Source organism: Mercurialis annua, linkage group LG1-X (genome assembly GCF_937616625.2).
Source record: "Mercurialis annua linkage group LG1-X, ddMerAnnu1.2, whole genome shotgun sequence".
Lineage (NCBI taxonomy): Eukaryota > Viridiplantae > Streptophyta > Magnoliopsida > Malpighiales > Euphorbiaceae > Mercurialis > Mercurialis annua.
The window spans coordinates 65,475,493-65,615,805 of NC_065570.1; the positions used below are offsets into that span (position 1 = coordinate 65,475,493).

Sequence of the window (140,313 nt, forward strand, 5' to 3'; positions counted from 1 at the left end):
TTTAGTTTAACCAAAAACTACCATATTTATCTTAAATCTGAAATTTTAGTTAATAATTTTTAGTCAAAGGGATTTGTTATGTATTTATATATTCATTAATTTTAAAAAAAAAGTAAAAAAAATTGAAATATTGTTTGTTTTATATTTTATAATTAATTGGATAGTTTTTATATATTTATGAACTAATAGATACTATACGTTTATTTGACTTCTAAATTTCTAATAAATGTTTATATGTCATTTTGATAACATCATAAATGTACAAGTGACCAAGTAATTTGATGAAAAAATGATTGAAGCAAATGGGATAATGAGTAATTTTTTATTCTAATATTTTTGTTTGACTGTCGATCTATAATTTTAGATATTTACAAAGTTACAATTGTTTTTGAAAATATGCATATATTGTTTATGTTGTGTCATTTTATTTACAAAAAATTGTTTTCTCTATTTAACTTTATAATTATATTTAATCAATTTTAGCATATGGAAATATAAAAATTTCACTCCATCAACTAAATTGAACATATTTATTATATCCAACAATTTATTATGTGAATTAACAATTAAATTTAAAATTCTAATATTAATTTAATAATATAAATATATAGAAAAACATATATCAAGAATATAATTCTTAATTTTGATGTTAGGAGGCTGCAACTAATTATTAGAGATTTTAAATTTATAAATAATATTATATTATTAATAAAACAGGAAGAAAAATAATCACATATACAAAAAAATTATAAGAAATTTGAGATTTTATGAAAATATGTCAATTCATTATCAAATAATGATTTTACAGAAAAAAAAATTTATCGACTTTTTACACAAAATACTTCTTCTCGTACTCATAGCTTAAATAAAGAAGCATATTGATATTTAAGTACATATTTGAAGCTAAAATTGAAAGATTAAGAGACAATATCTCATTATATTATTTTTATTAATATTATTTTTTCTTTTTAGAACATAATTTTATTAATTTTTCTTTTTGAGACACAATTTTATCCTACCTTTTTTTATGATTATTAGAAACAAAATAATAATATTTATTTATCTATTTTGTGGAGTACAATTTCATTTGTCATCACCTACAATCAAACACGATATATATTAATAATACTCAAAATTATATAGATCCGTAGAGATTTACTGAAATAAAAATGATAGCCAGTAAGAAGAAAAATCACCATTAGAATACTTAAAGAAACTTACTAATAATAATTCGTAGAGATTCACTGAAATAAAGAATAAACTATACCTTTTTACTCTTAAATCCATCACAATTGTTAGATAGAAAAACACATAAAATAAAATAAATATAAGAACTTTTTTTGTGATGAAGAAAAAAAAATAGAAAACTTATCTGAAAAATTAGTAGATTTTTTTTGTAGTGTTTAGTATTGAGAAGTAAAATATATGGATATTTATAGTGATGATTTTAGATAGGTTAAAAGATTTTTGACATTCGTGAGATGATTGCAATATAACAACAATTAATTGCAATAACTTATGTTATTGTTATCTTATTTATTATCTTTTTATTGTTATTTTCTTATTTTATTCAAAAAAAATTCTAACGTTTTTGACTGTTTGTTTTTCTTTATTAGGTGTTAAATGTGAAATTATACTTAAATTATGAGTCATGTAGACGGAAGCAAGGAAATTTTTGTTAAATGTGGAATTCAAATGATTATTTATAACTCCAAATAATAAAGTGATTAAAAATAAAAATTAAGAAAATGATATATGAGGAGGTTGTTACTTAATTTATTATGAAATTTTTACTTTATTCATTATTTTTGTTATTGCCTTTATTCAATATTTTTTGTTAAAGTATACAAAAATTCTGTCACTTTACCTCATCTAATTAATAGGAAAATAAACATAATTAATGCTATCAAATAAATTTTTACAAGATTAGTAATTAAATGTTGCCGTTTTGCATTTAAATGATTGACAGTTTTTATTTCCTATTTTTCTTTTTTCCTTTGCAGAGTAATATTTCATCCATCTATAATCAGTGGCGGATACAAAGCTTGAAAGGTGGGGTCCATGGACCCCACCTTTTGTTCAAAACATTTTTTTACTGTTTATGCATATAAGTAAAATTAAGAAAAATACAACTTTAATTAATCCAAATTTGATGAATCTATATATTGAAAACAGATTATACGTTTGACAATCAAACAAGACAACATAAGATAAAATATCTATCATGTTTATATATATTTTACATCTAAAATTTACAAATCAAAATTATAATCAATTACATTGGAAAATTTATTAAGTTATTTATATCTTTTATTTAATGATGCTTATTAAATTTTATAAATTATATTTATTGAATTATTTATAATTTAATCTATGGATATATTTTTATTCACTAAATGTTGAAATATCGTAAAAAGAAATTCGCAGCAGTTGAATTTAATACATTTTTTATTTTTCAATTACTTGACTCGATACATGACAACTATAGAAATTAAATTAATTTTATTATTACTGGTTAGCTAAATGTTTTATATTTTTTAATTTGAATTTTTAATATGTGGACCCCACCATATCGAAGTCCTGGATCTGCCACTGTGTATTATATGTATGATTAGACCTATATTTAAATAAAATTGGAATGTTTTTAATTATTACATATTATTTAATATATAAACTATAAATTAATTTTTCTATATTCTTTTGCTTTTTTTAGTATTTGTAGAGCTGTAGAGTTTTACAAATTTAAGCATCATGATTTTCCTTATTCGGAAAAAAAAAATTCTATTAAACGCAAAATTTTATTTAAAATTTATTTGCATGTTTTAACAAGGCGGTTAGGTATAAATAAAATTAGAAGGTGGTTAGGTATAAATAAAATTAGAAGATATTAGATATAAATAAAATTTAAATCCGTGATTTGTTTCAACATTACTTTTAATTAATTATTTTGCAAAGAAAATGTACCAAAATTAAAAGGAGACAAATATGGTATATAAAGTAAAGTTTATGAAGAACATAACAAAAAAAATATTAGCATTTATATAAACGAAATTATTATTGAAATTATATAATTAAAATAGTAATATAAAAATTACAATTAATTAAAGATATGTAATTATATATTGCCAATTGAAACAAATGTATAGAATAATTATATATTGTTAAATTAGATAAATTAACATTTAATGTGATTAATTGTCATTTACATAATATAAATGAAAGAATTAAAAAGAAAGAAAATATATTAAAAAGAAGAAAAGGGTGAGAATCAATTACATGTTGCCACTTGTCAATCATAGAATTGGTACAAAGTGTTGGGTTATAAAGCATTTTCCATATATAATAGATAGTAGATAGATTTTGATCTTTTGAACTTAATTTTGTTAAGTAATTTTATACTCAACGGACATTATCCTTTTAAAATTTTAATTATTGAAAGATGATACAATTGATTATAAAAATGGAGTTTTGCTTACTAAATTAGTAATATTAGAAAATTAGTTTAACTAATATGTACTTATTCTAAGTGTTTTTTAAGGAAAAAAGAATTACATTAATCATCTCATAATTAATTTTTGGTACCATGGAATTTCTTTATTTTTCTAAAAAAATCGAAATCTATCTATTTTCTATTCAATCCAAAACCATTCTATTCAATCCAAAACCAGTTCTTGATTTATTATTTCAGTTGTATGATTCAGCATTACGAAAGTATAAACTATTGAAAAATAAATTTGTATTTTAAGGCTAAATTTATTTTTAAGTCTCTATATAAAAAAATTAATTTTTCCGGTCTTTTTAAAATTTCTATCTTTACCTAATTTTATATTTGATTTATTTTGAACTCTTAAGTCCTTTTTTGAACTGATTGGAAGCATAAATGACACGCGTCATAAAAAATGCATGTGAGGTTAAAATTCAATTGTCCATCTAACTCAACAAGCGGATAAAATGGACGACATCATCAAACTTGAAGAGGGGTCAGATAAATAAAAAAAATTTAACTATAAAGACTTATTGAATAAAAAAATAAAAAAAGACCGAATATATCAATATGGAGACATTTTGTTATTTGAATATGAAAAGTATGTACCGCTTAACGACAACTTAACTATTCATTCATAATTTCCGTCCATAAAGAATTTATTAAATAAAAGATGAATAGTACAAGAACTTAATGAATAATAAACTTTTAAAAGAGATCAGATTAATAAAAAAAAGCTCATTTCCAGATCTGTAAACGACACTACTTTTGATTGTTTGATCTTTAAATTAATTTTTGTTCTTGTCTGATTTTTTTCACTTAGCGAAAATACATATTCAAGTTCTTGATTAATGAAAATATATGGGCGGAACCACGGGAGGGTCAGGAGGGTCGGTCGACCCTCCTCGCCGGAATAAAATTTTAAAAGAACACATTTTTTCATGTAACCGCCCTTACAAGCGATAGTGGCGGTTTTTCCTTGTAGGGACAGTTAAAACCGCCCCTACAAGTGATATTTTTTGTTTTTAAAAGTTTTATTTTTTTTAAATAGTGAAACGTAAAATTTAAACTCTCCTGAGTTTGAGTTCTGGTTCCGCCACTGGTTGTTTAGGGTAAAAAAATTCCATGTTGGAATGTAATAAAACGGCGTCATTTTTATTATTCAAAAACTTGAACATGCATTTTTGTATAGTTGAGGAATTAGAAAGAAAAAAACAAATTTAATCTAAGGATCATATAATTAAAAGTGGTACATTTAGAAATCTGAAAATGAAATTTTTTTTAATAAAAAGTTAAAAGTGAATAGAATTTTAATAGGTTAAGCCTTTTAAACAGAAAATGAACAAAGAGTCAACGCGCCTCCTAAACTTGTGACACGGGATCATCTAATTTAATTTATACTTTTTTTGAGCAACTAATCCCAAAACTCTTCAATATTGGATCAAGTAATCTCATAATTGTATTTTTAAAACGCATAAAATACAAATCGGATTCGAGAAATGCAAAAAAAGTAATTAGATATTTCTCTAATTGTTGCGATATAATTATCCTAAATCTATTTTTTGAAATAAAAATATAAATTATGAGGTTATTTGATCCAAAAATAAAAAATTCCGGATTAATTGCTCAAAAAAATATAAATTGGATTAGATAATTCCGTATTATAAATTTAGGGAGTGCGTTGATCATTTGTTTAAAAGAAAATTGTTTTCACCATTGTTTTTTAGGGTTAATTACATATGAAATCACCACTTTTACACGAATTCTCAAAAATAACACGACCTTTAAAACGTGTCAATTCAGGGCATCACCTTTCATTTCTTTTCAAAAACAACATGGGCACGTTTTTAGATTAAATTTTGCTGATTTGGACACCTAATAGGAGTGCCACGTGTCATGCCATATCAGCAAAAACGCCACTAAAAATGTATATATGTTGTTTTTGAAAAGAAACGAAAGGTGGTGCCCTGAATTGCCACGTTTCAAAGGTCGTATTATTTTTGCAATTTCGTGTAAAGGTGGTGATTTTATATGTAATAAACTCTTTTTTCTCAAAGTTTTCACCACTAGTAACATGCTAATATCACACAATAATGTTCAAAATATACCAAATTAGTGCTTATGCTCATTCTGTCCCACAAAAACAAGGACACCGAAAACTCCCAATAAGAGCTAATATCACTTTCTGAATTCGGCGCGTGCAAGACACGTCTACGACATAAAGAAAGTACAATAGTCTTCTTCAGGTCTTGTGGCTGTGGCAAGCACTCCCAGTGGACTAAACACAGAACGCAATAATTCCATTTTAGTCCCCTCTCGCTCCCACCATTAATTATCAATCTTCATTCTTGATTGGTTCCTCCTACATTTCCCAGTAAAAATAAAACAGATCCCAATAAACTTTTTTGGTTTCTGCAGATTTTCTACCATTCTTTTCCATGGAAACAAACACCACCCTTCATAGTAAACTACAAAAGAAGCAAAAAACATGGTTTCTCTTACTAACATCAACACTTTTACTATCTACCCTTTTAATCCTTTTCACTATAATTACATCCTCTTTTACAACTACCCAGTTTCTTTTTCTTTACACCCATACCAAAAAGACTCATCATTTACATTTCGATGTTCCACATTTTGTGGAGTCCAAATTACCAAAAAACCCAGTTTTATCTTCATCACTTACAATACCGCGTCTCGCGTATTTAATATCGGGGTCAGCGGGAGATGTAGTTAGTGTAAAAAGAACATTGAAAGCTTTGTATCATCCTAGGAATCAGTATGCTGTGCATTTGGATTTGGAGGCGTCTGCGGAGGAGAGATTGGAGTTGGCTAAGTGGGTAAGAGAAGATGAGGTTTTTAATAAAGTTGGGAATGTGAGAGTTATTGTTAGGTCTAATTTGGTTACTTATAGAGGTCCTACTATGGTCACTAATACTCTTCATGCTGCTGCTATTTTGTTGAGAGATGGTGGTCACTGGGATTGGTTTATCAATCTAAGTGCTTCTGATTATCCTTTGGTAACTCAAGATGGTACATTTTTTGGTCTTTGATTCAGTAAAAGTTGCTTTTTTTAAGTATTTTTTGTTCTTGAGATTTTGGATTTTAATAATTGCCCAATTTTGTTGGTCTCTGTGTTGCAAAATGAAAACACTAAAATGGTTACTAGACAAGTTATGTTCAATATCAGAAAGTTGCATTTTTTTAATCTAGCTCTGCATTTTTCACTTGTTGTTACAATGCACTTCAAACTTTTACGTTTTTATTTGTTTTGATACGGGTGTTGGTTGGTAGGTTGATTATAGGTTGCTAGCATTTTAAGCATGTTTCTAATTTTATATTAGTACCAAATACTTGCTATTTTCTTCTCTTCACTAAATTTGTAAAATTTTGTCTGCTTGTTTTTGTTTCACTAGATTTAGTTCCTTAACCATAATTAACTAACAAAATGCCACATCATCATATTTAAATCCCTCTTCATTTGATTCGTTGCTCTGAATATATAGCTTCATCATCTGATTTAACTTTGTTAATTCTAAATAAAATCTAAATTCTGTTTTATTATATTGGAAACAGAAAGTTTTTTATTTTATGTCACAAATTCTGTTTTATGTCACAGATCTGCTTCACACTTTGTCTGAAATTCCAAGAAACCTTAATTTTATTGAGCACACAAGTGACATCGGCTGGAAGGAGTATGGAGTTCATTTATTCTCTAATTTTTCTTAATCTTTTTATTAATTTGTTGAATTTGTGTACTAAGAATGAACTTTCTGCTGTGTTCCACAGATATCATAGAGCTAGGCCTGTAATTATTGATCCTGGGCTCTATAGCTTACAAAAGTCAGATGTTTATTGGACATCAGAGGAAAGACGCTTGCCAACAGCCTATAAATTGTTCACTGGTAAGACAAATCACCAATTTAATTTGTTTTTAATCATTTACTAGCAATTAGAGACACAAGGATGATAGACCTGATAATAATTAATTTGTTTTTATTAATTTTGGAATATAATTATAATTGTTGTGTTAAGTGCCGATTAATACAGATTCGAGCTCTTATAATAGAGTTTTACTTGTAGAAGAAGTCATGTGATTGAAATTTCAGTTTAGAACAATGTAGCTTTCTCTGTTTTCAGATTTAGAAGTATAAAAGCTATGTAGCAGTAGCAGCTGCAACTAGGGGTGTGTAAAAGTCAAACCAAACCGCTAAAATAAATTCAGTTTGGTCTGAAAATTTAATAGAAGAACAATTTTTTTAGTTCAGTTTAGTTTTGGACGTAAAAAAAATCAATTTCGGTACAAACAAAATCAAAAATCAACCAAACCGATTAGCTTGATTTGGTTCAGTTTGAATGCTTTTATAATATGCTTATAAATTCAATTTCATTCGGTTTTGGAATAAACCAATTTATTTTTTTCAGGTTCTGCTTGGATGATGCTCTCTCGTCCTTTTATCGAGTACTGCATATGGGGATGGGACAATCTGCCGAGGATAGTCCTAATGTACTATGCAAATTTCCTCTCTTCGCCGGAGGGTTATTTTCACACAGTAATCTGCAACGCCGAGGAGTTCAAGAACACAACAGTAAACCATGACCTTCACTTCATATCTTGGGATAATCCTCCAAAGCAGCACCCTCATTTTCTCACTCTTGATGATTTCCAAGCTATGGTGGATAGCAATGCACCATTTGCAAGAAAATTCGACAGCGACGATTCGGTGCTTGATAAGATCGACTCCGACATTTTAGGTCGAAATGCTGACGGGTTTTCGCCAAGTGGGTGGTGGTTCAGTAATGAAGGAGATTCAAATATGAGTGTCCTTAATAATATCAGACCAAACAGCACTGACCTTAAGCCTGGTCCAGGTGCTGAAAGGCTCAAGAATTTCATCACTGGTCTTTTGTCAGCAGAAGATTTTGATTCAAGTCACTGCATTTGACACAGTAAAAATCTATTTGATATAGAAATAATGATGCAGAAAGGTTGCATTATCATCTGTATACTTAGCTGAGTAGAAATGTTACAATATGAAATTGAAGAAAAATAAAGTTAAAGTAATTTGTTTAACTGCTTTTTTTCTTCGGAATTTGTTTAACATTGATGTCACTTACACGGTATTGAAACCCAAATCTTGATATTTGCACATAAGAAAACACTCAATTACCACAACATTTTTACTTTGATGACTTTCTTAAATTACAGTGAAAAATCCTTGTGTGTTCTCCATCTTGAAATATGCTCACTCCATATTATCAATCTCCATCTGTTTGCTATGGATGTCTGCGGATTGTATATGGATCGTGTCTGTCTAAACACAAAAGATGATAGACTAGACACGAACACTTGCGATTAATACTCGTGTGTGATATATCAAAATTCAAACTTGACATGTTTATAACACAAGTTACATGACATTTATAAATACTTATTTAATATAAATACAAAGAAAATTATTAATATCTATTAAAATAAAAAATATAATAAAAAAATATAAAAATAATTAAGAATTTAATAAAATTCTAAATATTTAATAGTGTTTAAATAAATTAGACAAGGTTAACCTGTTTAGACATGAAATAATCGTGTTATAAGTGGATTAACCCTTTTATAATCCAAATCCATTTAACTATGAGTCATGTCGTATCATTTAATTGTATCATGTCTAAAATTGTCAGGTCTACTACTGTCAGGGTTTGAGTCAATCCATCATGGGCAAATCAACCTAAATACGAACAAGAGAAGACAAGAATAAACCAAATCTTGAAAATAGGAGGCTTAACCTCTCCAATTGAGATGTTACATTGCCAATCAATACATAATTATTTGATTAAGGGAGCAATAAAATAGTTTACCATTTTGTTTGTGGAGTCTCACATTGGCAATCAATCTTCTTCAAAAAGCTTGACCATCTTCTTTCCAACATTATCTCCACTAAACAGTCCAATGAATGATGAAGGAATGCTCTCCACGCCATTTGAGACATCCTCTAGGATTTGAATCTTGCCATTACGAATGTAAACACAAGTTGTTGACATGAATTCTGAATGAAGGTTCAAGTGATCAGGCATTAAGAATCCTTGCATTTTGATCCTCTTGTACACTATATCTATCATATCGATTGTTGGTTTTCTTTCCATGTTTGTATACTCTGAGATTGCTCCACATGCAGATATTCTACCAAAGTTGTTCATATTGGTAATTGCTGCTTCCAGCATTTCGGATCCAACGTTGTCGAAATATATATCAATACCATCAGGAAAATACCTATTCAAGCATTTCAAACCACACGAGTTAAATTTTGGCAATGGCTCACCGATATCAATTGTCGGTTTAGTTCAGCTATTTAGTCCAACCAATTATACGATAATTGATAGTTGATTCATATTAGTATTTGGTGGATAACATCATTATATACTCAATAGGTGTTTTTTTTGAAATAATTTAGACCATTCATTGGACTTAACCAAAATTAGTTGAAATATATTATTACATATTATTGACAATAAGAACTCATACTATACAGAATCTGAGAGATCGATCGAACATCTAACCTCTTCAGGGTAGACTTTAAGTCAGTTTGTTCCTTATAGTTGAATGCATCATCAAATCCAAGCTTGTCTTTTAATAATGCTACCTATAAAATCATGTCAGTTTGACATATTTAGCTCACATTCTTATAATCATAAATAATATTGAATACGATTATATGACAGATTAAACCTTTTCTTTACTTCCAGCACACCCTACTACATAGCAGCCAAAGAGCTTTGCATATTGTCCTACCAAATTTCCAACTGATCCACAAGCAGCTGATACAAACACTTTCTCTCCTTTCCTAGGCTTGCATATATCAAAAAATCCAGCATATGCTGTCAGTCCACTGGATCCTGTAACTTGTTAAAACATTCAAACTAATTAATATGTGTTTTTTTTTGTCATTTTTAAACAAACAACGCAGCCAGAGATGCACATTTTATTGGTGATATATTTTTAAATTCTGAAAATTCTTTTTGATTCGGACTTGAACCGCATAGATTTGCATTCGCTAAAACTGTGCCAATTTCGACTAAGTCTACTAACCAATAAGGCCGATAAATCGAGTTCATTCCAGTTCTCACGGCCATAGCCTAAATAGTAAGTTATTATATTTTGATTTAGAAGTCTCGGATTTGATTCGTGCTTCCGATTGTAATTAAAAAGATATCGAGTTCATTACCTAATATGCTAAGATGGTAGGACAATGGGAAACCCAAAGGGTCCAATTTAGCTAACGAGGCAGGTGATTTTGTCACAGTATACTCTCCCCAGCTTATGAAACCCACAACCAAGTGATCCTTTTCATAGTCGGGATTGCCTGAAGCCACTACTTTTGCTATGCCTTGAGCTTCAATAGCCTGTCCATTCAAAATTTAGTTATTAACATATTGCCATGAATCCAAAAACATTATACACATAATAATATGTATTGCAATGGATCTGAGAGTTCATTTCAAGATAAGTATGCTTAGTAATTTGTAATCAGAATTACAAGTAACGCTGGTTCCCTTAATTTGTATTGTTCGTGTTAAAAAAACTAATAGAATTAACCTTTTTGAAGTTACTTACTTGGCCAGGAACGATTCCAGCTGAAGAATCGACGGCCTTGTGGGAAGAACTGTAACTCTTCATACGGTTCATCTGATAAGGATCTATGGATACATAGAGGTTTTTGAGGATGATGCAATTGGAATGAGGCTCAACCATTAAAGAAATTGCTTCCGTTTTGAGCTCAAAATCCGATTCCCTCGGTGCACCCTCTACATGACTCTTCAGAGCTATAAACCTGTTTATCACTTCCATTGCTATTATTGTTCTTGTTCTGCAACTGAAACTTCTTTCACCAAATTACACAATAACAATTTATGAAAAACTCATTACTCAGAGATGGACAATTTGTGGGACAGAGACATGAGGGGTTGGGGATAGGGTACCGCTGGATTGCTTGGAGGGGACAGAGCACTATTTTCTTGAATTAGGATTTTTGATGATGTGGTGGCCCATTTTTGTGCCATGTAGATTGTGAGATCAACCGACAGGTCTTCTTTTGGGGTTATATTCTTAGTGGACTCCTAAATGCCGCCCTTTTTTTTACTATCCACAGCTCCTATTATTACCTAAATACCCTTTCCCCTATTTTTATTTTGAAAATAAAAAAGCACAACTCATTTAAACCCTGACGAATGGATATAACGATTACTCCCTCCGGTCCATAATATTTGTCGCATTTGGCCATTTTAATAAATTAAAAAAATAATAAATATGTCTTGATCTATATGCTCTTTTACTAAATTGTCCATATTAATTACTATTTTTTATGTTTGACTAATGTTTTTATTCTTACTAAGTTATTTATTATTAGGGACAAATTTGGAAAATGACAATAAATGCTCTCTTGATATTCTAAATATGATAAATATTATGGACTACAAAAATTTCCTAAATGCGACAAATATTATGGACCGGAGGGAGTATTTAGTAAAAATATCGGAAAGGGAGCAAGATATCAGACGGAAACTTAAGATAAACGTTTGATTTACATTTTTTATAATTTTTTAATTGGGCGTTGACGTTTTTTCAAAATTAGCGGCGACGCCACCTATAATTTTTTTGAAAAAAATTAATAAATCAATTAAAATTACGTAATTAATTGTTTTGATATATTAGTTTAGTATAATATAATTGTAGAGAATAATTGTAGGGTTTCGAATTTATAACTTAAAATTTAGGGTTTATAATTTACAGTTTAGGGTTTAGAATTTAGAATTTAGTTTATAATTTAGAGTTTAGGGTTTAGGGTTTAATTTTAGAGTTTAGGGTTAGTTTTGAATTTACTTATGTTAATTTTATTTTTTAATTAATGTTAATATAAATAGTTTATTTCAATTAATGTTATTATAAATTGAATATTGCAGAGTAGAAGACCCGGTAGAGGAAAAAATCTACCTACTGCTCAGTAGCTACGGATGGATCCGGAGCTAGAGGGTTCGGGACCTCGACATGGCCATTCTCGTGGTGTGACCCCATCAAAATGTGTGGACACTGTCCAGACTGATCGGGGTCTCTGAAACAAATACATAACAATTATATTAATTTTTAATAAAAACAGTAATATATATAATTAATATACATCCATATGGAATCCGATGAGTTGAACTCAGAGCACAACCACACTGATTTACCACATCCGTACTCAACTCTACCATTCGCACCAGTTCCTCACATATTAAATCCAAACAGTAATGCGAGACTTTGCACGACATGTAGTTGAATGGGAATTTTTGACGTCGGACGCATGTGTTCTGTCTTGACTGTTCAAGTGTAACCTGCCAATATACATAACATTTATATTAATAATAATAACAATATTAATTTTCACAAACAGTAATATTAATAATGACAGTAACATGTCGAATATCACTCATCTGTAAATCTATAATCTTATCCACCTTTGTCCAAACAGTGTCTAGTGCACTAGTGTTGGTCATTTACCGCAAGTATACGGTATCCAACTCGTAATAGAGTGGACTATAAGTCCGGGTTGTCGAACATACGAGGATAATGGATTTGATGAGAATGAATTTTCTTAACAAGCCTAAATTCGGATAGTAAAACGAGTTTGAGAAGATTAACAACTAAATTAAACAACTAAAACAAACTAACTCAACAAACAATAATCAAACAAACGTTCAAAAGTAATTGACTAACAACTATCAAAACAAATATAGATAACGGGTAAACAAGTGGATAAAAGCGTTCAAGGGTTGATACTAGCAAATAATTATAGAAATCATGGATAACGAATATTATGGCATACAACACGAACCGAGTTGTTTCGAAAACATCAATTCCCGCTTTCTCGAGTCTCACAAAACGGCAAAACTACTATCCAACCAACCAGTTAATGTATAATTCACTCTCGTGACATTAAACACAAGCAATTAACAAGCAATTAATAATCCAACTCAACGGCTACCTAACTCCTAACCCGCTCTCACGGTGCTATGATTTAGGTTCCTAATCATTTGGTCTATCTAATTAACCATCTCTCAATGCATTAACCAAACACAAACCATACTTTAAGAGATCAATCTAAAACAAGCATTTGATTCAATGATTAGAACATGTAAACAAGTCATTCTATTCATTCCCAATCAACCAACAATCATAAGTCATATCAACCCCTGAACATAGGGGTTTAGCCAACCATGCTAAACATCATATTAATGATTAATAAACAAAAATAATAAAGAAATGCTTATTTAGAAGAATAAAAAAATAAACACTTGCATTAATAGATAAGACTTGTTTTAAAATAAAAGCTCCAAGCCACCAATAGTGATGGAAAATACAAAATCTGGAAATTATGAAGAAGATGAAGGTTGGTGGCTACACACAGACCCCAAAAACTCTAACTATGAACTAAAATTAGGGAATAATTATTATAATAAAAGTTGAATACCCTAAAAATAGATAAAGTGCCATATATAGGCAACACAAAAGAGGTGAGAAGACATCCTAGTACAAGTTGGGTTTGGCCAAAGTGGAAGTGGGCCTAAGTCTTGAATCTTCAAATTTAAAATCTGAGAGCAAGTTTAACCCTTGTCACGATCGTGATTTTCACTCAAAGTGAGTATCACGATCGTGACACCCTTCCTCCAAAGCTCTCGGTACATAAATTTACACTGGTCATGATTGTGACCTACAAAGTAAGTCAAGGTCACGATCGTGACATGAGTTAATTTTCTGCCGCACAACCACTAACTTCATAACTCAATTTAGAAACCTCCAAACGAGTTGGTTCTTGAACCCCTATAAAGTTTAGGATGTCTACTTTATTTCTTATGAAGAACACAAACTCGTTAGAAGTCTCTAACTACTCCAAAATCTTCAAATAGTGCAGTATGGTCAGATTCTCATGTATGCAAATGTGCTTTCAGCGTCTCTAAGAATTGCCACATCGTTTCTTTTTCGATTCTTCCCACTTTTAAGCCAAATACGCTCTGTAACGCTCCAATATTCCTGAAACACGCACACATACGATAAGGCACACAAATACCTCGAAATACGTGATAAAATACACTAAAGCGCACAGAAACAACTCGAGTACATAGGAGTATTTTACTCCTATCAACCGATGCAAGAGTTGAGCCACTAATTCAGCTGAGCATGTGCACTCTCCACTCTACATGTGGTGGTGTTTCCAATATGCAGCACTTTATTCGTCCAGTGATACGCTTAACTTGTATAATACCTTTTTTAAGTATAATGTGTGCGTTATTTATTAGTTTGAGGATATTATGCTTGGATAAGTGTTATTTTGTAGGTGATTTATGCAAGAAAGTCATGAACCGAGAATCAAAGGAATTTGAAAAGGAACTAAGAAAATATGTCAAATTGATCCTTGTTTATGAACGGATAGTTTTGTTCTTCTTCAAGACCTCAAATGAGAAAGTCTTCTTCATATGAATTGTTGTATACATCCTAAAATTTCCAAAACATCAAGAATTATTCGGAGATGTCTAGCTCGGCCTATGAAGTTTTGAAGATTGACAAAGTGCACGTCGCATTAGATTGCTTGCAGATTTGACCCTTCTCCATTAAATTGATATTTCAGATTACTTAGAGACCTCTTATGAATTTATCTTCTTCATATTAAATAAACTAGACATCTCAAGCTTTCCAATGAATCAAGAACCAAGTCATTTGGAGTTGTTTGCAAAGAGTTATGGTTTTCCGAAGTTGGTGGCTGCGCTGAAATCAGTCCGGCCATTGAGTAATCTTGACGACCGGCAGGATCATCTGTGAAGTGAAAAGTCACAATAATTTCAACTGAAACGCGCTAAATTCATCGGGAATCAATCCTAGTTCGACTCGGACTTGTTTTACAACATAAAAGGTGAAATCTTGTACTTCTAGAAGATTGAGAGCATCAAAGATCAAATTCCAATTTAGATTAGGAGTGTTTCTTTACACTTAATCTTAATCCTAAAAGGAGTGACTTATGTCAAAACTCAAGTTTCAGGACCTCTATAAATAAGAGCTCGGCTCAAGGCTATTAAAATCATTCAATTTCATTATGTAAATACATCATTCTATTCTTTGTTTATTAGTTTAGTTTAGTTTAGTTTTAGTTTTTAGTGTAGTTGTTCTTTAGCTTAGTTTGTAAAATCATCCAAGCACAATTTGGATTTTAAGATTTTATTGAAGTGGATTATTTTCAAGCCAAATCAAATTTGATTTCTTCTCCCTTCTCTTTAATTATGCAATTCTTATTTGTTTACTCTTTTGCTTTTACTATGTTTAGCTAATTTAATTAATCCAGAGTATTGTAAGTAGTATGTGTGTATTCATTTAAATCCTAAAAACTAATTTACATATCTTTCTTTATTCTTGCATTCTTATTATTGGAATTAATGCTTGTAATTACTTGATCACCAATTACATGATTGAAAATCGATTTGTGTCATTAAAGCAAGTTGGTTGGAAAAGGTAATAAGAACGTAATTATAAAACATGAGTCTGTCCACTATGTTTGCGTTGCGTGGCATGTGTTGATAACTTTTCTTAATGCTTTGTTTTTAATTGTCGGATTATATTCTATTGTCCTCTAAGCCGACAATCTTTAAAACTTCATAGATTGAGCTAGACAGCTCCGAATGTTGTAATTCTTGATGTTTTGGAAAGTTTAGGATGTATACAACAATTCATATGAAGAACACTTTCTCATTTGACGTCTTGAAGAAGAACAAAACTATCCGTTCATAAACAGAGATCAATTTGACATATTTTCTTTGTTCCTTTGCAAAATTCCTTTAATTCTCGGTTCATGACTTTCTTGCATAAATCACCTACAAAATAACACCTATCCAAGCATAATATCCTCAAAATAATAAATAACGCACACATTATACTTTGAAAAGGTATTATACAAGTTAAGCGTATCATCCAGCAGGAAACGAACTTCTTTTTGTGCATCAACCATGTGCTCTCAAGATACTTTATCACAGCTGGCCAGCCAATAGTCTGATCCTTCATCCTCCTCACAACGATATTATACTCTTCCTTTGTCGGGGATTCAATAATATTTTTCCACCTGCTGTTCTTGAAACCCTCAGCGAAAGATCTATCTCGTCCACATAGTCTAAAAACTCAGTCTTCCACGTCCTTATTGATGTGTCAGGTACAAAGCAAATGAGCAGTCTGTGGGAATACCTCTCTAATAGGTCTAATCAGCCCCAATAACTGGTCCGTGAGGATAGCCGTCAGATGCACATCATCGCCAATCAAGTTCTTCAGCCTCTCAAACACTCATCTATAGCTATGCTCAGTCTCGTCCTTCATAATGACATAAGCTATAAGGATGTTTTTGTTCGTCAGTGTCATCCCAATAATCTCGAAGAAAGGCACGTTGTACTTGTTTGTTGTGTAGGTGGAATCCATACCGATAATCCAGTAGTAGCGTCGTAGTAACTCCACACAATCTGGATGCACTAAAAAAATATGAGTCAACGCATTTGTATCCTAATCAGCAAGCGTCCAATGTACATATTTCCTCTCCACAACCAGATGATAAAACTCCCACCACTTCTTTACCCTCAAAACTAGACCTTTTCAAACTATCTCTATAGTTGTACACTTATTTACGTGTAGGGTTATCTGATGGATTTTTCTCCTAAAGGGATGCCAAAATAGCACACGGCTTAAATTGAGCCGCACTCATATCCCGTACAATGAATTTGGATGCCGGACTCAGTCCACTCATCTGACGATATCCCTCAGGATACACTGCTAAATCATGGTTGTGCATACTCTTAATCCCAGGTTTTGCAATGACAACCCATGCATTTTTATAAAATTTCACCAAAACTGAAAAGGTGCATTTGCACGCTTTCGTCTTAGTATTCTTTCGTGAAGAGGAATCAGAATCCGTCAAAGATCCTCTATACCGCTCACCCCGTGAACATCTCAAAATCTTTCGAGTCCCCCCATTTTTGTGAGAAGATATAACCAATTCGAGCCCAATCCGAATAGCCACTGTTTTAGCGCATTTAATCGCTTCAAATCACTTTCAAACAGTTGTCCGACATTGAATTGTCCACTATAGTCAAAACCGTCACTAACAAAATCTTCAAACTGAACTTGTAAAATATATATAACTGATATTAACATTTGTATTATTATTAATAAATAATTAAATAATTTTAATTAAATTACTCATTTAAAAAAATAGGTGTCGGCTGCGACATTTCCGGTCGCCGCCGCCACCTATGAAAAACGCCCCCGGAGTGCGTTTTTTTCAAGGGAAAACGCCCCTTCAGGGTTATTTATTCAGATCTTTTTAGATAAGTAAAATAAAAAAATTTAAACGATAAAAATTAAAAATTACTTCGAAAGTGGACGGAATATTGTCTCCAAATAAAATACATCACGTTTAACCTTTTTAGTTAATTAGATCCATAAACTTGTAAATCATAATCAAATAAGTCACACATTTGAGGTATACATGTAAACAAAGGGTCAACGCGCCCTCTGAACTTTAGACACATGGTCAGTTAACTCAGTTTATACTTTTTTGAACAAATAACCGCAAAACTCTTCATTTTTGGGTCAGATAACCCCAAAATTTATATTTTTATTTTAAAAATAGATTTAGAATAATTATATCGCAACAATTAGGGAAATATCTAATTATTTTTTTGCATCCCTCACCTCCGATTTGTATTTTATGCATTTAAAAAATACAATTATGGGGTTACTTGACCAAAAAATGAAGAGTTTTGGGGTTAGTTGATCAAAAAAGTATAAATTGGATTAGATGAATCCGTATCATAAGTTTAGGGGGCGCCTTAACCCTTTGTTCGTAGACATATTAAAAAATACTTAGCCCCGAAATACAAATTTTTGATCTAAAAGTTAAAAGAGACTTATTGGACTTTCAAATACAAATTGTAGAAATCTACTACTCTTGGGCTAATTGAACCATTTTCTTCCCAATATTATGACCTTTAAAAAGTCCAATCAGCGAAGAAGGAATGCTGTCGACACCAGTAGTGGAGATATCTTCAAGAACATGCAATTTTCCGGCCCGGAGATAATCACAAGTCTTGGAAACGAAATCTGCATATAAATTCATGAAATCGGAAGCTAAAAAGCCTTGAATTTTGATTCTTTTGTACACAATATCTATCATATCAGGTGCAGCCTTTCTTCCGCCACTTGTGTACTCGGATATCACACCGCACACTGCTACTCTACCGAATGCATTCATGTTTGCTACTGCTGCTTCTTGCATTTCGCCACCAACGTTGTCAAAATATATGTCGATTCCATCAGGAAAATACCTGCGGAAAAAATTATTACTAATAGCCTTATTGTATCATGATATTGAATTTTGTTTTGGCGTTTTATTTCCGTCTTTTTAAACCTTCTCAAATTCAGAAACTCTACATTTATATTTGGTATAATGGTGTCAAACCAAAAAAATTGACTTTTAAAAATGTATCAAATCTTTTAAAACTTGTAAATTTATCTCAATCTGACAAATTCGTTGATAAGCTATCTAATTTTCCAAAATCAATTTTATAGTGTCCATATGAGCTGGTATCAAATATGAATTATAATTTATTTGAGCCTCGCGTCATCTTAATTGGCAACTTTTCTTCTCCTTAAACTTAGAAAATTTACATATTCAATCGCAACATAAGTACAATTAAATCGATTTTGTTATATTAGATAAATTCTCAGCAAATTAGCTACAATTAGGACAAATTTACAACTTTGAAAAGTTTGATATATTTTTAGAAAGTAAAAAAAGGTGCACCATTATATTTAGGATTAATTTGCATATTAACTCATGAATTTTATAGTGTATTTTACAATTACAATACTAACTTTAATTTTAGCAATTTTGAACATCAATTTTGAATTTTTGTAATTTGAAACACATTAAATTATCGATACACGTGTGCTAATTTAGACGCAAAATTAATAAAAATATAAGTACTAGTATATCAAAAATTCGAGCAGCGTTTTGAAGTACAAAAAATTAGAGTTGGTGTCTTAAATTGCTAAACTTAAAATCGGTGCATTACTATCCTTAACCTTTTAAAATAAGCTAAAATTTATGATTAAAGTTATAATTAATCCTTATATTCTTACAGTATTTTTGGAAGAAAAAAAATGTTGCCTTGATCTTTGATCATATTCGCTAACCTGTTGAGAGTTGCTTTTAAATCCGTTTCTTCTTTGTAGTTGAATGCATCATCAAAGCCAAGCTTCTCTTTCAGCATTGTTACCTATAATTTCAGAGATTAACGAAGTCAACCAAATTGATCATTGTAATTATATTATTTTATAAGTACCGCAGCCTACTTGACATAAAAAAATAAAGATTTTTTCTTTTCAAGAAAACACCATTTTAATTTTAAACTATGAGATAAGAAGCAATTTGATTATTTTAGATATGTTGTTTTAGGCAATTTTAAACACTCAAGCTGCCACCTAAGCAAATACCAAAATGAAAAAAAAATGAAAGTTCAGTGATTAAAATGAAAAAAATAAATAGTTTAGTGAGTAAAATGAAAAAACTCGAAAATTCAATGATGTTCAGAATCAATTACCCCAACTATGTCATTTATACAACATGTTGGCAAGTAGTAATAAACTAAACCTTTTCTTTGGTTCCGGCGCAGCCAACAACATAGCAACCAAAGAGTTTGGCATACTGTCCGACTAAATTTCCGACTGATCCTAAAGCAGTCGATACAAACACTTTCTCCCCTTTCTTTGGTTTGCACACATCAAATAACCCCGCGTACGCTGTCAGTCCACTAAATCCTGCAACATATTAATCTCTTAACAAAAATACAGATAATGGACAAATTCACTTGCAAACTAAATAAATAATTGTTTTTTTGCTCATGAGCTATTTGGAGTTGACTGAAAATCGACTTGAAAATATAATTCGACTTCTTGAGTAGTTTGCTGAGTCGAGATCGAGTTATGAAATAATTACCTCGATAGACTTACGAGTCTTATTGAGTTTATGTTTATTGCAATTTATATTTTGATCCTTGTATTTTATGTTGGAGCAAATTATTTTAACACCCGACATAATTTACATTTATGTCACTCCTGTTTGCAAATGAAATGACGCGGTTATCTTTTTTTGTTTGTTAGCATTTTAATCTTTCATTTAATTTTTGTGTTACTCCGCTAAGTTAAAAGGATTTAGTTAAAAAATATCAATTTAATTCTTAAAATTGTTTTTGACATAATTATAAAGAAAATTTATTTTTGCATAAAATCTAATGAATCATTGAACCTGATTTGTAATTTATTTTACTTTCGTTGATTTAAATTGTATTTTGTTACTTCTATTGTAAAATAAAAAAAATATTAAAAAGAAAAATAAGAGGAGTAAATATATGAGAAGTAAATTGAATTTACTAAGCCATTAAATCTTATAAAATATGATTTTTTTATTAAGTTTATGAGTTAAATCTTTTAACTGAGTTGACTAACATAAAAAATGAACAAAAAAATTAACATATATACTGAAATAAAAATAAAAGATCATCTTTTTGATTTTCAAACATAAAAGATGAATTATAAATGCTGATAAATGTTAGGGGTTTGAAAACAATTTGTACATGTTTTGTTTATTAGATTGACATTAGATATTAACTTTAATAATTTATGATCAAATATATTCTAACTTGATAAATTTACCAAATTCGAGCTCGAGATTGAGTTTATGAATCTTGACTAAAGTTCAAACTCAATTAGTTAAATTTAAACTGGAGTTTTAATATGCAAATATTTAACTTGAGTCGATTAATTATATTTCTGATTATAAATAGCATTTAAAAAAAAGTATGTATTACCTAAAATGCCCACATGGTGGGACAAAGGAAAGCCCATGGGATCAAGTTTCCGAATCATGGCACCAGGTTTAATGACACAATATTCTCCCCATGTAATGACTCCTATAACCAACTCATCTTTCTTAAACTCAGGATTTCCAGAAACTACAACTTTTGCTACTCCATAGGCATCAATAACCTGTCAAATTGAAATTAAGTCAATCATTTCATAGTTAACTTTTCAACCACAAATCTTTAAGGCTGTCCGATGAATTTTTTATTATCTAAATCTATAAGATATAGATTTAAATAAAATTCATAGTTGGTCTGATAAAAATCGATGAGTATATATGAATGTGAAAATGTGTCTTCCTCCAATATTCTCCATCCAAATTTTCAGAATTTAATTGATTTTGAGAGTCACTAAATTTAAAATTTAAAAAAATCAGTTTTATTACATTGATGAATTGTTATAGTAATATTTTAAAATTATTCTTATATATCCACATAGTAACCTTTAAATCCATGAATTTTATGTATCATGGACTTAAAATGTATGAATCCTACAAAGTTCATACATTTCCAAGAAAACGTTAATTCAAAATGTGCCTAACTAACAAAAGGAATTGGAACTTAATTTACCTCTCCAGGATTAATTGCAGCTGCAAAACTGGATTGCTTCTGCGACGAACTCTGACTCTTCATCCGATTAAGCTGGTAAGGATCAATGGAAACGTAAAGATTCTTAATAATAAGATCATTAGATCCTGACTCAAGTACCATAGAAATAATTTCAGATTTGAGCTCAAAATCGCTCTCTTCAGGCGTGCCATTAATGTGCGACTTAATTACTACATATCTGTTAATCACTTCCATTCTCACTCTGTTTGTTTGCAAGAAAAAAGAATCGGAAAAATGAAGAAGAAGTAGAGATTAATGAGTGGTTTAGAGATAGTTACTGAAAAATGGTATGAGTATTGTGTGGCTAATATTTTCAATTGATATGTGCATATATATATATATATATGAATGTGAGAGCTGCATTGACAAAGAAAGTGACAAAAGGAGTATCAACCGGCTGCTGTAAAACCCTCCAAAAAAGATTCTCAAAATCATAAGCACTTACATAAAAATAATCGATGTGGACATAGACGGACCTTAGACATAGAATATACTATCTAATTAGTTTTAATAACATCATTAAGATAAAATTAATAATATTATATACTTTTATCCTTTTAATTTTTTTATTTTGTCTTGGGAGTCGGCCACTAGATGTGGAGGGTGCACCTTTAATATCCCCCGAACAGAAACTAGTCCGAACCCTAACTAAGAATATGACTAGTATTATAATAATAAGAGTTAAATTAATTTAATTATATGATTATGTAGTTTGGACTTTTCACATAAAAATTAATTTTTATATCACAAAAGACATAAGAGGAATTTTGTTAGAAAATCTATTGAAAAACCTAATCGATATAAATAAAGTGCAAACTAATCCTTTAATTACTTTAGTTCAAATTATTTAAATGTAAATACAATTTTGAAAAATACAATAACAAATTATAATACTATTTAACAATTTAATTAATATAAACAATTATTATAATTTGTTCAACTATTTTTTTCATATTTTTATATTTGGATCAGTGTGAATGGAAAATAAATATAGCGACTTAATTGTAATATTTTACTTACATCAATAAGTCTTTCAACTGATTTTATTACATAAAATATTAAACAATTTATTGCAATTGACTCTTTTATTCTTTATGTCACAACTAAAACCACACGTTAATTAATTTTTTTTAATAATTGATTATTTTCTGCTAGAACTTTGTTGATCCATCCTAATTGATCTTTTAAATTTATTAATGAAAATATTAAAAACAACAGTAGATTATCTAATAATTAATATATATGGTGAATTTAAAATTTATTAATCACTTCATTTGTCCTAAAAACACAGACCAAGTTGAATTTGCACAAAACATACAAAATACTAAATGTTAAGTTAATTAACTTTTTGTTGTAAACTTGATTTAACTACATAGATACATAATTAATTGTGTGATTTAAAAATATCAATTGTATTTTGCAATTAAACATACTTTGAGAAAGTAAATTTGTTATTATTTATATATTGAATAAAATGACAATTTTATTAATTGACCACGATGTACAAGTTTAAGTTACAAATTGATAATTAAAAGAATGTACACGCCTATTATTAGAGGTGAACCACACACGCTGAGTCAAAATGTGAAAATGTAACACATTGATAACAAAAGATAAATTTTGGTTTAAAATGACAACTATGTTAAAATATGTGCGAATTGACCATCGATTGCAAGTTGAGGAGCGAATTGCCACTTAAATCATAGAAAACTCTTTAATCAAACTCGCTCTTTTTTCCTGGCATTAACCTTTTTGTTTAGGTTAAGGTAAAAAATATTCCAATTTTTACTCTGTGTTTCACCTGGTCCTCTAGTATTTTTCGAATCTAAAAAATGACCCTAACGTTATTAAAGTGAAAGAAATATTACCTTCGTCTAATGATAGTTGTTTGAACGTTAACTCAGCTAATTTGGCATACAATTAGCCGTTGCCCTCAGTGGCGTAGCCAGAAATTAAATCTAAGAGGGGCAAGATGTACTATTTCATAAATAATATGTAAAATTTAAAATTTATTAAAATTAAGGGGGTCAATATATAATATTTTCTAGATAACTGATGGAGTCTGCCTTCTGAACCGGTGAGCGAACCTGCAAAACAGGGTAGAAGCTAACCGGACGGTGGTTGTCCGATTAACTCTCCGATGCTAAAGTCAGTTTAGAGCTTTGAGCAGCGTTTTTAGTATATGAATGTAATTGTGATTCTAGGCATACCTCGTGCTCCTTTTATAGTAGTCGAATATACCTAGTAGAGTTGTATTAGGTAGGTGAATCCTACTTTGTAGGGATTCGGCCGTATCTTAAGGATTCTCCTGATTTGTCGAGATCTACCTTAATCTGATAAGAGTCCTATTTAGGAACGTCTTCCTAAATAGTCTTATCTTCCTAAAGTAGAGCTTATCCTTCCATATGTAGTGTTTGTGTCCAAATAGGACAAGGTTTCCATATTTAGTCGTTTATCCGAATCCCGGACCTGACGCGCTCTTGGCGGATCATGTGGGATTCGGTCTTTATTAGTGTATTACCGAATCTTAGAGATTCGGTATCTCCTTCATATCTTTCCGTCTTCAGGGGGAGTTCGGTGTCGCCTGAGAGTGGATCTCCTGCAACTCGGCTCCATTATACTTACAGTAGGATTCGGTATCCATCATTAGCCCCCCCGCAAGTGAGCTGAAGTAGTTTGGCATTTATGCCTTAGCGGATTTTAGCTCTTTTGGAGCTGAGTTCTTTTATGCGGGCGAGTCGCTTTGTATTCCGGGCGAGTCGTTTCATATGTTTGTGGGTGACGTTTCTTCTTTAGTAAGATTCTGTATTGCCACGTGTTGTCCATCAGTAGAGGGTTATGACTGGATGAATGACAAGTGTCTTCGTGCGCCATTAGTATTATGGGATCTCGTCTTTTCAGTTTCTTTGGTTCAGGCTATATAATAGTTCATTTTCTTTCATTTTCTTTCTTTTCCAACCTTTGCTTTCTCTGCAACTGCTAACCTTCAATTTCTTCAAGCTTTTCGTGGGTTTCCTTCTTCTGCTATCAAGATTCCTCGTTTTCAAGTTGCTCCTTACCTTTCTTTTGATCCTGCGTATTTGCTTGCGAGGTATTTTACCTTTTCTTTAATTTAATTTCCTGGTAGTTCTTCATTTTTGATTTTGTTCCTTCTGTTCTTGTTCTTCGCATTGTTCTTCGTCTTGTTCTCCTTCTTTTCCCTTACCAGCACTGTCCCGATGGTCTCGTTCGTGGTGCTGATGTATAGGTATAGTGTCTCCCCTTTCAGCGGTCTGCTTAGCAATGGTGGGGTGACGGGGAATTTCTTTATTTCTTCAAAGGCGTTCTCGCAGTCTTCATTCCATTCAAATTCTTGTGTTCCTTTGAGGGCTTTGAAGAAAGGCAAGCATCTTTTTGCTGAGCAAGACATGAATCTACCGAGTGCTGTGATTCGTCCGTTGAGTTTTTGAACTTCATTTATGCTTCTTGGTGCCTTCATGTCCATAATTGCTTTGATCTTCTCGGGGTTCGCCTCTATTCCTCTTTGAGATATCATGAATCCCAGGAATTTCCCGCCTTGTACGCCGAACGTGCATTTGTCGGGGTTCAGCTTCATTCCAAACTTATTCAGTATGTTGAATGTTTCTTCAAGATCTTTTGCATGGGTTTCTTCCTTCTCGCTCTTGATGATTAGATCGTCTACATACACCTGGACTCGCTTTCCTATCTCGTCTTTGAACATGAAATTCATAAGTCTTTGGTACGTTGCTCCAGCATTTTTCAAGCCGAAAGGCATTGCCGTGTAGCAGTAAGTTCCTCCCTCTGTGATGAATGAAGTTTTTTCTTGGTCTTGCTCCTTCATCTGGATTTGGTGGTAGCCTTGAGCTGCGTCGGCTAGGCTATACATCGCGTGTCCAGCAGTAGAGTCCACTAGTTGGTCGATATCTGGGAGAGGGTAGCTATCTTTAGGACACGCTTTGTTTAGATCGGTGTAATCCACACACATTCTATTTTTTCCGTTGGCTTTCTTTACGATAACTACGTTAGCTACCCATTCGGGGTAGTGGACTTCTCGTATGAATCCTGCTTTCTCCAGTTTTTCTACTTCTTCAGCGATTATTTTCTGTTTTTCTTCCGAGAACTTCCTTTTCTTTTGCTTCACTGGGTTCGCCGCTTCTGCTACATTTAGATCATGAGTAATGACCTGGGGGTCTATTCCGACTATTTCTGATGCGTTAGCAGCGAAGGTTTTGACGTTGTTTTTCAGCATGGCTGTGATTTCGCTTTCGATCTTCGGGTTCATGTTTGCGCCGAGATTTACTCTTTTCTCCTTGTCGAGTTGGAGTTTCTTTGTTTCGCCTTCGGGTGCTGTTTCTTTTTCTTCGATGTCGTGATTAAGGATTTCTTCTATTGCCATTGCTTCGCCTGATTCTCTTATTGCTTGTTCGTAGCACTTTTTCGCCTCGGCTCAGTTTCCTTGTATCGTGATAATTCCTTGTTTCGTCGGTATCTTCATGGTTAGCGCCTTTATGCTCGTCACGGCGGCTGAGTCGTGGAGGAAAGGTCTCCCCAGTATCGCGTTGTACGGCAGGTCGATTTCTACGACGCTAAACCGTGTAGGTAATTCCTCGCTTTTCCTTGTCCTTCCTAGCTTGACGTCGAGAGTAGTTGTTCCATTGGGCTTAATTGGCAAGCCCCCAAATCCTACCACAGGCGTGGCATTTCTCTTTAGTTCTGCTAGGTCTCCTCCTAGGCTTTCGTAGGCCTTTTTTGTTATCAGGTTTATTGCGCTTCCTTCATCGATTAGGATTCTCTCAACGTTCCAGTGTTCGATGATCATGGCCACTACCAGAGCTTCGTTGTGCTCTTCGGCTATTCTCCCGAAGTCCTCTCCGTCAAAAGTCACTGGAGGAGGAGTTGAGAGTTCTGTTGCTTTTCGTTTTCTTCGTGTCGTTTGATCCTTCAGGTTTACTCTTTCAGAAGTCATCTTCTTCAATGAGATTTGTTTTTGAGTTCAGAAAAGCTCCTTCTTTTGAAGTTTAGTTAAGCTTTTCCCACAGACGGCGCCAATTGATGGAGTCTGCCTTCTGAACCGGTGAGCGAACCTGCAAAACAGGGTAGAAGCTAACCGGACGGTGGTTGTCCGATTAACTCTCCGATGCTAAAGTCAGTTTAGAGCTTTGAGCAGCGTTTTTAGTATATGAATGTAATTGTGATTCTAGGCATACCTCGTGCTCCTTTTATAGTAGTCGAATATACCTAGTAGAGTTGTATTAGGTAGGTGAATCCTACTTTGTAGGGATTCGGCCGTATCTTAAGGATTCTCCTGATTTGTCGAGATCTACCTTAATCTGATAAGAGTCCTATTTAGGAACGTCTTCCTAAATAGTCTTATCTTCCTAAAGTAGAGCTTATCCTTCCATATGTAGTGTTTGTGTCCAAATAGGACAAGGTTTCCATATTTAGTCGTTTATCCGAATCCCGGACCTGACGCGCTCTTGGCGGATCATGTGGGATTCGGTCTTTATTAGTGTATTACCGAATCTTAGAGATTCAGTATCTCCTTCATATCTTTCCGTCTTCAGGGGGAGTTCGGTGTCGCCTGAGAGTGGATCTCCTGCAACTCGGCTCCATTATACTTACAGTAGGATTCGGTATCCATCAATAACTAATATAAATAAAACTTAACATTATATAGGAAACTGTACTTTTTAAAAAAATAAAAGGGGCAAATGCCCCTCTTATGATGCATGTGGCTCCGCCACTGGCTGCCCTAATGTTTTTCGAGTTCAAAAATGACTATAACATTATCAAAGTGGACGGAGGGTATATTTGTTCCACTTTGATAATATTAGGGTCATTTTTGGGACTCCAAAAAAATTAGGAGGCCAGGTAACCCTTTTTTTTTTCTTGTGGAAGCCAACGACATGGCGTTTATCAAACGCCACTTGCGCATCTTCATGAATTCAAATAAACAGAAAACAAAAATGATTTCCTTCAGAGCTACTAGGGCTTATATAGGGTTTTTCAATCCCTCCCTCCCAGTCACACTCCAGTCCTTCTAAGCCAAACAGAACCCATTAATTCCCGCCTAATTTTACAAATTCTGTGGCAGTAACAATTGAACGTCTATTTCTCTATTAGATTTCCAAAATAATTTGGTTTAATAGAAAATGGTATCGCCTAGGCAACTTCACTCGATAGTGGAATCCGCCCTTTTCAGTCCGTCGCCACCGTCTGCGGCGCAGAGAGTGGAGCTCTTGCACGCCATTCGCAGCTCTCTTCCTTCTCTCCAGAACCTCCTCTCCTATCCGGTACTGTGATTCACATTCTATTTTCTAAATTTTTAACTACATACTTAAATTTTGATAATGTTTTTGTTTGAATTGTTTTGTTTTAGCCTCCTAAAGCATCGGACCGTGCGCAAGTGCAGTCAAAAGAAGTTAGGTTACCGGATTCACCGCCAATTAAGTTAGATGATCAGGATATTCAGATTGTAAGTTTCTTCTGATTTTTTTTTTACTTTTTATAAAGTGTTTTAGAGGTATTAGGTTATGTTTTAATTTGTTAAGCGGTGACATTCTTAAGCCAGTGAAGGCTTGGCCTAATGGCCAAGTACTTCCAAGCGCACCAGGTCTGGGGTTCGAACCCCTATTCTCACTAACATAATCTAACGTAATTAGAATCTATCTATCAACCAAAAAAAATAACATACAAAATTTATCTAAAAAATGGAAGAATATCATTGGAATTGTGTTCTGTTTAGTCAGTTATTGTGTTGGAAAAGTCCATGGTTTGGTACATTTGAGTTCTTTTAGCATAAAAATACTACAAGGCATGCTGAATCAATCAAAGTTCGGATAAATGTGACATGAGTTGCAAGAACTGAATTAAATCCTGGCACATGATTTGCTCAAACAAGAACTAATGAATGAACATTTGACAAAGTGAGATATAGCCTTCTATTTTTAGGATTGGACACTGGCTGAGTGCAACATTAACCACAGTGTTGGAATTGTAGAAGTTGTTTATCTATAAGGCACCTGTAATCATTGTCAGAACTCGTGTTTTTCTTTCTTTGTTAATTATTAAATAAATATCTATCTTTCTTTCTCAAGTTTGTGTCATGTTGCATAACAGGCTTTGAAACTGAGTGATGACCTCCATCTCAACGAAATAGATTGTGTTCGATTGATTGTATCTGCCAACCAAGAGGTGGATATCTATTTTCTTTTTGCCTTGGATTTTACATTTACTTACTGCATATGTTTCAGCATGGCATCTGAATTTTTGAATTGCAATTTTCTTTTGTTTATAGTGGGGTTTAGTGGGACGAGAACCTTCAGAAATTTTGCGCCTTGCAGCAGGACTTTGGTACACTGAGAGAAGGGATCTTTTAACAGCCTTCTTTACTCTTTTAAGGGTACTCTCTTTCTCTCTCTCTGACTAGTCTGTTTGCGCATGTGTGTGTTTGTGGTGCTTGCAAATCCGTGTGGCTGCGGGGCATCCACATCCGTGTGGCGTACATGCGTATCTCTATGGTGTGCATGCGCTTGGTTCATCTTTTTAAGGCTTTCTTGGATTATGATACAATTTCCTTTGCAGGCTGTTGTGCTTGATCAGGGACTAGAACCTGACCTTATTATAGAGATTCAGAAGTTTCTGGAAGATCTTATAAATGGTGGGCTTAGACAGCGTTTGATTTCTCTGATAAAGGTTTGAATCTATGTGATGCTTTCTTTTGTATTATGCCTATTGGATACAAAATGATTTGTTTCTAGTCGACTTCCAATGCTAAGGGAGTTCAAACAGACCTAACAAAAGGAACTATTTATGAAACTATGTGTATGAGCATTGTTTCAGCTCGCAACTCTGCAAGATGCTGGCATATTATGGAAGCTTTCTCTAGAGGGTGATGCTCCTTAGGATAATTGAAAAGTGTCCTTTTGTCAGTGTTGATATTGTTTTTAAATCTTCCAGTAGTACAATATTATGCTTTAGCGTGTTGCTTTAAGTTTTTATATTGGTCTTGTTTTAGCTAAGAGTTTAAGCAACTGTTTTTTCTGTTAGCACTCTAATTTCTGTCTGTTGACTTTTAAATTTAAGATCACAAATTAGTATTCTCCTAGGAAAATGTCTTATGTGCTAATTTTCTTTATTCTTGATACTATTTTTTTGGTCTTTAACTAGTTTTCTTGATGTCATATAGTTTCTAAAGATTGGAAAGTTAGCTAGTTGTCGCTCATTAATTTGTTGCACATTCTATTGTCAAAGATTTCCACTTGCATTTTTGGCATTATAGATTGTTAGTACATATTTTATCTTTTTGCTTATTTATGAAGCAAATCAATTTTGTTTAATTCCAGGAACTTAATCGAGAAGAGCCTGGTGGATTAGGTGGGCCTCTATGTGAGCGTTATGTCCTTGACTCTAGAGGTGCTCTTACTGAGCGACGAGCTGTGGTTTATAAGGAGAGACATGTGCTCGGACACTGCCTTGTTCTCTCTGTTTTGGTAGTGCGAACAAGTAAGCTGCTACGCCTTTGTTTGACTTGTCTATTATTCTTAATACTATTTTCTATATCGAGCGTGGTGTTAGTCATATAGTTCATATGATCTTGTCCGTGAAGTGTGATTTTTGTGCACGCGATACTTGGTTTTGCAGCTCATGTATAGAGTAGCTTATTACCTTATACTTTAAGGGGTGAGCATCATTTTAAGGTTGAGGTAATGTAATTGATATAGAAAATAATATACCTAAAAGGGAAAGAGAATTTATAGAGGGAGCAAATGATACTTAGAAAAAAATAATGTGATTTGGAGACTAAACTGAAAATTACAGTTCGTGAACTTTTCACATTAAAGTCATTTATGTTTAATGTAGAATCTTGATTAACTAAATTGTTAATATACAATTTGGACTAAAGCTATTGGTGTTCTTGGAAACAAAATTAAGATCTTTTACGCATTTATTTGGTTTTCTTCAACCTGAACGCATATTAAGTAAATTCCAAAACTCGACCAGTTTTCATTAATTATTATGTGCCTGTACAGTTTAAATACATACAAAAAGGAGAGAAGAATGTATCTAAATGATTTTATATATGAAAAATGTAGCAGACGAGCTTATGTCTGTGCTAAGTCTATACAGAAGGACCGATGGAGCATTTCTTGATTGAAAGTTTATAGATAAGATATATGTATGTTAACATTTATACTAGGTTAGGTTTATAATGGATGGGGAACTTGCAATACAGAGCATCAAATGCATTCAATAGACTTAGATATTTTTTTAATTTGGCCTCCTTCCGTTAATTTTACCTTATGAAGTCCATCTCGTTTTCAGTCGTGTTCAATTGAAATATTCAGTTCTTTTGACATTGAATAGAACCTAATAAGCTTGCTGATCATCTGCAGATTCATTGTTCTGTTCTGTTTTTATCTTTACCTGATGTAATCGTGTTATTATTAGGGTCTGACTCGGAGACCTGCAAAGCGATAATAAAAAATGAAATTGATTATTATAACATCCATATCATTTGTTGCTTACAGGCCCAAAAGATGTAAAGGATGTTTTCTATGCCTTAAAAGATAGTGCAGCTGAGCTTATGGAGGTCAATGGAACTTTGAAACATCAGGCATGTCCTTGTTTTCTGTTGACCGAGTAATTTTATGGTCATTATATATATTGGTGGAACCTGGACCTTATCTAAAAGTATTTTTGTTAATTTGTTTTTTTTTTCTTCCCCTTATCAGAGTTTCATGAAGCTTTACATATGTGTACGCTCATATGATGTCTGATTGTGTTCTCATGTCCTTCAAATATGCTGCTGCCTTGCCAAATAATTCTTTATTATTTTTTCTTTGCAGATTACATTCAGCCTTCTTTTCACCCTTGTCATTGCTTTCATTTCAGATGCTCTGAGTGCATTACCTGATAAAGCATCTATCTTGTCTCATGATGCTTCCTTTAGAAAAGAATTTCATGAAATTGTAAGAGCATCAGTTTATGATTCTTTGTCCATTGTTGGTTAAATTTGAACTTTTCTGCAAGTTATTGAGAAATCTTGCATTGTCTAGGTGATGGTTATTGGAAATGATCCAACTGCGGAGGGCTTCATTGGCGGCGTAAGGCTTGCTTGGTCTGTCCATTTGATGTTAATTAATGATGTGATGGCTTCAAGGGAAGAAGTTTCAAACACTTCATCAAGTGATCTTGGCTATTTAAATTCATGCTTGGACTTCATATTCCTGAGCAATGTTTTCCAGTTTTTACTGGATAATGTTCTTCGAACTGCAGCTTATCAGGTCAGTCATCAGAATGCTTAGGGTTATATATTGTGAACAATATATTTGAACAAAGCATTTGCTTGCAAGTTGCAGCTGCTCTTGGTTTTGGAAACATGTATCAAAAAGTCAAGTTTCAAATTGGTTCTTGTTTTAAAGCCCTAACTTGATACATGTTGAAAGTGGGAGTATCCCATATTGGTTATGTGTGTGATTAGATATGTGTTTATATATCGGCTGGACATCTCTATTTAGTACCAATCGGTTTAAGATGGAATCTAACAATAAACTACCCAATACCTTGGGGTGGGGCGGAGGCTATCCATGTGGCTCAAAAATCAATCAGGTTGCTCTAATACCAGTTTTAAAGCCCGTGCCTAATACACAATTGCCCTAGTACCTTGGGTGGGGCAGAGTCTATCCACGTGGCCCAACAGTCAATCCCTTGGTACTAGTGGTAGCCAATACAAGCTCCTATGAACCACTCAAATCCACTACTCCTTTTCAATGTGGGATGGGGTGTCACACTTGCTATGAACTTATGGTTGTGCTTGATGCGCTTTACATTTCTGCTTTGCTATGGATTCCTTAAAATGGGTCTCATTTTGAGTAGGTTTGTTCATGCTAGAAGTGGATATTGTGAAGAATGTATGTATTCTCTTTTCCTTTTTCAGTTTCTCGTGGTCAAATAGTGATTTCTGGGTTAATGTTTTGACTTTTGTGTTATGCCATTCAATCCTGCATTTAGATTATGATGGAAATTTGCAGTGCATATGTTGCATTCTCCCTCTCTCTTTATTTTTCAATTCCTGTTTTTATGAAAAGTTGTGATTGCCCAGCATTTTTTGTTAGAGTTGGTCATTGATCATTATGCTTTCTTGGAGAATGTGATGCCAAGCCTGATTATACGCTGTTGCAAATTATAGCTCATTAAAACATATTCGTATCATATGCTCAATAAAAGTTTCAAATTACGATTAAGTGTTCTGTCAATTTGATCTACAGAATGATGATGAAGATATGATCTACATGTACAATGCCTATTTGCACAAGCTAACTACTTGCTTCTTATCTCATCCACTTGCTAGAGACAAGGTCAGTTGAACTTTCTCAAGTCTTCTTAAGTTTGCACGAGCAGTCAACAAGTGTCAAACAAATAGAGTAAATCTTCAATTTAACCAATTTTTAATCTTTGCAATCTGTTTAACACTTGGTTTTTGTGTGGAAAAGTAAATATCGCCTTGTGTAATTTTTTTATCCTTGTAGCCTTTTTAAATCTTATTCGTAGCATATTATGTGCATTCTTGAATATGCTATATTGTCTTGGTGTATTCTCATCATCAACTTGAGAAGCTTACTATAGGAATTTCTTAAAAGGTGAAAGAGTCAAAGGAGAAGGAAATGAGTGTGCTAAATACATATCGATTCTCTGCTTCACACGACAGCAACTTGCATTCTCAACAGCCTATTAAAAGTGGTCCTTTGCCATTTGTCTCTCTAATGGAGTTTGTGAGCGAGATTTATCAGGTTTGGTTATCTTATATGATGAAGTTTTAGGTCAGAAACTAATAAATGTCAGAGGAATCATGAAGTTCTGAAAATGTAAATGCTTCACATAATATTTTTGCTCAGTTTGATCTAATGGAATGTTAGTTGAAGGATATATTTAGGTATGCAAGTAGGATGTAGTGCATTCTAAGAAGAATATTAATAGAAAGCTTTTGTTAAGCATAATATTTATTTATTAGTTTTCTTTTCTCTTTTCAATGCCTCTGACTTTGTCCAATCTGTAGAAGGAACCAGACTTGTTGTCCGGCAATGATGTTTTATGGACATTTGTGAATTTCGCTGGAGAGGATCATACTAATTTCCAAACCCTGGTGGCTTTCTTGAAAATGCTGAGTACTTTGGTATGCAGCTTTTGTTTAGAATTTGTTACTGTTATAAAGGTTAGGCATCAGTGTTAATGTGGCAATGACTTTCTAGGCTTCTAGTCAAGAAGGCGCTGCAAAGGTTTATGAACTACTTCAGGGTAAAGCATTCCGCTCTGTTGGGTGGAATACTTTGTTTGACTGCTTAACAATCTATGCTGAGAAGTTTAAACAATCCCTCCAGACTGCTGGCGCCATGTTACCAGACATTCAGGAGGGAGACGCAAAAGCACTTGTTGCATATTTAAATGTTCTTCAGAAGGTATGCCATTTTTCAATATATCTTTTAGTATATAATTATTTCTTGTTCTTGTGCCTCTACGGCTGCTAATTACTTTTTGTGTTCAAAATAGAAATCGTTTGTAGCTTTAACATTGTTATAGATTTATCATCTAACATATTTTTACTGATGTGTGTTAGTTCTTTCTGGAGTTGTTTGCTATTCATCTTTTTATGATGCTGGTAAAGACTAAAGAATGAGAGCTAGAACTGAGTAATCTAACATAAAATTAATAAAGTTATTCCTTTTCTGAATTATGTATGTGTTTTTTTTGTGACTTCTCTTTAGCGACTATTATATATGCTACAATATAAATTTAGTCTCTTTAGTATTTTTTTGTTGAATGTTAAGAACACGTGAGGAATAGTTCGGCGTAAAGTTTAGAATTCAGAAAATGGTGGGAAAAATTTGGTCTGTTCACCTTTGATCATGTGGAGTTACAAGACATCTTTTTTCTGAAACTTACAAGACATTTGGTATCTAGGATTTCAGATAGTTAACATGAATTTCATGCTGAGGGCAAGCCTTTTGGCGCAATTGCTGAGTTAATTTCTTTGGACCTGTAGGTCATGTAAAAAAATGTTTCTATGTATGTGGGAGCTTATTTTGCCAGCGATAAATTCTCTTTGCTATTCTTTTGGTTTCTCAATTGATCATTGCTTGAGTGGTGCTAACTTCATTGTTTTCTAATTTCTTTGGATCACTTTTTTTTTTCCCACATTGTAATGGATTTGTTCTTGATTTGTCTTGTACGGCAGGTTATTGAAAATGGGCATCCCACTGAAAAAAAGAACTGGTTTCCTGACATTGAACCATTGTTCAAGCTCCTTAGTTATGAGAATGTTCCTCCTTATCTGAAGGTTGACATTTGTTTAGTATTTGAACAGTTGAAGGATCCACTTGAAGATTAGGGTTTCCAACTATTTGTCTTTCCCTTTCCTAAGTTAAAATGGTGTTCCTTTTCAGGGTGCCTTGCGGAATGCTATTACTACTTTTGTTCATGCCTTTCCATTCCTCAAAGACACTATTTGGAGTTATCTCGAGCAGTATGATTTGCCATTAGTAGTAGGCAGTCGTGATGGAAATAGTGCAAAACCAATGGCAGCACAGGTTTGTGTCAGTAGAATTTAAATTTAATTTTTGTAAATGAAATATTCTTCTACCCAAAATACATTAGGTATCATTTCTCGTGTTTGTTGCTAGTTTTCTCTTTTTGATTTGTGTAGTTAATTGTTTGACATGCTAGTTAATATTGTGTCAGTACTATATTCTAACTTGACCATTCATTTTGCTAACTTTTTGTGTGTGCATGATATGCTTGTATTATGATTTAAAAGAGCTCTTGCATGGGTTCTTATGTGTTGGCAATTGGGGCCAAGAATCTAGCACAGTTGCACTGTTAAGGTATAACAATTGCCACTTAATAATATCCATTCTTTGTTTTTAATCATGGCAAATATGTCTGTGCTAAATTATAATGAAAGTAAAGTTGCACATATTTGAATGAGACTTGCATGTGTGCCTATTTGTTAACAAGGGAATATGGAAGGAATAATGCTTGAACTCATGCTTTTGACTTACTTTTTCATAAAATCTTACTACATAAATGCATATATGAAATTCTGGTGCCTTCTACACTTATTTTCTTTATCTGCATTTCATTTTGTTATCTGTTTTTGATTGCTGCCCATACCACCTCTATGGTATTGGTTGGAGCAATGAGTATTGTTTTCTTTGTTCATTCCATTATGAGTGTCAAAAGAAGTTAATTAATTTGATTGTTATATTGGAAATATCGACGCTTTAATATGATAATCCATCTGTAATCGCATCATTACCCTGTGTTCCTTTTATTTCATGTTTTTGGATCGGTCAATTTAGCTAACCGTATTTTCTTCTCAAAGCTGAATATCAGTTAGTCTCTAGATATTGATGTTGTCATCAGGGTAGTCAAAAGCGCCTGCTTTGCGTGTCTAGGTGCAAAGGCGAGACGCTAATGACTGAAGGCGCCTCTACACTTGCCAGGCGAGCTCTTGGAGCGCTTTATCGAGCGCATAAGCGACCGCTTTTGACAAAACAAATGAATTTGGAAGTCTTTGACTCTTAAGAGTTAATTTTGGAATACTTTTTCAAAATTATTGATGGGATTTTACTCTAAACTAGGCATCCCTATTAAATAGTCTTGATTAATGGTTAATTTTTGTATTATTGACTTGCTATTAGTTAAATATCCCTTTTAATAGCCTAGATTAAGGGATTAGGAATTGTAAAAGGCAACTCTTGAAGAATTTAAATTTTTTAAAGTCTTAAAGTCGTCTAGGTTTCTATTTAAGTGTATTTGAAGAGTTTATCTTTTAGTGAAACACTTGCCTCAAAAATTAAAAACACACGATTGTCAAGCCAAAATAGGCGGTAGCCAGCCTCACTGTCTTTTGTTGAAACTTGTCATGATTATGGTTTTGCATGATACAATTTTTTAGGAAAATATTACTCCCTCCGTCCCATAAAGATAGAAAAAGTACCACCTTTTTTTGTCCCATAAAAATAGAAAAAGTGGAGTTAGTTATGTCAAAAATTATCAAAATACCCCTACATGCTTATCATAAAACATTAAATGCATATTTTGAAAAGATAAAAAAAAGGAGTTGTAAGTGCTATATTTAGTAAAGTGGCTTTGGAAAATGTACATAACTAATTGATTACAAAGGGTAATTTAGACAAATTATCACAAGTTACCTATAAATAACTACTTTCTTAATTCTTGTAAAATGGGTGCTTTTTCTATCTTTACGGGACGGAGGGAGTATATATTAGCTTTATGTTTATGGTTTATATATATATATATATATATATTTTAAAAATTTGCGCCTTACTTCACTCGGGCGAGCGCTTTTCTAGCGCCTTCCGCCTCAAGCAAAATATGGCTATCTCGCCTTTGAGTGCGCCTAACGCTTTTAACTACACTGGCTCCGACGCTAGGAATGAACTTTATTCTAAAGATGAAGGCTGGATCGGTAATTTCAGCTAACCATATTTTCATCTCAAAGTCGATTATAAATTAGTATCGAAATATAATCTTTTCACAGTTTTTCTTTCGTTGTTGAATTACGTGTTAATTATTTTTGTAGTAGTGCTTGCATTATAATATGAAGAAAGGGTCATTCCGGTCCTTGAACTTGTGCATTAGGGTCAATTAACTCACACTTTGACTATTTTAAACAATTAGGGACAATATTCTCTAATTTTAGGTCAATTGCTACCAAATTGGTTCATCACGGCCCGTGAATGCGTTCATTTTGTACAATTTTGGGGTTAAATGACCTAAAATTAGAGATTATTATCCCTAATTGATTAAAATGGCTAAGTGTGAGTTAATTGATCCGCACAAGTTGCGATGACCCTTTGCTCTTATAAAAATTACATGCCATGTTTGTACAATGGTCCAAGAAAGTCTCTTTGGAGCTGGATGTTGATGATGTAGGTTGTATTAAAGTAAAGGAGCATCAAGGATAATGAAACATTTATTGGTTTAGAAAGCCTGGTCAAATTATGGAGAACAATTAACATCACCTTGTTCCATTTGCAGCTGTCATATTTATTATTTTGAAAATTTGTTATGACAGGTTTATGATATGAGATATGAGTTAAATGAGATAGAAGCAAGAATAGAACGATATCCATCAACAATATCTTTCCTTAATCTTTTAAATGCTCTTATTGCGGAGGAAAAAGATGTAAGCGATAGAGGGCGAAGGTACTGGTAGATTTTTTTTTTTGTATTTCTATTTTGATTTATTTCTTTTTGCTAGCTAAAACATTTATGCCTTTTGCAGATTTATAGGCATCTCTTGCTTCATATGTGATGATGTGTTTGGGCATTTCCCTCAGAGAGCATATGCAGATTCTTGTGAGAAATGGCAGTTAGTTGTTGCTTGCCTTCAGCATTTTCACATGTGAGCGAACTGATCTATCTACTTTCGAGACCCTATTTCGCACGTCATATTAATTTTTCAGCTGCTATCCCAAACTTCTCCTTTCCTTCTAAAATTAATTGTTCTATTTGTGAGCTTTTCCTATTTCTATCCTGGTTTTTCCGGTTTCTAAGCTACCACTTCAATTTTAAAGTTGGTACTTCACAGATCAATTTCTAGGACAAACTAATCAGATGAATAGTTAATCATTTTTTTCTATATCATGGTGTAGGATGCTGAGCATGTATGAAATTGAAGATGAGGACATTGACAGTATTGCTGATCGATCACAGATGCGGCCATCTTCATTTGAGATGCAGCTTCCTGTCTTAGAATTGCTAAAAGTATGCGTTTGTTTCTATTGAAAGTAGTCAGCACCCTGAACATGGAATATTTTTTCATCTTTAGTTTGTCCAGAGCTCAATTGTGATATATTTATTTGATAAGTTTTTATAGTTAACTGTTGCATGGTGTTAAAAATAATTAACGTTTTTGGAGCTTGATTGCTCTCTGGTTTATTCTTGTTTGATTAATACCATTTTTCTTATGCCTAGCGTGTTGAAAATGAGTTGAGAATGGTATGTGCAAGTTCAACAGCTGAATCATCTGCCTGATCAGATGAGTTCAACCTATTTCTAGAAACCTCATTTAGCATATTTAATTTAGGTTATTGGACTGCAGTCAGAATTTGGCAATACAGATGCTTAGCGTACTCATAAAGTCTAAATATTGGCCATTGATTAGAATGTTATATGATGTCTGGAAGGAACAGAAATGGATAGTTATTTCATTTTTTGTTGCCTTTACAATTTAATTTTCATGTCAAGTTTTTAGCAGAACAGGGAATTTTTTGTTACTTGAGATTCTTGGGGAGTGAACGTGTTTTTCAAATTGCGCGATGCGTTTGTAACCTATTTTAATTTTCCTTTAGAATTTGTGATCTTTAACATCGAATTATGCTTCTTCCTTATGGCTTAGTACCATCATCTTCCAGAACTCATGATCACTATAGAGGTTTCTCATTTGTTATTATCAACCTTCAAATGGTTCATATTGATCCAAATTATCTGGAGAATATTTCATTTGTTTATTCATTGAACATGGTGTGTTACTTCCCCTGTGTGGAGACTAGAATATTGCGGTTGTCATTTTAGGTTTAGGCAGTTTTTATTTTATTTTGAAACAAGGAAGCTTAAGTTTACTGAGACAGTGTCTTCTTTCATCTATCTCCCTGTCATTCCTTGAATTCTTGATCATTTATGTATTTTAAACGTCTTAGTTTGATCTCTAAGTTCTATAAGTGGATATTTGTTTTTTTTTGCGTTGTTTAGAAAGAAATGGTTTTAAAATATTGCGAAGACTGAAGACAATCCTCTTTTTCTCTCCTTCATATTGATTTATAATGTAGCAAGATGCCAAGGCTATATTATCTCCTTGTCCGGCGATGTTATTTCTGTATTTAGGAATTTCATTTTGACTTTTGGCTTGGATGGTTATCCTTTAAATGATATGACTATTTTGTTTCGTTTAAGTATTTTGGCTATATCTGCATTATACTTGCTCTTGCGCTATATGCTTAAAGATTTGCTTGAGCTACATAGCTTATTTAATTATCTTATTCTAAAATTCTTTGGCAGGATTTCATGAGTGGGAAGACGGTTTTCCGCAATCTTATGGCAATTCTTCTTCTTGGGGTCAATTTGATCATCACTGAACGAACCAGTCAAATTCATGGACGACTTCTGGAGAAGGCTGTGCAACTTTCTTTGGAAATCATTATTCTTGTTTTGGAAAAAGATTTAGTTGTTTCTGATTACTGGCGTCCTATGTACCATGTATCTCTCTCTCTCTCTCTCTTTGCATTTTTGTTTTCTGAATACGTTTGGTCAGTGGTTAGTTTTTAAGTTTGTTTTGATGAGATTTTAGGTCCTTTTCTTGGAGTTATTTCCTCAGCATTGTTGATTATGATTTCCAAAAGTATCCAACTGGTGATAAGTAATCATTTGTTAGATGATCTCTCCAATTTCATACTCAAGTTGCTGGCCTCCTATTATTTTGGTCTATCTCATGCCATCATCTATTACTTAATTTCACTCCATTTTTCTCATTCTGCCAGCTCGTGAATAGTCTTTCTTGATAATCATCTGATCATCTTCAAAAAATGTTGTCTTCTGTCCAACAGTATGCCTAACCATTGTATATATGAGGACTTATGCTTACGTCATGCAACTAGAAATGGATGTTTGTTCATTTATTGATGTATTCTAGCCATGCTAATTAGCAAAATGTTCCTAGGTATAATTTGTGAGCTTGTTTTATAGCTGTTGAAGTGGGAAATCCCACATTGTTTGTGTGTGTGAATGGACATGTGTTTAAATATTGGTTGGGCCCTCCACTTAACACCAATTGGTTTTAAGATGGAATCTAACACCACCAATTGGTTTTATTTTATGTTGCTGTTTAATCTCATTTTTGTTTTTTGGTTCGATTGCTTGGTATTAGGACACAATCATGTGTTTGCTGCCTCCTTTTACTTCTATTGATTTAAATATTGTCATCTCCTCTGTACCTTAATTATTGCTGTAGTGAGCACCCTAAAGAGGCTAGCTTACATAACCCAGGAAGAACTATGCATAATGCCTTGTCAGCATTTAGACAAATAGCGATTTACTTTGGTGCTTGCTTCAAAGAGAGTTTGAGAATCTAGTTTGTTATATTTACTTGTGCGCAACACCCGTCAAATAATATTCTTATAACTTGCTATCCCTTCCTCTTTCGTGTGCTGCAGCCCTTGGATGTTATACTTTCTCAAGATCATAATCAAATTGTAGCATTGTTAGAGTATGTCAGATATGATTTTCTACAGCAAATTCAACTTTCCTCTATTAAAATTATGACCATTTTGAGGTATTCTCTCCGCTTTAACATTTTTCATCTGTATTGTCATGACTGAAAATTAGTTTCTGATATGTACTTCTGCAGGTATATGCATTCATATATCTTGCATACGTAGATCTCTTTGTATTTGTATGCATCAAGATGTTAGAGGTGGTTTGAGTCCTGGGCGGACCCAGGCATGTAGTCTGAAGGGGCTTCCGCCGCCTCAACCTTTTCTTTTACAAAAGCCCTCCTTAACTTTTTTTTTTAAAAAATATAGTCATTTTTATACAATTAGCCCCCCCTCCCCCCAAAAAAAATTGTACGATTAAGCCTCCCGTTCCACAAAAGCTAGTTCCGCCCCTAGTTGGTGGTGCTGTGGTTCAGTGGTTTTCTTTTCTTCTGTTTATGGGTTTTTTTATTGGTTATTGCATCACTGTGTTTTTCCATAAAGCTTCAATACTCGACTTGTTACTTGGATGTCAGTGCTCGCATGGTCGGGCTTGTACAGTTACTGCTAAAGTCCAATTCTGCAAACTGTCTGGTTGAAGATTATGCAGCCTGTCTTGAGCTGCGTTCCGAAGAGTGCCAGGTTATAGAAAACAGTGCTAGTGACCCAGGAGTTCTAATAATGCAAGTAAGTCTAGTTCCTATTTTGTTGACAAAAACGCTGAATGTTCAATTCTCTTTACACAATGTTTTTTTTCTTAATCTCATATATTTGTTTGCAGCTTCTGATAGATAATATTAGTAGGCCGGCTCCCAATATTACACATTTACTGCTCAAATTTGATCTTGACGCCTCAGTTGAAAGATCGGTTCTGCAGCCAAAATTTCACTACAGGTTTTGCCTGTTTTAAACATTCCAAGTGTTTCCAGGATAGGCATAGTATATTGTATTGGCTCATTTGCTGAATTTGTTGTTTCTCTTCTAGTTGCTTGAAGGTCATTCTTGAAATATTGGACAAAGTATCAAAGCCAGAAATAAACGCACTGCTCCACGAGTTTGGTTTTCAGGTTGGAAATTTCATCTAGTGATATTGAATTGTTGTGTGTAATAGTACACTATCTTTCGTCCTATGACTTGTTTAACTTTCTGGTGTGAAAGAAAGATTTATCTGTTTCCTTCATGCAGCTCCTCAATGAGCTGTGCGTGGATCCATTAACATGTGGCCCTATCATGGACTTGTTGTGCAATAAAAATTACCAATTCTTTGTGAAGGTATGTCATTGACCTCAATTTCTGATATAAGCTATTAGATGCCACCATCGTTTTTAATGACAATTTTAAATATTTTTCCTCAATTTGCATTTCTAAAATAGTGTCTACTTTACTCATGACAGCATCTTGAAACTATTGGCGTTGCTTCCCTTCCTAAACGAAATAGCAACCAGCCACTTCGCATCAGTTCTCTTCACCAGGTATCTTCTGTTTGCATTACTGAACTTTGATGCCTAACAAATCTCTTATTATTAGTGGTGCATTGTGCCCAAGGGAACACACTGTGAATAGAGGCTTGGGATCTTCTTCTTTTGCATTAGGTGGTCACTAGTTCGAACCTCCTTGGGGGCATGCAGGGGGTTGTTTGCAAAGCTAATTCAAGTTAGTTTCTTTATGATGGCCTTTTCCAGAGAGCATGGCTGTTGAAGCTTTTAGCTATAGAGTTGCATTCTGGTGATATGGGCAGCGCCGCTCATAGAGAAGCCTGTCAGAGTATAGTAGCTCATCTTTTTGGAAGACAAATAGTTGACATTGGATCTGATTGTGTAGTTTCTAATTCATTCAGTCCTCGAAATGGCATTGAACATGCTGGAACACGAGCAATAAGTAAGAGCAAGGTATGGTTTGGCCACTTATCGCTTGTTCATGTCTATTTTGTCACTTGTTTAGGTTATTTCAGGACCCAATAGATATGGTTGACCAAATTTTGCTTCGAGTAATTTAAGCTTCCTCTTGGTATTGTTTACATTTACAATTTTGTTTGTGATTCTTATTAAATTTTCGTCAATTCGTAATCTAATTCTTGAGCTGTAGACTTATATTTTAGTGACGAAAGTGAAACACTCTGGTAATTCTGTTGTGACTCCCGACTAAATTTCTATACAAAGTTCAGTTATCTGATATTGTAAATGACTTCTGATAACATTTCTTTGCTGCTAGACCATCTTGGAAGTACTTTTCAACCAAATACTTCTCGTATTTGTCATGCACAACTTTTTCAAGTCACACCTTGCTTTTGATTTATTCTACTTCTACTAGTGATTGCCTCCTTGAGTGGTTTAGCAGTTGTTTACACAATGTACGAGTAATTTTAATCTAAAGAATCAACAATGAATGGTAATTTATTTTTGTATCAAGTTCTTAAGAATTGAAATAAAAAATTTGTTTGTCCAGTGTCTGTGTATAATGGACTTATGCCAGTGTGTATTTGGATCAGCATCTCTGTTGGTGTTGAATGTGAGAAGGGATCATTAAAGAAAATGGTTCTCTCTTTCGTTGTAATTTGTTCATTTCCTATCTTTTTTTTATTCTTATCATATAAAAAATCATATCAGGATTTTTTTTTGAATAAAGTGATTTTTATGCTATTACATGTTTTGGTGACTATCCATGTCAATAGACATACTAGGTATTGTGGTGCCTTTTGGGAGGGATTTTGGAATAATAGTCTCCTTGGAGCTAATTGTTTTGCATGCGCCAGTAGATGTGGAACTTCTTAGGTCAATGATTGATTATGCTTGGAAGTTCCTATTAATTCCCCTCTATGCTTGCAGTTAAGTTAGTTACCTTGCATTAGCTAATCAAAATAGATGCAAGCATTTCTCATTACAGGGATTGGCTAGGTTAGAGTGACCAATTTGAGCGACTACTTATACAAGCTGAAACTGCAAAGATAATCTCTACCTCCCTGACTAGTTGACCATTATGGATGTCCACCAACCGTTCCTGTAATTATTTTTTCTTAGCAGTTGGCACAGCTGGTGAATCATTTTTGACTTTTGAATCTGTCTCCCTTATTGTCAAGTTTTCTATACCAAGCTGCTTGTAAATTCAAAATTTGAAGCTTAAGCTAGATAAGCATGTCCTTGTCCATTGAACTAAAATAGTATAAGATTAATTTGTAAAGTTCTTTGTGCTTTTTTGCACATAACTATCTTTCGAATTATAGAGCTTCCATAAACCCCTATCTTTTGTTTTAAGCGGAGGCTCTTGGGCATAAATATCTTAATATCTTCTTTTTGAGTTTTTTATTGTCTTATAGCCTTCTCCAGAGCCTTCTCTTTTCCTCTACTAAAATAATCGGTGTTTTTGGTTGGTTCCTATGCTATGTTTGATCAAGACTTTCAAGACTTCAAGTTTTATTTTTCATCTTTTCCGGTTGTACTCCTTTTTTATTTCTCTGTATTAGTGAGGATCAGTCACATTTGTGATTTAACCAATAGGGCTATATGTCTAGTGCTCAGACTTAGTAATTTGTAGTGAATGTCAAGATATTGTTGTGTATCATGGATTCTTTTGGAGGATAAAGTGAAAACTTGAAGTAGTATTATGAAGGTGATATTAATGTTTTAGTAACTCTTCCTGGCTTTAATTGTCTTTATTCTCATGAAATATCACGATTTTAATTTATTATGGGTATCAAGCATTAATGGATTATTCTTCAAATCAACACTGTTTTGTAACTTTCTTGTAGATTTAATAGTGCAAAAAAAAAGAAAGATCAGTTGCATTTTTTTTATTCAGGTGCTAGAGTTGCTTGAGGTAGTACAGTTTAGACACCCAGACACTGTGAAGCTTTCTCAGATTGTCTGTAATATGAAGTATGACTTGCTGGTAAGATCTTAGTATATCAAACTGGTCTTGAAGCAGTGCTCCTGATATCGTTTCTACTTTCTTGTGTAAGACCTTTCATTTTGGGTGTTTTTTAGGCAGAGGACATACTTGGAGATCCAACAGCATCTGGAAAGGGTGGTATCTATTATTACTCAGAGCGAGGTGATCGTCTGGTTGACCTAGCTTGTTTCCGAGATAAACTTTGGCAGGTCAATTTTGTGATTAATTGATTCCACAGATTGATTTCTGTATTTCCCCCCCCCCCCTTAAAAATTCTCACTTGCAAATTTTCATAAAGGATGCTGGTGTTTTTTTCCTGCTCAGAGATTTAATTCAGTGTATCACGAGTTGAGTAACCTTGATGGTGAAGCTGAAATCAATGATGTAAGGGAGGCCATTCAGCAGTTGTTAAGATGGGGATGGAAATATAATAAGAACCTCGAGGAACAAGCTGCCCAACTTCATATGTTAACTGGCTGGTCACAGATTGTGGAGGTCCACTATTTTTCATAGATTCATTTTTGGTTTCTTTTAATTGGTATAATTGAAATTCTACATCTAATGGTAATTGACAGTCTCTAACTCTGCCTTCTCAGGTGTCTGCATCAAGAAGAATATCCTCTCTGGAAAATCGATCTGAAATCTTATATCAGTGGGTCACTTGTGTTTGCTTATTTTCTTTCCTTTAGGGGTGTTTACTAACTGCTTTGTCTAATCGTTGGCAGGGTTCTGGATGGATCACTGAGTGCTTCTGCTTCTCCAGACTGTTCTTTGAGGATGACATTCATATTGAGTCAGGTATGATCTGTCACTGAAAACTTTCCTTTTCAATGTAACAAATCAGGCCATCTAGTTTCTAATCTGGTTTAGTTTCTCTTCAAATGTTTATAGGTTGCTCTTACATGCATGGCTAAATTACGCGATGAAAGATTTCTTTGCCCTGGCGGATTAAATTCTGATAATATCACTGGTCTTGATATTGTTATGGTGAAGCAATTGTCAAATGGTGCTTGTCATTCTATTTTGTTTAAGCTTATAATGGCAATTATAAGAAATGAATCTTCAGAGGCCTTAAGGAGACGGTATGGTTTTAATGTAGGAAGATGGTGCTGTTATTTCAGTTTAACCTTTCCTTGTGGGATTCTGACCTTCAGTGTGTGTGTGCATGGCACATGCATGTTGTTTGGGTGTGTACAGCCAATATGCCTTGCTGCTTAGCTATTTTCAGTACTGTCGGCACACAATTGATCCAGATGTTCCATCAGCAGTTATGCAATTCTTGCTGCTTACTGAGCATGATAGCGAAGATCTTCATAAGGTGTGCTGGCTTACTACTCTGATGCTACTGTTTTTTTTTAAAAAAAAAATATGAATTGTGCCTTTTTCCTTGTATCCAGATCAATGGAGAACAGGCTGAACTAGCTCGTGCCAATTTTTCCATATTAAGAAAAGAAGCTCAGGCCTTCTTAGATTTGGTAGGTATCCTACTATTATACAAATATGGAAGCTAGTTGAAACATGATAAAACCATTGCTATTCATGCTATCATTATTTTATAAGCTTGTGTAGATGGATGGTAATGGGAGTGGGCTTGAGATTTGCTTGATTAAATAAGTTTGCTCAAGAGGCTATGACTACGGGCTTGTTCATAATCTTCATAAAATTCATTTTGGTTGAATTGCAATTTAAAGTGTTATTTGTTCTCCTTAAACAAAATGTTGCATTAGTTCTAATCAAGTTTTTGCATCACTTTTTCCTCTTGAGTTTCTATCACCAGCAAGGATTTCATGTTCCGCTTGTTCTCTAATGCAATCCTAGAATGTCTTATTATGTCTATTGCTCTTATTGCATATGGTATCTCCTTTCACAAAATGTTTGTTCTTAAACTTTCAGGTTATAAAGGACGCGATACAAGGTAGTGAACTTGGGAAGACAATAGCACTCTATGTGCTTGATTCATTGATTTGTATTGACCATGAGAAATATTTCTTAAGTCAACTTCAAAGTAGAGGATTTCTGCGGTCTTGCCTGATGAGCATCAGCAATGTTTCATATCAGGTGTTGCTTTTCTACCACATCTTTGGATTGATGGGCAGTATTTATTTCTTATTTTAATCTTTTACTCTAGTGGCAGGTGCAGTCCCCGTGCTGCAATATCTAATACATTTTTTATGTAAATATTTATTCACTAAAAGTCAAATTCTTTCTCTAATAAAGATAAATTGGATATTGATAACTGTCTAAGCTTGCACAATAATTTTTGGCAGAGAGCCTGTCATCGGTGGCTATTTTTCCCTTAGCAAAAACAAATTCTAAGGGAAGAAAGTAATTCATTTGTATAATAATATTAAGGGTTAATTACTATTACCCCCATGAGGTTTGGTTCGAAATACTACTTCCCCCATGAGTTTTAAAAAGTCAACTGTTTACCCCCTGATATTTGTGTTTTCTTAACTACCCCCCTGATAAGGGGGTTTTAGTTAGCTGAAACATAAAACTCAGGAGGGAAATAGTCAATTTTTAAAACTCATGGGGGAAGTAGTATTTCGGACCAAACCTTATGGGGGCAATAGTAATTAACCCTAATATTTATTCTTAATACATGCTGGTTTACTATTCTGATCTTGCTACTCAATTTTAATCATTAAGAATCTGTATGTATTTGTGGTATAGATCTCTAATATACTTCAATTTGCTCACATTTTCAAACATGTAAAAACGTTTATATCATCAGAATCCCACCTATTCAGGGTCTTGGGAGTAACAAAAAAGTTTCATGATGTTTTGCTTAACATCTGAAAAAAATACACTTCTAATTGTCAGCCAAAGCAGCACTCAAATAAGAAGGAAAAGAATGAAAAGACTGCCAATACATCCTAGATACTTTACAAATAGAAATAAACTTTATTATATAGTCCACAACCTCTTAATGGGGTGAAAGTTATTTTGGTAATTATTCTATCTTTGGCATATTTGTTGCTTGAGTAGACTTTTGAAGACTGGTCTTTTTCTTCATAAAATTGAAAGTTCTTAAGTGCATATCAAACATGATATACTTGAAATTTATCAGTGCTAGCTGGGCTGATGTATCTGCATATTTCTATTCAGGATGTGGGACATTCTCTAAACTCATTGCAGAGAGCATGCACTGTTGAGGCTGAGCTGGCATTACTCTTGAGAATTAGTCACAAGTATTGGAAATCCGGGGCCCAAGTTTTATTTTCCATGAACACTCTGGAGCATATCACTTCATGCAGGGCAGTCAATTTACAGGTGATAGTAATTTCAAACTGCCCATGGTCTTGTTTTGTTGTACTGAAGTTTATATAAACTATAGTTAAATGCCTAGCAGGGAAGCTTGAGGCGCCTTGATCCAAAGCTTCGACGAGATGTGGCTATGGATATTGACAAGCAACGAATTATAATAACTCTAATATTGAGATTGGTGTTTTCTTTGACGTCATTAGTGGAAACATCTGATATTTTTGAGGTTAGGCTTTCTTGTTTTAAACAATGTTTTCTAGACAGTATGTTTTCTAGTTATGATGATTTTTCTGTCCTAGCATTTATGGTTTTGGTTTTACCCTGCCCCAAATCTATATCTTGCACCCATACTTTTATGTTATATCATGTATGTGTACTTGTTTTGCCTTGCACATATCTAATATTATCTTACATGTGTATTTACATAATGCACATGCACATATCTAATATTATCTTACATGTGTATTTACATAATGCACATGCACATATCTAAAATACTTGTACTTCATCAATATCAAATGTTCAAATTTATGGACACCTAAACTTTCACATATACAAGGACTTGGAAGATTTTAACTTGGTTATAGAGTTACTTTGAACTGAAAATTGCAGGTCTCTTTTAGCTTACATAGTTAATCATTTTCTTGTATAATGGTCTGCTTTTTAGAAACTCATGATTACTAGAGAAAATTTTGTTATTGTTCTTTTAATGCAGCTAATCTACAGAACCACAAGAGTGACGTGTTAGGTAAGAAATTCATGGGGAACTAATAATGAATATAGGTCTCACATTCTATTATAATTGCTCACTGAGTGGTAGCTGTCTCTAGACAGAACCAGTGTACTTTGAGGATTCTGAATTTTTTTGCATGAAATCAAGGATGCAATAAAAGTAAAATAATATATTCAGGTAAGGTTTGAAAATATTAATAAAAGCACAGAATCTTATGTAGATCTAGCATTTTTAAGTAATTGTAGGTTCTTTTCTTATTCTTGGTTGCCTCTTGCTTAAATCTAGCGCAAATTGCAAAAGCCTTATTAATTTGTTTTCCATTTCCCCTTGTTTGTTAAGGAAAACAAAGCGATGATATCATCATCTTAAATTCTACAGGCATCATCCTTGGGCAAATAATCGCTTACTAGTTGAAAAATTAATTTTTCTGGACTAGGCAATGAGGACTACATAGTAACTGAGTGGGCCATATCTGGGGCATTGCATGCTCTAAATATGACTTTGAACTTATTTAAAATATTGAGCCTTCTTATTACTGCTTGGTGTAGGCTCGCCTGTCTATCAAGTTCAATCCAGCCTTTTTACTAACAATGACCTATACCAACACTTAAACAACACCATAATGACCTTGTTTTGAGCCACTGCAAACTAAGCTCTACCTTTCACATTACTATCTTATATATAAACCAAGATCTGTTACATAATGCATCAATATTTTCTTGACCTAAATAATATAAATGAGCTTTACGAAGCCAAACATCAAGATTTTATGTATTTGTTTAATTATTGCAGGTTGAATTATTGTATAAGCCTGTCTAAATAATTTTTTAATTGAAAGTTTGGAACAATTTAACTCTCTTTTCACATGCATTTTGCTAGAGGTTTATCATTTATGCTAATACTTGAATTTTCTCTTGCTGTTCTTTGTCCTTTTTCCAAAAAAATTCATGATTTTTTGTATGTTATGCGCACAAATATGGCTGAGCTGATTTCCCCGTGTATGTAGCAGGTGAAGAACAAAATTGTTCGTGAAGTTATAGATTTTGTTAAAGGACATCAATTACTATTTGATCAGATACTTCGAGAAGATATCCATGAAGCTGATGATTTAACAATGGAGCAAATAAATCTTGTTGTTGGCATACTCAGCAAGGTAAGGGTCATTGAGAAAATAAAAAGTATATTGTAAAGTAGTGAAATAAAATGGCCATCTTTACTGCAATTAGGGTGGTATTGTTTATCTGATGATTTGGCTGTTAGACACCGAGATCAATGTGAATGGCCCTAAAAATAATCATCTCTTGCATTAGAAATTCCCACTTCTATTATCAGGAAAACCAATTTTGTGGTTCTGAATTTTTCATTTCCTTGTTTGTAGGTATGGCCTTACGAGGAGAGTGATGAGTGTGGTTTTGTTCAAGGTCTTTTCAGCATGATGTATACTCTTTTCTCTTTAGAGTCGGCAATACCTACTTTGGGCAGAACAGTACAATCTTTAGAGGTATTCCATGTCTTTTTTGGACTGATCATTTTAAATAGAGTTCTGATCCATGTGTTGATTATTTATTTAATTGGTTTTATCATTATCTGAAATATTCTCAGAGTAAGAGGACCTTAGAACTCAAAACATTTCTGTTGTGCGCCAGTCTGAGCTCTTATCTGTATTTTCTGGTCACGAAGAAATCTCTGAGACTCCAGGTATTTTTGCAGAAATTAAGCATTGATTTCTTTATCATATAGTTATATGGTAGTTGCAAAGTATTTAGTCGGAGTATGCTTAATGAATATAGAGATAATCAGATAACCAATGCATGGTCAACATGATGACAGGTTTTGGACCGGTCTCTAGACTACCATTCTCCTGCTGGGCTGCAGCTGCCCACATTATCTTCGCTTGGTTGTCTTCTTAATTCCGTGACAACTTCTCTTGAAAGAGCTGCTGAGGAAAAATCCTTGCTATATAATAAGGTGTAGTGGCTTTAAACAAAACTAACCTTTCCTGTTTTCTGTTCTTGTTGCTTTTGGCCACTTTTGGTCTTTAGTTAAAAAAAAATGCTAATTGTATATTTTTTTTGCAGATTCAAGATATAAATGAGTTATCAAGGCAAGAGGTGGATGAAATTATCAACATGTGTGTTCGGAGCAAATGTGCATCATCTGATGATATACAGAAAAGGTACTGCTCTGCTTTTTATATGATTTGTTTTGTAATTTAATATATCCATTTTTTCTTATAAGTGAATGAGTTAGGTACTTGATTACACATTTTAATGTCTTCATATGATGTGATTAATTTCTGCATCCTGACCGCTGGAAGTGATCACTGTCATCTTTAAAAACTGCTCATCTTTAAACTGCTCGTCTTTTTCAAAAATCTTAATGATTATTGGTTTCTCTTATTTTACAGGAGGTATATTGCAATGGTGGAAATGTGCCAGGTTGCTGGCAATAGAGATCAGCTGATTACCGTATTACTTCCACTTGCAGAACAAGTGTTAAATATTATCCTTGCTCACTTTCAAGACAGGTTAATATAATTTCATTTGACATTTTGCCTTTTCTTTCTCTATGAGTTATGTAAACACTTATTTAGTGGTAGCTGTTGGAGGTTATTATAAAGTATTGCTGCGAGATTTTCAGCTCATTTGCATCAAACAGTTATCCTTTATGCATTATGGACTTCTGGATGGCTTGATGTGTTCAGCCTTATTCATTAGCAGCATTATGTTTCTATTAGTCTATTAGATGTCCACAGTGCTGCAATCTTATAGTTTACTAATACTTGCCCCTCTATTTCCTATTCTGGTGGAGCCAATTTATTTTTTTGTGCTCTGTTATGTGAAGCCTTTGGTACTATTTAGCTCAGCTTGACTGGTTGATGATTGACAAGTCATTTTGATATTAGAAATTGAAGTTATGACATTGATATATTCTTCTTGGCAGCTCTGTATCAACTGATACTGATGGAGATATGAAAGCAATTACATATGGTGCTAAGTCAGACTGCACGCAGGAGACATCTTCATTTAGTGGAAAACTAGTTTTCACTTTAGAACGACTTGAACTATTAAGCGAGGTATGCTGTTCTTGTATTATTTATATGTTGTGGGCATTCAAAGAATTTAGATATTGTTGCAATGGGGCAATTGAAACTAAGGAATGAGATCATACGATCATGAGCTATATTAGAAGGCGTCTTCTGCATTTATTATTAATCTAGAGGTACATTAATAGAATTATTTCTATTAGATAGTAAATTGACATTGTTCAGCTGCTTCTTTTTCTTTCAAGGAAAAGAGAATTACTGACTTAGGACTATAGGTTTTTTGGCTATCAGTTCTGATCACTTTACTGTCCTATTGCTCAAAGAGTACAACTATTTCTCACGAGTCGGTTTTTGGGGCTTAGATCTGGGGTGGTTTTAGTTTAAATTGGCATCAACATCCTCATTTCACTAATTTATTTAGATTTTAGTACCTGCAGTGCAGAAACAAATGCTGAAACGGGAAATGCCAAAACAAAAAGTGGCTAAACATTTTTTTTTTTTACAAGAATAGGTTATAAATAGATCTTAGAGTTTACTAAGCATTTTCAAAAAAAAGAAATGAAAACGAAATGTTGAAACCTATGACTGAAGAAAGTTTTTGTGCACTGTAGGATTTTAGAGTTATTTTGGGTGATATTGGCATAATCTTAATAGTTGTTACTTGTTACAGGAGAAAGTTGGCCGCAATCTGAAGGTGTTCCGCAGATTAGTGGCATCGCTCAAAGAAATTTCAATCCAGAAAATGTCCTTGTAAGTTCGCAGGCAGTGAGTCTTTTAATTTTATTCCTTGTAAATTTTAGGTCCGAGATAAAAATTTGTCCAGAAACCATGCCAACATTGGGCATGATTGTTGTAAAATGTGCTATCATTTTTTTTTGGAATTCAAAATGTACAATCATATTATTCTTGTATTTGCTTGTCTCCATGTTCTGCCTTCTTTATGTATGCTCAATTTTCTAGCTAGAAGTCTTTTTGGGCTATACATTGTACATTTATTCTTGATGAGATAAATGTGAATTACTACTAGTTTCATATCTGGAAAAATAATTAATTATACATATTTTATAATTTCAATATGTAGAAACATTCCGTGTAATGTGTTTTGATAATTTAAAATAATAATAATAAAAAAATTCAAGTCCATTTATATGTTGAATAAATAATTCTATTTGATCTCTCTCTTTTCTCTTTAAACAAACCCTAGCCGCCAAGAGATTTCTTCTTATTTTTTTTCCGGTTGCCGTCAATAGTCTTGATTTTATTTGTTGACGGTAGCCATCCCTTTATTTATATTATTTAATTTTCATAAAATACAATAAATAGCGACTCTTTTTTATTTTTTTTCTTAATGGATTAAAATCTATCAAAGAAGCGCAATTCATTCACCAAGAAGTGAAGATAGATTGAATATTTTTCAACAACAAAATGGAATTGTTTATGAGCTATATTAGTTTTATTTGTTTTTCATTGTTTGTCTTTATTCTGAATGTTTTATGTTGTCCTTTTTTTATGAAAGGTTTATTGTCCTTTCTCTGTGAAAGGTTTACTGTCTCTTTGTTATGAAGAAGTTTGCTGTCTCTTTTTTTATGAAGGAGTTACAAGTGGTGAGAATGGAATGTTGTGAGTTTGTGGGTGATTGGAGAAGTTTGATCGAAAAGTGATCGAAGACTGCACTTATTTAACGAAACAGTTAATAATTTATTTTTATTTTCGTGAGTAAGATCTGCGAATCAGGCAGCATGTTGTCTGTTCCATGTCAGGTCATCGGATTTAGTTTTCGAATTATTCCGAATTTCTTACAAATGTAACTGTTTCATATTTGATTTAATGAGATTTGATGATTTCAAAATAAAAATAAAAATTATAACTATAAAATATTTTCAATATTTTATTTTTAATATATTATATTTAAATTTTAAAAAATATTATGTTGTATTAAAATTATTTATTAAACATATAAATTTTTGATATTTAATTAGTAATTATTAATTAGAATTAAATATTAAATTATAATTACAATAAATTTAATTTATGTTTTTTGCATGTAAAATAAAAATTAGTATAAAATTAGAAATTTGTCATTTAATATAATAATGTGTTTTTCGGTCAAAATTTAAAATATGTGTTATATTTAGCATTTTAATATTTTTTTTTGTTAAAAATAGTATGAATTATAGCATATCCAATGAAAATTTTCTTGCATCTCCATTTTAGTACTCCTTCCGTCCCAAATTGGTAGGCACTATTATAATTTTTTTTATCTCAAATTATAGACTGTAATTTATTACTTGAATGTTTGAATTACATATATATTCTCATTAATTATAATATATTAAATTAAAAAGAGAGCAAAATTCACTAAAAAAATAAAATTAAAATTGCGTTAAATAAGGACAGGTGTGGTATGTTTTTATAAAATTACTCATTTTACATAGATTTATTAAATTTCATAATATTTGTGTTTGTCCTAAACTGTCTATCAATTTGAGACGGAGGGAGTATTAAATTATATTAATTCTTTAATTTCAATAATATAAATAATTTGTCATAAAAGTATAAATTTAAAACTTTTTTTGTTATTTAATTTAACACACTCTTAGTAGTAGCTATGCATAGTTGAAAATGTAAAGTTCTCACACATGCACACACTCAAACACACATCATTTTCCCCGACATAATTAAGAAAAAGAATATGAAATCATAATATCAAAATTAAATTTTTATTGTTTATTATAAATTAAAAAAAATTAATTTTATGAAAACCAACCAGAATAGAAGCATCTCTAACACACTATTAAAATCTAGTGCTCATTAAGGGGGTAAACAAATTGATCTAGTCATGAGTTATTCGATATTAATTTTAGAAAAATTAAAATCGGATCAAAAAATTTAAATCGAGTTGGAGTATAAATTACAGAAATTCATGAAGTTAGCGAATCTAAACGGGCTTCCTGTACACAAAAAATAATATTTTTTTCTATTATATTAACTTTTCATGTCTTTAAATTTAGGTATGAATCATATCAATTGGTTAAATCTTATATAGTGAAAACAATAAAAATACATCAAATATCCTTTTTTTTAATTCGGCTCGAGCTTGAGCTCAATTCGAATAACTCAGATATTGTTCGAGTTTGAAAATTTCCGCATAAACTCGAACTCGAGCATGTCCTAATTCGAGTTTGGCTCGATCCGTATACACTCCTATTATTAATGTTGTAATTTAATATTAAGTTTTCAAATTTAATATCATTGCAGTGTTATAATTAGGGTAAGATTTCATTGTAAATTTTCTTTTTTATAAAAGGCTTAACACATGTTTGTATCTCTATAATGCCACACTTTTAACAATCAGAGTCTTTATATTAAAAAAACATTTACATTGGATCCCTACACTATCAATTGCAAACACATTGGGTCCTTCTATCCGTTTTTATTAGAAATAAACTTAATGTGTTTGCATGGACTGAAATGGACAACAAGATTTAATTTGCATGAAATTAATAGCGTAATACATGAATTCAATCTTAAAGGTGTGACAGTAGTCACCAGATATACATTAAGCCTTTCTAGAACAATTGATGTAACCATAGAGGATCTAAGCTCTCACCTCCAACTGCAAAAGCCCACTTCCCCAATAGATAAAGTTCTAACATTATAGCTCACACAGTCACACTTTCCTATTTCAGATCCCATCTCAATTTTCCCGGACATTTTTTCCCTTTCCTCTTGAAATCTCATCTTCATCGCTAAAACAACCAAATCCTCCTCAAAAAAATTTAAAATCATTTTATGAGATTCAAAGTTAAATAAAATGGCAAATGCATGGAAAAAAGAAAACAAACATTCAAAATTTTTCACTTCAAATCCACTTTTTCTTCTTCTACTAATCTGTCTCTCACTTCTTCTTCTTTTCTTATTATTTACCTCTCATTCTCAGTCTCATTCTCAAAGCCCTAATCTTTCAATCTCACAAATCTCAAAACCCATAACCCTAACACAGTCCTTCAACTACCCAATTCCTCCTTTTGATTGTTTTAAGTCCCCACAAGCTCACCCAGTAGTTGCTAACTTAGTTGAAAATGTAAAGTTTCCATTTTTATATTCTTTGTCTGATTTTGGGTCTTTGCCTGATAAGCCTCACAAGAACATTGTGAGGCTGCTTAAAGGTAAACCCTTTCGAAAGCCTGATATTTCTGTTACAATTCAGGGATTATTAGAGGGTAAGAAAGGGAAAAATGGGTTTGTTGTTGATGTGGGTGCTAATGTAGGTATGGCTAGTTTTGCTGCTGCTGTTATGGGGTTTAAAGTTTTGGCCTTTGAGCCTGTTTTTGAGAATTTGCAGAGGATTTGTGATGGCATTTGGTTTAATAGAGTTGGGGAGTTGGTTACTGTTTTTGATGCTGTTGTTTCTGATAAGATTGGGAATATTACTTTTTATAAGGTAATTGCCAGTTTATTTTAGCAAGTTCTGTTTATTTAAAATCTATGTCATATTATAGCAGGTTCTGTTTATTGATATGGCAGTCTCGTTGTTTATGCTATGCTTGATTGTTGTTTTATTTTTCTTGTGTTACAATTTTAATTTTGGCTAGGAGATCATGCTCTTCCATGTATGGTTAGTGATCAAATGTCTTCAGTTAGGTTGTGGTCTAGGATACTCGAAGCCAATCGAAGGTCTGTTTCTTAGTTGGCACATTTGGATAAAATTCACAGTTACTGAACTACTAGGGGTCAGTGTGCCCTATGTTGCACGAAAACATTGAAACTAGAAGGCGAAATAGCATTCTTTTTATAAGAATAGATTATAATATATTCCGGAGTCTCACAAAAACGCCAATACATAGCATTCTAACAAGTTTTCGTGAAATTTAGATGTCATAGATGTTCTATAAGGCTTACATACGGGTGTGATTTGTGAATCTCTTGAATATAAGATCAGATAATGAATCTTTCATGATGCTGTAGAAACAAAAATGATTGTACGCTAGTCTTAAACTTATTTCAGGATGAGACTTCAGTATTTGTGCAGTATCATTCTTTGTATTATCGATAACTCACATTTGTTCTATTCTATACACTGACCATCATTATCTATCTTATAATCAACAGCTGGTTGGCCGGCTTGACAATAGTGCTGTTTCAGCTACTGGTGCAAAGCTGGCATTCAAGTCAAATGAAGAAATAGCTGTTCAAGTTAGGACCATTCCTCTTGATGATTTAATTCCCGACTCAGAACCGGTTATTCTGCTCAAAATCGATGTTCAGGGCTGGGAATATCATGTTCTGAAAGGAGCTGCAAAGTTATTGTCAAGAAAGAAGGGCGAAGCTCCATATTTAATCTATGAGGAAGACGAGCGGTTATTGCAAGCCAGCAACACCAGTGCCAAAGAAATCCGAGATTTCTTACGAAGTGTGGGTTATCATCACTGCACCATGCACGGTACAGATGCTCACTGCATCAAAGAATAATGAAGGGAAATTTTGTCGTAAGAAAGAGTTGCCTAACTGGAACACTTAGTTTCCACATGTTTTAGCCCGAGTAGCTTAATCTGCATATTTGTTCATTCTTACTGTTTGAAGGAAAGATACGTATGTAAATTATAATCGGCCAGTGATACCACTTCTCTAAGAATTGGCATAATATTGCTGAAAACTGAAAAGTGTGTGCATTTTGGAACTTGGCAATGCTGCTGATACAACTGCCCAATAGCTGATGTTACCAGAAAATGTTGGTAAGCTTATCAGAAAATAGTTTCTGATGCCCGATAGCTTATATTACCGAAAAATGTTGGTTAACTTAAAAGAAAATAGTTTCTGATAGCTGATTTTACAGGAAGACGTTGGTCAGGTTATCAGAAAATAATTTTGTTTGTCTGTTGTATTCATTTCGATGTGCATTTTCAAGTTCTATTGCAGCTTTTCATGCACCGTGATTCATTAATGTTTGTACTCATGTATAAAGTTTATGCGCACCTTTTTTTTCCTCCAGAAGCTTCATTTTAAGAAGCCTATTCTTTTATGAATGTGTTCTTCAAGAGAGGGTCAATTGCCGTTTAGCCTTGATAAATTATGGGAAAATGACCAGGCTCGGATTTAGGGAGGGTCGAGGAGGGTCGGCCGACCCTCCTTGCCGGAAACAAAGTTATAAAAATAATAATTTTTGGGGTATTTTTCTAGTAGGGGCGGCTATAATTGCCCCTACAACTGCAAATTAACACATTTGCACCGTATTTACATCTGATTTTTGATTTTTTTTAAATAGCTGAATGTAAAAGTTTCAACCCTCCTAAGTTGGAGTTCTGACTCAGATTTGCTGGTCAAAGATTTAAGATTTATCTAGTAGTACAGCTGATTGAACAATAAGATAATTCATTAGCTATTGGTCAATAAACCATGTATGATACATAAACTTGCACTACTACACTTGAACCTGAATTTCCCAAATTTATCAATATATATAACCATATGATGATACATTACTGCAGTATCTGTTGAAACAGAAATAGACAATCCAGCTTGAACAAGCAGATGCAACTCCTTCTCTGCAAGAAAAATCAACTGATGCATGAAATAGAATTTGGACGTTATAAGTAGCTATAGAAACTACTGTATCACCAAATTGTAAATCATGCTCTACAGCTCTAGGCATACAGTCATACCTGATTAAAAGAATGAATCGCAAGAAAATTGCCGAACCATCAAATTGCTCAAGCTTTTAGGAGTCTTTTGGTCCACTAGTTTTTGACGGGCCAGCTCTCTCCACCATCACGTCGTAAAGCTGCTTACCATTCTGATTATAAAAAGAAAATAGCCAGATTTTTAGTGAAAGATGCAGTTTAGCAACCCAATTCACGGATACGTTTGAAGCATTCACCCTTTTAGTGTAGAGCTTCCGAGAAATGAACGGATTAGGCTTTGTCGTACTTACAAAAATAACCGGGAAGAAGTGCACTTGTCCTTCAGGTTTCGTTTGAGTCTCTTTGAAATAAACCAGAATAGGGAAGTTTGGCCACCATAGTTCCCAATTCACAAATGTTGAATACCTATTGAAAATTTAATAGGTCAGTTGCTGTTCGCTAAAGTTGGCTGGAGCATAGAGGTACTTACTTCCAACGATTTTTTCCTCCCACGAATACATTTTCACCTGAATTGTCAAGTTGATCTCCTACTTTGACCTCCTGTGACCATGAAAATAATAATAAGAATTCTGATACTTAATGATAATAATTAATTATCCTAAACACCTAGATAAAATGAATTCATTCATAGAAAAAACTGAAACTTACCAGAGCCTCATCGTCAAAAACAAATCTAACTCTTGTTGTCTGGAAGAACGAAACACAAAAATCTTTAAGCAGATTTACTGACTATCAAGATAAAGTATTTTGATGAACAAATGATAAGGAAAACTTTTAGCAAAAAGATTGAGTGATAAGGAAATTGGGAAGATATAACTAACTCGAGAAGAAACTAGTGTCTCAAAAGTCGAAACATGTGAGACAAATTGGTCCATTAGATAATAAAAAATTGCAAACTGAAATATCCAACTCAAAAGCAATTTTGACTAATAGCTACCTGGAACAATAAGAGCAATCCAAGCAAACCAATTGGTGCAGCTGGTAACAGGTTATCTGAATAAGCTAATCCACCAGCTAAACCTGCTTAAACAGAAATCTTGTTCAGAGAAGACTTTCACTTTATAAACCTGAACAAACATTACCAAGTAAGCTTAATACTAGCCCTAATCGACAAAAAAATGGATGGACATAAGAGAATTCCTATGTTCTGACCAAGTAAGACAACTGGTATTCGGTAATCTGGTTCGGGAATAACCGTCTCTCTCTTCTGGACCTTCCTTCCAAGCTATGAAAAACAAGAAACTAAATCATGTAAAAAGGCCAAGAACTAATATGTTCCGAAAACTTCACGGTAAAATTACACCGGCTGAAGCTACATAGATTCACACCAATATCAGAATTTAGGGGTAAGCATGGTTTAGTAAAATGCAAAACCAAACCATTCTATAAAGGATAGAATAAAACTAAACTACACCAAACATTTATATAAAATCTCGGCTCGGTTAACCAAATTTTTCTTATTAGTTCAGTTTGATTTGATTAAAATAACTAACTTATATATGTACACAAGTGGATGTGTGTATATATATTAATTCAAAATATATTATTAAGCAACCAATGGTAGAAAGCAAACTTAAACCGAAATTAAATTTTCTACTCATCCACATCCAAACCAACACTTTTAAACCAAACTACTCCAAAATTGCATGAGATTATAAGTGAGTAAGCATACAGAAAGTTCAAAACAACTACTATTTGCAAAAATTATTGGTTCAGCTATGTTAATACCGCGAACTTTATACTTCAATTCACATAGCTAACTAGACTACTCAAAATTGCACGAAATGGTAAATGTCGGAATGATAACAGTAAGCAAAAAAAAAAAAAAAAGTAAATGCAGAATGACAAACCAGTGAGGCAATCATAAAGTCTCTACGGTTTCTGCTGAATAGACTTGATTTGCGAATAACTTTGCCAAATAATTTGTTCTTTAAATTTCGGACGAGTCCAATCACTTCCCTATCTGCACAGAACAATACATTTGAAGAGCTACGCTATAAAGAAAATTTTGTACCTAAAAACGCAGTTGGATTACTGCATAATATATTAAAATTCACAAGCATAATATATTAAAATTCAAAATGCTTACTTTGTGAAGGGAGAAAGCAAGCAGTGGATATGAGAGCTGTCCCCATTTTTTGCTTTCTAATTTTTCATACATTTCCTTTTCTTTTTATGTGGTCACCAAATTTGCTGTCTGAATTATATATTGACACCAAGGCCCTTGTTTTGATAGTGTGATGCAGTGAAGATAGAAGGGTATTTAAGTAAAAGCGAAGGAAAATCTTTTTGTTGCAAGGAAATGAAGCCTTATCTGGTGATGATAAATGAGCGTGCCTTACAGCCAACAGTTGAAACTCCCACAGAAACAAAGTTTTGGACTCTTTTTTACTTAAAAAGCTTCAATCTTTACAACTCAAAGAGAAAACCCAAATCAGTATATCTCTCTTGAAATGGTAGCTACCTCATGTTTTACCACTCCGCTCTGCTCTTTTTCACCCCCTAATAAACCAGGTACCTCTCTCTCTTATTCAAGATTCATGCTTTTTTTTTTGGGTTTTTTGTTTTCTGATTTTGTTTTATTTCTGGTTATCTCATCTTCAGCAGTAGTTCTTGGGAATTCAGTTGCTGGGAAGGTTATTAGGGTGAACAAAGTGTTTCACAACTCTAAAACTACTAAATTTCAATCCTTGGAGGTTAAGGTGAGTTCTTGTTGAATAAGGGTTTCATTTCAATGACTCATTTTATTGAACAATGAAGGAGCAGTTCATGAAATACTTTTATTTTATAGCTTGTCATCAACTTATGGTTTGTGTAAAATTGGTGAATTTTATGAAGGTTACATAAAGAGATAAATTTTCTGGTGTGCTCATTTGTATGATGATACACATTCATACAAGAATGATGATACGAAAAGCTAAGATGCTATTGACAAATTAGTCCATTTGCGGGTAGTCGACAGGCCATGATTAATAGCAAAAGTAGGTCAATGGACTAGTTGTTGCAAGGAACTTCTGATGGGTAGTGCTGGGTTTAAACAAGCTATTCCATGAGTCAAAATTACGCTTTTAAGAAATGGTGATGTTTACGGAATAATTTTAAATTATAGACAATAGCTAAAACATTTCCGTAACCAGTTTTAATGTGAGTATAGGACACGGCTTATAAAAAATTGAGAATTCATCAGAGTTTGATGTTTCCTCTCAATTTGTCTATATTTTTGCTTGCAAGTCACTTTTCTCTTGGTTTGACAGGCGACGGACAGCAGTGGTAGGCAAACTAAGACAAATAGCATAGTGTGTGCTGATTGTGATGGAAATGGTAATTACTGTCTTATTTATATATTAATCCAGTTTTTATCATTCATTTAATCTATAAAACAACTTCATTTGGTCTATTTTATTTTTACTAGCATACCATTATCATATGCACGTTTATTTGATGCTAATTTGCATAAAAAGTAGGTATATTTGACGCTAATTTGCATACAAAGTAGGTATATTTGACAATGTCTTTGGTGTCTATAAGTATTGGATATACGAACCAGCAACGTATCCGCTCTGCTTAACTTGTTCAAATGATCTTATCTTATTAAACCGATTTGCCTGGTTTCATTAACCTTCTGATCAAATTTCCGTTTACTCATGGATCCTGTTATTTATTTCTCGTAAACAATCTACTTGATTTGATCACTTACCCTTTTTCGGTCATACATTAACAAAAAGATTTTCGGCTGATGGAAGCTTGTATGTTCGTGACAAATAACCAGGTGCTATATCGTGTACCCAATGCAAAGGAGTTGGAGTGAACTCGGTTGACCACTTCAATGGAGCGTTTAAAGCCGGCGGATTATGCTGGCTCTGCAGGTATTAACAGCAGTAACTTATATTTCCACCCTTCTCTACTTGTTACTTATGTAGGGATAGCTGCGAAAAGCATAGAATTCTAGTGTCGATATCATTTCATTCAATTTCTTAAGATACAGTTTATGCACTTAAATTTTACCAAAAAAGGGAAGGTAGCATTTTTTAATTATTTATTTTGTGTTTTGTTTTCTTTGGACATAAACGTGTATTTTCCTCACAGGGGCAAGAGGGACATTCTGTGCGGAAGCTGTAATGGAGCTGGCTTTATCGGCGGATTCATGAGTACTTACGATGATTAGAAGTTATACGAGAACTGAATCGATAGTGAGAATGGGATGCCAGTCTTTAAAACTCATCTACTGTTATTTTACCTGTCTTGTGTTTATTGAGATGCCATGCTCCAAATGTATTTGTTAGTCTGGAAATTTTGTATTTGATTTTGAGCTACAAAATATTCATGTTTCATGCAGGCAATATAAAGAAAAATAATTGTATGCATATGCACTTGTCTTAACTTTTAATATATAGTTAGTTCTTTAAATTAAATTTTATCATTATTGTAATTATCATATTTAAATAAAAAATTCATTCACGATATATCATGATTAATGTTGGTCATGTTATATCGTATCATATTTAAAATTGACATGTATGATATGAGTTGCAAAAACAAAATGTAACAGAGCCATTGTGTGAGTTATGATAATTCCGGCAAGACGAATGCAAGGAAGATGTGATAAAATCGGAGGAAATATATTTTGCTCAAGCTCAGGTAATAGAGATGAAAGAAAACAGCCTGATGTAACAATTAACATGAAAAACAAAAGAGTATATGCAAATATGCAATACAAAACAAAATGACTCCAACAAAAAGCTCAAGTACATTAACCATCATCCACGTTATGGTAGAAAAGGTGACATTACACATGACTGCACAGCTTAAACCCAAACCACACTCCATTTGGAAGGAAGGTATTGAATTTGAAGTTAACAGGTTTGGTACTCGGACCGTTGATCTTCACAGTCTCAGGTTTCCAACCGTCAGATCCTTTCCTAAGCAGATTAAGATAGCATATATCATGTACGCATGGTCCATTTATCTGGAATGTATCAGTTGAGCATCTCTCAAATGTTCCTGATGATGAATCATCGAGCCTCTTCACGTACACCTTCAACAATATTATAATTCATGTCAAAACTCAACTACTACTCATTGATTATAAGTATTAACTTATTTTTTTGACAGAAAGCATATTCAAATCCCTACACTATTATATTTTTGAATTGAATTTTTCTATTACAATTTGTATATATTGAGTGTACTTAATTTTTAATTTTGGAGATACAAAGTCTTTCTGTCACAAAAAGTATCAACAGTGTCCGATGATTTTTAAGTTGAGTTTGGAACTGAGTCAAGTCGAACTCGGCTCCATTACCTTTATGGGTACAGAGAAAATAAAGATGTGATTAAAGTTGATGAAGTAACCTCGTGAGCATAGGAATCACCGAATGCGAGACTGATGTGGTCTCTGGTGAAGGAGGAAGAGGAACAGCTGGTCTTTATGACAACACTGTAAGAACAGCTTCTTGCATTTGCAGTTGATCCCTGATTTAACAACACAATCAATTTTACATGTCAACATAATTGCATTTTTTGTTTCAGCAGTACGATTAATGAACTTGATAAAATATGGTAATTTTAGAACATACCTGAATGGATTTAGGGTTAAATGCGCGATGGGGTTGTGGATTGGACAGAGATGTACAAATTATGGAGAAGAAGACAGAGATGAGGACAACTGAGATTAGTTTGACCATTGTCTGCTGGTGATGTAGAGAGCAGCTTGAGTTTACTCTCTATTCGTCTAGTGTTTTTTTTTTTTTTACTGTTAGAGATAAGATAAACGAGTGGCTGGAATGGAGCTTCATATACTGGAAACTCACTTAATAATAGGGTTTTTTCTTTCTTTCTCTACAGTATCATACTGTTTATAAATACAATATGTTATTTGTAGTTTTAGTTTTTCTCAAAGGCTTGATTAAAAAACAAAAATACTAAACCTTACATGTCAGATCCGTTATAGTTAAACTTTTAAAAATCGGCATGACTAGACAGTTTTGGAATACCGCATTTCTTTTGTAGCTATTTTATCGGGTTTTTTGCCAGCATATCGGCCACGTTAAGCAACACCCATAATCTAACCAAACCATATAATAAACCACATAATAATCCAACCAAAACCAAATTTTATTTTTAAATCTAATTAATTAATTATATTTATTATAAAATTCTTATATATTTAAAAATAATTTAAATTAATTTAAATCTTAATTAATATAAACTAGTTTTAGTTAGTGGCAATTAGAAAATACTAGATATTTTAAAATTCATATATATTACTTATTTTTGAATATTGATTATGCATCAAGCATAAACAAAACACAAACTAGAACCAATAATCCAATTATTCCAAATTTAATATCTTACATTACAACCATAATAATCATTTAAAATCATCTACATTGTGGTAGACAAGGACATATGACTACACGTTTTAAACCCAAACCACACTCCATTAGGAAGGAATGTATTAAATTTGAAGGTAGCAGTTTTGGTATTTGGACCGTAGATGTTCACAGTCTCAGGTTTCCAACCGTCAGATCCTGTCCTAAGCAGATATAGATAGCATATATCATATATGCATGCCCCATTTATCTTGAATGTATCAGTTGAACATCTCTCGAATGTTCCTGATGATGGATCATCAAGCCTTTTCAAGTAGACCTACAAAAATAATAAAATTCATAGCTCAAAAATCAAATGATCATTAATTCAATTTCTCTTATGGGTTGTGAGACAAAAGGATTTGATTGCTATTTTTACAATAGAATGTCAAGTGAGTATATTTAGCTTATGAAGTTATGCTTAGATAATAGAATGAATAGCAGGAGATGAGCTATTATATAAGAAAACCAATGAGCTATATCTCAAATGATATAAGTGCTGAGCAGCAAATTGCTAGACTGTGGGTGCGATTCCTCTCACAAACACTCTCTCCTCCCCAAATTATCAGGAAAAAAAACTATTGTATAAAAAATGGAATAGCTGTTTTATTTTTTCAAATGATTATTTATTATACAAAATCATAAAATAATAATTTAAAAAAGACCTATTCCATAAATTAAAATAAAACATAGTCATTTTATATGTACCTATTTCATGAACCAAACATGGTTTGAGAATGTAACTAATTCTAACCATCTCACAAATCATTGAGAACTAGGTCGAAAAACAATCGAAATCAACTTGATATTCCCTATGAGTTGAGTTAATTAGCAGTTTATGACAAATACGGATATTTAAAGAATAAATTTATATTAAAATTTAACTTTAAATTTCGAACTGAGAGAGGTGAATTCGATTTTCAATTATTTAACCGAACTCGTTTAAATTGTTAACCAAATAAAATTCCATCAACATCGAACTTTAAATTTTAGAACCGATGAGAAAGAAATAAAGTTAATGGACTAACCTCGTGACCATAAGAATCACCGAATGCGAGACTGATGTGGTCTCTGGTATAGGAGGAAGAAGAACAGCTGGTCCTGATGACAATTGTGTAGGAACAGCTTCTTGCATTTGCAGTTACAGCCTGATTAAGTAAAGAATCAATTTTACATGTAAAGATTTATTGACTTGCTAAATTTAGAAACATACCTGAATTGATTTAGGGCGAAATGTGTCATGGGGTTGTGGATTGGGGAGCGATGTACAAATTATGGAGAAGAAGACAAAGATGATGAGAACTGAGATTAGTTTGACCATTGTTTTTTTTCCTTTTTCTGTCTGGTGGTGAAGATATCAGATTGATCTTATTAATATTACTCTCTTTTGTTTATGTTGTGTTTGTTTGTGATTGTTGAGATTACATATTTGCATAATGAAACAACTCAAAAATCCAAGGATATAAATGAGTGGTTGGAATGTCAAGTTATGGAAATTAGTATAAATTAATAATTTTCTTAAAATTTAATACTAAGACCTAGAAAATTATACATATTTTAATAAAAAATAAACTTTTATTCATTTATGTCCCTATCTATTTTTCATCAAACCATTATCCATTTTCCAACTACCATGTCAACCAAATTTTATCAATACCCTCCTACTACCAGATAGTGGGAATCATGATTAGTTAGAAATGATCATACTATTTATAATCAGTTTGGTCTCATTGCCAAACTTTTCACTCATAAAACAGTAACTTTAGGCTTAAACCATAAGCTTTTGAAATTAAACCTCATCCTGGGGGCCTTTTGCAATTCTCTTATTCTAAGAAGTTTGATGCATATAAAGTCCTAGAGAGCAATCCTTGGCTGTACAAAAATTCCTTCTTGCTCAAAAATTCCCATCACCAATTCACTGCAGATTAAACTATAGCTATAACAAAGATCGAGGCACAAGCTCGAGAATCCTCGAGTAAATCCCATCAACAATTTGCTAGCCAGACTACTCCTGCTCTCTACAATTAGCAACATATAAAACAGTTTCTATTCCTAGATTCATTCATAAACTAACAAGTTGTAATGTACAACATCAGTAGTTTCATTTCATTGAAGAGATCGACGGTACCGGGGCGAAATAAAACATTTTCAATATACACATGAACGTTTATGCTTTTGCAGCGTTAAACGAAATAACAAGGAATTATCCGCATCATGACAATATGAGACGCAGAATCTCTCCTGAATATTTGAATGACTTTTCCGTTTCCTCCAGACAATGGTTCTTCTCCTCCCTGGTCCAGCTCTGAGCAATTACAAAAACAAATTCATATATCAGTTAATGTGTCATATATATGATGAAAAATTACCCTGTTTATGGCTGTTATTCGGTTCCTGATGATGCATATGAGGATAGATTAAAATATGTATAATAATCTTCAACAGGAGTACAAAGAAAATTACCTCGGCGACTTGATTCAACTTGTCCCTAACATTCTGCAACATTTGAGAAAGGTCACCGTCCCATTTATAGAACTCTAACTCCTTGCTGTTAAGTATCTTCTGTGCCACCTATTATAAATGAGAAAAGAAGATCATAAGTAGAATGGCTCACAAACTAAAATATCATCAAATCTTGATATTTTCCTTAACAGACAATTAACAGAAATATGTGTAGTTGCTGGAAGGAAAGACCTTTGGCTGAGTTAACTACTAAACGAGGCGAAAAGATAAGTGTTCCTAACTCAGAAACTCTCACATGGGAAAAAATCTCTTAACTAACTTTAAGGTATAAATTTTATGAACTTAAGTATTAGGTGTGAGGCAGTTTGATTTAAAAGAGAATAAGATACCTCGTTATTCAATTATATCTTTAAGTAATAAATTTACAGATCGTGTAAACCAGGTGTTGAGCATTGAAGTGCAACCCGAGTCAGTTTTTCACTTCCAATTATAATACACAAACTTTTTGGACCATCATTTAAGTTAATATTACCTTCTTTCCGATCATTCTGCCGCCAGCAGTATGGGCGAAGTATATATTGTAGAAGTGGCAAATAAATGCTGGAGGATTCTTCTCTGCCAATTCCTTCAGAAGCTGAGAGTAATTGACACCAGGGGAAGATGGTTCAGGAATGGCATAACCCTGCTCTTTAAACCACTCCAAATCTTTCGCCAGCGCCTCAGATCTTTCAAGCCCAGTGTTTTTGAACTCGGCATCTATAAAAAAGAACAGAATTGTCATGAAAAAAGTAGATTCAGATTTCAGACAGCAAGTGCAGTCCATCAATGTAAGCACTAAAACAGTCGCACAACTCACAAAATATATTACATGATTGAATAGGCGAAGCATAAAAAAATGACAATAAGAGTACATGATGCATAAGAACCGGGAAAAAGAACGAACAAAATTCATTCAACATAATTTAATAGGCAGAGCACCTAATATCTTCAGAGCTGAAATTGCCATTTCAATAGTCAAAGCTCAAAATCAAAGAAGAAAAAATGCAGAACACCAGCAATATCATCACAATCCATCCATGTCTGGAAATTTATGCAACGAAACAGAAATTTGGTTATACATAACACAACTAAGCTAAGTTTAATTCTAAGCACAGTTAGCAATACTTATATTAAAAAAAACCTAACTCTTAGCATATCAGGTTAGCAACTAAACAATAGAACACAGACCCAGAACGAAAATAGAAGGCCAATCATAACATACGAAAAATACTCCCATAATCAATAAAAACCTAAGTAGCACATACACTTCATTCAGTAAACGTTTTTCGTTTCAGAAACGTGTCGAAAACGTATCAAAAACTCGGCGTTTCGGACATTAAACTTCATCTATAACATAGGAAGCCTTAAAATAACACCGTGTCCAAGAGTCCTGTTTCCCATACTCAGTTCCGAAAACATAATCAACATGGAACTTCATTTCTAACATAGAAACCTTAAAAGAACACCGTGTCCAAGTGTTCTGTTTCCCGTATCCATGTCCGTGCTACATAGATAAAAACTAAATGCAAAAACAAAACAACAGTTAAACAATAATAGTTCAACCAGCATACAGTCTACTACAAATCCAATAGCAATCACAACTAAAGCCAAAAAATAAAAACCAACAGACGTGAACAAAGATTAACATAAACAAATCAAGAAAACTGAACAAACAAACTCACAAAAAGGGAAAGCAGCCTGATGAACAATGGTTTCAAGGGTATCATAAACCAGTTTGCTATCAACCAAAAACCTCAAATAGCCATCAACAGAAGGCTGCCATTTAGGAACAGCAGTCTCTTCAGGTTTCTCAACTTCCTTTTCTCCTTCTCTAGCTTGCTCTCTCGTATGCAATTTCATAGCCACAAATCTCATCTCCTCAACAAATCCTTTTCCCTCTCCCGGGTACCTCTTTTTAGGCTTCTCTGCTGCAGTAGTTGCAGAAACTGTAACAGAAGCCTTCAAAGGCGGCATATTGTAACCAATTCTTGGAGCTTTGAACTGAAAAGACAGAGTCTTTGGCACAAAACTTGACTGAACAAAATTAGTATTAGAGGAGGATGATGGGGATATTAACTGAAGATGAGGTCTGTTGAGTAAAGATTGGGATTCTACGATTGGATTAAGAGAACCCATTAAGTCAAAACGAAGAAAGATTAATACTTTACGCAAAACAAAATCAAAAAAGGATTTGAGAAAGCTTAAACGTAACCTCTAAAACAAAACAAGAGAGAATTCAATTTAGTAGTGAAAAGTTTGAAACTTAGAGTAGGGTTTTCACGTTCTCTTGAAGACCAAGCGACAGATTAGAGAGAGATGGATAAAATATTATGGATTATGGGGTAATAAATAATGGTGTTATGGGTTTTGTGTTTCTTTAAGTTTTATTTTTTGTTTGTTTTCTTTGTCTGAATAGTTTGGTGGCCTGTGCTTCACTTTTCATTTGTTTAAGATAGATGATAGCGGTGCTGGTAAGTTCAAGAAACGGAGACGTTTTAGCGGTTTGATGCTTTGTTATTGATTGTGGTTGTAAATTGTAATGAATTTTGTGTGAGGACGTGCCGTGGAGAATTGTGGATGGTAAGAACTAAGAACACAAATTCTCTTTCATGATATTTTAGGACAATAAAGTTTACACTCAAGTAGAAGCTTTTAGAATTTTTATGAAGATTTAGAATGAGATTAACAAATTAAGCATTGATTAAAATTAAAAAAATTAAGAATGTATTGTTTATAATTATAGTGGGACTGGAGAAACATATTAAAAACTAAAAGAATCAAATTTAAATAATGTATTTTCAGCCTTAAATCTTATAAATTTATAGGTACTATATTATATTTTTAAGTTGTTTTATTCGGTTATTTAGTAGTCATTTTTTTTGCTCACAACAACTGTTTTATATCTGAAAATAGATGGTAGTTGTTTAAACTTTATTAGAAAAATTGCGCATTACTAAATTAGTTTATTTTAATGTAGCTAATTATTCATTTTTATTCAACAATGTGATTTTTTTATTTCTATGACCAAATTTTAATTTTTATAAGTATTTTTCCATTGAAAAAAGTTATTTTTTTACCATAAATAAGAGGTTTTTTATATATAAATGTACCTAGCTACAATTGAAATGTACCTATTGAACTTATGTCAAATTGACATTTTTAAAAGGCTAGAATATAAATAAAAAAAGTCAAACAAACAAATTGAATAGTTTTAAGTGATTATGCTTTATTACATAATTTATAAAATTGTTTAAACTATTTTGAAATGATTTAATTATTTATAAATTATAAACAAATTTATTTTTTATATTATAGTAGTAGCTATAATTAATTAATTTTCTAAATTAATCAAAAAAATATCCAAATAATAATTTTACCCTTGATACTAAACACAACTAGTATAAAATAAAAAAAAGTATCTATTTTAGATGTGAAGCTAGATGTAATGTACTTCAATTGTATTTAATTTATATTTTTTAAGCATGATTTGATCGGGAAAAAGAGTCTTATTCATGAATTTAGTACATTCAATAGCTAGAATTTTGCTACAAACAAAGTGATGTATGTCAAATGTGTAGCATCAACAATTTGAAGTAATATTTACGATATATATAAGAATTTCCCGCACATCTTAAGTAAGTATCCTTGATTCCAGAAGATTTGATTCAAACTTATTACTCATCCTTCCCATCAATTTGATTCAGAAAAGGGTAGTCTATGTACCCAACAACAGGATCACTTGTGTAAAAAGTTTCTCTGTCATAATTATTCAGATAACTTTTAAGTTTAAATCTCAACACCAAATCAGGATTTGCCACAAACAATCGACCGTAAGACACCAAATCGACATCGCCACTGCTAACAGCTTTCATCCCAAGTTCTCTAGTGAATCCACCACTGCCCATAAAAGTTCCATCAAATGCCCTTCTCCAAGCTCTCAGCAACTCAACTTGCTCATCGTCTTCATCACCATACTCTGTCTGAACTTGGAGGAAAGCGAGTTTGGAGCCGAGTTTGGATTGGAGCTCGTTAAGCCTTTCGATTATTGCTAGGCCTAATTTGAGCGGATCAGAATCAATAGCATCATTATAAGTAATTGATGGTGACATTTTAAAACCAACTCGTTGGATTCCTACTGCGGAAACTACTGCTTCAACAATCTCTGTCATGAATCTGCATCGGTTTTCAATGGATCCTCCGTATTTGTCTGTCCGGTCATTGATCCCGTCTTTCAAGAATTGGTCTATGATGTAACCGAAAGCTCCATGGATCTCCACTCCATCAAAACCTGCGTGTTAACGTAGTTTTTAATTACCGCTCCATCATCACCGGTGGCGGAATTATAAATTTTATTTAGGTGAAGCGAATTTTTTTATCGACGATATGTGGTTCGACTACTTTTTAGACCGAACAATATGTTGATAGACTTTTTTTTTCTGTAATTTTGTAGACCACACTATTTTTTTGGTCGAATGACAATGTTATTTTACTTTGTCTTCAAACTAAACGGCATTTCATTTTACTCAAATTTTTCAAAAACAAATTATTTGATCCTCTTTAAGATTTCTCTGAATTACCCACCGAACTAGACCATTTCGAATGAACAACCGAACGAACTATTCGGTACTTGTCGATCGCAATATTTCGAAACCAGGGTGGGACGACCACCCCACCCTAGATCCACCTCTGATTTTTGCCAAGTAAAAATTCATTGGTACCAATTAAGCATAGAAATTTTGCAAATACTTACGAACCTGCTCGAATGGCATTTAAGGCCGCCTGTCGATAATGATCGACCACCATTGGTATCTCAGAGACCTCCAATGGCCGCGGCTTGGAGTGAGTACTGAAAGTTCCATCTGGCAGCAGAATTTGGAACTTGTCTGAAATGGGCTTGCTTGTTGATGATATTGGTGCAGCTCCCTCAGGCTGATAGTCTAATTAGTAACCAAAATCAGGACATAAATATTGCAAGTAATTATCAGTCACGAATCTAATTCATATTCTAATTTAAGATTGTTACATAAAGTTGAATGATATTGTTAGAAATCCACACACTTTAATACATGTGATTTCTACTATTCCATTAAAACTACTATACAAGTATAAGCAGTGGCGGATCCAGGAATTTAATCCAGCCCGGGCTAAATAATATGTATACATAAATAAATAAATCTCATGTCTATAATTTATGTTAATAAAAACTAAATAATAAATATTACATATACATATGCACGTCCCATTTTATCTCTAATATTAATTTCATAATTATCAATTGAAATCTGTTGTTCAAAATCCGCAATTACATCAGCAGAATAAATTCAACACGTCCTCTTTTTTATTCCGAAATTGTATCCAAATTATTTTCTTTATCACAAGAATTAGCAGTTTTTGGTGTTCGAATAATAATTATTTTTATAACCTAATTTAAATCATTTTGGTTAGTTTTTATAATGTTATTATTTTTTAATACTCACAAAAATATCCAAATAATAAAATTCATCACATGTTTACAAAAAAAAATGACAATAATTTAGAATACTTACTTCTTGTAGTCTAATTTCTTCTTTGATTTTTTATGAATAAACCAAACTAAAAACCTAAAAAATAGAATTGAATAGATCAACTAAATTAACTAAATTAAGACAAATAAATCAACTATATTAATATACACAAATAAAATATAAAAAAAAGAAGACTTCAAATTATTAGTTGATTGTTTTTGGAGGAGAATTTAAAATTAAAAAATTAGATTAGAAATTTTAAGAATTAGATTGTAGTTTGTAGATTTTTAAAATTAGGTTAGAGAGTTTGAAAATTTTAAAAAATTATATATGGAGTTAATTAATAATTTAATGAAGAATCAATAAAATTAGAGATTGAAAATTTGAAGTATGAAATTATAACATGGAGGGGCTCTTGTTTGGTTGCTGGGAGTGCGACTTAAATGCATCAGTATGCAGTCCTGTGTCATCTGTTTTGTTAAATAAAACGGATGAAACCAAAGGAAACGGGACCGTTTCATATGTTTTGTTTTAACAAAACAGATGCAAAAGTGGCCCTTATCTTTTTGTTAAAAAGAAGCCAAAACGACATGTCGTTTTGGTCTCTTAAAATTAAAAAAAAAGAACGAAGAAGGCACTGTGCTTCTTCTTCTTCCGCAGCAGTTCAGCCTTTCTTTCTCACTGGGCAGCCATGGCTGGCTTTCAAAAAACCAGCGCCGGTCCTTCAAACTTCCGGAGGCAGCCCGGGCTCAAGCCTACCCGAGCCTGTGGGTAGATCCGCCCCTGAGTATAAGAGCAATGGCTCTTCATCTATATAGTACGGAAACAGAAACCGAAAAATGTTGAAGTTGAATACGGTAAAATGGTAACTTTTATGATAGGTTCTAAATATAAAATTTCAGAGTTTCATAACCATTTTCGAAGATGGAAACCAACCATGCATTAAAAAGTCGGACTCCATAAATATTAGTAGTTTAATACTTGTATTATATATATGTCATGAATTATATATTGGTGAAGAGGAGACTTAATTGTACCATGGTGCGATGCACGACCCACATGCCACAACTGGCAGAAAATGAAGCTTCCTTTAGCATGAACACCATCCACCACTTTCTCCCATGCTTCCACTTGCTCATCTGAGTATATCCCAGGCACATTAGGATACCTGTAGATTCAAACTAAACAACAAGTTGCAAATATCCTTTTAAGTAAAATTGGTTACCGAACCAATTCAAGAATTATTAAAAGAATTTCAAAACTTAATCAGTTCTTATTCTTGTACACACATCAAGAATTTAGTATATATTAAAATTTATCTGAGGTAATTGAAACAAAGATAATTATATTGATTGGAAAATTTATGTCTTCAAAAACCTATTGATCCGAATAAATTTTAGTAATTAAACATCCAAAAAATTATTGATTGAATTAAATTTGAAATTAAAAGAAAACCCTAGATATAAACAATTAAAAATATAAACGGCAGTTTCGGAGGTCTAAACGATTTAATTTGACCAAACAATGACATAGAGAAGCTGATGTGTATCAACCACCGTTTCTAAAAAAATTAGGCCCAAAAAATGTATAAATCGCACACCTCAAATTTGGACAGAACTACGAAGCTGCTATTATCCAGCTTTTCTATCCATTTTTCTCAAAAAAAAAAAAAAGAAATTCCACATACGCACCCGCATCAATAACCAATCACTTTAATCGTAAATGTAAACCAATAAGCTATTGTTTAATATGCATCTCATAATATTGGACCTCCAGTGATTAAAAAAATAAACATAAAAACTGCATAAAATGACTAAGAAAATGTAATGAATACCCAAGGGCAGTAGGCGAAATAAGAGTGCCTTCAGTGATGATAAGTCCACCAGGAGTTGATCTCTGCATATAATACTGAGTCATTGCATCTATTGGTATCCCATTTATAGCTCTGCATCTTGTCATGGGCGCAAGAACCACCCTGCACTTTATATTTCATCATCATCAGACCAAAAAACAAAATCCAAAAACTGAGGATAATTGCCTTGGAATGAATCTGTAAAACTAAAAAAAAGAAAATCATCAAGAACTTAGCAGAAGATTGAGAAAAACAGAGACGAATGAAACTGGCCTGTGAGAGAGGTTAAAGTTGCAGCCCATGTTGTATGGAGAAAAAAGTGAGGTCTCATTTTGTTGTGTTTCAACCATTATTGAACAAGATTGCAGCTCTCTCATGGTATGGTACCTAAGTTATTGCTTCTTCTTTTTATAGGGTCCTCGTATTTTAGAAATAATTTTTTTTATTTATACATTATAGTTGAAATATATAGTAATAATATTTTTAGAAATTATTTTTTTTATTAATAGAAATTTATACGTTGTATGCAAAACAGTAATAGTATATTAAAAGAAAACTTAATCTCAATAATCTTAATAAAAAATCTTTCTAAAATTATACACGAAAGAACTCAAAAATAATATAAAACGCATTAGATAAGAAATAGACGACGGTGGCCACTTCTGTCTACATAATCTAAATATAGACGGTGTTTGTATTTTTCTACTTCTTCGACTCCCTAGCATGGAAACTCTAAAAATACTTTTCAAAACCAATTATTTAGTGAAAAGGTATACAGAGAAGAAAAACCATCTCTAAAATAACTGGTTAATAAAACTCTACCAATATCTCAAATAGATACATTTCTAAATTTTCTTACAACTTTATTAATAGTAATTGAAAACAAAAGCTAAACACAAGATGAAATTCATTTCTAGGTTTTTGGCGGAATATTTAGCTTCGATATGTTCCATAAATATTGCATTCGACTCCCTCTCTAAAACACGACCACCAAACTGTTATCAGTCAACACCAAGCAGTGAACATCACCCGAAAGTTTGTTAGGAGGAGACGGCCATCACCAAATAATAGTCTAAAATTAGTTTATTATAATATTTCTAAATTTTAAAAAAAAAAATTGAATCATTATGAATCAATAATTTAAAAGGTAAAATTATTAATTACATTTATCACCGTGTACCAAGTATATTTATATTTTTTTAATGAAAAATTCAATAAAGTAGACTAAAAAGTAAGAAAAGAAAGAGTACGAAAAAATAAGGGTAAACAAAAAAACTCAAACCGATTAAATGAACTTAAACCGTAAAACCTAACCAAAAAATGCGGTTTTCTGATTCGAGAATTTAGGTTTAGGTTTAATTTTAAATTCATATGGTTAATGATTAGTGATTCAAATAAAATACATATTATAATCTATACACATAAAAAATCTAAATACAAAAGTATTTAAAAAATATTTTACTTAGGAATATATTTTTATTTTAGGAGAATATATATATATATATATATATATATATATATATATATATATATATATATATATATATAATATAATATTTTCAAAGAATTTTATTTTTCGTAATAAAATATTTACCTTTTTTTTGAAATAAAATATTTACCTAATTGAAGTAGAAATATATAAAATTTATATTTTTATAATTAAATAAAATAAAAAAATAAAGTTTGATTATTAGAGTATATATAAAATTTTATCTTTTTTGTATCTAATTTTTTAGTGGTTATATGGTTAAAAATCGCAAAACTGAAAAATAAAACTGATTTAATGGTTAAATGTTTAAAATTTAAGATTTAGATTTTTACTTTTAAAAACCGTACTACTATGTACCGGTTAACCGGTCCATTCTCACCCCTAAAAAAAGGCTTAGAATTTTTTATTCTTTTTTAGGACAAAAGGTTTAGAAATGAAAGTATAGAGATCTTTAATTATAATTTCTGTTGAAATTTTTTAAGTATTTGTTATTTTTATCCTTTTTAAGTGAAAAGTCAATATTCATAAAAAAAAAGTGAGAAGTCAAACCATGTGTTGGTCTGCAAAACAGTCAAAGCCCATCTTGATTCCAGATAAGCCCAAGTAGCAACCAGGCCCAGTTATATCTGATATAAGCATATTCTGATTCAAATTTCTTCACTCTCCCTGTTACACCTGCAAACATGGCAGAAGAACCTAAAATCGACCTCGCTTCACCATTGCTTGAAAACCCTAACTTCGACACACAAACTCCTGAACTTACCCCAACTCAAAATGCACCATCAGCAATAGATCGTGTTATCCTCTACCTCCGCACTCACTTAAACATCTTTGCCGTTCCCTCAACACTCTGTTTCATGGCTGCTATGCTCACTTTTGTCAATACGCAGAGTTTCACTTCTCTCGTCGAGCGAGTAGGCCAAGGTAATGCTTCTCTAGCTGTAGCTTCTATCGCCATGTCATGGTTTCCTTTTCTGTACTATTCGATGAAGCTCAGAGGAGTCGATACAAATTTATTTGTTGTCAAGCTGGGTGTGGAAGCCGTGTTCTTCTTTACGGATGTGGGTTTGTATCACCTATTTCAATCACATGGTAATGCTTTGTTGGTGTTTTTATTGATGGGCTGTGCTATTAATGCCGCTGATTTTGCTGGAATTGGTGGTCGTGTTAGCTACAGGTGTGATCCTACCATTTTTATGGCCATATTTTTGGTTTCTTCGTCGCATTGGGGGTTAACCTATACTGGGTTCCTAGTTTATGCGTTGCTTTATGTTTATAAGCTTTTCAGGAGCTGGGTTTATGTGGATTAGTCTTAAATTATCTCTGTAGGTGTTAGATAGTTAGCTATAGTAGATGGGTGTCTGTTCTTTCATATGCTATCTGTTTGATGAAATGCTCACAAGAATGAACTACTGAATGATTAACCTTTAAAAGTGTCGAATCCCCTGCCCGATGCTTCTGTTTGCTGCTCGTGTTGATGTGGTTGCTTATGGGTTGTGCTATTAATGCCGCTGATTTTGCCGGAATTGGTGGCCATGTTAGGTACTGGTGTAATCCTACCATTTTTATGGGCGGTTTGATTGTTTCATCGCATTGGGGGTTTCGTATATAGGATTCCTAGTTTTGGCGTTGCTTTATGTTTATATGCTTTGCAGGTATTGGGTTTATGTCAAATAGTCTTTAGATTATATCTGTAGGTTTAGTTAGTTAGCTAGTAGTTTCTTTTGTATGCTATCTGTTAAATGAAATTCTCACAAGAACGAACTGCTGAATGATTAACCTTTAGAAGTGCCAAATTCCCTATTCAGTACTTCTATTTGCTGCTTGTGCTGATGTGGTTGTTGATGTCTTTAATTAGAAATTCTAAAGTAACAAAATAGTATGTAATTGCTTATCAATTATTATTGTGCAGCACTTGATCATTTTAATTGTATCTATTATACAATTTCTTTGACACATGATCATCAATTGAACTTGGAGCAAACCTTTCTAATCTCACCATATGAACCAGTCTTAACTTCAATGCTACTCATTTTAACCATAGCTTTTGGAAAATCAAAATTAAACCTAAGCCCAAATAATCCTCTCACATTTCCACTAAACTTTTGAACAACATCGCCAGTTTCAGCATCATCCCAAAGTCTTTGATCAGACTCTAAAACTCCATTTCCATCTCTTACGTTCTTAAAAAAACTCGCATCGAACTTAAGTTGGCTGTTGCTGTCTAATGCCACCCTTTTTGATCCATCGCCATCTTTCGGGCAAACGACTTGTAGTTGTGATAGGAATTCGTGATTAATTGTTGGGTCTGCATTGCCTGTGGTTGTGAAATTGTATAGACGGTATCTGAAGAATAAGCAGTCTGTTTGACCTATGGTATGTGCCCCTGCCACACAAATTTAACTTTTAGGTTATATAATTAAGGGAACGTATAAGCCCCTCGTGATATAATTATCTTAAATAAACCCTTACATTTTATCCCTAATATTCATGTCAGAAGTCTCGAGTTCTATGCAGCATAGTTTTAAACTTGATAATGGGTGTTTTGTTGCTTATGATAATCCTGGTTTGTACTTGTTCATGGATCAGAATCAGACTAAGCCAATCAGACTCGACTTTTTTTAATTTAAAAATTAAATTTGATCCGATCTCGATTCAAGTCTAATATTTATTGCACAGATCCAATTTATATAGTAGAATCATACGGATCTTTATTAGATTTTTTTGAATATGCATAAAAACTTAACCAAAAATAGAAGTATAGAACTGCTTGTAAAAAGGCGGATCTAAACCGATCTCGGGTTTATGCCGGGATTGACGAGAAAAAAGAGTATCCAAATCCGGTCCAAATAGCCCGGGCTTGGACAGGCTGTTTAGGTACTCAGCCAAATAATCAGTTTTAAATCCTACCTGCTCGAATCTGAATTATCCGACATCAATATAGCAATCGAATGTTGGGCTATTAAACTAAGGCCATGTTTGATTCATGGAATATAATAAGGGCTTTTTATATAAAATACAGGATTTGGGCTAGACTTTACTTTTATACGGCCCAATCCATATTTTTACTTTTCACACCATCAATTTTATAGTTTTTGAAAGGAGGAGTTATTCCACAAAATCATGGAATAGCAATTCCATGGAGTTACTATTCCATAAACCAAAATAAGGAATAACTATTCAATACGAAATAGCTATTCTATTCTGAACTTATTCCATGAACCATACATGGTCTAAAATGAATAATTATTATGTAACAGAAATGAAAAAACGAGAGAATAAATACCAACTAAGGTGACGAGATCATGAGCATCGAGGCCTTTAGCTGCAAACTTTTGCTTCTGAATGGCAACCGAATCAAAAAAAGAAGGCAAATTCGAAGCCTGAGATGATAAAGAAACTCTACCATCTCTTCTCCCAGTTGGGACTGTCCAGCTTGGCCCATCACTCTGAAATATAATTCCATTTATTTTGAGGCATAATTATCTAAAATATTTTTTTTTTTTTACTTTTAAAATTTATATTCTAAACTTTCAGATTGTCAATTTTACCCTATTTCTTAATTTTTAGTATCAATTATATTCATTTTTTGAAATTTGAAAAATTCTTATATAAAAAAAGTTCTACTATATCCTTCATATTTGAGTTTTAAAAATATTAATTGTTTATTTAAACTACGTGTTAAATATGAATGACATTAAAATTTTTTTGAGTTAAAAACTCTAATTAAGAAAAATGGATACAACTGTATTTGAGAATTAAGAAATGGAACAAAATTGACGATTTTGAATTTATGAGATATAAATGAAAAAACTCGAGAAGTGGGGTATTTGTGGATGATTAGGCTTTTATTTAATCCTTAATTAAATAAAAGAGAACTTTTATTAAAAAAAACATATTGATTAAGAATTAATTACCAAGTCTACAGAATCACGAGCAGCTAAAGCAAGTATGTCAGCACATGAGACTACACCAGGGCATGTTGCCTCTAATTGTGATTTGGCTTGATCAATTACTTCAAATCCTCTTAATCCTGTATTTGGTAATGCATTTCTCTCAGCAGATGCTCCTGTAATCAACACTGATCCGTCACAACCCTGTCAAATAATTTTAGAGTTAGTGATAAGCAGCAGCAGCGGAATCAGAAAATTAAGAAAATTGAAAAAAAAAAATCGGCAATCCAAAAGAATATAAAAAGAAAGATTAAGTAATTTTATACATTTATAGATTTGATAGTTTTAACATATATAATCTTTTAAAAGATTAACTGTTTGATCAATTTATTTTTTGAACTATATTCAAAATATGTGTCTGGTGTAATGTAAGTTGCTTGTATGAATTTAATTATGAAAAAATTCTATAACTTTAATTGAATTGCGGTTTAAATATAATTATCTCAACTCTCCAAATTAACATACTAAATTATTATTCATCAAAAAAAAAACTAAACTAGTGATCTTTTGGGGAGAAAAAAAAAACGAACAAAAAAAATGGGGCATGTGGTCATGGCAGCTTTCCACCCTTAAGTTCTACGTCTGATAGCTAGTGATCTTTTGGGGCATGTAAAAATTTGAATGAAACCGAATAATTGAAGAGGAAAATTTGACTCGGTTTAATTTGAAGTATGAGTTTTTAATTTGGTTCGATTTTAGATATAAAAAAAACTTCCAGCTAAGTGCAGCCTAAATAAAACGGAAGAAACAGAATGTAGCCAAAAGCTGGGTGGTGATACAATCTGATATGAAATAATTTCGGTGTAATTCTCAAACTTGGAACCTAAAAAATAAAATGAAAAAGTGGAAAAAGGTAGAAAACCTGAACAAAGCAGTCATGGAAATGAAGCCTTAACAAAGCAGCAGCTATGGTTGGATCCTTTTGGAAGTAAGATTGAACAGTGGACCTAACAATGGATTCAGCCTTGGGACAAGAAGATGAATAAAACCCATTTTTCAGTTGGCTTTTCACACACAAAACCATCGCCAAATTCACAAGAACAACCAACCACAAGCTTCCCATTAGGACAAAACCAGTAATACAATGTTAACTAATTTGCTTCTGACATGCATTCCAAATTCTGAGTATTTATAGGTAAAAGTATTTGCATTATCCTTTTCTTTGCTTGTCCACTCCATTTAATCTTTTCGTTTTTTTATGATAATCTTTTTTCAGTGGAGACGCGTCGGACTATTGAAAATTGCTAGTGCTACCTTTTTTTTCCTTCACCTGTTTGTTATAGCCACAATGTGCGATTAACTAAAATTTAAACAAAATATTCATATTTGTCGATAATTTTAGCTTGTTTTGTTAAATATATTCTTTTCAAAATCGTGTTAGATTTACCATTTTTTTATCTTTATTAAATATATTCACAATCAGTTTGGATCTGATGTGTCATGATGTTATACGTCTATCAATATATATAAAATTAACCATATGGGGCATATATAACCTTGTGCCACATTGGCTCCAAATTGATTGAGGGTATATTTGATAAAAATCGAAATACAATGGTATATAAAGTATTTTAAAAATATACAATGGAAAAAAATATGGATAGGTATGGACATTTTACTTAAATTTATCATTCTTTAAATGTTATTATATTTTTATTTTGACATACAGTGGCTACCTTTTGTTAAGTAAATTGAAAACACGTCACTATCACTATATTAAAGTTAGTAAATTTTATAATTCAGTCAAGTACAAAGTAGAATTAGAGCTATTTGATTGATATTTTTACTTTATCAGAATTTACAAAAACATGAAAATTTCATATGTTTAGTTTTATTTGTTTAAATAAAATTATACCATGTGTATAGTAATTAAATATATTAAAAAAAACGGTACTTTGTATTGCATTCCTTGTCACTTCAACGTATCGAAGAAAATTGGTCTGAGTGTTGATTGTTTTCTACCTTTATTAATTATAATTCCTTAAACGCGTTTTACTTTTGTTGCTTGTCAATTGTCATTGCTTTTATTTCAACTAACTTTTCACCTTTTGATCTCTTATTTTTGTGCTACAATCTTTCATTCATTCACACCAAACTTTTGTTACTAATCATCATGCATGGATTCATTAACTTCTTAGCTTTGCATGCAAACTTAATAATTACTTACTAAGCAAAACTACAAAAGAGTTAATCCTCTTGTTAATTAACTATATTTGTTTCATCTTTACTTAAGTACTCTTATATTTAGGGTAATTGATCCTAATAATATCCAAATTATCATTTATTTTTTGCAATTTACTGATCAAATTTTAATTTTATTTCATTTTAGTTCCTTTATTTTATTAATGAGAGATTTTTCAGAAAAAAATGGATATGTAATAGCCGGATTTTTACTTTTTTACTTACTTGAAATTTTTAATGTATACATAATTTGACCTCAAACTTCTCTTCAAAAAAAAAATTATATATACCTTACAAGTTTTCAAGAAAATATTAGCAAAATCAGATGGCCAGGTGGTAAAATCCAACTGTCACGCATGCGTTTTGGCCGTAAAAACTTCATTTGAAATAAAAGTAAAAATTGATAATTAAAATGAAACAAATCTAAATTTGGTCACTGAAAAATTACAAAAAAACAATAATTTAGGTATTCTTTGGACAATTACCCCTTAAGTTTAACTACCAATTATTGGTTCCTAATTCTTTCCTTCTCTAACATTGGAAATTTGATAAATTTTGACTAATTGTAAGAAATTTATTTTAAAAATAACTTAATTAAAATACAGTCGAACCAAGTAACTGATTTTATCAACCAATGTGTAAATAAGTGAATTCCCCATTTGGGCTTTTCGGGTTCGATTTTTACTAATACTGTATTACTATACAAATTACGGAATCAATTATAGTGCAAAATCACAACACTTAGCTACCATGAGTTGCCCAAATGAAAGGTCAAGTGAAGAAGCCTTGCCTGCAACTCTGGTAGGTGGGATGGAGGAACCCTAGCTATACCTTAGTTGAATATTTTCATTCCATAATTTTATCAAGTTTCACATGCTTCCATTATAGCATAATTAGTAATTGAATAACGGAAAGTGTACGATCCAAATATTTTTCAAGAACGTTCCTTCTTATGGAATGATATACCAAGCATAGTTGTTGATGACTTGTTCCTCACTTATGTTACATTTGTATGATCTATATATAACATAAATAAAAGCTATGTATAGTGGATGTATAGTGGAAAATATTTTTCTCTCAAATAAATAAAGTCCTTGCCGCATTTCAAATGTGCTTAAATTGTTTATTTTCTTTTTAATTTAAAATATAGCTTATCTTAAAATTATTGAGATAATTTTCTTAAATTAAATTGTGCCATTTTTAAAGATAAATCATGTACACTACAAAGCAATGTTGGATTAAGAATCATTTGAATGGAGACATATATATCGAGCTAGAAAGGATTTCAAGCTAAAAAATATTGGATTAGAATCTAAGCCTTGCTCGTCGAGCTATACTTGTTTTCATTGGCTCAAGCAAAAACATAATTAGCTTTTCGAGCCAACCACACGCTCGAATCAAATTATTAAGGGCCAAGAGTCAACCCGTGAAGCTAACTTTTGCTCATCGAGATGGCCAAAAACTTTACATAAAATATATTTCCTTCACGCATAAGTTCAAGCTCCGTTTGATTCTAGTCCAACTCCAACTTCAACTCCTCCCAGGACGTAAAAAATCATTTCTAAATATAAAGTTTCAAAACACTTCATGACCTCTATGTATATAGACGATCAAAGCCAATGTCATTAGACTTTTGATTATCTAGGCTTGATTTACTGTTTTATTTCAAACAAGTTGCGGATTTTTCAAAGTTAATTATGGATTATTTCAGCAACACTCCAAGCTTATTTGTTATTTTTTTTAATTTGATTATATAAATTTGTTACTTTTTATCATGTATAATTGCAAAATTGAAAAGTTCATGTTAAATATGTCAAAATTAAGAGTCCATGTTAAATACCAAAAGCACGCGAAAGTTGGTGATTTTTAATGCATCTAAGCCTTATATTAACTCATAATCTCTACATATTATAGCGTTCTAATCAATATTAACTTCTAATCTATACACTTTATAGTATTCAATATATATTAACTTTTAATCTATAAAAATTATTTATATTATAAAAATATTTATTTAATTTTTATTATTTTAACATTATATTTTATTGATTTTTACCTAATATGAACGTTATTATTGAAAGAGTATTATCATTAGTATTTTTAAATAAACTATAATTAACATTAAAAAATTATTTTATTTATTTAATTATGATTTTTTTTGACATTTTTAAATAAAATTATTATTTAGATAAATTATTAATTTGATTTCGCATAAATACGCGGGACTTACATCTAGTAGCTAATATAGTTAGGAAGAGAGTTTCAGTGCATTAGATTTATTCCTCATTGCATGAACAATTAAAGAATGTGATAGATCAAATCTGGCTGTGGAGAAATCAAATCTTGTTTGGTGAAAAAGCTATTTCAGTTCACTATATTATTCTAGATATTGAGCAAAGGGTTGAGTACATTTTGAAAGCTCAAGAGAACAAGAAGGCTTTCCAAAACCCTTTATTGTTGCTTCATGATACCATGGTTAGCTGGTCTACTCCCCCTTCGATGTGGATGAAACTTAACACAGACGGTGCCTTCAATCCAGCAACTGGCATTGCTAAAGCAGGGGGTCTTTTGCGTGATAGCTCCGGGAACTGGATTGGGAGTTTTTCAATGACTATAGGCAAGGATACAGTTAATGGTGCTGAATTTAGAGGAGTCCTTCAAGGCCTTCTTCTAGCCTGGAAATTAAAGCTGCAAAGAGTTATTCTTGAAGCTGACAGCCGTAAGCGGGTTTTTTCCCAAAAAATTGCCACAATAAAAAGTTATTCCCAAATAGTTCCTGGGGCATGAATCCGCAAGTCACACTTGCGGATTCATGCATGAATCCCCCTTAATCTTAATTAAGGGGGAGCATAGAAATCAGTAAAACAAAGGTGTCCGCAAGTATGACTTGCAGACACCTTTGTCCAATGGGTTTGGGTGTGCTGAAAATGCACACCCAAACCCATTCTTTTTTATTATTTTTTTACATTATAAATTTTAAAAAACAAAAATTCTTATCCCTTATTCAATTTTAAAATAGAATATTAACCACTAGAGTGTTTTCGGTTTAAATTTGGAATTTTGTAATTTGCAAATATCAGAGAAAGCGTCGAAATTTTAGAAGTGGGCAGCGTACTATTTGCTTGAGGCTACAAGAGGTTAGTGAATGTTTTATTTACTTTAGTTTTAAATATAATTTGTTAGTTAGATGTTAAAAATTAGTTTAAATTAAAAAACTTTAAATAATTTATTGTAACTGTGAATACTAAGGTTAGTCAAATATAGAAAAATATTAAAAATTTTAGTATATTATTTTAATGTTTAAAAATATTAGAAAACCCTAATTGTTAAAATTGTTGATTTATTATTTAGTATTTGTAAAATGGTAGATATTATAATTGTTAAAACTGATATTAGATAAAAATTGTTAATAAAATGCAAAAACCAAGTATAATTTAAAAAAGTTTTATAATTTATAATAAAATGTTAGAGATTAGTCAATTTTAGAATATTTTTCTATTTTACTTAACTTTTAAAAAATATTAGAGAATTATAATTTTTAAAAGTTAAGTTAATTATATATTTTTAGTAAAATGTTAGAAATAATTGTTATAATTATTTATTATTAGTAAAATGCCGTTAAAAAATGCTTTGCATTTGAAATTGCTACCATAATTTATGGACAAATACTAAACATGTGAGTGATACCTCGCGTCACCGACGGACTCAGCAGGGTTATCACATAAGGACCCGAACCATTTGGGAATAACTTTTGGAACCCAGTTTTTTAATTTAAACTAATTTTTATCATCTAAGTAGCAAATTATATTTAAAAGTAAAGTAAATAAAACATTCACTAACCTATTGTAGCCTCCAGTAAATAGCACGCTGTCCACTTCTAAAATTTCGACGCTTTCTCCGATATTTGCAAATTACAAAATTTAAACCGAAAACACTCTAAAAATTAATATTTTATTTTAAAATTAAATAAGGGATAAAAGTTTTTATTTTTTAAATTTATAATTAAAAAAATAATAAAAAAGAGTGGGTTTGGGTGTGCATTTTCAGCACACCCTTACCACCCATATGGACAAAGGTATCCGCAAGTCATACTTGCGGATACCTTTGTTTTACTGATTCCCATTAGCTCCCCCTTAATTAAGATTAAGGGGGTTTCATGCATGAATCCGCAAGTATGACTTGCGGATTCATGCCCCAGGAACCATTTGGGAATAACTTTTTATAATGGCAATTTTTTGGAAAAAAACCCGACAGTAAGCTTGTGGTGGAAAAAATCAAGAGCTCTTCCTTAGCAGGCCAACATTCGAATATGCTGATGGCTATTCGATCACTCATTAGTAGAAATTGGGAAGTTAAAGTGACGTATATCTACCGGGAAGCAAACTTTGCCGCGGATCATCTAGCACCTCTTAATAATGCTACGTCTATGTGTTATATTGAGCATACCGCTCCCCCTGACAGCCTCATCCCCTGGCTCAAGCATGATTTACAGGGTGTCTCTTATAGTAGAAGCATCGTTTTTTAGTTTTTCTTAGGCTTTTGCCTCTTTCCTTGTAATAAAAAAAAATGTGATAGATAAAGAGTAGGCAATGGTACAAAAAAACCTCGAAGTTTCCTCAAAAATACAAATAAGCCCTTAAATCTTTTTGGCATAAAAAAACCATCATTGTTTTTAAATCGAACAAAAAAGCCTTTTCGCCCATGATTTTGACTAACAGACGCTACGTAGCTGATGTGGCACTAGGAAAAATGTTCAAACATACTCTTAATGTTTAAAATACTTACCAATTCTATATTTATAAAATTTTAAGCATTATTTTACCCTATTCTTCCTAAATAACTCTAAGTTTTTTTTAAAAGTCGATTATTAACAATATCAAAACACAATTTTATGTCAGCTACTGAATGTCTGTTAGTCAAAGTCATGGACGGGAGAGCTTTTTTATTCGATTTAACAAAAATAAGGATTTTTTGTGCTAAAAAAAGTTTAAGGGTTGATCTATACTTCTGAGAAAACTTAAAGTTTTTTTTTTGTATCTTTTGCCCCAATATTAGTAATCAATTAAACCAATGAGTTGTAATTCAAATGTTAGAAGCGCTGGTAGCAAAATGTTAGGTCGTGGGTTCAATTATAAAAAAAAGGCTTAATGTCTTAAAAACCCCTGATCTTTCATCCTCTTTTCAATCCTATCCTGACGTTGAAAATTTGTCAATTTTACCCCATTTTGCATTTTTTCATTTCAATTGTACCCTGAAGCATAAAATTGACCTTTATTTATTTGACAAAAGTTCAAAAGAATTCTTCAAAAATGGTCAATTTATATAAAATGTTAATCTAATGCAAAAAGGATCTATTTAGAAATTTTTTGCCAAATAAAAAAATGTCAATTTTATATTTTAGGGTATAATTGAAATGAAAATATACAAAATATGATAAAATTGACTGATTTGCAACGTCAGGGTATAATTGAAAAAGGGATAAAAGGTCAGGGTTTTTTAAGACATTAAACCTAAAAAAAACCCTAATCAATTAAAATTACCACTTTTCACTTAAATTTAAAATTTTACTAATTTTTTGTGATAATCTAATTTTGTTTAACAGAAACTCTTTAATAGAGTTTTCTGTTATTTTGTATCTAAATTCAAATAATTTTTTTAAAAAAGATTTAAAATTGAAAAAGATATTATGCTACACTTAATTTTAAAGGTGATAGTAATCTTTAAGGTTATTGTATTATACATTTTTTTTATAAAACAGTTATTGAAATAAAAAAAATGGAGTTCCAAAACAGTTATCCAATTATAAATTCGGATGTCACTCATATATTTCTAATTATAAATGTTGCCCTCAATTTGCTGTTTGGATGTATATTTTTAGGCTAAATTATTTGAAAAACCCTTACTTTGAATTTTTTTTCGTTTATACCCTCACCTTAAAACAAAACCATTTGCACCCATTTTTGGGTTTTTAATTTGCATTCCTACCCAACATAAGGATATAATAGACAATTTAATAAATTAAAGGATGAAATCATTAAAAACAACTAAATTGAGGGATTTATCATGCTTTTTTCTATTTTAAAAAAATACAAACAAATCCTTCAACTTAAAAAATGTTCATATATATCTTATTAATTAATTAATTTTTTTAATTTAAAAAAATAAAAAAATTCTCCCCAAAACCAAGCGAGGAGCCCCGCTGCTCCTTCTCATCGGAGAAGGAGCAGCAGCAGCTCCATTTCCGTGGAGAAGTAGTAGCCGCTCCTCCTTCTCCGATGAGATAGAGCAGCGGCGGCTCTGGGGAGAACTTCTTTGTAGTAATAAAAATTTACTATTATTTTTATTTTTTTAAAAGAAATTGGTGTTTTTATATTATTAATAATATTAACGTCTAATTAGTATATAGGTTAAAAATGAAAAATTATTTTAAAATTTTTTTTAAATAAAAAGAGTACAATTTAATGACTTAGGGTAGGGATAAAAATTAAAAATCCAAAAATAAATACAAATAATTTTTTTTAAATGAGGATATAAACGAAAAAAAAGTTTAAAGTGAAATTTTTTTATGTAACTAAGCCATATTTTTATCACGTCCAAATTAACAAAATTTAGTTTGAAATATATGGGTGACCTCCTGTTGTGAAATTCATAATTACATAATTATTTTAATTTTTTGTTAATTCGATAACCACTTTATAGGTTCGGTAACTATTAATATTTATTCTTAATTATTTTAGATTTTATTATATATCGTCCATATTTATTAGAGACTGCCCTTATTTATTAGGTACCGCCTTTACAAATTACCTCCGTGCCCTTTTAACTAAAATATAAAAAAAATCTCAACTTCATTCCAGTCCTGAAACTGTAATGGCTGATTACGAATCCAATTCGTCGGAAATGAGTATCAAGATTTCGAAAAATTGGCCGAGGAAAAAAAATTTAACGAATTTTTTAGGTGGGACGCATCCAGATTGTGTCCCATCATATGGTGGGACGTTTTCTCAATTTAACGTTCCACCATATGGTGAGATGCAATCTGTGTTTGAATGTGAGTTGATAGAATTTAAATGTGAGTTTTAGAATTAGGAAAAGGTAAAAAGGTATTTAGATAAAAAGGTAGGCGGTACCTAGTAATCTAGGGCGGTACATATTTTTTTCCTTACCAGGCAATTAATATCCTGTTGAAAATTGAAATATAGGCCAGGCTAGGTAACCTGATGTTAGACGTCACTTGATTGGGCGTTAGTTCATTAAGGAAGTTTAACTTTCCGGAAAATAACATTTTTTCTTACTTGGTTCATTTTTGTCAATCTATTTTCCGGAAAGTTGAGGGATTGACTTTCCTTTGACTAGAAAAATAACTTTTCGAGCAAAATCTAGCTAAGTTCTACTTTCCCAATTAAATTAATTAAAATTAGACTATATTCCTGCATTTAAAAAATTGAACTTGATATGGACGTGGTGAAATAAATTTGGAGGAATAAAACTCGATATGCGTCTATTTAGAGAAAAAGAACTTGATATGGACGTGGTAAAATAAATTTGAGTGATTGAAATTGTGACTCTATTATTGGGTTTCACGGACTTTCTGAAGATCAATAAAAAATAGTGACTTGGAAATCAATGTTTAAAAATAAAATAATTCCTCTTAAATTCTGTAGGCTTCATTTTCGTGTCTTGAGTCCATCAGTAATTTTGTTGACGACGAAACGCGATGATAAACTAAAAGCTAATGCAGAAAAGATGAGCTAAATAAAATGCTGAACTCTTGCTCCGATGTCTATTACATAAGGGTGTTATTAATTAGTTTACATAGTGCGATGTCAATTATACTGACTGTTTTATTCTTCGGACGACGTAGTTGATAGACGGTCTTATGCCACTGGACAAAGTTGTGAAACTTATTAAAAAAATAGTCAGGACCACGACTCAACCACATATTATATTGGTACATTCGTTCTTTTTATAACAATCACTAGAAAATAGCATCGTCTTACTAAGGCTTCTCGTTCTTTATTAGGTTGTCAGAAATTGTTCTCCTCCTTTCTTTCAAATTTTGTTGAACAACGTTGATGAAAATTTGATTTAATGAAAGTTCGAGTGCCGGATTTCAAATAAAAATTGTTTTTTCTGAAAAATCAAACAAAAATAGTTAATGTTTAGTATCTTGTTGGAATAAATTAAAAATTCAGTGGCCTAAAGTGCATTTAACCCAAGTGTGTCCTATCAATCGTTCTTTTTTATATATATAATTGGGGAAGGGGGGAGCGCTTGTGGGAGAAATCGAACCCACGACCTAGCATTTTGCTATTCAGCGCTTATACCATTTGAGCTGCATCTCATTGGTCTATCAATCGTTTTCAACTTTAATTGAAAAAAGGATAAATCATCTAAAAATATTTTAATACTTTGATTTTTTTGTTTATGGCTCCATTTTTTGAAAGGCTTAATGGCAAAAAAAACCCAAACCTTTACGACTTGTTGCAATTATATTCAAACCTTTTAATTTTTGCAATAATATCCAAATTGCATTATTTTGTTGCAATAATATCCAAATTGCACTTTTTATGTGAATTTTTTTGAGTTTTTTTATCATTTTTTGGGACTTTTACTATATTATTATACATCAAAACATAATCATAGCTTAATATCTTAATTAAAAACAACAAGTCTAGTCATCAATTTGACTATTATTGCTACAAAAAATACAATTTGGTATTGTTGCAACAAAATAATGCAATTTGGATATTATTGCAAAAATTAAAAGGTTTGGATATAATTGCAACAAGTCGTAAAGGTTTGGGTTTTTTTTGCCATTAGGCCTTTTTGAAATTCTCAATTTTAGCCAATTTATCAATTTTCAGTTTCAATCCATTTGTTTAAATTGTAGTGGAAAAAAGTTCAAACATACCTTTCATATGGATTCATGTTTTTAATTTTTATAATAACGATGTAAATTGGAAAAAAATGAATCAATATAAAAAAACATATTTTAATTTTTTTCACTCTAATTTGAAAAAATGATTATAATTGAAATTAAAAATTAAAAAATGAACTAAAATTTAAAAAGATGGAGCCATAAATAAAATAAAGGCTTAATGCCTTAAAAAACCCCGACCTTTCATCCCCTTTTCAATCCTACCCTGGCGTTGAAAAATTGTCAATTTTACCCCAGTTTGCATTTTTTTCATTTCAATTGTACCATAAAGCATAAAATTGACCTTTATTTATTTGACAAAAGTTCAATAATTTTTTTTTTAAAATGGTCAAATTTAATATAAAAAGTTAATCTAATACAAAAGGGTCAATTTAGAAAAAAAATTGCTAAATAAAAAAAGGTCAATTTTATGTTTTAGGGTACAATTGAAATGAAAAAAAAATGCAAAATAGGGTAAAATTGACAGATTTACAACGTCAGAGTAGGATTGAAAAGGAGATGAAAGGTTAGGGTTTTTTAAGACATTAAGCCTAAAATAAATAAAAAAGATAGAATATTTTGAATGATTAAACCTGAAAAGAATACGATATCCCTAAAGTGTGGAAGCCAAAATCACATAATACTTATGTAAATTTTTCCTTTTTTTATTCCTTTGTTTATGTTTAGGTTTGCAGCCTTCACATTTTCATTCTTGCAATCAATTCAATTTTAGTTTTGTAGATTCACTTAACTCATTTTTCAAACCAGATAACATAATTCCAAGTACATTAAAGTGTTGCCGGTGCAGCGTAGCCCAAGTGGCTATAGCGTTTCAATGCATTCTTGGGGTCTCACTTCGAGTCTCAGTAGAACCACGGGCTTAAAACCGATTTAAAAAATAAAAATTTAACTACTAACCACTAACATAATTAGGTCATACCTCTATTAAAAAAAAGTACATTAAAACGTTGGACATACAATCGCACCATATTGACCTGCAAATGGAAAAATGATCATGCAATACGAACAGGCGCGAATGAACGAAACCCTTAGCCTGCTTGGCCGTCGTCCTCTGTTTCTAACAGCAGAGTTTTTAAATTTCAGGACAATCTTTTTAGAATTGAAAAATCAAACAACTGCTACTCAACAGAACGTTTAAAATCAAATAATATTTTAAATCTTGTTGTGCTTATATAATACTATTAATTCCAGTAATTTAAACATTTTACATCTGTGTTAGTATCTAAGCATGCATAAATCATGCACCGGACAGTAACCCAACAAAAGCCATAAAAAACAACAGCAATTGATACAAATTCAAGTGGGATCTTCTCTGTTCTGCTTGCTTCTATTTCTTTATCTCAAACTATTATTACTACTTGGCTTCCTGTTCCAGAATCGGAACCTTCTTCCAAGCATCCTCCAACCCGCTAATCTGCAACGGAGGCAACGAAAACACACTAACCGTAGAACTTCCACTCCGTATTTCCTTCAATACTCTTAATGCTGAAATGGTGCTCTTCATATACAATCCGTCGTTCTCCGCAGTAATAATAGTAGTAGTCGTATCAGAAGTCGAAGGATCACACGCTTCGTCCCCGTCAGCAACTTCAACGGAAGATGGCAGATCGATTACAGGAAAAAGGCGGTCCAGCATAATTTCGCATTCTTTCACAAGTTTGTAAAGCAAATCTGTCGTGAAAAAGGGCTGTTGCAAAACTTTTTGAATGAAGGGTAACCGAATTAAAGCACCCGTTCTTTTGTCATACTTCTTCAGAATTTTTACCAGTCCTGTTAAAAATACTTCAGCATATTACTTATAATGAATTTAAATTGCCTTAATTCTGATATAGGCATATCAAGAAAATAAAATCAGTTACCTGTGTAATTAAGGGAGCTATAATTCTCAAGTAAAACCATTTCTCCATGAAAATCAACAATTTCTTTTCTAATTTTTATCATCTCCTCATTGCAATCCTTTGCCTTTGCTACTCTATCTTGCAATTCCTGCATCAATGATTTACAATAAAGGATTCAAAATTCAGGCTTTAGATATTGTCTTGCATATTCTTTTATCATTCTGAACGAGGTCGTTTCATGCTAGTCTTACTCTTAGAGCTCAATTTCCTCCACTATTTCCGAACGACACCGTTTAGTATGATTTAAAGAAAACGAAAGTCGAAAAGACGTCACATATGGTGTGTGTTTTAGCAGCAGGGAATCATGGAATATTCCAAAGAATAATTCTACTGCCTGAATAAAAAGAGTCGTAATGACGTGCCAGTTGTCACAATATAATAATATAGCTACAGCTGTCATATTATCACTGGCAGTTGACCAAAAAGCAAATCCAACTAACGGCCTTAACTGCCCGTTACTGTACTCTTTTCACCAGATCTACCATAACGACACCGTTTCACTACCACTAAAGTCCATTTTACTGCCTAATGGAAAACAATTTTCTCGGAAAGCAAACAGAAGAAAAGAAAAAAAAAACGTACCTTTAATCTGATGATATACTCTTCCTCTTGTTCAACAAAGAAAGTATTAAACTTCTCTAACTCATCTTCTAATAGTTTAATAAAATAGATTTCTTCTTCAGTCATCGGACCGTCGCTATTGTTGTCTCCAGTGTTGCCGGAAAAACCGTCGAAGGACTCACCGGCGGGAGCGTCGAGTTTCTGGCGTTTGTTAGGTCTATCTTTGTTCGGCTCGATAAGCTTCAATCGCTTTTTAAGTTCTTTGTAAGAGAGAAACTTGTCTCTCCATTCAGGTAATGTTTCCTCGATCTGGTTGCTAAGGCTCTTGCCAAACTTCATGATGATAATAAAACTTGTAGAGTGTGTGTTTGGAAGGTGAGAAACTGAGGGAAAGTGGAAGAGAAAATTAAATTTTTAAGAAGAATAAAGGGAAAGAGGACATTGTGAGGGGTGATATAACGGTAAGAGAAGAATATTCCAAGGTTAGTATTGGGAATATCCATTTTTTTATTTCACATTAATTCATATGAAGGGGATATCTTTGGTTTTATTCCTTTTTGACATTAAATAAATAAATTAGACTGTGCTTTTATATTTATGTGTGCTTTCTTTTAAATCTTTAATTTTTCTTTTGATATTTAGAAAACATGAGGCATTTAAATAAATATAATTATCGGACTGATTGTAGTAGTTCCTTATATAATTTACATTTTATACTTAATTGATAAAAATAATTAATATTGATTTATGTATTCATTAAATTATCTGTATCATAAAATTAGCATACATAAATAAAAATAAAATTTTCTACAACCTTAATTGTAGAAAACTCCGACAACCATTAACATGACACTTATTAATTAGCTTTTTTAACACATTTAATATATCTACAAAGTTATATTTTTAGTTCTTATATTTTACATCAAACATGTCCATACAATTTATTGCTTAGTTTTTTTTAGATGGTAGTGTTGCATATAATAAAATAACAGCTACAATGGTAGTGTTGCATATAATACATGCTTCTTTTCTTATGTAGTTTTATATCAACAAACAAAAATAAATGCATAAAAAAACACATCAACACACCTCTTTAATTTTGAAAAGTTTATTATTTTAACTTTATATAAAACTTAATTAACTATTTAAAACGTAATAGTATATTTTTTATAATATCTATTATTATAGTATAGATAAAACAGAAAATAACACTTTAATAATGAAAATATTAAGGCCTAATACTTTAAAAAATCCTGACCTTATAGCCACTTTTCGATCCTACCCTGACGTTAAAAATTTGTCAATTTTACTCTATTTCGTATTTTATCGTTTCAATTGTACCCTGAAATATTAAATTGGCGTCTTTTTTAATTTGAAAAAATCTAATAACGTTCTCCATGTATAGCATATGTTAATTGTACATGTTTAAAGTTTATTTAGATTTAGTTGAATTAATTAAGAATTTAAATTAGTTTTAATTTGATTATGGTTTTTAGTTAGTTTTTAAAAATAAAGGACTTATTTGTATTTTTTTGAATGGAAATGAATTTAATTTTGTCTTTAAATATGATTAATTGAATGATTTCATCATTTAACTAAAAAAATTGACAAAAATTAAAAAAATTGAGTACAATCGAAACGATAAAATGCGAAATAGAGTAAAATTGACAAATTTTCAATGTCAGAGTAGGATTGGAAAAGAGTTATAAAATCAGGGTTTTTTAACACATTAGGCCATTAATTAACAATAGTTATGTATACATAGATAAATAAAAAGAAACAAAAATGTGAGTCCTTTCAGTTTCACTGCCACCAAGTTATAGGCGACAAAATCCGTTGTCTTCTTTTATTTATTTGATTTATTTTGATTTGTTTTTTATTATTATTTTTTAGTTAAACAATGTTTTTTGAAGCTATGAAATGAGGATGATTGAAGATATTCAAATAAAGTTTAATTATCTAAAAATATTTTATATTTTAACTTTTTGTTTATAATTTTATATTTTTAATTTATTTTTTAATTTTCAGGTCATTATAACTATTAATACAAATTGGAGTAAAAAAAAAATTCAAATATGTATTTTATATAATTTTATATTATTCCAATTTATATATTTATCATAAAAATTTAACCATGAAGCGATATGAAAAGTCTATTTAGATTTTTTTTCATTTCAATTTAAATAAATAACTATAGCTAAAATTGAAAAATAAAGTAAAGTTGAAAATTTTCAAAAGTGGAGCCATAAATAATAATAATAATAATAATAATAAAAAAAGATATTTTTGGATTAAGTCATTAAATAATGACTACATCCAAATAATCAAGTCACTATATTATTATTTTTATTCTCAAATCTCCTTGTTTTTTATTCTAAAAATAATTCTCTCAACAAAAGATTGATTTTTAAGATTAAAACTAGTATTTTTAGCTTTTATTTGGAAATCATTTTTCTTCCTTCGTATATGTATATTTATGTGCGTGTGATTATGTAAGTGTTTATTAGTTTTTTTTCTCAAAATTATTATGTTACAGCGATGTTTTATTTGTTTTGGTGTACTTTTTGTGTTATTTTTGAGCGGTAGATCGTCAGTTCGATAAAAAAAAAATTGTCTGCTTGGACTTGCGTATTGAAGATTTTTGATTAATGGAGATTTTTTTTAAGCGTGAGTTTTCGATTCAAAAATTAAACACTCGTAAAGATAAAATTTTAAAACTATAAATAATGCACCAGAAATTCACACCAAACAATTTTTTTGACATTTTATGTATTGTCAAAATTTCATTTTAAATATTTTTTTTTCCTTTCAAGTAAACTGAGAGTTAGATTTTATTTGATACTTCAATCTTTTCTAGTATTTGATTTATTAAATTGCATTCCAATTTATCTTTAATATTAGTTCTTGTAAAACAAATATCCATCTATTGATGTATAATTTTGAGTTTGATAAATTAAAAAAAAATACATTTTTACATTTGTTATAAATATTTATTTGATTTTGAATCGATCAAATTAAAATCATTTCTATAATATCAAAAAAATCTTTTTTTCCTACCGTTACTAAAAAGAGGAAGTTAACAAATCAGCAAGGATACATGAAATTTGATCATATGTTAATATGAGATGGATAATGAATACATAATGTCTGGTTATTTTAAACCTATTATTCAAAATTTAAAATTTTTATAAAATTAGTTTTACCTTTATTAAGATTTATCGAATTAAAGTTTAAATAATTTTCGATCATCGATGTGTTAAAAAAAACAAAATAAAATATATTTACTAATTTTTTTTATAAATGATATAAGTGTATTAAAGTAACAATCAACAATTTTAAAATTTACTTTTGATTTAATTAATAGTCAGATGATCGAAAAATAAATAAAAATACTTATTGATATATTTTTGGGATTATCCTCAAACAATCCTACTTTCAGAAAGTAATTACAACATGAATTGCTAATTATATTTCTAATAAATAAAAATACTTATTGATATATTTATAAAAATATTTTTTTTAACCAGCGGTTGTTCAACATAAATACACTTTAAATACACTATAAAAACACCAAAAGAAAAATAAAAAACACCAGAAATGGATTTTTGAAATTAGAAGGGCAATTTGAAAAATAGAAAAGGTATGAGATATAATTATTTACAAAAAGTAGATATCGCTGTAATTATTAAAAGTAGGATATTTTGAGAATTATCCCAATGTTTTTATTAAATTAAGTTAATAATCTAAAATAAGTATCAATTCAGGTACGAAACTTGCAGATTTAGAAAAGTTTAGATACTTTTTGCCGATAATAATTAAGGTGACAGGTGGAATAAACATATACATATGCCCCTTCCCCCAACAAACTAATTCGGATATTTTACAGAATATTCTTCACTTGGAATCTGCTCTTCGCATCTTTAGCACAATTTTGGTCGCTTTCTTCTTCTACGACCAATCAATATTTATTTTAAGCACTTTGAGAGGAAATTTCTCAATTTGATCCATCCTGCCAAATTTCATGCCTTGCTTCTTTTTTTATCCGATTAGGGACTTATTCGTATTACACTTACATCTCTTTTTCCTTCTTTTTTTTGGTTTACTGGAAAAAATTTTTTGTCAAAGGCTGGAACTTCCATTAATAATAATAAAATTTACATGAACAATTTCTCAACACATTGAGTAAATTATTATAGAAAGAAATAGAAAAAAATTATTTATACCTCTAAGGTTTGGTTTTAGGATCAAGTAAGCACTCAATATTTAGAAAGGTTTAAATATGCCCTAATATCTTTAAAAATAAACAATAAGGCCTCTGATTTGGACAACCAGAGAGGGCTTGATTGTCAATATTTTAAGACGTCAGGGGTATATTTGAACTTTTTCAAACGTTGAAGGCTTATTTGATCCTGAAGTCAAACTTTAGGGGCATAAATGATCCTTTTTCCTAGAAAGAATGATGAGAACTGTAAAATTACATATGGAATAGGGTTAAACTAATCACGAAAAGTCACCCAAATACATTTATGAAACACCAAAATAACCAGATCTGAAAATTAAATTTAGTTAAAATTACGAATCTAAATAACTGCAACAAGAAAAGGCATAAATCTAAAATATAATGATTAATAACCAAGTTGAAAAAAATCTAAATTTGTAAGTTAACCTTATAAATAGACGATTTCTTACAAAAACTCCACCTTTGAAGAAGAAGATATTCCATAAAAAGATAAATTCATGAAGAGTAGATAAACCAAAAGTGAAATAAAACAATAAATTTATTTATATGATGGAATTATTTATTTTATGCGATTTATAAGAAAATTTGAGTGTGAGGAGTTGATTTTTGACTAAAAATTGGCGAAAATCCACCTCCCAACAAGGAGGCTATGAGAGTTTGTGAAAGGAGAAGAAGAGAGTTGAGAGAGAAAAGTTTAGAGAGAGAGGTAATAATATTTGTTCTATTATTGGAAAATTCACCACCATCTGAATTTATGCTGTTTTATAAATTTTATAATTATTTTAAAATTATGAGATGTTATTATATATATTATCATAAACTATACTCTATTATAAAAGAGTAATCAACATAAAAAAATTATTTATTCTTACCAAAAAGATGAATGACTAAATTTTAAATTTTATTAAAATTAATTTAAATTTCACATTCATTCGAATAATTTTTTTTTTTAAAATAGTCTTGCCTAACTTGAAAACAACGCTTGATATTTTTAATAATTTCTAGGTTAGATGGACGTTATCTATTGTATTATTAGATGAGATATTTTAAGTTACTTTTATGTAATAATGATAATAATAATAAAGTGAATATTAACATTACTATTTTACTAATCATATTCAAAAAGTGCAACCTAAAATAACATCTTTCATTGAGATAATAATAATAATAATACTAGTGAATATAAATATAAATATTACTATTATGATTATTATTATTAATCATACTCAAAGGTGCATCCTAAAATAACATATTTCATTGAAAAATTAACAATAATATGTAACGTGTCAAGTTCGCCACATGAGAAATAAAGTTAAAGCATTCTTTAAGGTTGCGTTTGGATAAAGGTGGATTTGAATTTGAGCCAATTTTTTTGTTTGGATTGTTAAATTTGTTGGATTTGGATTTGAGTTAAATCCAAGTTAATTTCAACACATACAAAGTTGAGGAATTGAAATAACTCCTATAACCTATGAATTTCAAATAATCTTATTATCTTTATTATATTAACATTAACAATTGAATTTAATGCAGTCAAAAGTCGACTATAACCTGATTCGAATGAAAAAAAATAGAATTTTTATCCGGTCAATATTTTTTTAAATTATTTTTTCAAAAAAAATTTCCTGGAGGAAGAGCACATTTATCCTTTACAGATTTTATATATAAAAAAATTTGATTGTCATGTTTAACATACAGCTGCAATTTTTGTTTTAAAATTCTATTGGAGTTTGAGCAAAAAAAATAATGTTGTGATTAGGAAAAATATTTATATAATACTAAAAGATCAAATATAAATAGTTTTAATAAAGGGTTATAGAGTCATTTTCAACTAAAAGTGGAGTGCGAAAATCCCTATCCAAAATAAATTTACGTATCAATTCAAAAATGGGCAAATATCGTAAAAAAGCCAAACTTTTCATAAAAGTTTCCCAAAAGTCCTGACATTTTAATTTCGTTGATTTTGGCCAAAAACGGATTATTTTGTCTCAATTTTATGCAACCCTCAATAGACAAACAATTTTGCTAATGTGGCGTTTACATGGCGTGCCACACAATATGCCACCATGTTAATTATTAGGTTAAAAGCAAATAAATTCCTAAAAAAAATTAAAATAATATTTACACCGTTAAACTTTAAATCATTTCAACTTAGCTATTAAAATTTAATTAGAAAATAACTCAATCAAATCTAAATAATTTTAATTCAATCGTTTTTTAATATTTTTATCGTACTCCTCCGAATTCTACTACCGGCACCATTTAATTAGAAATTTAATTAAATAATTTTTTTTAAATAAAAATAAAAATTAAACCTAGTGGGTTCATCATGTTTTTCCCAGATGGGGGAAGAACTGTTGTGTTCCTCCCATTAATTCAGTCGAAAATCGACTATAACCCGATTCGAATGGAAAAAAAGTAGAATTTTATCAGGTCAATAATTTTCCGAATTGTTTTTTTAAAAAAAATTTCTAGAAGAAGAGCATGTTTCTCCTTTTCAGATTTTTTTTTTTATATATATATATATATATATATATATAAATTTGATTGTCATGTTTAACATACAGCTGCAATTTTTGTTTTAAAATTCTATCAGGGTTTGAGCAGAAAAATTAATGTTGTGATTAGGAAAAATATTTATATAATACTAAAAGATCAAATATAAATAGCTTTAACAAAGGGTTATAGAGTGATTTTCAACTAAAAGTGGAGTGCGAAAATCCCTACCTAAAATAAATTTGCATATCGATTCAAAAATGGCCAAATGTCATAAAAAGGCCAATCACAAAAATTTTACAAAAATCCTGACCTTTCAATTTCGTCGACTTTGGCCAAAAACGGATTATTTTGTCTCAATTTTGTCCAACCTTCAATTTACAATCAATTTTGCTGATGTGGCGTCTACATGGCGTGCCACACAATATGCCACCATGGTAATTATTAGGTTAAAATGCAAATAAATTCCTAACAAAAATTAAAATAATATTTACACCCTCAAATTTTAAATCATTTCAACTTAGCTATTAAAATTTAATTAAAAAATTACTCAATCAAATCTAAATAATTTTAAGGCTTAATTGCGTAAAAAATCACAAACTTTAGCGTGTTTTACAAATTTAACATAAACTTTCAATTTTGGCAAATTAATACACAAACTTTTAATTTTTGGCAATTTTAGCACCGATCAATTTTTCGTGAAAAAAATGCTGATGTGTACACCGGAATAACCACTATTCCGGCGTCCACATCAGCATTTTTCTCTATTTTTTTGAAGGAAAATTGATCGGTGCTAAAATTGCAAAAAATCAAAAGTTTGTGTATTAATTTGCCAAAATTGAAAGTTTATGTTAAATTTGCAAAACACACTAAAGTTTATGATTTTTTACGCCATTAAGCCTAATTTTAATTCAATCATTTTTTAATATTTTTATCGTACTCCTCCGACTTCTACTACCGGCATCGTTTAATTAAAAATTTAATTAATTTAATATTTTTTTTAAAATAAAAATAAAAATTAAATCCAGTGGGTTCATCATGTTCTTCCTACTTGCGAAGAACATAGTTACACAACGATGCGTTCTTCCCAAATGAGAAGACAGTGGTTCTTCCTATTATGGGAAGAATAAATGATGGGAAGAACAGATGAAACCCAGTTGAACTGGGTTCATCGGAAAAGATGAATCCAGTTCAACTGGGTTCAATTGTTTTTTTAAAAAAAAAAATTATTAAATTTTTATTTAAATTTATTTTGTTTTATTTAATCGAAGTTTTATTATATTTAGGTAGGTTTTATTAATTGACAAATTAAATTTAACGACTTTAATTTGTTAATGAAATTAATTAGTCCGGTTGACTTAATTGGAATTCAACGTATTTAATTAGTTTAATTGAGTTTTGATTTATAAAATGTACTAAAAAAATTTATAAGTATGAAATTGGTTAATTTTTTAAACATTAAGGAATTATTTGTACTTTAACTTAATAATTGCCATGGTGGCACATTGTGTGGCACGCCACGTAAGCGCCACATCAGCAAAATTGATTTCCAATTGAAAGTTGGACAAAATTAAGACAAAATAATATGTTTTTGTTCAAAATCGACAAAATTAAAAAATCAGAAATTTCATAAATTTTTTATAAAAGGTTTGACCTTTTTATAAAATTTGGCCTTTAGCGATTAGTTAATATTCAAGTTGTATAATATGCTGCTTCATAATTAATTAATGGAGCAGTCAGGACAAAGTACCCTTAATCTCCCACTCCGTTCAATTTAAGCAACATTGATCAAGCTTCTAAAAAGAATTCAAAAGTTTGACTAGATAAATTATTAAATTAATTTCTTAATTAACAATAGTATCTAATAAGGCATATGCGGTAAAGTGATGTGCGCATTTATATATTGTCCCATAATCCATGCATATCTAAGTTGATTAGAGTGAATATTACCATATTAGTATTCAATTATTTCTAATCTGATATTTTAAAACAGGTAGTATATGCTAATATCAATTTGATAAAAAAATCATATTTGTCCAACATTTGGACTAAAAATCACCTATACCCTCATAATTTAAAAAGATGCAAAAAAGCCACTAAATTTTTTTAATGACTCTTTTAATGAGTCATCTTTTAATATATTAGAAAGAATATTTTGTTTCAATTTTAATATTTTATCAATTACACCCATAAATTTATTTTTGTTGCACATTATTCCAATTAATACATATAGTATTATTATATTTATAAAATAAATTATTATTAAATATTTTTTATTATAAAAACTTATATTATTTAAAACTTAATTTATATTAAGATTACTAAAAATAACATTAAATTAATTTATACTATGTTTTACTTTTAGATTATCGTCTTGTAAAAATTAGTTATGTAATATTTTTATATTAATGTCTCGTAAAATTATTTATGTTAGATTTTATGTTCCCATATCGTAAAATTATTAATATCATATTTTTATGTGATCGTCTCGTAAACTTATTCATGTAATGTTTTTATGTTAATTTTAATAATTTATGGAAAATAAATGATTATAATATTATAATATTATTATGTGTGAAATTATTCTATATAATTGTAAATAAACAATATTTATTTACTTATATCTTTAATTATAAAAATGTTAAATTAAATAGAAAATTAACTACAAGTGTTAAATTATAATTTAACCAAATAATATAATAAAATGAATAGTAATTAGGTGACTAAAAAAGAATGTCACCTAATTTGATGAGAGAAGGTGTTAAGGAGTCACCTAACAAAAAAAAATGACTTTCTTGGAGATGAAGAGTCACCTAATTAAGAAAAGGTGACTCCTACTGGAGATGCCCTGAGATTTAAGGGCAGCTGTCACCGGACATCTTTGGACAACTGGAGAAGAAGCTAAAATTCAAAATGGTGGCGACAAGACCGAACCTCGAAGTCGGGCCTGCTCTGATATTATATCAGAAAATAAGAGAGCACCAAGAACTTTATGTTGGTTGAATTTTGTGGATATAAAAACTAACTTTAAAGCTAAAACCAAAAACTATATTTATACACATTTTTTTAAGTGTATAAATATAGGAGATATCCTAAACGGATTCCAACTATGAGGTGTCCCAACTATGTGCACTAATGAGCTGTTAATGAATTAAAGAGCTGGATTAACAAAGTTTGAAGCATGTATACGTTGCTGAGCCGAGTACATATTGCAGCATCAGAAGAGAACTTTGCAGCAGCTATACATTGCAGCAGCAAGATATTATTTCCAGATGCAGTATCAGTAATATCTTGCATATACTTTGTTATATATTAGTGATACCAAATTTTAAAATTTTAACCAAATCAAAATACATTTTCCTCACCGCATTTCCATCACCTTGATCGCTTTGCATTACCCACAAAGTCTTGATAACCCTCTACTTCAAACCACTTACTACGAATATATTTAGTTTTTTTAACATAGATAATTTATAATAACCAGTCTTGGAGGAACCATGAGATTTTAATTTCTAATATCATCATAATGTAATTAACAAATTAAAAAGCCATCTACTTAATTAGTAAATAGAACACTCATGTTCTGGTCAGAAAACTAGTGCAGCATTGTGTTAGGGATGAGAGTAAAATAAAGCAACAATTGTTGCTGCCAATGATGCTCAATATTATTACACGTAGGGGTGTGCAAAACCGAACCGAAACCAAAAAACCGAACCGAACCGACAAATTCGGTTCGGTTCGGTTTGAGATTTCAAAGAAATTTCGGTTGGTCGGTTCGGTTTTAGGTTAAAAAAAAGTTCAGACAGATTTCTATGTAAACCGAACCGAAATAACCGACCGAACCGACTGGTTCGGTTCGGTTTAAATTTTTTTCTTTTCCTAAAATTTCGGTTTGGTTTTTAAAAAAGGCTAAAATTCGGTTCGGTTCGGTTCTGTTTGAACCGAATGCACACCCCTAATTACACGAGCACCAGACGTAGGGAGAAACGTCAGAGTTTTGGTTTGCGCCCATATGTTAGGAAGCGCGACCCCCCTGACGTTTGATGTATTTTTTTGTCTGACGTTATTTTATTTTATTAAATTGTTTTAATTAATTTATGATTCAAATATTTATTTTAATTTAATTTAATTTTACATTTGTTTTTTTTAATAAATATCAATAAATCAAGATATTTGTATGGCAAAATAAAGTACACTATTATTAATAAAGTAAAGATTAAATACTAAATAAAAAGTGATAAAAAAATGATTAAAAGATAAAAGTATAAAAATAATCATTAAACCAAGGAATTAGTATTTGCTAAATTATATTAGGATTAACGCATTTTAAGATCTTTAAATTTTATATTTTTAGTTTATATGGTCCCTAAAAATTTCTATTTGGTCTTATAAAATTTACGTTTTTTGTTTATCTGATCCCTGAACTTTCATTTGATCTTTTGTGGTCCCTTAACTTTGATTTTACGCTTCCTCGGATTCTCAAACGGATGAAATCTTAGGGATCAGATAAACTGAAAAATGTAAAATTCAAGGATCAAATAAGACCAAATGATAATTCATGTATCACATTAATTAAAAATGTAAAGTTTCGGGATCAGATAAAATCAAATGAGCGTTTAAGAACAAAATAAAATAAAATGTCAAGTTTCGGAATTTTGAGATGGTAAGTGCTTTAGCTCTGAAGAAAAGCCTAGATCTAGTTTTGATTTGTTGGCTCGTATCTAGCCCAGTATAAATTGGTTCAGCCCAGTTTCCAAATGCAATATTTTAGAAGATACAAATAGATTATATCGGCTTAACAAGCAAAACCGACCTTAGCTCAGTTGGTAGAGCGGAAGACTGTAGTTTGACAGCTGAAATCTTTAGGTCGCTGGTTCGAATCCGGCAGGTCGGATTTTTTGCCATTTCCATTTCCTTTCCACATTAGCTGGTAGGCATTTTGGGCCTTCTCTTTGTAAGCTTTCCTTAAGTCCAAGCGTTCCTCACGTAAACCATTGCTTAAAACTTTTTTTTTTCCCATGACAATTTCCACACATATCAATTTATCCACTCTGAGTATTATTTTACATGCTATTAAATGTATCCCGTAATATGAAACGTCAATGATATTACTCTTTCCGATCCATAAAAATAGACCAAATTAAATTTGCACGAGAATGAAATTAATGGAAGTTAAATTAATTATTTTTAATTAACTTTTATATAGATATTTTTAATATTTTAAATTATATATTATGAAAACACCAACTGTTTTTTGAGATTACAAATAAATTTTAAAAACTAATTTTATTATTTTTGTGTTGAATTAAGTGATAATTAATGATGATTATGTGGTTGAAATTATGGAGGTTGAAGTAGACAATTCAACTTAACTAATCAAACTAAAATGAAAATTTGACCTATATTTTAGAACGCCCGAAATAAAAATTTGGCTTATCTTTCTAGGATGGAGGAAGTATATTTTTCAATCAGTAATTAAATTAATAATGATAGTTATTAATAATTAATTATATTTTTTAACAAATTTTTATGTTAACTAGTGTTATTAATTTATTTTATTAAATAATTAAACTAACAATTTAATTAATAATTAAATATAAAAGAACATTAAATATTAATAGTTTATAAATAGAGTAATTTTTATATAAATTTTTATATCTAAATAATAATTTATTCTATTTAATATTTCAATTGTATTCTAACTTTTATAATCAAATAAAAAGTAGAATATAATTTATAAAGTAGTAGTTGATTTTATTCGTTATTAAAAATTTAGTCTGATTACTTCTTTTTCTGATTGATTTTTTTTTTTTTGAGAATTTTCTGATTGATTTGAACGAATCATGGGCGCAAATGAGATTTTATACATTTTTTTTGCTGATAAGAATAAAAATGTTTGAAAGTAAAGGAAATATTGACTTTTGATGTTAAAACAATTATCACCTACGTTTAAGTGTGCAAGTGACTAAAGTTTAGTGGCACAAATATGCATTTGACCTTCTTTTTTATGTATGTTAAAGTGTATAGTATACAAAATTTAATAATAAAAATATATTATTAGTTAATTATCTGGAATATGAAAAATAACAAAAATAAAAGAAATTCTTTCCAAAAAAATATCTCGGTAATATATAAAGAAAGAAATAAAAGCAGTGGAAAGTTTATTGTTGATTAAATTAATTAATTGGACCATTTTGTCATTAAACTTTGGGTCCAAAGCTGCATCCTTTTAATAATGTGGTTGCTTTCGTTTTCCAATAACAGTGTTAAACTAATGCCACAAACTTCAATAGGTTACTATAATTTTTTTCAATAACACAAATATCACTAAATAAATTTTTATTATAAAATAGTCACTGAACTTGAAAAAAATAGAGAGAATTTTAAACTTAAGATGATCCATTCCCATAAAGTTTTATGTTATTGGGAAAAAGATTATAATTTTTTCTAAATTGAACTAATTTATCATAACATTACCTTACTATATTACATTATATTTTATTTTAATCAATTATTTTTTTAATTTTTTATTTATTTGAATATATATATAAAATAAAATTTCCGAACCAAACTGTCATCTAGGCATATATATTTGTTAATTTTATTATAATTATGAATATATTAATTTATTTTGTCTGAAATTTTAAGATTGCACTCAATTGGTGGTTGTATATTTTCTTCATTTCATTTGGTTGATTAAATAGATGTGATAATATATTTGTATATCACAGTAATTTTTTAATTTCTTTAAAGAATATGCATATGTAAATGTTTATATCAGATTATGATTAGAAGCGTGAAAAAGGAAAGCAAAAAACATTTTCTTGATTGGTATTAATGAAAGTATATAAATGTGGTGGATCTTGACAAAATGTATACTCGTGGTCGACCATTTCTTTCAATTGCAAGGCTGTTAATTGATCTCTAGCTTTCTCCATTGCATATTAATTTTAGCTTTTTGTTGATATATTAGCTCTAATGACTTTAATTCCTGTTTTCTTTGTAAGTTATAGAATTGGCTTTCTGGAATTAGGTAAAAATTACCATTTATTTTATTAATTTAGTATAATTTGTTAATTGAAATTAATGGACTTTCATATTTATATATCTAGTACCTGATAAGTGTAAATGTATATAGAGAAAATTAGCCCATATACTGTTTTGGGCTAAAATATTATAATTTATACGGTGACCAAATTTATTTCAACTTTTTACGGGTACAAACCTTTTTTTTTGATTTAACAAGATAAGTTTCACACAAACAAGTTTTTAAAATTGACAAATACGGTGCCGTTAATGCAGCAACATCCACGATCAATCAGTTACTTTCCTTATGCTTAAGATTTTCTCTAGATTTTCGGAACCGTTTAGCACATTTTCTAATTAACCAAATATTACCAAAAACATTTTGAATGTAGGTTGAATCAGTTTTGTAATGGCGAATACTAGGGCTGCCACCTCCAAATCGCCGACCGATAAATCTCAATCAAAGAAAAACCCGCCTATGAAGTCGAAAGTTGTTGCAACCAAAAGGAAGGTTGATTTCAAAGATATTCCTTCAACCAGCAAGCAACGTAGGCTTCAGAATGATGAAGAAGAGAGTGACAGTGATTTTGAAACTGTCAGTGATAACAAAAACAAAAAGGACAACAAAATTGCTCTTCCTTCTCGCTATATTAGGGTTAGTGTTTGTACCAATTAACTTTGTGATTTCTTTAATTGATGGTGTTTATTATTTATTTTTTTCAATTAATTGTTTTATTGTTGTTTAATGAGTTGGTATTTGGGTGTTTTGTGAGTTTGTATTTAACTATATAGGAACTAAGGGTTAACTAATAATTATATACTAATCTTTTTTTAATTTCAATTTAATGTGTATGAATTATCTTTTTTGTGGGTATGTAACTATATGGGAACTAAGGGTTAACTAATAATGATTAATAATCTGTTTTTATTCTCAATTTAATGTGTATGAAGTATGTTTTTTGTGTTCTGTTAACTATATTGGAACTAAGGGTTAACTTATAATGATGTATTAATCTTTTTTATTCTCATTCTAGTGTGTATGAAGTATGTTTTTTGTGTTCTGTTGCTTTTTGTTAAATTTGAGTAAGTTTTTAAATAACTTATGTATAACTATATGGTCACTGATGGTTAACTATTAGTTAACTAGACTACATTATGTTACAGTTTATTAATAAGTTAATATCATTAATGGTTTGTCAATTGTTTTCTTTGTAGGATGGGGACTACTTTATCAAGCCTAATGAACATTTTTCAGTCAAGGTTCAGCATTTTGAAGGGGTAAATGTTATATCAAATATTAAGAAAATTTTGTCACCTCAAAATTTGGAAAAGTTTTCAACAAGTTGTTTTGGGTTTTTTCTTAAAATGAACGACTATATATTGCAACCTCAATTGGTCCACAGTTTACTTTTGAGAGAAATAAAACAACCAAACTACTATGAACTGTGGATTAATGTGTCGGGCAAATTGCTCAAATTCTCTCTTGATGAATTTGCAGTAGTTACTGGTCTTAATTGTACCGAAAACGTCGATATGAAATTGTACAAGAAATCTGATTCTGATTTTAAACTCAACTGTTTTGGAAATATTACAAAGGTTTCAAAAAAAAATGTAGAGGACAGTTTTTTATTGAAGCGTTGGTCCTCTGAAGAAGAGTCTTTCAAATTGGCGGTTTTGTATTTTGTCGAACTATTTTTGTATAATAACCAGGCAGACGCAATTGTTCGTGACGAACATATCAACATTGTGGGTAATGGGGAATATGAAAATTTTGCTTGGGGCAAAGATGTTTTTCACTGTACGATTGAGTTTTTAAAAAGTAAGTTGAGTTCAGTAAAAAGATGTGATTTTCTTAAGAAAAACAAGAATGTTGGTGTACCTCCCAACACTTGTCGGTACGATGGTTTTCCTCTTGCTTTTCAATGTTGGTTTTTTGAATGCTGCCCCGCGTCAAATGGAACCTTGGCTGAATGTTCTGGAAGTCATATCCCTCGTATTTTGAAATGGAAGATCACAGAATTGAGGCAACGCAAGTATTTAGATCGACATTTTTTTTCACAATCTGCTGAAAAGGTATTTGTTATTGTTCCATTTTCAAAGCATAGGTCTTATAATTATATTGTATTTACTTTTACTTAATTGTTTTATGCTTATAAGTTAGCATAACTTACTTATTACTTATATATTAGTTATCTATTAGTTAACCACATAATATACATAATTAGTTTGCTGTTAGTTAACTGTTAGACATTAGCTAGTTAGCCAATTTATATTTTTTTTATGTTGCATTGATCAAGACATATGCTTACAATAAACTTGACTTACTTTTGTTTAATTCAGTTGAAACTGTCCAACCTACACCCAACTGCTGAGGAGAGATCAGTACTTAATTTGGGTGGCATGTTCCTGAAAAAGAAGCGGAAAGCGCCAATCGAGGAAACAATGCATGGAGGAAATGTTGATGCTAGTTTGCATGAAAAAATTAAAAAGCTAGACATGGATCAAACCAGTATGTATACTGAATTTACATTGTTCAAGAGTTTTGTCGAGAATAAGTTCTCAGAAGTTGTTGGTCTTCTTGGGGATTTGAAGAGCCTAGTTTCGAATAGTGTTCATAACGAACATGTTAAGGTAAACCTTTAACAGGATTGTACTTTTTAGATTCCAATTGTTTTTTTTTAACTGGTTGTGTTTGTAGGAGGACGATTCTGATTACGACGAGCAAACCCCAGATGCATCTGACGATGAGACAACTTCAAATAGTTCCGAAAAAGAAGAAGATTCACGGCTTGAAGGTCATGACATTGTGGCAAATGTCAATGAAACAATTGACTCAACTGACCAAAATGATCAAGGAAAGGCAACTGACCAAGGAACTGAACATGAAACAGCCCTTCATGAAGAATCAAAAGTGAGTGAGCAAGGAACTAACCATGGACACCAAGGAATTGAACATGCTGGTCAAGAAAAAGAGACTGAGCAAGGAACTAACCATGAACACCAAGCAAAAGAGAGTGAAACAGCCCTGCATGAAGACCAAGGAACTGAGCAACCTGGCCATGAACAAGTTGCTGAAAAGGTTTAGTATCTTTTAATTTTTTGTATATTTTCATTCAAGTTTGGTGTTTTCACTAAAAGGTTGATATTTGTTTTTTCTATAAGGTTGTTGCATTCGATGAACTTCAATGTCCAAGTCTCTTTGACGATATTGATCCAAGTGCGTTACACAAAGCAGCAGACATAGTTGAGAGGGAGTTTGAAATTTCAAATGCAACGGAGGTATGGCCGTATTTTTACATGTTTTTTTAATATTATCAGTTGCATATTGCTATACTTTTTCTTAATCAAATTAAATGTATTATTTTATCTTTTTAAGGTGGCATCCACTGATCCAAGTGTTTAACATAAAGCATAGTTAATTATTAGTTATCTATTAGTTAACTGTTTAAATATTAGTGAACTACAAGTTAACCATTAATTCATGGTTTTGTTTTCACTATTTCTCAGGACCCACCTATTGATTGTACTCCAGTAGCTGTTTATGTTCCACGCAGGAAGGTCAAAGGTTTGAATCCTCTTGATGATAATCTTGGTAGCATCACACATTCACCTCAGATGGATGCGTGGCTTGCTTGGATTGACGTTGGATTTAAGTAAGCTATGTGATTCAAGTGTTTTCAAATAAAAAAACTACTATTTGTAAAAATATTGAATTGTTTGACTTTTTTGTTTGCTGTTTATAGGAGAAATAACTACGCACCTGCTGACAACATATTGGACCACGGTTTAAATCTAGGAGTTCTCACCATTTACGTAAAGCTGTGGTGGCATTCACTCGTTTATCGTGGCGTATTCTTGGACGACACTGTAAGTCCTTATGTCATTGTTAGTTATAATAAAATATAATACATGTTCACAGTTAAATACTAGTTAACTAATAATACACTTATAGTTATTTTGTTTCATAACAGTTATCTTGTATTGATATAAGTTAAGGATTTAATAGTATAATTGTTCATTATATAACTTAACAGTTAACTAATGGTTAACTTCCAACTCTTTTTTTTAATTATGTATATTAACTTTTAACTTTTTTTAATGCAGCATATCGACGTCGGCATGTATTTTATTCGCAAGAAGGCTAAGTATAATCCACACAATGGATTGCGAATAACCACCACAGACTGTCTTTTTGATGACAGAATACAGGGGTTGTTTATGCTTTATACGAAAAACAAGGGCGATACATCAACGGTCGCCGATCTAAACATTGCTGCTGATTACGTCCAAGGTTATGGCATTCTATGCAACACTCCATGGAAAGATGTGGATGAGGTGCTGTTTCCAATGCATTTAACCAACAAAAAACATTGGGTTTTGGGTCGTTTTGTGTTTAAAGACAGGTGTGTATACGTTTACAATTCGTTGGACACTGCTACGTCCAAGAAAGAATCAGAAAAAGCTGCGAAGAAATATTCAGTCGTGCTTCCCAGGATTTTTGCTCTTTTGGATATTTACAATCTTCGGACAGACATAGACCTACAATCACCTGCCTATCGAAATAAATTGCCGGATTCCCCTTTTTCCGTTTCATATGTCACTGATCTACCAATTCAGAAGAAAAGGTGATTTTTTTTATATTGAATTACATATCTTTTATTCCTATTTATTTACTTATTATCCTTTTTCTCATTAGCGATTGCGGAGCATTTGTTTTGGCTTTCGCTGAACATTTGATCAGAAGTCAACCAATTCCATCAGAGTTTTTGATTGAGAGCCATCGTGAACGGATTGCGTATCTGTTTTTTAAGTATGCAACCATGAAGCATGATAACAACATTGACAGTGATGAGGAGGTGGAACCCAAACCAAAGATGAAGGGCGTTATCAGAATTTAACTCTGTTTTACACATTGGAATTGTTTTGTTTTGTTTTTAGATTTACAACATTAATAGGTAGGTGTTTAACTGTTTTTATCCGACCTTGTTTTTTGCAAACATTCGTTATTCAATCATATATTGTATTTTGTTATATATATTATCTGTTTTATTTAAATTATGTCGTACATTTTTAAAAATTGTCGTTTATTACAAGTTATTTTATATGTCACTATTAGTTAACTAAGACTTTTTTGATGTTTAAAGAATATTTATACAAAATTAATAAATATCTATTAAAAACCATACTAGTTAACTAATAGTTAACTACATACAGTTAAGGAATTAACAAAAAATTCTAAGACCATACTAGTTAACTAATAGGTAATTGCTCATAGTTAAGGGATTACTAAAAAAAATTAAAATTAACATGGTAAGGGTTAAATTTTTTTTATTAAAAATGATAACAATTTTGAAATATAAATAAATCACTTTAAATCATCTAAAATAACATTATTCTTCTTAAATTAGAAATATGACAAAATTAACTTCACTTTGGAAGATTACGGCATGTTTTTTTGTTATGCCCCTGGTTTCCACATCTGCTACATGTATTTTTTTCCTTTCTCTCATGACATGGCTTCAATCTTTGTTTCTTCGGTCGTCCTGCTGGAATTTTTCCTATTGGCGGAAGAACGTCGGCATATTCCATGTCTTCTGCGTCATCCCAATCGCTTTGGCTAGGCATCGGAAAAACAATAGCCTCATATATTTTCACTAAATTTTCTTTTTTGAAAAATTCTGCACAATATTGATAGGGATCCATGTGGTATTTGCAAAACACTGCAACTGCATGTGCACAAGGTAGCTCATCTTTTTGGAATCTACAACAACTGCATGTCCTCTCAATGAGATCTACTATTGAAGTCTTTGTGCCATCTTCCACACTGTATATACATGTTACTGATGGAATAACCTGTACCATTTTAATTACATTTTTAGTTAACTAGAAAATTACTAAAAGTATTCTACAAGTTAAATGTATAAATATATTTGAAATAACATCTGATGTTACCTTCATTCTTCTAGCTAGTGAATAGTTTTCCCTAAGTGCTTCTTCTGCTTTATTTGTCAGTTTTGTCATAGTATAAGAAGCTATGTTTCTATTTTTGTAGCTCCACTCTTGAACTAATACCCTCAAATATTCCAGAAGTGTTGCAACCGGTAATTCCCTTGCTGATTTGATTGCTGCATTAAAAGACTCAGCAATATTCGATGTCATTGTCCAGTACCTGATAAAACTCTAATGATTAGTATTTAAAAACTAAATTAATGGTTAACTGTACGTAATCTTATAGTGAATTATAGGTTAACTATAAACATCTTATTATTTATTTAGCAAAACAAAATATCGTAATCAATTTTTGTACCTGTTTTCAGTTGAATATGCTCTTGCCCATTTTTCTAACCCAACACCAACAAGGTATGGTCGTATTGCTACGTTGATGCTATCTAGTTCTGCCATAAAGTAATCAAAACTTTTTTTCGTGTACGCCTTCGCAGCCCCAAAAAAACAGTCCTTCAAACTCTTTGGATTTTTAGGATTAACTTTAAATTGTTTTTTGACGTTACACAAGAGATGATACGCGCAAATACCATGACTAGCAAGAGGAAATACTGAATTTGCAGCCTTTTTAATGCTATCATGTCTATCAGATACAATACATAACTTCTCCTTTTCTCTATAAGCTCCTTTTATTTTCTCAAAAAAGTAATGCCAAGACTCATCATTTTCAGAATCGACCACACAAAATGCAAGTGGAAATATCTTACCCCCACCGTCTTGTGTAGATGCAGTTAGTAGTGTTCCTCCATAGTTTGATTTTAAAAAAGTTCCATCCACTACAATAACCGGTCTACAAAAATTCCAGCCCTTTATGGATGCATCCAAAGCCATAAAAACATATTTAAATTTATTCCCTTCTGCTGTTTGTAGATCTACAACTGATCCTGGGTTTGTTTTCACAAGCATATTCAAAAAATTAGGCAAAACTGAATATGAATCTCTTGGTTTACCTCTAATTAACTCAAGTGCTTTTCCTCTGGATCTCCAAGCCTTGTTGTAATTCAAAACAACTCCAAAATCTCTTTGCATATCGGAAATAATGTCTGCCGGTGTGTACACAGTCTTTATATTCAAGAATTTTGATTTTATCAAGTCCCCAATTACTGAATATGTCGCTTGCCGTTGTTCTTCCATTCTGAATTCCGGGGGACATGTGTGAATATCGTCCATTCTTCTTATAATAAACATGCTTGTCTTTCCGTCTTTCGAAGCCCTTAAATTCCAGTTGCATTGATCATAGAGGCAATGAATCACGTATTCGAGCTTGCACGATTTACTTACAGCAAACTGAAATTTTTTTTCAATTGCGTAAAAACACAAACATGATTTCATTGTCTTTTTATCCTTGAATATCTACCCTTTAAAGACTTCTTTGACACTTTGTGACGATACAATTTCATTCTCCCCGTCCTCGATTGTCTGTCGTTCTGCTTCGTCATGTTCCGTCTGCTTGAATATCATTTCAGCATATGTAACAATATCCATTGCTGTAGGACTGGGATATGACGCCTCATGTATGTCTTCATTCGTATCTTCAACTGTTTCAGTGTCCATTTCAATGACATTCTGAATCTCATACCCTGTAGTTGTGATGCACAGTGGAAAACGTGTAATTCTAGCATCCTCTCTTTTAATCTCAATATAAAATTGAAGGCTTTCATTATCATCAATGTCCACAGCTTGCTGATTTGGTTCCAACTGATACTTGATGTGTATTTCAGTTTCCCCAAATTTAACCTTAAGTATACTGAAAATCAATGCTTTTAGAGTTTCAAATTCCGCATCGTCTTTAACTAAAATACCCTTGATCTTATAATTTGAGTAGTTTAGATTTTCATCCCATACTCCATCATAGTATACAAGAACCTTCAATGTTGTCATTCCTGCAGTTTTTGATAAAAATAAATTATTTCATAAGTTACTTAAGTTAACCTGTAGTTTACGATTAGTACACTAATAGTTCACTTGAAAAAAAATTGTCATTTAATATCATCGTTAATATGCATCATTCAGGTTAACAATTGCACGCAAGTTCATTAACATTTTTTTCTTCAATATACATGTAATTCACTACTTATAACTCAAATTTTAAGCTGATGAATTATTATATCGTTGGTTTTGAATCACTAATGTTTTCGAATCATCACTGATTCGAATCATTAGTAAACACCTAATTCACCATCTATAATAGATAATTTCAGCATAATATATATGAAATTTTTTCTTTTAATTCAAGAAACCACTTACCCGTTTGAAAGGCTGATTTTATGAAGGTCTTCTTCTGCTTGAAATTTATTTTTTGTCAAGTTTTCGACTTTTTGATTTTCTTATTTTGCTTGAATCTCCGTTTTCAGTGGTCTTTTATTAGCAATTAAGGATTTTAATAGATTTATTTGTATCATATCAGGATCTTTTCCATAACTGTTGCTATAATTAAGCATTACAAAAGATTCACCATCTTTCCTTTTCTCACATATCCACCGTATTTGTTATATTAACTAATCTTTTTGTGTAATTTATAAACTTATAATTAATGTTGTCAATTTTTTTTTTGTCAACCGTAAATTTCACAATAAGTTTGCCTATGTTGGGTACTTATTAATTTTTCTCATGTATATATTGTGGTTAACATATAGAAGGTCGCGAGCGGCAAGATCACTGGGCCAACAGCCCAGTTGTAATAACCCGGAAATTTAAGGATTTAAAATATAGCCACGTGTCTAATATTTTATTAGACGGGAGTAGGTAAATTAAATTTAAAGATAAATTTAATTTACAAGTGTCCCTAAATTTTTAATATGGCTATAGGATTGCAAATTTAAATTTCTAGAATTTAAATTTGATTAGTTATATAGTTAACAGAGAGAATATGGATTTATGAATTGGGTGCAGAATAATTCATAAGTCCCTAGCGAATATTTTTGGTGCCAATATTCGCAAAATATTTTAAAAAGGTTATCGTGAAAATTTGATAAAATTTGGAAGCAGAAATTTTATCAAGCGCAGTCAATGCGGGCTTAATAAGTCAAAAATGATTTATTAAGAATAAAATATAAGTCGGATGGGAATAAAAAGTATATTTTTATTCTTGTTATATTTTATTTGGTTTTTGGTAAAATTTTCACGAAATTTGGAAATCGTTTCCGTTTAGGCTACGGACGACTAGTTTAGAAGTTGGTTTAAAGTGCATGATTGAGCTAGTACTAAATAGCACTTTAGCCAATCATATATATATCACATTAGGTTATCATTTAAGGCTCAGAAGCCTTATATCATTTCCTTTTCAAAAGGAAAAAGAGCAGAAGCTCTGTGGTTGACGGCGAAAGTTAGGGTTTCGGCCGCTTCGCTCGTTTCTCGATTCTAACTCCATTTCTTCAACGATTACTCAAGTAATCAAGGTAGTATACCCGTATTAAATGTTTATTTTGATATATATCGATATATTTTGAATATATATTCGTTTATAAACGGTTACCGTATCGAATCGAACGTAAACGTATTAGTTTTACGTTTCGAACGTGAATATGGATAGATTGGAATGTGTATACGTGTTAGGGGCGGAAAAATGGAGTTAAAGCACGTCGGAAAGCCCGGGAAATCAACTTTCCCGGGGCTGTGCACTCGGGTGCACGAACGTGCACCATTTGGTGCACGAACGTGCACCATGAGAGGGTGCACGAACGTGCACCCAAGGTGCACGAACGTGCACCATCTGGGGTGCACGAACGTGCACCAATTGTGCACGATCGTGCACTGCCCTGGGGTGCACGATCATGCACCCAAGGTGCACGATCGTGCACCGTGCCGAGACGCTGACGGATAGGGATTTGTTTTTGGGCTTTTTGCCCTAAGAACTTGACGTAGTTTCGTTGATTCGAAAACGTTTTAAAACGATAACTTGTGTTAGAAGAAATTGAAAAGGTTTTATATACTAAACCTAAAGACTTTTAAAAGGAGATTTTAAAAGTAAAGTTAAACGTTTATAATGGACTTTAAAAGAGTTAAAGTCAATGTTTAAACGGTTTTAAAGATTTAGCAATCGCTTTTGCTAAATACTTAGTATATGACCGAGAATTGTTTTGACAATTAGGTCTATACTATAAATGGTTTTCTTTAGGTATTGTGATACCTAAAATAACTTCTAGAGTGAAGTTAGAACGTTTTCTCAAAACGAGAATTTATAATATGGTTTTAAAAACAGACCATAAGTGTTACGTGTTTGAATGATTATATGTTTGACCTAGATCTGGGTTTAAGGACCTAGAAATTTTATAGGAAACATATATTGATGTGTTTTATCCTGTTTGCTTTGTGTGTTTAGTCCGACCAGCTAGCCAGCAGTCTGACCACAACCACAGGATTAAGTTCCAGACCTAGCGGTGTTTGTGAGTTCATTTGTTTACTTTTGAATATTAGTATTCAATTGTTTTTAAATCACAAATCGCACTAAGTATGAAACTTAGCCAAGGAAGATCCACTGAAACGAGCTATCTATTGGGTAACAATAGGACTGTGTGATCACCGGTGTTAATGAACTAGATGAGAGGTAAATATTATAAGCATACATATTGAGATTAGGTTTTAAGCCAGATGCTTATAAAGCGGCTTAAACCTAATGGGTAGTCCTGAGGTGGCAGTGATTTAAGTTCCGGCCCAGCAACCCTATACAGAGTCAAGATGGTTGTGATACATATGTATACAGCACATCCTGTATTAAACAAGAGTTGTGCATATGCATTATATATAAGATAGCATTATAACGTAATCAGGATTAGGGTTTCATTTGGATCGAGGACTGGTAATATTTTTATATATCGATATTTTGTCTATATGCGATTTTGGTATTTAACTGTAAACCTATCTACTCACTCAGAAATATTTATATTTCTGACTCCGTTGTTGTTTATCATTTTCAGGTACCTAGCTACCGGGTCTGGTCGAGCTTCCATCCTTTTCCATCAGGGAAGCTTATTCTGTTGTTATGTAAATAACACTTTAAACTCTTAGATGCTGCAATAGTGTATATAGGTTTGATATGCCTGTGGCCACGTCATGGTTCCTCTGTCTATATACTCTGATAGGAACCTGACTTTGTCTAGCTCTAATAAGTGGCTACTTAATAGGCATATGGTGTTGTATGGTGTCCCCTACGGGTGGGCCAAGCTTCGCGTCTTTGGTCTGCAAAGACACTGTGTGTAGTTTTAGCTGGCCTTACGTTTGTGTGCCTGCTGTGCATGTTTTTAAATATGTTTGATATAACGCTTTGAAAAGGAAAGTGTTCTATATATTTTATTAAACATATTATTCGGGTGCGCGGTTAGAAACAGGGCTGCCTGCGAGGCAAGGCACGTGAGCCAAGTCCCTGTACCACCGCACCGGTTTTCAGAAATGCGCGTGGGTCAGAATAACTAGGGTTATTCAACCAGCATTCCTGAAAGCGCGATATCGCCTATATGAATATTTTCAGAATGTGTTTTCCGCACTAAACGGAAAAATGTTTTAACGATGTTTTTCTGAAAACGGGTCGTACGCGAGGTACGATCTAGATTTATATATATTTATATTTAGGAGGCGAAAAATTTATAGAGGTTTTAGGCTTGCTACGGGTTTCGGAACAACCATTCCCATTCCCTAGCGCCGGTCTCGGCTCGAGTTTCGAGGCGGAAATCGGGTCGTGACAAAGGTGGTATCAGAGCAATGTTTTAGGACTTGAATGTCTGAAGTATTGTTGCTGATATATGTTAAGTAGAGGTACTAGAAGTCATAAGAATTCCTAGTAAACTATTGCAGCAACATAGGATTCGAGTCATGTCTTGATCAGTTGTCAGTTATTGAATACATTCAGCTATAGATAGCAACTATACATGTGTGTAGTGTGTATTGATGTTTTGATCAGGAACACATGAGTTGTTCTTGTGTTCGAGACATGTTATAACTGATGGAACATGTGATATGTTCCTAAGTTAAAAACTCGTTACAATCATGGAGCGAAATGGTCAGAACAGATGACCAGTATTCGAGGAGAATGGTTCTGTTTGAACACAGGACAAAGCGAAGATTTTCTCTGAATTGTGTTTGATTGTTATGTGTTTTGCTTATATGGGTTTAATAGTTGATACCTGTTATATGAAAATGTAATTTTTCTATAACTATTACATACGGTACTTATGCTGAAATTTCATGTGTTTCAGTATGTCTGGGCCTAGTAGAGCTCATACGCATGTGGGGTCTGATCCACATAATGTACCAGGTTTGCCTGTTATACCTGATACATCTGTTCCCATAGAGGCTGTTGACTCAACATCAGCATGTGATATGGACATATGGGAGGATGCTATTGGAGTAGAGGAATTAGAGAGAATGTTGAATGAAGACATAAACAGTACTGGAAATAGCCATAGCTCTGTGTCTGAATCGACTGCTACATCAGCTTATTTGGGATTTAAGGTAAAAGAGTTCTTAGCTGAGGTGGACCATCTAAGGAGGGTTCAACAGCAAATAAGACACTCGCCGAATCAGTCGTGGGAATACTTGAGCGAGTGGGAGGTGCAAGAGAACCAAAGTTCGGATAGGCTAAGGGATTATATGGATAAGTACACTAGGGAAGACTTGAATGTGGAGGCATATACTGTTGAGTTTATGCGTTTATGTGAAGAAGTACCTGAGTTAGTTCGTGATGGTGAGGAAGTTGCAAGTAGGTACGTCAAAGGTTTAGGGCCTGAGTTCGAGGAACTCATGGCGGTAAAGTCTGATTATGTAGCATATCTGGCTGGGCGTGCGAAGCAGATAGAAAGTAAGTTGAGGAGGAATGACATACCCCTCCAGCCGTACTATTACACCAAACCTGAAGAACCTACTGCTACATTTCCTAGGACAGGAAATTCTGGACCCGCAAGGCACTACAACCCCTATTTTGTTCCGCGAGGGGGAAAGGATAAAGGAAAACTGAAATTCCGCGGAGGGCGAGGTAAAGGCCCGATGATTCGTGAGGCGTTTCCGTCTTCGCGATCATCGTCAGGTAATGTTTAGTTATGTGTTTAATGTTTAAGTTAGTCTGTTTATGTGTTTTCAATATTCGCGTTAGAATTGAAAAACATAAACTACAGATATAGATCATATCCTTAAACAAAAAGAAATACACATATAAGTAAACATTAAAAGTAAATGATAAATGAGAATTGATAAGTTAAGGATGTTAGAAACGTGCATCCTTAAAATAGAAATCAATAATTATTGATAAACAACCAAATGATGTGAAGCAATAATAATCCTAATGTGAGGATAAAGTATTAGGATTAAGAAACTTGAAATGTTACGAAGAAGTAGTTTGAAAGAAGCTTACAAAGTGAGTATTGCAGTTTTGTTTTAAAAGAATGTATTATTGTGCTCAGATGCATCATGAATGCATATTGCAACAATCACTATAGAAAAAGGAATACTTGAATTCCATATACTTATACAAAATGATTTTTGATAGGACATGCATCATGTATATTAGTATATCAAAGAGAAAGAGGATATATAGCAACTCTTTGGGGATGAGAGATGTCATCACCCTGAGCCACAATTGTACAAAAGTTTTAAAATGTGAATTGTTAGATTCACAGTTTTGAAGAGATAAATTTAAAGAAAATCCAGCTGGTACACACATATACTTGTATATGTGGGTGAATATGTGTATATGCACATATGTTTGAAACGATTGGTTTGAGAAACCATTCGTTTATAAAACAAAATTTTGTGAAATAAATTGTTGAGAAACAATTTGTTCACAAAACAAACTGTATTTGTTTTAAAATGTAAGCATACTCAAACGAAAACTCTGTAATAATGTCAAGATAGGATACAAGATAGCGAAAATAAGATGTCGTGATTTTTATTGTTCATAATAAACAATAAAGATCTGGATTCTAATATTTCATTCCGAAACATCAGAAACTAATAAGGATTGAGAAGAGTAGGAAGTGAGAATTTACATTCTTACTCTAAGATAGACTAAGAGATAAGTCTAGTGATGGACTTTTATGATAAATAAAAGTTCAAGACTAGATAATAGAAGATAATTGCGATTAAGATAAGAGAGAGTAGGATATAATTAAACACAACTCGGTTAGTTTGACTTTAAGTAACTGTCGGTGAACAAAGTCATACGCATGTGTTTAATTAAAATGGATCAGAGATTGGTCTTACAGACAGAGCAGATGTCAGTAATGGACATATCTCTTGAATCCAAACGAGTGGTTAGATAAACCAAAACTCATAAGTCTGAGAGGAGTAAACCTCAGCACTTAACCAACAAATAACAACAAATCAACTAAAAGACAGATGATAAAAAAGGAAAATAATTCTAAGAACCAAGTAGTTACACTACTAGTTCTGATTTGAATAAAGAGAGTCGTTGATTATGTTAACGACTGACAGACTTTGTGAAGTCGTGTCAAATAAGGTATTCATTAATAAATGATTATTAATTATTTAATGAATAAACAATATACTTAAACAGTATAATAAACCTTGGATTAACATTAATGGAAATGTTATCAAGGTGAGAAAGAGATAAAAATAGTGAACTGAAGGAGTAAGTTTCAGATATTATCTGGATACTAACAGAATATAGTAAAACCCCATTAATTAGTGATCGAACCGTTAGATCGGTTTGATTTTGGGATATGATAATCCCAGGACGGTTATCTAAGTTTTAACCGTTGCGATTGACGAACGGAGAGGAATATGATGCTTGATGATGAAGGTTATGCTGTGAAACTTGCGTGAATTTTGGCAGTGAGCCAAAAGCGCAAGTGATCACGATAATAAGTATAAACTTTAATTAACTTGAAATTATCAACATAAGCTCCATATATGTAAAAAAATGAATTTAAAAACTGTATTGAGACCGTAATTTCAAAAGATAGAAATTTCGAGAACCGAGCCTTATGACTGTAAAGTCGAGGCTGACTGGTAACGGAATATACATGTAATGTACATGTATTTTGAATGTCGGGCCAGAAATGCATAATGCATGGCCGACTAAAAGTGGAAAATATTTAATAAACATTTTGTTTAAATGTGAAAATGTTTTGAAAATGGAGCAAAAGTTGATAGTCAGTTAATTAAACGTGATAGTAACAGCTATAGCACAGTTATGAAAACTGTTAGCTGTGATCAAGGAAGATATGTATATGGAGAAGAAGTTAAGAAGTCTAATTAACATTGGATATCCCGAAAACTAGTAATGGAAATATAGTTTTGCGATGACTGTGAAGGAAGTTAAAAGGTGTTTTACGATAAGATAGTTAGACTATAACCACACCCACACCTATTCAACCACATTCCTGCAAGAGAGAAGATCAGTTACCCAATCTGTAACAGGAAGTTACTATAGATTGAGGAGTAAATAAAAGGACATTCTATACAAGGTATAGAAACGTAAGGAAACTAAAAGATGAGTGGTTAGTTATGAAACAGTAATCATAAAACATACTAAAAAAAAATCATCTCAATAATAAGATGAGCCATAAACAAACAACTACGGTTGAAAAGAAAACAAAAGAAAGAAAAAAATAAAAAAAATAAAGATATGCGACAAAAGTGGTATACTAAAAGTGTAGTTATCAGAAACTAGCAAAGGTAACCTAGTTTTATGATAACCCTGGAGTAAGTTAAATGATGCTAACTTACACACTTGGATCGCTTAGCAAGAAAGACTAGAGATTAGTCCTTGGAATGGTTGCAAGACGCTAAGCTAAGGAGTAAAAGATATTCCATACAAATAATAGGATCAAGAGAAGTATAAAAGTGGATAATCTGTTGCGGAACGGAAGTTCAAACAGATGATAAGAACAACAGCGAGTAAGAGAGATATGATTGAGAATGCCAGTCAAGATGGTGCTATACTTTCTGAAGCATGAAGTGAGATTAAGTATGAGTAAAGTTTGGATTATAAGTAAAAAGTAAGTATATGTAAATTCGAGGACGAATTTATATAAGGGGGAGAGAATGTAATAACCCGGAAATTTAAGGATTTAAAATATAGCCACGTGTCTAATATTTTATTAGACGGGAGTAGGTAAATTAAATTTAAAGATAAATTTAATTTACAAGTGTCCCTAAATTTTTAATATGGCTATAGGATTGCAAATTTAAATTTCTAGAATTTAAATTTGATTAGTTATATAGTTAACAGAGAGAATATGGATTTATGAATTGGGTGCAGAATAATTCATAAGTCCCTAGCGAATATTTTTGGTGCCAATATTCGCAAAATATTTTAAAAAGGTTATCGTGAAAATTTGATAAAATTTGGAAGCAGAAATTTTATCAAGCGCAGTCAATGCGGGCTTAATAAGTCAAAAATGATTTATTAAGAATAAAATATAAGTCGGATGGGAATAAAAAGTATATTTTTATTCTTGTTATATTTTTTTTGGTTTTTGGTAAAATTTTCACGAAATTTGGAAATCGTTTCCGTTTAGGCTACGGACGACTAGTTTAGAAGTTGGTTTAAAGTGCATGATTGAGCTAGTACTAAATAGCACTTTAGCCAATCATATATATATCACATTAGGTTATCATTTAAGGCTCAGAAGCCTTATATCATTTCCTTTTCAAAAGGAAAAAGAGCAGAAGCTCTGTGGTTGACGGCGAAAGTTAGGGTTTCGGCCGCTTCGCTCGTTTCTCGATTCTAACTCCATTTCTTCAACGATTACTCAAATAATCGAGGTAGTATACCCGTATTAAATGTTTATTTTGATATATATCGATATATTTTGAATATATATTCGTTTATAAACGGTTACCGTATCGAATCGAACGTAAACGTATTAGTTTTACGTTTCGAACGTGAATATGGATAGATTGGAATGTGTATACGTGTTAGGGGCGGAAAAATGGAGTTAAAGCACGTCGGAAAGCCCGGGAAATCAACTTTCCCGGGGCTGTGCACTCGGGTGCACGAACGTGCACCATTTGGTGCACGAACGTGCACCATGAGAGGGTGCACGAACGTGCACCCAAGGTGCACGAACGTGCACCATCTGGGGTGCACGAACGTGCACCAATTGTGCACGATCGTGCACTGCCCTGGGGTGCACGATCATGCACCCAAGGTGCACGATCGTGCACCGTGCCGAGACGCTGACGGATAGGGATTTGTTTTTGGGCTTTTTGCCCTAAGAACTTGACGTAGTTTCGTTGATTCGAAAACGTTTTAAAACGATAACTTGTGTTAGAAGAAATTGAAAAGGTTTTATATACTAAACCTAAAGACTTTTAAAAGGAGATTTTAAAAGTAAAGTTAAACGTTTATAATGGACTTTAAAAGAGTTAAAGTCAATGTTTAAACGGTTTTAAAGATTTAGCAATCGCTTTTGCTAAATACTTAGTATATGACCGAGAATTGTTTTGACAATTAGGTCTATACTATAAATGGTTTTCTTTAGGTATTGTGATACCTAAAATAACTTCTAGAGTGAAGTTAGAACGTTTTCTCAAAACGAGAATTTATAATATGGTTTTAAAAACAGACCATAAGTGTTACGTGTTTGAATGATTATATGTTTGACCTAGATCTGGGTTTAAGGACCTAGAAATTTTATAGGAAACATATATTGATGTGTTTTATCCTGTTTGCTTTGTGTGTTTAGTCCGACCAGCTAGCCAGCAGTCTGACCACAACCACAGGATTAAGTTCCAGACCTAGCGGTGTTTGTGAGTTCATTTGTTTACTTTTGAATATTAGTATTCAATTGTTTTTAAATCACAAATCGCACTAAGTATGAAACTTAGCCAAGGAAGATCCACTGAAACGAGCTATCTATTGGGCAACAATAGGACTGTGTGATCACCGGTGTTAATGAACTAGATGAGAGGTAAATATTATAAGCATACATATTGAGATTAGGTTTTAAGCCAGATGCTTATAAAGCGGCTTAAACCTAATGGGTAGTCCTGAGGTGGCAGTGATTTAAGTTCCGGCCCAGCAACCCTATACAGAGTCAAGATGGCTGTGATACATATGTATACAGCACATCCTGTATTAAACAAGAGTTGTGCATATGCATTATATATAAGATAGCATTATAACGTAATCAGGATTAGGGTTTCATTTGGATTGAGGACTGGTAATATTTTTATATATCGATATTTTGTCTATATGCGATTTTGGTATTTAACTGTAAACCTATCTACTCACTCAGAAATATTTATATTTCTGACTCCGTTGTTGTTTATCATTTTCAGGTACCTAGCTACCGGGTCTGGTCGAGCTTCCATCCTTTTCCATCAGGGAAGCTTATTCTGTTGTTATGTAAATAACACTTTAAACTCTTAGATGCTGCAATAGTGTATATAGGTTTGATATGCCTGTGGCCACGTCATGGTTCCTCTGTCTATATACTCTGATAGGAACCTGACTTTGTCTAGCTCTAATAAGTGGCTACTTAATAGGCATATGGTGTTGTATGGTGTCCCCTACGGGTGGGCCAAGCTTCGCGTCTTTGGTCTGCAAAGACACTGTGTGTAGTTTTAGCTGGCCTTACGTTTGTGTGCCTGCTGTGCATGTTTTTAAATATGTTTGATATAACGCTTTGAAAAGGAAAGTGTTCTATATATTTTATTAAACATATTGTTCGGGTGCGCGGTTAGAAACAGGGCTGCCTGCGAGGCAAGGCACGTGAGCCAAGTCCCTGTACCACCGCACCGGTTTTCAGAAATGCGCGTGGGTCAGAATAACTAGGGTTATTCAACCAGCATTCTTGAAAGCGCGATATCGCCTATATGAATATTTTCAGAATGTGTTTTCCGCACTAAACGGAAAAATGTTTTAACGATGTTTTTCTGAAAACGGGTCGTACGCGAGGTACGATCTAGATTTATATATATTTATATTTAGGAGGCGAAAAATTTATAGAGGTTTTAGGCTTGCTACGGGTTTCGGAACAACCATTCCCATTCCCTAGCGCCGGTCTCGGCTCGAGTTTCGAGGCGGAAATCGGGTCGTGACACCAGTGAACCGGCCGGGGCACTCGATGAAAGGGAAAAACACTGAGCAAGTACGAGAAACTGGTCCCGCTCCACTTTATTAAAAACAAGGACATATACCAAATAAATAATTATCTAAATTGGAATTTTGAACATAAAAATTCCACTGACCTGTAAAAAGTGTAATCCTTGGAGATGCGATAATACATCGAATGATAAATGATTACAAGTGACGGAGATACACGATTTAAATACCGAAAAATCCAATATTTAAAAATTGAATCGAGGATAACTGGAAAGGAAGTTTTCAGTCATTGACTTGAATATATTGTAGAACTCTACTCAACGGAATATGGAGGTACTTATGGCCAATCGGGCCAATCTCGTTAAAGTCTCACCTATTGAATTTCTAAATTTGTTAAATAATCTGATTTGACCCCGCACTTGATAAATATATAAACCTTGAACCCCGATCCGTGTCCACCTGCCACTCGAAACATTTTAGAAGAATTTGTGTACGGAGAGGTTCAATGTTTATGTATTTATTAAGTTCAGGGGTCAAATCGGATTATTTAATAAGTTCAAGAGTTCGATAAGTAAGATGTTCAGTTTAGAGCACTACTAGAAAACTGTCGATTAGCGACGGATTTTAGCGACGGATTTCAAATCCGTCGCTAAAATCAGATTTAGCGACGGATTTAGCGACGGATTTTAAATCCGTCGCTAAATCCTTAAAAAAATTGGCGGGATTCATCCCGCCAATTTTTTTTCACTTTTAGCGACGGATTTCAAAATCCGTCACTAAAAGTGTTACATTTAGCGACGGATTTCAGAATCCGTCGCTAAATGCTTACTTTTAGCGACGGTTTTCAGAATCCGTCGCTAAAAGTATTAATTCTATTAAAAAATAATTATTTATTTAAAAATATTTATTTGTTAAAAAATATTTATTTATTAATAAAATATTTATTTATTAAACGATATTTATTTATTAATAAATTAATTATTTATTAAAGAATTAATTATGTATAAAAAATAATTATTTATTAAAAAAATAAATATTTATGAAAAAATAATTATTTTATAATGAGGCTGTTAATTGCGGGAGTAAATATTCGTTCATTTTAGTTATATTTAAATATAATATACATAGATATGTATCAAGAATTTGAGCTGGATAAGATGGAGTTACGCGCGGAGGAACTAGAAGGTTAAAGAGGTTTGACTGAGAGCAATTGAAAGATGGGTGACCTACTGGGAAGTTTGCGAAAATTGTCGGAGGATGATGATAGGTGACCTATCGCGGGTGGGTGGGTGACCGTGGGCTATAGATTAAATAATATTTTATTTTTAGCTTTAATTAAAAAAATTAATTTTTTTATTTTTTTTTAAAAAAAAAAATTAGTGACGGATTAAAATCCGTCGCTAAATTTTTTAAAATCCGTCGCTAATTTTTTCTTTCCGTAGCTAAATGATTTAGCGACCAGGAATTTAGCGACGGATTTAATCCGTCGCTAATGCCATTTAGCGACGGATTTATGCCATTTAGCGACGGAAAAATCCGTCGCTAAATGACATATTTCTAGTAGTGGAGGTTTAATGTGAAAAAGGATACGAGTTCAGATGTCAAACTATATATTCAGCCTATATATAATGACTTGTAAGGATACGAATATTATTGGTATTAAAAATATTTGTACCGGTATTATTTATTTCAATGATCTATCATATATGAATGTAATTGACAAATAGATTACACTATGTGTTTATATTCTGCTGACACTAAATTCTTTCAGTTTCTGTAGTACTATGAGAAATACATTTCATAGAAAAGAGAAGCATGCAAAACGACAACTTTAATCAATATGAAAAAGTTACTACTAGTACTATATATATCTTGGTCTTTTCATATATTTTGGTCTTATCAATACTCCAAGGATTACATGTTCAAGATCTTGGTCTAATCACATCTCCAAGGGGTATTGGAGTAGCTACTAAATGTTCATGGCCTTAATTAAACAAATCATTAATTACTTAGCACTTTACTAATAGAGTCAATACCCCCGTCCCCCGCCCCCAAACAATTTTTTTAAAAAGATTTATGAAAATTAGGCTTAATCATTGAAAATTAATACTCCATCTTTACCAACGAACTATAGCTTAATCATTGAAAATTAATCCTCCCACAAGCGCTCCCCCCTCCCCAATTATCAAAAAAAAAAAAAATACTCCATCTTTCGATTTTTTTTATGATCCAAATTTTCAAAATCATCAATTTTATCTCATTTTTAAATTTTCAGTTTAATTGTAGTCATTTATTTAAATTGGAGCAGCAAAAAATTTAAATATGTCATTCATATTTAAAATTCTTGATGCATGCTAAAAAGAAAAATTATAACAATATAAATCAATAAAATGGGCACATTTAAATTTTTTTCCCACTCTAATTTGAACAAATGATTAAAACTAAAACTGAAAATTTAAAGAATTGACTAAAGCTTACGATTTTAAAAGTTTAGCCATAAAAAAATTTAAAAATGGGGTAGTTTTACGACTAAGCCTAAAAACTAAGGATTAATCATGTAAAAATAAAATTGTTATTTTTTATTTTTTTTATCATTTGTTATTTTTAAATATAAGCAAAACTTTTAAATTTAGTAATGTTAAACTATATTTAAAGTTAACAATAAAATAACTTAATCTCGGTAAATATGAAGCGATGTATTAAAATATGTAGTTATTAAATTTTATGAATAAACTATACAGATAAAATAGAATTTTAAATATATATACACTATTTTGTTTTAGGTTTGTTATAAAATATCCTCACTTTTTGCATTTTTTTATTTAAACACTATTTAAAAATCATGGCACTGTATATTTCAACTTTTTATTTTGTGGCATATATTGCGTAAGTGCCTTATATGACATCGTTTTGATCATTCAAACGGCCAAACACGACATTATTTTTACGGAAAGTAACGTATAAAATACAAATCGGACATAGAAATGAAAAGTTTAAAGAAATTGGGATGAGAGAAGAGACGTTTTTTAAATTGTGATTATCTTTTTCTTTCGTCATATGTATATTGGAATTAAATTATTGTTTATTTTTTAAATTAATAAACTACTAAAATAAAGAAAATTGATTAAATCTATAATAAAGGAAAATAGTTAATTTTTTGGATTATTATGTCATATAAACTAATGACATCCATATTAATTTTGTTAGCATATATATATAATATATGTGTGTGTGTATAACCGTAACATTCGCAGCATAAGAAATGGAAGAATAGATAAGAAAATGTCGAAATTTTATTCATCATCTAATTAAGAAAGCACACAATCTTATACAACAATCGTAATTAAATAAATTCAATCTGATTAATAAATCTTCATTACACCCCAATTCCTTGTCCAGCCCTTTTTTTTCCTCATTTCTTGAAATTTATATAACACTATACATAAATAAATATGTATTACTTATTATTATGATTTAATTTATACCAGAACAAATCGTTGCGATTTGGTTTGGTGCATGGTCTAATTAATCAATTGAACTGTAAATTAACTGTACAGTCCAAGTCAATTTAGCACATGCTTCTCTATATAAACATTAATCAATTATTCACAAACAAAAATTAATCCAATCATTTCCCAAAGCAATTAACATAAGCACAACACAAACACATGCAGACACCAATTTAAAGATAAAGACTATTACCATGATCATGAATTATATCACCACCGCCATCACCATCACCATCACCATCACCATCACCATCACCATCATCATTATCACCTGTTTCTTGATCTTGAATTTCAAATGGTGGGCTTGGACAGTTTCTATTAAGAAGCTCTTCAATCATTTGCAGTGCAATTCTTTGTTCTTCATCCATTTCTGTTCTTAATTCCGGTTTCCCTTTCAATATTGTCTCCGATGATGATTCAGGTAACGGCGATACTGTACTCTCAGAAACCCGATGATGAGTTCTCTCTCCAAGTTGCACTGTCATGACCCAATTCGAATCGGACTTTTTTCCGGCTCTTTTTTGCCATACCCCGATGTGGGAATTCTCATTGTCAAGCCTTAGACACGTCATCGACGGCGACGGAGTCTTGCTGCACTTTCGAAGCTTCGCATGGAGAATTTCCGATAAACCATTTGATGTGGAAGAAGTTGAAGAACTAGTATTATCAGACTCAGCAGATTTAGAGTCTCCGTTTGATGTTTGAGTAATCGGAAAGTTCGTTTTTGCGTTACGTCCGCTCATCAATATTGCAGCTTGATCGTAAGCTTTTGCTGCCTCTTCTGCTGTTTCAAATGTTCCGAGCCAAATTCTTCTCTTTCTGTAGAATATATATTAATATATGAAAAATATGGGAAAAGGAATTGGAAAAAATAAATAGAGATTTAAGAATATTACAGCAAAGGGTGTCGAATTTCGGACACCCAAGAACCCCAGTGTCGCTGCCTGACTCCTCGGAACTTCTTTGATTGCACCATTGACAGAAAGTACAGAAATGATCAGAGAAGAAGACAGAGAGTGAATAGAAAAAGTACGTAAAATGTCGGCAAAATTAAAATAAAAGAGAGAGAAAGATTTGTACGAAAGGAAAGGCTCACGCACATAAAAACTATACATTATAATTTAGCTTTGTTTCTGGTGGTTCTTTATAAATTAATGAAAGTTTCCAATATGTTACCTACCAAAATTAATTAACTGGGGTTTCTTCTCTGTACCGTATCATCTACCTCTTTGAAGGCCATGCATAAATAACCATGTGAAGAGAAAAAGGTTAAATATTGAATTTGATGGGACATGTGTTTAGTTGTTCTGTACGAGATAATTCAATAATTTTTAAAAATAGAACACAATAAAACAATTCATTTTTTCTCGATAGCTAATAATTAACTAGGTAGTTAAAGTAAATATTCATCAAATCTTTAGCTGGTTGGTACGGTTTAAAGCATGTAGAGAAACCCTATTCTTTGACCACGTATGTATGTATGTCAAAATATCTCAAATTTTGTTTATGTGTCAATAGAAGGTGTACTGGACCTGTGTAAAATTGTCTTAAATAAATCAATGTACAACATTGCTCCAGATAACACTATTGTGGGTAGTCACCTAAAGAGTTGATATTTTTTTTTTTTAAAATAAACTGATTATTTAACATGATGTTACAGTTTTTATGATGGAAAAGTTGAGAGTTTGATCACTGACACGTGCTTTTGGAAGTAGGTTTGATTTGGGTATTACGTCTTCCTTCAAATGCTTCTATGTTCAATTTCAATGCTTCCTTTTAGCTATTATAGAAGTATGTGGATTTGTTTAGGTGATTTGGTAACATAGGAGATATGAACAAGTCACAACAAATGGATTTTCAAATAAAAACAAACAGACATCAAGAATTCAGTCTATAACTGTTTCCTTAGAGCCGTTTTTAGTACAGTTATTCAAATTCATGATCTTTTCCTTATTAATACTATTGATTAACCTGTAAGAGTATTTGATTGTAAATGAGTTAAAATGTAAAATCCACATACATATGAATATGCTTAAGTTATAATGTGACTCATTTATAATGAATGATTTAATACTCAGCTACAATACATAACCGGCCACTTAGAGATGAACATTGAAACGGACAATCAGAGAATTAAAAATTCTGGCCAGACCCATTTCAGATACTATATTAGAAATATAATGATTAATAGGTAGGAGTATTTGATTACAAATGGAATAGAATGTAATAATCCACATGCATATAAATGTGTTTAGGTTATCTTATAATCTACTAATTCTTTTAAGCCTAATTACTAAAAAAAACTCACCTTGTAACTTTTTTGCGTTTATACCCTAACTTAGAAAAAAGTTCAATTGTACCCTATTTTTGATTTTTATGTTTCATCTGTACCCCAAAGATTTAAAATGACCTCTTTTTATTTGAAAATAAATTCAATCCCGGTTAAAGGATTAATCACGCGAGAGAGGTTTATGGTTAAACAAATAAATAATCGGGATTAGATTTATTTTATAAATATTTTATGTATGTCTAGAATCAATTTAGGAGTTAAGAATTTATTTAGTACAAACATTTATATTTGAATCCTAATTATATTCGGCAAGTCGTCGAGTTACCGGGTCGGAAGACCAAGGAAATTAACGGAGTCGACATGCAATTTATTTTGGAAAATAGCGGTCACTGTGAGTTTGTATTTTATTTTTGAATATTATTGATGGATGGTGTACTCCCATCGATGATCATGATCTGTAAAACAAGGTAGATAGCTAATCGTCGTACGATGGTTGTCCGATTGTCTCTCCGATGCTTAAATCTGTTTAGTTTTAAATTGGATAGTAGTTTATTAAATGTTGTCTTGTATAGGCAATACCCCCACTTCTTTTTATAGTAGTGAGATTTCATCTTCTAGAGTCCTAGAAGGAAAGTGATTCCCTTAGAAAGTAAAGTCGAATTAGGAAGTTGCTTCCCATTTTACAGTGTGATTTTTGGTAGAATCATATTCAAGAAAGAGTTTTTAATAGGAATGTCTTCCTGTATTAGCATTTAACTCCGTTTAAGAGATTATCTTTAATACATACATCTAGAAGATTCTTGTCTTCCATATTCTCTCCGTGATTATAGTGTTATAAGTTGATTTTGGCTTCAATCTCTTAGCGACATTTATGTTTTTAGAATTCGGTTTTATGTAATCCCGACTCCTTGAGGAGTCGTTCAATGTCTGCTCAGGTGAAGTCCGTATGAGCAATGCTTTCATGTAGGTGAATCTCTTAAAATTCGTCCATGCCGATATGCATTGCTAATTACTTCGAGGCGAGTCTTGAGTTAGGTTATGTTAGCCGAAACCTCACAACAATAATAAAAATTTATTAATATTGTTATTTTATATTTGTTGCAATGATTTTTAATATTTTACATTTGTCTATTGTGATAGATTTTTAACTATAAAAGCCAAAATTTAATTAAATTTTATGAATCTACTTTTTGTAGCTAGTAATACAAAAATAGTTTACCATAGATTGAATTTAGGTAAGATTTTCTTTAATCAACATTCGTTACATCAATGCTCTCTAACTAAATTTTATCATTAATATAGTATGACAACCTGTTCATCTCAAATTGTATATACAATGATCAATGTAGAGGAAGTTTATCATAAGATAAAAAATCAAAATATTTGAATGTAGTGACCAATGAACTCTTAAAAAGAATTGGCAGTTAGTGAAGACTGAAGACAACTACTTATGCTTACTCTTTAATTATTATTTTCAAAAGAATTGATATCTTACCAAGCAAGAATTGACAAGTCTAATTAACTGCCTGTTTTTGCCAAATTTGTTATTTGATTGCAAAAGTTATCAATTATAGTATATTATTTCATTGGAGTTATATATATTACTTTTCCATCTAAACTAATAGACATTATTTGAAAAAAAAATATATCTCAAATTACAAGCATTCAATTTCTAGTTTAAGTAACAACTAACAAGTTTAAATTAGCAATTTTAATTTATCATTTTTAGTAGTTGTTAGCTTGCTTAAATGATGAAGTTGGATTTAATTTATACATTTCATAAAAATGCTAAATATATTTAATTTAAATTCTTGAACATAAATTTAAAATTTTGGATATAATTATGAAAAAAAAAAATTTAAATTGAACATAGTCGTGAAAATTAAAATGATTGATCATAATTAATAAAAGATGTTAATGTTTGGATTTAAAAAATGTTTTGGCCAGTAAATTATATATATATCTAATTTTTTTTATTAAATTGTTTTTAAAATAATTGTTTCTAGGGTTAATTGCAAATTTATACATGAACTTTACCCTAAGAAAAATTATTGTACGCAACCGATGTGACATGTCATCCGTGCAACAAACCAATGATGCGTTAGCCATGTGGAAAAGTTGATGATAAAAAAATTAAATAATAATTAAAAGATTCCCTATCGCAAATGCTCATTGGCTTGTTGTAAGTATGACATGGCACAACCTATGCATGGGATAATTACTCTTACCCTAATTTGCAATTACAACATACACTTTGAAACTTGGCAATATTAGTAACCAACTTTACACTTTTGGCAAATCGATACACCAAATACGAAAAACACTAACGTGGACATTGTAATATACCGCCATGTGTCGTTGTGTGATTGGTCGGTGTACCAATTTGCCAAAAAATGAAAGTTGGTTACTGACATTGCCAAGTTTCAAAGTTTATGTTGTAATTGCAAATTAGGGTAAAGTTCGTGTATGCATTTGAAATTAACCCTTGTTTCTATATCAAAAATATACTATTATATTATTTTTCTAGAATATTTTATAATTATATTTTTATCATTATTTATTAATTGTATGCTGTCAAATTTTAATTTGATTTTATAGGGATGAAAAGTTGATTTTCGTAGATTTGTAGGAAATATAAAATTTTAATTGAAGGGATAATCAAATGTACATTCTTAAATGTATTTTGATAAAAAACAGAAAAAAAAAAACTTAACTTGCTCAAGTTTTGATCCTCTCTTGTGATGTGTTATTTATTGTAATGGTTTTTCTGAGAGGAAAAGCTGCACTTCATCATTGATTAAGGAACAATATTTATAATTTAAGCGACCGGAAAAGGAATATCTCCGTTAATAATGCGATCATTACCAAAGAAAACATTTATACTTTTCATCCCCCCTCATTTTCTAATTTTTGATAGATGTCGACAATGAAATTTCTCCATAGATCCCTATAATTATCAGTCTAAAGAGATTACATAAATGTATCTAATCATATTGCAAATTTAAGTATATACAAATATGCTATTTCTATCACTAAATCGCAATCAGTCACTGCAAATCTCTTCAAATTTGAAAGCAAAGTCTTATAGTAATTAATTACTTTAGTGGTCATGATTTATTTTATGCCAAACCCATCTCGAAGTCCTTCTACTCTTCACTTTTTTTTTCAAGAAGTCCCTCTATTTCAATTTGCCGTTTTCGTGTCCCCCTACGTTTATTTTCTTAGTCATAATGCCCCTCGATGGATGGAATGTAGAGAGTGTGCCACACTCTCCGTCATTGAGAGTGCAAAAAAGAAGTGACATTTAAACATTAGAACTTTATAAAAAAAAAATATTAAAACCCTTGTACTTGGTCTACAATACATTTAACCCTAATTAAATTTTTTAACTCTTATTAATTCCAATTTAAACTTTAAATAACCCTGATTAAAATTTAATTAATTCTAATTACATAAAATTTCAATTATCCCTAATTATAACTATTTTAGACCTAATTAACCTAAATTGATCCTAATTAACCTAAACCACCATCTATTTATATTCTCATAATCTAATTATCCCTAATTTGGGTACGCACACAGCTACAACGGCACCGTCTCTAGTGTTGTTGATGTCCATGCCGCATGTTGATTTTCAGGGTAGTTTGATAGTTGAACGGAATTTTCTTCGGCAGTCGTACGCAATTGATCTTTCAATTTGTCGGCGATTTCATCCGCTAGGCACTCTGCCTTGTCGGTTTTGGTGAGCGTTGGAAGTCTCAGAGATGTTCTGTAACTGTTAAATCCTTAAAGAACACTGTCTTCTTCATTATCGGAGAGAACCAGTGAAGTAAGAGGAAAACGACGAGAAGCAGAACAAACACGACGAGGTTGAATCTGAGAGAAGCCAGCAGCGGTGACGGTGGCTTGGAGCGTCGGCGAAGGATACTTGAAACAGCAGCAACAACAGCGGTGACAGTGGCTTGTTACGGCGGCGATGGAAGAAATAACAAAGAACAGGTCTGGTGGTGTTGTTGAAGAAGATGGAAGATTTAGGATTAAATACATCTCTGAGAGTTAAATGGAACAATGGAAGATTTGTCCTTTAAGTAACAATGGAAGCTAATACAAATAAGTTCCTGATTCTTTTTTGAAAATTGCTTTAATACATAAGTTTTAAAAATTAACAAAATCGGTTCAATTTAACGGAATGTTTGTTATTTAACGGAGAGTGAAGCACACTCTCCGTGTTCCATCCATCTAGGGGCATTATTACCAGAAAAATGGAAGTAGAGGGACACGCAAACGGCAAATTAAAATAGAGGGACCTTTTGAAAAAAAAGTGAAGAGTAGAAGGACCCCGAGATGGGTTTGGCCTTTATTTTAGACTTTTTTAGACAGATTACGGGCTTAGCCCAAACTAATTAGAGATATACGGCCCTAGGTTTCAAAATTGAGATTTGTTATTTCATCTCCCTAAATTCGAATTTTAACCTTTTTCCTTATAATTTTTATACTTTCAAAAACTGAAGAATACGGTTTCGAAAATCAGAGAGATTGCATGTTATGATTTTTGCGAGATTCTCGCCTTCCTTTTCTCCATACGAGATTCTCGGCTTTCTTTTCTCCATTCAAATTATGGTTTCCTTTTCTTTCAAATTTCATATTTCAATATGTTTTCAGAATTTGAATGCATTCACAGTTTGTTTTTGTTGTTGGTGGTGTAATGGAGTCATCGGAATCGGAATTGGAAATTGTGGCGGTTGTTGTAGATGATGCAGCGGTTGTTGTTGATGATTATGAAGCAAAAAGAGAATAATTCTCCATGGATCATAGATGATGCGGCGGCGTGGATCATCATCGCCATCGACCAAAATTAGTTGCTGCTCGGCGGCGTGGATCATCGAGGAGCAGCGGCGGCATGGATCATCATCGCCATCGACCAAAATCAATTGCTGCTCTCTTCTATTTTCCTGTCGCTGCTCTGCAATGGAGATGAAGTTGGCGCGTTGTTGCTATGGAGGCGGAGACGGCGCTATGTTATTGAATGGAGTGAGTTCGACGGAGAAAAAAAGGCGGAAGAGGAAGAGCTTCTGATGTGGTGGTGGTGGCTTTGTTTACCGCTGCAGCTGTTAGTGAGCCACAAATTCAAATTTGTTGGTGATGAAGGAAATTTTTGATTTGTAATTATTATGATCAGATTTTCTCTTGGTTAATCAATGGTTAACTAATGGTTAACCAATAACAAGATGAAGAAATGCTTATGAGAATATAAATGCTTATGAGAATAGAACGTTAATGTGTGTTTACGAGAATAAAAATGCTTATGATAATGTCTGTTGATTACTGGTGATTCAATCTCTCTCGATCCCTTTCATTTTTATCGCTCTTTGATTTTGTTTAATTAACATGGAAATTGATTTGCAGTGACTATGGTCGAAATTGATTTGCAACTGCTAGTTCGATTTTTTAGTACGCACAACCTGCACTCTTGGTGTTTGAAGAAATGCTTATGAGAATAAAACGATTATATATGTAATGTTTTAGGTGTTGGTTAACCAATAGTTAATATTGGGTAAACCGTTGGTTGACTTGTAATAATTATGGACAGATGAAGATTGATATAAACATTGACAGCGACGAGGAGCTTGAACCAAAACCAAAATAGAAAACTGGTAGATTGAAGAAAAACTTTGAATAGATTGTAATATAGTTGTTACTTTAGATGTTTTTGATATTTTTGTTTGTGTTTCAAACACACTTGAGTAGTTTGTGGAACACATTTGGATACTAGTTGGTACACTCCAGTTTTTGGTACATATTTGGTTTCTATTTTGGATAACATTTGATACACAGTTGGTTCCTATTTAGTTATCTAATATTTTATATTTTTTTATTGCACAATTTTTTATTGTTATACAATCTAATTTATAATTTGTATTGCATTGTGATTCAAACAATATATATCACTTTTTTTTACCAGAATTAGACTATACTTGATTTTTTTAACCTATTACATACCGGTGAAGTTGTTAGTTAGTAAATACATGGTAATCGTTTGGTTCATAACTGGTTACCTAATTAACAATTTGGTTAAAAAATTATAAACACCCCGCATGTATTTTTAATTGAAAACATACATAAAGTTTTGCTAAATTTTTGTTTTATTATTTTTTATATGTCAAAAAATGGTTGAATAAAACAACCGCTAAACAATTAAGCTATGGTTATAACGGTATACCAAGCAACAACCAATAGCATACTACTCAGACCAAAAAATTGAATTATATCATATCTATTACTATTTTGGTAGACCGCGACAAATCTTTTTATTATGTCCCTGTGTTGACAAAAATGCTCACGCAATAATGCCAACTCGTAGTAATCCGGAAGTCGGATGTCGATCCCACGAAGACAAGGGGTTTAAAGTGAATGAAATTGACTTTGATTTTCAATTCGGAAAGCAAAGAGTAGTTGGATTTTTGATTAAAAACAGCGGAACTAAAATTAAACAAACACTGATTAGACTAAGAAGCAATTAAGAATTAAACGATTAATTGATTAACGGATTAAAAACGATAATTAAAAGCGCCTAAGGGTTGCTAATCATGCCATCGAGATTCCTAGGTAATAGGTCGGGTATATGGGTGTTGGTTCGGGTCGAGCCGTTCTAAAGTATCTAAATCCGCTCTCTCGAGCCGGAAATTGACGAATCGACAATTGATTAATGAGTCGAAATCCAAATCACTCTCGCACAAGTGGATGTCGACTACAACAATCAATCCGATTAATCCGCAACTCAAACAACCGCTAAATCCCCAAATCACTCTCGCGCATTTAGGTCTTAAGCTTATGGTTAACAAGGTCTATTCAATTAGCTTAACTCTCGTCCTCACTAATCAAACACAAATCATCAAATAAGGAGCTAACTTATTTCAAGCATTAAGATCATTGAACACAACAAAACCCTAACCCATACAACCCTAACCAATCATCTAACAATCATACATAGCAATCATAAACAACCCCTAGACTAGGAGTTTAGCTACTCATGATTAAAGTAAAAACAACAACTAAGCAATAGTAAATCATCATAATAAAAGTGAGAAAGCTTACCTCAAATAACAATGAAGAACAATAAAGCATGAACAAGATAATGAAGATTCAATAACTAAGCTTGTATTAAAGATGAATTCAAAACCCAAAATCTGGAAATAAAAGCTTCAAAAATCCTTAACAATGGAGGAATCTCCAAGAACAAGTCACCCCAACTAAGGGAATAATTACTAGAGTAATAAATGTTGCTACAAAAGAGGCTTACCCTAAAATGTGACATAAGGTGTCCTAATATAGTAAAGCCCAAAAAGGAAATAAAAAACATCCTATTACAAGCTTGTTTGTCCAAAAGTGGAAGTGGGCCAAGAGAGCACAAGACCCAAAGCTGATTTGAAATGCTGAATTCTGGCCCTTCTCGATCGAGAAGCTTCATTAAAGTCAGCTTCTCGATCGAGAAGCTTGATGTCCAAAATCCCTGCCGAATTTTGCTCTTCTTCTCGATCGAGAAGCAAGGTGAAATTGTGCTTCTCGATCGAGACCA

At 31.9% G+C, this 140,313-nt stretch overlaps 16 protein-coding genes and 1 non-coding gene across 24 annotated transcripts; 6 read left to right on the forward strand and 11 right to left on the reverse strand.

The window, feature by feature from the left end:
• Positions 1–5,729: 5,729 nt before the first annotated feature.
• Positions 5,730–8,558, forward strand: LOC126662156 (beta-glucuronosyltransferase GlcAT14B-like). The gene is made up of 4 exons (XM_050356050.2): positions 5,730–6,517; positions 7,104–7,179; positions 7,274–7,389; positions 7,910–8,558. Exons 1-4 carry the CDS (start codon positions 5,923–5,925, stop codon positions 8,428–8,430), a joined length of 1,308 nt encoding a protein of 435 aa, XP_050212007.1. The 5' UTR covers positions 5,730–5,922; the 3' UTR covers positions 8,431–8,558.
• On the reverse strand, positions 7,674–11,490 carry LOC126662164 (2-alkenal reductase (NADP(+)-dependent)-like). 3 transcript variants are annotated; one of them, XM_050356069.2, is made up of 6 exons: positions 11,097–11,490; positions 10,708–10,885; positions 10,212–10,378; positions 10,043–10,125; positions 9,344–9,755; positions 7,674–8,420 (listed from the first exon to the last, which is right to left on the reverse strand). In XM_050356069.2, exons 1-5 carry the CDS (start codon positions 11,328–11,330, stop codon positions 9,374–9,376), a joined length of 1,044 nt encoding a protein of 347 aa, XP_050212026.1. In that variant the 5' UTR covers positions 11,331–11,490; the 3' UTR covers positions 7,674–8,420; positions 9,344–9,373. The 3 variants fall into 3 exon arrangements, with proteins under 3 accessions (XP_050212026.1, XP_050212019.1, XP_055960296.1); XM_050356062.2 differs by lacking the exon at positions 7,674–8,420 and adding an exon at positions 8,541–8,820; XM_056104321.1 differs by lacking the exon at positions 7,674–8,420 and having other exon boundaries at positions 9,233–9,755.
• A 6,823-nt stretch (positions 11,491–18,313) lies between these two features.
• LOC126667461 (2-alkenal reductase (NADP(+)-dependent)-like) lies at positions 18,314–22,388 on the reverse strand. Its single transcript, XM_050360441.2, has 5 exons — positions 22,037–22,388; positions 21,416–21,593; positions 20,200–20,366; positions 19,743–19,825; positions 18,314–18,871 (listed from the first exon to the last, which is right to left on the reverse strand). Exons 1-5 carry the CDS (start codon positions 22,268–22,270, stop codon positions 18,490–18,492), a joined length of 1,044 nt encoding a protein of 347 aa, XP_050216398.1. The 5' UTR covers positions 22,271–22,388; the 3' UTR covers positions 18,314–18,489.
• A 5,644-nt stretch (positions 22,389–28,032) lies between these two features.
• LOC126678229 (nuclear pore complex protein NUP205) lies at positions 28,033–53,188 on the forward strand. 2 transcript variants are annotated; one of them, XM_050373136.2, is made up of 45 exons: positions 28,033–28,368; positions 28,455–28,550; positions 29,195–29,269; positions 29,373–29,477; positions 29,660–29,770; positions 30,421–30,580; positions 31,606–31,691; positions 31,924–32,046; positions 32,134–32,361; positions 33,346–33,435; positions 33,718–33,867; positions 34,134–34,250; positions 34,327–34,533; positions 35,310–35,411; positions 35,518–35,661; positions 38,175–38,305; positions 38,385–38,504; positions 38,755–38,866; positions 40,160–40,357; positions 41,311–41,429; positions 41,886–42,036; positions 42,131–42,243; positions 42,335–42,416; positions 42,535–42,621; positions 42,744–42,821; positions 43,032–43,238; positions 45,145–45,234; positions 45,330–45,443; positions 45,559–45,729; positions 45,831–45,886; positions 45,960–46,032; positions 46,126–46,316; positions 46,432–46,552; positions 46,632–46,709; positions 47,128–47,292; positions 48,343–48,507; positions 48,587–48,724; positions 50,238–50,384; positions 50,610–50,732; positions 50,834–50,929; positions 51,062–51,199; positions 51,310–51,407; positions 51,639–51,758; positions 52,175–52,307; positions 52,948–53,188. In XM_050373136.2, exons 1-45 carry the CDS (start codon positions 28,228–28,230, stop codon positions 53,029–53,031), a joined length of 5,634 nt encoding a protein of 1,877 aa, XP_050229093.1. In that variant the 5' UTR covers positions 28,033–28,227; the 3' UTR covers positions 53,032–53,188. The 2 variants fall into 2 exon arrangements, with proteins under 2 accessions (XP_050229093.1, XP_050229098.1); XM_050373141.2 differs by having other exon boundaries at positions 28,034–28,368; positions 50,241–50,384.
• A 2,654-nt stretch (positions 53,189–55,842) lies between these two features.
• Positions 55,843–58,299, forward strand: LOC126666074 (uncharacterized). The gene is made up of 2 exons (XM_050359033.2): positions 55,843–56,721; positions 57,390–58,299. The coding sequence occupies exons 1-2, from the start codon at positions 56,092–56,094 to the stop codon at positions 57,747–57,749; spliced, it is 990 nt and encodes a 329-aa protein (XP_050214990.1). The 5' UTR covers positions 55,843–56,091; the 3' UTR covers positions 57,750–58,299.
• Positions 58,300–58,632: 333 nt separating this feature from the next.
• Positions 58,633–61,117, reverse strand: LOC126660243 (uncharacterized). 3 transcript variants are annotated; one of them, XR_007635292.2, is made up of 9 exons: positions 61,008–61,117; positions 60,769–60,881; positions 60,071–60,143; positions 59,856–59,938; positions 59,567–59,605; positions 59,388–59,458; positions 59,209–59,323; positions 58,940–59,070; positions 58,633–58,822 (listed from the first exon to the last, which is right to left on the reverse strand). XR_007635292.2 is itself a non-coding variant. In XM_050353626.2 (9 exons), the coding sequence occupies exons 1-8, from the start codon at positions 61,051–61,053 to the stop codon at positions 58,996–58,998; spliced, it is 615 nt and encodes a 204-aa protein (XP_050209583.1). In that variant the 5' UTR covers positions 61,054–61,117; the 3' UTR covers positions 58,633–58,822; positions 58,977–58,995. The 3 variants fall into 3 exon arrangements, 1 of the variants encoding a protein (XP_050209583.1); XR_007635294.2 differs by having other exon boundaries at positions 58,633–58,838; XM_050353626.2 differs by having other exon boundaries at positions 58,977–59,070.
• A 128-nt stretch (positions 61,118–61,245) lies between these two features.
• LOC126660255 (protein BUNDLE SHEATH DEFECTIVE 2, chloroplastic) lies at positions 61,246–63,282 on the forward strand. Of its 2 annotated transcripts, none has more exons than XM_050353649.1 (5): positions 61,246–61,432; positions 61,526–61,620; positions 62,173–62,239; positions 62,688–62,784; positions 63,005–63,282. In XM_050353649.1, exons 1-5 carry the CDS (start codon positions 61,372–61,374, stop codon positions 63,081–63,083), a joined length of 399 nt encoding a protein of 132 aa, XP_050209606.1. In that variant the 5' UTR covers positions 61,246–61,371; the 3' UTR covers positions 63,084–63,282. The 2 variants fall into 2 exon arrangements, with proteins under 2 accessions (XP_050209606.1, XP_050209604.1); XM_050353647.1 differs by having other exon boundaries at positions 61,247–61,432; positions 61,523–61,620.
• Positions 63,283–63,566: 284 nt separating this feature from the next.
• Positions 63,567–64,720, reverse strand: LOC126676386 (embryo-specific protein ATS3A-like). The gene is made up of 3 exons (XM_050370580.2): positions 64,495–64,720; positions 64,271–64,390; positions 63,567–63,953 (listed from the first exon to the last, which is right to left on the reverse strand). The coding sequence occupies exons 1-3, from the start codon at positions 64,600–64,602 to the stop codon at positions 63,705–63,707; spliced, it is 477 nt and encodes a 158-aa protein (XP_050226537.1). The 5' UTR covers positions 64,603–64,720; the 3' UTR covers positions 63,567–63,704.
• Positions 64,721–65,161: 441 nt separating this feature from the next.
• LOC126666176 (embryo-specific protein ATS3A-like) lies at positions 65,162–66,707 on the reverse strand. The gene is made up of 3 exons (XM_050359172.2): positions 66,503–66,707; positions 66,318–66,437; positions 65,162–65,569 (listed from the first exon to the last, which is right to left on the reverse strand). Exons 1-3 carry the CDS (start codon positions 66,608–66,610, stop codon positions 65,303–65,305), a joined length of 495 nt encoding a protein of 164 aa, XP_050215129.1. The 5' UTR covers positions 66,611–66,707; the 3' UTR covers positions 65,162–65,302.
• A 665-nt stretch (positions 66,708–67,372) lies between these two features.
• Positions 67,373–70,371, reverse strand: LOC126666175 (heme oxygenase 1, chloroplastic). The gene is made up of 4 exons (XM_050359171.2): positions 69,474–70,371; positions 68,285–68,508; positions 67,753–67,860; positions 67,373–67,594 (listed from the first exon to the last, which is right to left on the reverse strand). Exons 1-4 carry the CDS (start codon positions 69,925–69,927, stop codon positions 67,502–67,504), a joined length of 879 nt encoding a protein of 292 aa, XP_050215128.1. The 5' UTR covers positions 69,928–70,371; the 3' UTR covers positions 67,373–67,501.
• Positions 70,372–71,277: 906 nt separating this feature from the next.
• Positions 71,278–77,272, reverse strand: LOC126666173 (12-oxophytodienoate reductase 3-like). 2 transcript variants are annotated; one of them, XM_050359169.2, is made up of 5 exons: positions 77,186–77,272; positions 75,130–75,270; positions 74,333–74,463; positions 72,546–72,728; positions 71,278–72,079 (listed from the first exon to the last, which is right to left on the reverse strand). In XM_050359169.2, the coding sequence occupies exons 2-5, from the start codon at positions 75,252–75,254 to the stop codon at positions 71,466–71,468; spliced, it is 1,053 nt and encodes a 350-aa protein (XP_050215126.1). In that variant the 5' UTR covers positions 75,255–75,270; positions 77,186–77,272; the 3' UTR covers positions 71,278–71,465. The 2 variants fall into 2 exon arrangements, with proteins under 2 accessions (XP_050215126.1, XP_050215124.1); XM_050359167.2 differs by lacking the exon at positions 77,186–77,272 and adding an exon at positions 75,421–76,297.
• Positions 77,273–78,505: 1,233 nt separating this feature from the next.
• LOC126666174 (peroxidase 25) lies at positions 78,506–81,697 on the reverse strand. Its single transcript, XM_050359170.2, has 4 exons — positions 81,452–81,697; positions 80,554–80,733; positions 79,923–80,085; positions 78,506–79,022 (listed from the first exon to the last, which is right to left on the reverse strand). Exons 1-4 carry the CDS (start codon positions 81,650–81,652, stop codon positions 78,601–78,603), a joined length of 966 nt encoding a protein of 321 aa, XP_050215127.1. The 5' UTR covers positions 81,653–81,697; the 3' UTR covers positions 78,506–78,600.
• Positions 81,698–92,844: 11,147 nt separating this feature from the next.
• Positions 92,845–94,613, reverse strand: LOC126665905 (SPX domain-containing protein 1-like). The gene is made up of 3 exons (XM_050358841.2): positions 94,192–94,613; positions 93,571–93,697; positions 92,845–93,481 (listed from the first exon to the last, which is right to left on the reverse strand). The coding sequence occupies exons 1-3, from the start codon at positions 94,507–94,509 to the stop codon at positions 93,066–93,068; spliced, it is 861 nt and encodes a 286-aa protein (XP_050214798.1). The 5' UTR covers positions 94,510–94,613; the 3' UTR covers positions 92,845–93,065.
• Positions 94,614–105,714: 11,101 nt separating this feature from the next.
• TRNAY-GUA (transfer RNA tyrosine (anticodon GUA)) lies at positions 105,715–105,800 on the forward strand. Its single transcript is given in 2 exon segments — positions 105,715–105,751; positions 105,765–105,800. It is a non-coding gene; the product is annotated as a tRNA-Tyr (tRNA).
• Positions 105,801–108,068: 2,268 nt separating this feature from the next.
• Positions 108,069–112,920, forward strand: LOC126665110 (uncharacterized). The gene is made up of 9 exons (XM_050357813.2): positions 108,069–108,587; positions 109,148–110,005; positions 110,273–110,563; positions 110,631–111,011; positions 111,095–111,211; positions 111,440–111,585; positions 111,676–111,799; positions 112,037–112,557; positions 112,629–112,920. The coding sequence occupies exons 1-9, from the start codon at positions 108,342–108,344 to the stop codon at positions 112,828–112,830; spliced, it is 2,886 nt and encodes a 961-aa protein (XP_050213770.1). The 5' UTR covers positions 108,069–108,341; the 3' UTR covers positions 112,831–112,920.
• Positions 112,921–113,359: 439 nt separating this feature from the next.
• On the reverse strand, positions 113,360–115,816 carry LOC126674981 (uncharacterized). The gene is made up of 4 exons (XM_050369549.1): positions 115,328–115,816; positions 114,240–115,222; positions 113,885–114,101; positions 113,360–113,785 (listed from the first exon to the last, which is right to left on the reverse strand). The coding sequence occupies exons 1-4, from the start codon at positions 115,814–115,816 to the stop codon at positions 113,360–113,362; spliced, it is 2,115 nt and encodes a 704-aa protein (XP_050225506.1).
• Positions 115,817–130,505: 14,689 nt separating this feature from the next.
• Positions 130,506–131,572, reverse strand: LOC126664510 (ethylene-responsive transcription factor WIN1-like). Its single transcript, XM_050356922.2, has 2 exons — positions 131,344–131,572; positions 130,506–131,266 (listed from the first exon to the last, which is right to left on the reverse strand). The coding sequence occupies exons 1-2, from the start codon at positions 131,421–131,423 to the stop codon at positions 130,621–130,623; spliced, it is 726 nt and encodes a 241-aa protein (XP_050212879.1). The 5' UTR covers positions 131,424–131,572; the 3' UTR covers positions 130,506–130,620.
• Between the last annotated feature and the right edge of the window lie 8,741 nt (positions 131,573–140,313).

What these genes read in the sequence shown, in the direction of transcription:
- LOC126667461 (XM_050360441.2), bottom strand. Translation starts at nt 22,270, where the DNA reads ATGGAAGTGATTAACAGATATGTAGTAATTAAGTCGCACATTAATGGC. An exon ending in CTGCAATTAATCCTGGAGAG is followed by an intron (nt 21,594 to 22,036) that starts GTAAATTAAGTT and finishes TCAATTTGACAG; the next exon opens with GTTATTGATGCCTATGGAGT. An exon ending in GCGCCGGAACCAAAGAAAAG is followed by an intron (nt 19,826 to 20,199) that starts GTTTAGTTTATT and finishes CTGAAATTATAG; the next exon opens with GTAACAATGCTGAAAGAGAA.
- LOC126660255 (XM_050353647.1), top strand. Translation starts at nt 61,372, where the DNA reads ATGGTAGCTACCTCATGTTTTACCACTCCGCTCTGCTCTTTTTCACCC. An exon ending in TTCAATCCTTGGAGGTTAAG is followed by an intron (nt 61,621 to 62,172) that starts GTGAGTTCTTGT and finishes TTGGTTTGACAG; the next exon opens with GCGACGGACAGCAGTGGTAG. An exon ending in GGATTATGCTGGCTCTGCAG is followed by an intron (nt 62,785 to 63,004) that starts GTATTAACAGCA and finishes TTTTCCTCACAG; the next exon opens with GGGCAAGAGGGACATTCTGT.
- LOC126678229 (XM_050373136.2), top strand. Translation starts at nt 28,228, where the DNA reads ATGGTATCGCCTAGGCAACTTCACTCGATAGTGGAATCCGCCCTTTTC. An exon ending in AGAACCTCCTCTCCTATCCG is followed by an intron (nt 28,369 to 28,454) that starts GTACTGTGATTC and finishes GTTTTGTTTTAG; the next exon opens with CCTCCTAAAGCATCGGACCG. An exon ending in TGACATTCATATTGAGTCAG is followed by an intron (nt 46,033 to 46,125) that starts GTATGATCTGTC and finishes AAATGTTTATAG; the next exon opens with GTTGCTCTTACATGCATGGC.
- LOC126674981 (XM_050369549.1), bottom strand. Translation starts at nt 115,816, where the DNA reads ATGACAACATTGAAGGTTCTTGTATACTATGATGGAGTATGGGATGAA. An exon ending in AGGACGGGGAGAATGAAATT is followed by an intron (nt 115,223 to 115,327) that starts GTATCGTCACAA and finishes AAAAAATTTCAG; the next exon opens with TTTGCTGTAAGTAAATCGTG. An exon ending in CACTAGCTAGAAGAATGAAG is followed by an intron (nt 113,786 to 113,884) that starts GTAACATCAGAT and finishes AAAATGGTACAG; the next exon opens with GTTATTCCATCAGTAACATG.
- LOC126665110 (XM_050357813.2), top strand. Translation starts at nt 108,342, where the DNA reads ATGGCGAATACTAGGGCTGCCACCTCCAAATCGCCGACCGATAAATCT. An exon ending in AAATTTCAAATGCAACGGAG is followed by an intron (nt 111,212 to 111,439) that starts GTATGGCCGTAT and finishes ACTATTTCTCAG; the next exon opens with GACCCACCTATTGATTGTAC. An exon ending in CTACCAATTCAGAAGAAAAG is followed by an intron (nt 112,558 to 112,628) that starts GTGATTTTTTTT and finishes TTTTCTCATTAG; the next exon opens with CGATTGCGGAGCATTTGTTT.
- LOC126665905 (XM_050358841.2), bottom strand. Translation starts at nt 94,509, where the DNA reads ATGAAGTTTGGCAAGAGCCTTAGCAACCAGATCGAGGAAACATTACCT. An exon ending in AGTATATCATCAGATTAAAG is followed by an intron (nt 93,698 to 94,191) that starts GTACGTTTTTTT and finishes TCATTGATGCAG; the next exon opens with GAATTGCAAGATAGAGTAGC. An exon ending in TAGCTCCCTTAATTACACAG is followed by an intron (nt 93,482 to 93,570) that starts GTAACTGATTTT and finishes TATTTTTAACAG; the next exon opens with GACTGGTAAAAATTCTGAAG.
- LOC126666074 (XM_050359033.2), top strand. Translation starts at nt 56,092, where the DNA reads ATGGCAAATGCATGGAAAAAAGAAAACAAACATTCAAAATTTTTCACT. An exon ending in GGAATATTACTTTTTATAAG is followed by an intron (nt 56,722 to 57,389) that starts GTAATTGCCAGT and finishes TATAATCAACAG; the next exon opens with CTGGTTGGCCGGCTTGACAA.
- LOC126666174 (XM_050359170.2), bottom strand. Translation starts at nt 81,652, where the DNA reads ATGGGAAGCTTGTGGTTGGTTGTTCTTGTGAATTTGGCGATGGTTTTG. An exon ending in CTCGTGATTCTGTAGACTTG is followed by an intron (nt 80,086 to 80,553) that starts GTAATTAATTCT and finishes ATTATATTTCAG; the next exon opens with AGTGATGGGCCAAGCTGGAC. An exon ending in TGATCTCGTCACCTTAGTTG is followed by an intron (nt 79,023 to 79,922) that starts GTATTTATTCTC and finishes TTTGTGTGGCAG; the next exon opens with GGGCACATACCATAGGTCAA.
- LOC126666173 (XM_050359167.2), bottom strand. Translation starts at nt 75,524, where the DNA reads ATGAGAGAGCTGCAATCTTGTTCAATAATGGTTGAAACACAACAAAAT. An exon ending in AACTTTAACCTCTCTCACAG is followed by an intron (nt 75,271 to 75,420) that starts GCCAGTTTCATT and finishes TATAAAGTGCAG; the next exon opens with GGTGGTTCTTGCGCCCATGA. An exon ending in GGGTCGTGCATCGCACCATG is followed by an intron (nt 72,729 to 74,332) that starts GTACAATTAAGT and finishes GTTACTAATTAG; the next exon opens with ACTATCAGCCTGAGGGAGCT.
- LOC126666176 (XM_050359172.2), bottom strand. Translation starts at nt 66,610, where the DNA reads ATGGTCAAACTAATCTCAGTTCTCATCATCTTTGTCTTCTTCTCCATA. An exon ending in TTCGCCCTAAATCAATTCAG is followed by an intron (nt 66,438 to 66,502) that starts GTATGTTTCTAA and finishes TTACTTAATCAG; the next exon opens with GCTGTAACTGCAAATGCAAG. An exon ending in GTGATTCTTATGGTCACGAG is followed by an intron (nt 65,570 to 66,317) that starts GTTAGTCCATTA and finishes TTATTTTTGTAG; the next exon opens with GTCTACTTGAAAAGGCTTGA.
- LOC126662164 (XM_050356069.2), bottom strand. Translation starts at nt 11,330, where the DNA reads ATGGAAGTGATAAACAGGTTTATAGCTCTGAAGAGTCATGTAGAGGGT. An exon ending in CTGGAATCGTTCCTGGCCAA is followed by an intron (nt 10,886 to 11,096) that starts GTAAGTAACTTC and finishes TTGAATGGACAG; the next exon opens with GCTATTGAAGCTCAAGGCAT. An exon ending in CTACCATCTTAGCATATTAG is followed by an intron (nt 10,379 to 10,707) that starts GTAATGAACTCG and finishes AACAAGTTACAG; the next exon opens with GATCCAGTGGACTGACAGCA.
- LOC126666175 (XM_050359171.2), bottom strand. Translation starts at nt 69,927, where the DNA reads ATGGGTTCTCTTAATCCAATCGTAGAATCCCAATCTTTACTCAACAGA. An exon ending in TCAGGCTGCTTTCCCTTTTT is followed by an intron (nt 68,509 to 69,473) that starts GTGAGTTTGTTT and finishes TCTTTTTTATAG; the next exon opens with ATGCCGAGTTCAAAAACACT. An exon ending in AGTTGAATCAAGTCGCCGAG is followed by an intron (nt 67,595 to 67,752) that starts GTAATTTTCTTT and finishes GTAATTGCTCAG; the next exon opens with AGCTGGACCAGGGAGGAGAA.
- LOC126660243 (XM_050353626.2), bottom strand. Translation starts at nt 61,053, where the DNA reads ATGGGGACAGCTCTCATATCCACTGCTTGCTTTCTCCCTTCACAAA. An exon ending in ACTTTATGATTGCCTCACTG is followed by an intron (nt 60,144 to 60,768) that starts GTTTGTCATTCT and finishes TGTTTTTCATAG; the next exon opens with CTTGGAAGGAAGGTCCAGAA. An exon ending in AATACCAGTTGTCTTACTTG is followed by an intron (nt 59,939 to 60,070) that starts GTCAGAACATAG and finishes CTGTTTAAGCAG; the next exon opens with GTTTAGCTGGTGGATTAGCT.
- LOC126676386 (XM_050370580.2), bottom strand. Translation starts at nt 64,602, where the DNA reads ATGGTCAAACTAATCTCAGTTGTCCTCATCTCTGTCTTCTTCTCCATA. An exon ending in TTAACCCTAAATCCATTCAG is followed by an intron (nt 64,391 to 64,494) that starts GTATGTTCTAAA and finishes TTGTTAAATCAG; the next exon opens with GGATCAACTGCAAATGCAAG. An exon ending in GTGATTCCTATGCTCACGAG is followed by an intron (nt 63,954 to 64,270) that starts GTTACTTCATCA and finishes ATATTGTTGAAG; the next exon opens with GTGTACGTGAAGAGGCTCGA.
- LOC126664510 (XM_050356922.2), bottom strand. Translation starts at nt 131,423, where the DNA reads ATGGTGCAATCAAAGAAGTTCCGAGGAGTCAGGCAGCGACACTGGGGT. An exon ending in GAAATTCGACACCCTTTGCT is followed by an intron (nt 131,267 to 131,343) that starts GTAATATTCTTA and finishes TATATTCTACAG; the next exon opens with AAAGAGAAGAATTTGGCTCG.
- LOC126662156 (XM_050356050.2), top strand. Translation starts at nt 5,923, where the DNA reads ATGGAAACAAACACCACCCTTCATAGTAAACTACAAAAGAAGCAAAAA. An exon ending in TCCTTTGGTAACTCAAGATG is followed by an intron (nt 6,518 to 7,103) that starts GTACATTTTTTG and finishes TTTATGTCACAG; the next exon opens with ATCTGCTTCACACTTTGTCT. An exon ending in AGCCTATAAATTGTTCACTG is followed by an intron (nt 7,390 to 7,909) that starts GTAAGACAAATC and finishes TATTTTTTTCAG; the next exon opens with GTTCTGCTTGGATGATGCTC.